General features: G+C 39.7%; 1 protein-coding gene across 1 annotated transcript; it reads left to right on the plus strand.

Annotated features, from left to right (window-relative positions):
- Window positions 1-5,256: 5,256 nt before the first annotated feature.
- PIP4K2A (phosphatidylinositol-5-phosphate 4-kinase type 2 alpha) lies at window positions 5,257-117,979 on the plus strand. The gene is made up of 10 exons (XM_005152970.2): window positions 5,257-5,578; window positions 66,915-67,012; window positions 68,112-68,208; window positions 85,422-85,574; window positions 96,984-97,130; window positions 99,746-99,784; window positions 109,324-109,437; window positions 112,648-112,891; window positions 113,829-113,932; window positions 115,679-117,979. The coding sequence occupies exons 1-10, from the start codon at window positions 5,438-5,440 to the stop codon at window positions 115,757-115,759; spliced, it is 1,218 nt and encodes a 405-aa protein (XP_005153027.1). The 5' UTR covers window positions 5,257-5,437; the 3' UTR covers window positions 115,760-117,979.
- The last annotated feature ends 26,200 nt before the right edge of the window (window positions 117,980-144,179 follow it).

Consider the following 144,179-nt stretch of genomic DNA (forward strand, 5'->3'; position numbering starts at 1 on the left):
ATAGAGTCAGTCATAGCCATTCATTAGCACAGTCTTGCTAGATCACTCTCTCCTCTCTTCTGGGTGCTTCACCAGCTTCCAGCTTGCACCTGAAGTGGGACAAAGCAGAAAGTTTTGTACAAATGGCAGAAAAAAACTGAAGTGGACAGGACAAAACAAAATAAATAATTTTTCCCAAGCCTTTCTTGCAACTTGTTACAAGCCCAGAGGATCTTCCTTTTGGTCTCCACTGAAGCTTCCAAATACACTCTGTTCTATTAGGGATAGTAAACTAATTCATCAGAGGCAGAGCACAGTCTGTGCTTGCAAGATCAGCTTAGTCCACTAACAATATCGCACCTATTTTATAAAGTTTCCAAGCACTGTGAACTGACCCTGACTGTGACCCCCTATCCAGTGCTGGTGGAGTGCAAAAGCTTTACAGTCAGTTATCAAAAACCTCTGGACACACTGAAGGAGTCTCAAACACTTGGACACCCATGGGGTGGATTTCTTTAAAGTCAAGTAGGAAGTGCGAGTCAGGATTTGAAATGTGCCGTAACTAAGAAAATGAATCTCCTCTTCTATTTTCATCAGTGTTCTTGCCAGCACTGGAACTTACAGGTCCTGAGTAGACTTCCAAGAGCCAGCTAAGGACCCACTGTGACCTCAGAAGAGATTGTATTGCAATAAAAGCCTCCTGTTGGTGCCTTGACCATCACTGCAGCATCTTAGTTTGCTCACAGGTTATCATGAAGCAGTTTTGCCTGCAATTCAGTATGCGTGCAGTTATGGAGATACACTGCCCAAGAGATCTTTCTGCAGGCATTACAGGCAACACTGTACCAGCTTTGGTCTTAGCTCTGAAGCCTTTTCATACTATCCCAATACTGTTTGTGCACCATGAAAGCCGACTGCATCATATACTCACAGTGTCATTCTACATAGAGCTGTTAATGGATTGAAATACAACTTTCATGTTCTGCTAGGCTCTATGAGTAAAAACACCCTCATGCATGCACAAAAATGTCCATAAGGTGTAAAGGAACCAAGAGAAGACCCAGGCTCCCTCTGAAGACAGCCTATGTCCAAGGCTCAGCCTCCAGTAAGGATTGGGGCTACAGGTAGGATTAGGGTGGAGGGAAGGACAGCCTTCTGTTTGCAGCTGGAATAGGGTCACAAAAGGAGCTTCAGAGAAAAACAGGGGGGTGCAGAGAGAATTTGGGAGGGGAAATGCTTTGGTGTTAGACCAAACCTGGTCTAAAGAGCACTGCTGAGGTGTCCTTGTCTAAGGCTCACCCTGTGGTCATGATTAGTGCTGAGAAAAAGAGAAAGCCGATGAAAGAGCTAGAGCTACAGTTGGAGGGCACTAGAAGAAGGCTGATAAAGAGTGGGCTGCAAAGGAGAAACTGGCTTCAAGAACTTTTTGCTGTCTGGCTGACAGCCACACCTGAGGCTCAGCTTCTGGTTGGGCTTAAAGTCAGGGTTTGGCTTGGGAGAGATAACCACGACCTTCAGCTGCAGTGGGACTGGGAAGCAATGGATAACTGGAAGTGTAGGCTGTGAGGAGAATTCGATTGCCAGAAGTTTTGGGGTTGGCCTGGTGAGGTCTAATCCAAGACTCAATGCTTCTCGCAGGCTCAACTTTACTCCCAAATTCTCTACCTCCTCTCCCCCAAGACAGCACAGGGGGATGGGGAATGGGGGTTGTGGTCAGTTCATCACACTTTGTTTCTGTCACCCCTTCCTCCTCAGGGAGAAAGGAGCCAAGGTTAGAGTTAGGGCTGGGACAAGGAGAGAGCCTAGCATTCACACAGGAGTTAGAAAAGGGCTCTGAAGGACAGTGTAAGCTCAAGGAGAACTTGGCAGGGCTGCCTGGTCTGAGGCTCAGCCTACCATTATAGTTGGAGTTACAGCTGGGCTTAAATTTGACAAGAGAGAGCCTAGTGGTGCAATTAGAATGGGCCTAGAAAGTGTGGGGTGCAGGAAGAACCTGGTTGCAAGAAGTTTTTGCTGTGGATGCTGCTTGGCAGTCCTTTCCTGAGTCTCGGGGTACAGCTACTGTGAGGGTTAGGGTTAGCGCTGGGAGAAGAAGAGAGCCTAGAGCTCCAGCTGGAGGGAGGCCTGAAAGCAGCTGCTAGTGAAAAGGCTGGGCCACAGAGAGAATTTGGCTGCAAAATCTTCTAGGTGTAGGCACTGGCTGAAGGGCCCAGTCTAAGGGTCAACATAACTGTCAGGTTCAGGGTGAGGCTTGAGGTTATGGTTGCCAGAAAGAGGGAGACAAGAGCTGCAGCTGGCTTAGGGCTAGAAAATTACTGTCCCAGGGAAGTGTAGGCTGCAAGCAGGACTTGGCTGCAAGAACTTCCTGGTGTGGGCACTGGCTGGAGGCCACATCCAAAGCCAGTATATGGTTTGTGTGAGGTTTAAGGGAAAGAGAGGGCCTGGAGCTGCAGCTGGAGTGGGGCTAGAAAGGAGCTTTGGAAGCAAAGGGTGTGGGCACTGGCTGGGGTCCTGGTATAAGGATCTGTTTTAGATTTTGTCTTTTCCAGTGACCCCTGTGTTCAGCTGCATATATACCATGGCATTGGTGAGAAACCTACAGGCCAGACAGGTACGGGCAATCATCCTATTCTTCGTGTTTAAAATCAGAGAAGACAAATCTCTGCCCCAGATCCTGTCATGAAGATAGCTCAGGCCTTTGACTGATTGTAATTCTGCTGCAAAGGTTATGGCCAACATCTTTTGTTCCTCTGATAAAACAACCCTCCTTGACAAGGATTCATATTTGCAGAGAAGAGCTCTTTAGAATCTAGGCCAACATCACAAGAAAGTCTCCTGGAAAAAAAGAACAACTGCCTTCCTCAGCCTTGCCTTTCCTATAGGAAACATTACGAGATGGTTGTTATGTTTTACTCATTTATAAACCAAAATGCTTCACTATATGGTTTTACTCCGGAAAACAGATGAAAGATGTATGTGACAGAGGTTGGTCATGTTCATGTGCTCAGCATTGTATGATGCTCAGATGTCATGTTCTAAGCATAATGTAAGGAATAAAATGGGTACCAAACCTTAGTGGAAGTCTGACTTCAAATCTATATTTAGGCATCTAAGTGACCTGCTTTTATACAAAGGTGCTGACTATTCAGCTGCTTCCATTGACTGCAGTAGAAATACAAGGGATTTTTGTTGTTGCCAAATCTGTTTTCAAGAACAAAAATTTCCAGTTTAGCCTCTTTCTAGCTCCTAAGTAACAGCTTGCTCTAAAAGAAAGCATGACAGCAAATGAAATAGAGCATCTCTGCTCTCTCCCACTCTTCATAAGATGCAGAAAAGGAACCATATAAATAAATCCTGGTAAATGATTCTATGCAGGAGTGAGATTAACCACTCTTCTGGGCGTGACAGATAACTTTGCTATTGAGAATACAAAGGCAAAAAAGAAATTGAGAACTCGAGATGCCTCAACAACTGTGTTTGGTGCAACAAGTTTTTAAATTCATGAGTAGCTCTATACGTGTGTGCCAGGTCCCTGAGCTCACCTATTGGCTTAGTTGTCCTGAACAGCCTCATCTGGGAGCACCTTCTGCCAAGGACCTCCATTTAAGCTCATGGAGGGCTTGGTTTAAGTCTCTGCCTGAGCTATGTTGTGGGTATACCGGTCTCCAGCACTGTATTCTGGCTTGCCTGCAGTCCTGTTTCTGGCCATGTCTCCTAGATGGGCCCTGGGCTTACACTGTACCTTCCTGGATGGACCTGGTTCATCACCTCAGCTTCCCTGGGACTGCTGATGTGTGCTGCTGCCGGACCTGCCCACTGTGCATGGGTCCTGTGGGACTGGGTCCTGTTGCTGAGGGCACTGCTTGGACTGGAGTGACCCTTGGCTGCTCCATGGAGCGGCCCTGTTCTTGCTTCTCCCTATGGATGTGGTCACCTTGCTGAATGATCAGCCGATGCACAAAGCAACACCTACAGCAGGCAGGTCAGTCTGTATGATTCAGAAATGTATGGATGACTTACTATAAATGCACTGGAGATGTACAGGCTGCATTAACTGCATGTATTGACCCTGAAGAGGAACTACTGTTGTCATTAGGGTTCACTGTTATACAGCTGAGCAAAGCATGTGTTTTTATGTTGGAGACCCCAGAGCTGAACACAGTGCTACAATGGGGAGTATTTGAGTTGGGCAGATGTGCATTTGCAGGATGTCACCTGTAACTGACCACATTCTCTGTGGCCATAGAGACAGTTAAGAAACATTTCTTTTTGCTGTGGGTATGAATAGCAGCAGAGTATAGTTTATAGGAGTGCAGTACTTCTGCAGGAGGCAGGTTTTGGTATCTGTTGTATGGCTCCTGGAGGGAATCGCTCTGCTTGCAGATGGGAGTTAGGTCAGGAGCAGTTGGTGAAGTCCTGCCTCAGAGAGTCCTTCTCACTTATACAGTTCTCTTTACAGAGTGGGGCACTGGGAACTTGAGTAAACACTACAAAACCTGCACAAAGTAATGATGTGTATGGTTAGATAACGATTAGGATGATGGTGGGGTTTGTTTCCCAGAGGACTTGTGGGAGCTGGACTTGTTTAGAGAAGACTGAGAGGGGATCTCGTTAATGCATGTGAGTACCTCAAAGTCTGGTGCCAGACTCTTTACCGTGGCGCCCAGCGACAGGACGAGGAGCAATGGCCAAAAACTAAAACACAAGACGTTTCATCTCAACATGAGGAACAACTTCTTTACGTGGGAGGGTAGCAGAGCCGTGGCACAGGCTGCCCAGGGGAGCTGCGGGGTCTCCTTCTGCCTGGACACATTCCTGTGTAACCTGCTCCTGGTGACCCTACCTTGGCAGGAGGCTGAACTGGATGACCTCCAGAGGTCCCTTCTGGCCATAGCGATTCCGTGAGCTGGGAGACCTCCGGAGTGTGAAGGGTGGCACTCGGGGCAGCGTGCAGGGAGGAGAAACGCCTCCTTCCCCGGACGGGCACTGGCGATGGGTTCGTCTTCCACGACCCCTCTCCTCCCAAGCGCATTGAACAAAAATGACCCCTCCCACTCCAGCCCTACCCCTCCCACCGCCCCCTCCGGGAGCCGACCGCGCCAGCCGTGACAACTCCAACTCTCCCCCAGCGGCCGCGCAGGCGCGCTCCCGCGTGGCGGGCTGGGTGGGGGGATGGCGCATGCGCGGTGCGGCGGCAGGAACCGAAACTCCGCGGCGCTCCCGCGCCGGGGGCGGGGCGCAGTGCGTGGCGGGCGGCGGCGGTTCCTCCCTCCCCCCCCCCGCGGGGCGGGGCCGGCGGCGCGCGAGCGGGGCCATTTCAGCGCGCGGCACCGGCGGGCAGGCCGGGATGCGCGCGGTGTCCCGCGGCTGCCAGCCCGCCGCCGGCCGCGTGCCCCTGTGCCGCGGGCGCTGAGCCCACTGCTGCCTCGCGCCCTCCCGTCCTCCCGCCGGCAGCGCCATGGCGGCCCCCAGCAGCATCGTGCCCGCCATGGCGAGTAAAACCAAGACCAAGAAGAAGCACTTCGTGGCGCAAAAAGTGAAGTTGTTCCGGGCCAGCGACCCGCTGCTCAGCGTCCTCATGTGGGGGGTCAACCACTCGGTAAGCGCTGCTCCGCCGCCCGCCTGCTCCGACGGGGCATCGCCCCCCGCGGGCTGCGCGCAGGGAAGGGCGATGCGGAGGGGGCGGACAGGGCCGGGGGACGCACGTGCCACCGGTTGTAGCCCTGAGCTCCGGTGGGCTCTGGGAGCGCGGTACCGGGTGCGGTGGTTGCGGGCGGGGGGCGCCGGCAGGGGCTGCGGCGCCCAGCCGGGGCCGGGGGCAGACGAGCTGCGGAGCTGCCACCGCCGTGCCTGCGGTCATCAGTGTCCTGTCGATCCCGGTTCCGTTCGTCCAGCACCGCGCGGGGTGGTGGCCGTGAGCGGGCGATGCTGCGAGCGGAGCCGGCGTCGCTCCGGTCCTGCCGCAGCCCGCGGGCGGGCGGTGTGTAAATGCATGTGCTGGGGTTATTAATAAGAACTGATCCCGCCCGGGTACGGGCGTTCATGTATCGAAGTTGTTCCCGTCACCCCCGCCGCTCGCCCCGGCGAGTGTCGCCGCCGGTGTGGGGCGCGGGGGGAGGGGAGGCGGGCCGCCCTCTAGTGTGGCAGAGCGGCGGAATTGCAGCGTTCGCGGAGTGCTCCATCACCCTGCGGCTGGCGGGAGCGGCGGCCCTGCGATGGACCGCGGCTGCGGAGGCAGCCTTGCCGTTGTGAGCCTGGTAACGGTGTCACATGGTGTGGGCATTACGGGGCTCAAGGCGCAGCTTTACATCTTTAAATAGCCACCGTGGCGGGTTAAATGTGTAGAGCCCCGGGATCACCAAAAATCAGATGTCGGTCGGGGGAGAGATGCCAAGAACTTACTCGTTGGTCATGCGAAGTCTGAGCGCCCGAAAGCTGGGTCTGTGTGGGATTCTTCTCGTTGCAGCGTAAGAGCTTTTAAGAATAAGTGTTAAGGTGCAGCTTGAGGTCAGGCTATGAATTTTCTAACAGCTTTGTGGCACAGGAAAAGCAGTCTGTAGCATGCACTCGGTATTCCTTTTCTTTCTTTAACATCTAAATCCTGTGAGGTTTTCGCCCTTCGTGTACGTTTTGCTCGTTTTTGCCCACAGCTTGCAGGCTAAGTATCAATGCTGAGCACTGTTCAATTGGTGTTAAAGCAGCACCGTGCCCGAAGTGCTGAGCTAAGGGAAATGCTTTGACAGTAGGTACCAGTATGGTGTTGGTGACGGAGCAGAAGCTCTAGTGAGGTTAAGTGCTCTGCTCAAGATAGACATGTGAAGCAGTAGGACACGGTGATGAAGGATTTCAAGTTTTCTGTAGGTCAGCTGTAAGCAGTGGCATCCTGTGTCATGCACTGATAAGGAACTAGATATTTATCTACAAAGCAAAAAAAGGACTCTAACTTGTGCAAGTTCATGATATGCTGTGTGCTGGAATCGGGCTTAAATACACAACTCTCTTTTGCCCCTTCTTTAGTGGCCAGCATTATTCATAGGAAAACTCGAAAACAGGCCTCTTCAATGAAAGAAATAGAGCTGATAATTACAGGGTGAGAGACTTCTGCTGAAGGGCAGCATGCTAGCTGTCAGCCGTCTCTCGGGGAGATCTCTTGACAAGAACAGTGATCTTCCTGTTGCAACAGCTCATTGCTAAATATGTTCATACTGGAAATGCCACTACTTTCAGGGGAAAGACCTCTCCAGTACAAATAACAAAGTAAATAGTGACAAATGTAATATAGTACAAGATTCCTCTGATAGTGTACTGTGGCATGCAGTGCTATTCCCATTAGAAATGTAATAAAGAAGTGTAGTGGTTCATACACGTAACATTAAGCTAAAGTCCTTTTTTGGGGTGGGGGCTCAAAGAGCAAGCTCAGCAATACAGTTGACGTGGAGAAATGCAGCTTCATGTTCATATGAAGACAGTGGCTGTAAGCATCAGTATCTGCTACATGTTCTGTGGGTGTTCTTTACCCCTTTTGCAAGGTGTAGTCATGATTAATGCATTGGGTCCCAGGGAAGGAAAATCCCTATGAATGAGAGAGCATGAAAAAGCTCAAATTAATTAATGTGTCCAAATCTAAACATCACTTCTTAGTCAAGAATTCAGCACCAAAGTGTTGCAGGTTCCTCTGTTAGATGCTTACCTGACAGTTTGTAATGCTGGATGTAGCACCATCCATCAAATGAAAACAAGTGTTCAGTGTGGCTGAACTCCCTTATTGCAAATAAGAACTTTTTATGGGAGAAATACAAATTATGTACTTGGATTCATTAAGAACAGGAATTGAGGATCCTTAAGTTTCTTGACAGAACAACCAGAAATCCTCAAGCAAAATTCAAACTAAGAAATGAGCATAGACCATAGGTCATGGTGATAGTAATTAAATAAACTAGGAACATAGTAGCCTGAAAAATTGTATGTAAGACTGGTTCCAGTGTGGTGCCTATTAATTTATGAGACAGTACCAGTGTCTGAGTATTACTGTTTGGGGCACAGGTATGTGTTGAAATAGTGAAGCTGAGATACAGTTCCTGCAGCTCTGACAGGTTGTGGCATTTATTAGGAGGAAGCACTTGGTGAAGACAAAGAGGGAAAAATAGATTTTTCTTCAGGCTTTTTAACCTGTAGACCTTGGGGCCAAAATATCACTATTACTTGATGGCTGAGTTTTGGAGGATTTTCAGATTTTAAATTCAACATGTGAAGAAGCTTCATCTAGGGAAGCAGTTACAAGAACCATTGTCTTTGCTCTCCTGGTCTGGGAGGAAACATGACACTAAAGCAGGAGGCTTACAGCAAAGATGCGAGTTCTTAATGCAGAAAAAAGTCTGCATTGAAGTGCCTGTTACCAAAGGTTCTTATAAATTCACTTTCCCCCTCCCAAGAAACTAAGCAAATTGCTTTGGTGATCTCTGCTGTTGTTTAGGTAGAAGTAGAGAGATATCTAGAGCAAAATACTGCTTGGTAATGCAGTCAAAATAAATAGTAACTTAGAAGGGCATGTTTGGGGAAAGCATGGGAACATTACCCAATACGTGTTAGCATTCAGAGCTGTTAAATGCGTTTCTTGGGATGCTGAAAAGTGTGCTGTTGAATGAAACTTGGTCTTAAGTAAAAGGGAAAGCAACTGTCCCACTTAGTAGATGACATTAATACTGATGACTTACAGCAGCAAAGACTAATTGTTGGTGTGCTTGGATCTTGCAGGCATCGGTATCATTAAGAGTTGATCTTATCTTGTTTCTTTTACCCTGTGTCAGAGATGACCTGGCTACTGAAGCGAATACTTAAACTCTGTGGTTAGTATGACTTAAAGCTATCTTTTTAGTTAACATAATTGTAACAATTCATTTACAACCAGGGTGGTAAATAATATACTTATTATTACTTCCATATTGTCACTGCTGCTGGATGTCAACTAACTGCAGGAAGGAGGAGAAGGAAGGAAGGTTACATTAGACATACAACTTTTGCCTGGTGCTTTTGGAAGTAATTCTTCTCTCCTTGTTTTCTGTGCCAAAAAAGAAAGCTGGGGATTCTGTGTTTTCTGCAGCCTGTGACAATTGTCCCAGGCACACTGATGGTGAGTCTGCTTTCACTTGTGTTGCTTTTCTGCTTCTGTTAGAAGCTTGTTAAGAAAGCTGGGAATTTGTAGGGAGCTAAGCTTAGGCCTTTCAAAACATATTGCCCCCAAAGATGGAAGAAAACTAATGCAAGTGGGTAACTTGTAACTAATTTTGAGGTAAAAAATGACTGCTGGAGACCTTACCTGCTGTGTCAACCATTAAATTACATGTATTTGGGAGAAGAGAATGAAGGCTTAAGGTTGTTATTGAGCATACTGTACAAGCTTAAAAAAAAACCCAAGCAAACCAAACCCAACACCAACACCACCCCCCAGCCCATGAAGTCTGTAATCACCATCTGTTTCTTGGATGATTACAAGCTGATGTAGAAATTTAGCAGTGCCTGACTTCTTAGTGACACTTGCTGCCGAACAAACAAGTGTAACAATAAAAATATGTGGATCAAATGACTTCTCTTCCTCCCCCCAGTTTGTATTGCCGAGTACATCAGAAGGTGTACTTTCTGTGGGTGAAGAATCCAACAGATAATAAACTCCAGGGCCACCTTTGACTGCTCACATGAGGCACTGTGAGCTCGATGCTGCTGTTGCACTCTTGGCTGTAATCTGGCTTGATCTTTGTAACAAAAGTGGAACGACACCAGGACAGAATAATAACAGAAGGAGTGAGAGCTGTGGGACTCCTCTGTCTACCGGTGTAACTCCTGGGTTCATTAACTGTTACAGGTATGCTGAGTAAATGCATTTCCCCCTTGTATATGGTAGGATATATTTGATCATGTTAGGAAAGCAACTGTATCTCTACCAAAAGCTATAAAATATCTGTGTTTCTGTCAGTTTTCAGTTTGGGGGTTTTTCTTAGTTAGCATACTTATATTCCCTGTTACAAATTTTTATCCAGACAGATACACACATAGCTCACTTATGCCTGCCCTTGTGTTTTAACAGGTTACTGGAGAGCTTGTAAGTAAATGTGTACCCTCTCAGCTTGTGCCATAAATCAAGTTTCTTAGTTCTGATTTACCTAGCCTCTCTCCTAGGAACTTCCTATCCTGAAACTGTGTACATTTAGGAAAATGATACTGGAAAGAGCTTATTGGGTAGATAATTAGCAAAATGAAGTCTAAAATAATTAAAAGCTAGGTTATGCCTTCTGAAATAAAAATGATAGGCTTCTGTTTATGATTGGTTTCCTTTAAAGAGAGGGGAGGAAAAATCCAGGAAAACCAAACGCACAGCACTTACTAATATGGAGATAATATATCTCCATAAATTATGGGAGTTGATTAGCATCTGGCTTTGTATTTTTAATATACTTTTAAATGATGATGAGACTAGTGACACCCTCAGGATATGGAACTATAATGGTCACTCATGGCATTGCTGTCGGCACAGCAGGTTGGTTGGAAACAGTCTTGAAATGGGGAGGGCTACTCATCAGTTGTGTTGCTAGTATTTACATTTAATGCAGAACATCACTACTGCAATTGTGCCCTAAATGGCTTTTCAAAAAGACTGAGTCAGAGTAAAACTGAAGTTACAGATCTTGGAGTTAACTTGAGATCTGTAACAGTGAGCTTGGGGGAAAAAAAAAAGCCTAATCTTACTAATTTTTTTAATGGAGGTTGAGGTAGAATACTTGGAAGAAAGCTTCTTTCTAAGAAGCAGGAAGAAGCAACATATTAAAAAGCATTGATTACAGCACAGCAGATAATAAAGTAATTAAAATTACTTTAAAATAAAGACAGCTGGGCACTCAGCCCAGATGTTTGTATATAGAAGGAAGTAGAACAGGAAGAGCTATTTATTGAGAACTTGGTTCTTTTTCTGGGTGTCAAGCTTTATGTACTGCAGTAATTAATTTGATATTGCTCTTGCAGCTGAGTACATGGACTAGTAGAAATACCAATTGTAAATATTTATGATAATTAGGTTAAAGGAAGTAAATGTTCCTCTGTGAAATACATGAGTGATATTTTGTGTCCTTTTCTGAACTGTTGAAAGAGACGTATGCAATAGCTTCTATATGAGATAGGAAGAGCTCTTTTCATAAAAGAGCTCTGACTGTTTCAAAGCTACCTTCCATAGTTCCTTCTGCTCTATAATGTAATGTTCTGCAAAGGCTACGATTTTGTTTGTGTATAGGTTTTTTTTTTAATCTAAATTTCATTAACCACAGTGGGTAGGGCTGGACAATGTTCAGTGAAGCAAACAGGTAGCACAAATTTGTTTTACTGACTCAGTTTAGCCATCTCATTTGACTATCCTGCACCAGATGCCTTAAAGTGTCTCTAGGGGATTATTTTTTAATTTCTTGCTCACTAAAAAAGAATTATGCCCATTGGCCAGAGCTTGGCAGATGTTTATTTTCCTCCTATATTTTCAGTTGCCAAACTTTGTTTATTATAATTGACTCACCCTGTTATACAGCTCCTGCTGTACAAACCAATCCTCTTTTCTCCTCTTCCTTGAAAATGGGTTGTGCCATAGGGTTCTGTGGGCTAGCTGTACATTATGCAACTTCACGACAGCTGTAGAGTAAGGTGAAACTACCCATTATTTACAGACCTTCAGCTTAATCTTGCTGGAGTTAAGCACTCTGTTTTAGTCATACTGGCTTACAGATAGCTTGACTTATTGAAAGGTTAGTCATCTTTGTTGAGCTATGAGGCTTTAAACGCTTGAAAGGAAGTACATGCTCATCTTGACTTTCTCCTGACTTTTAAGTGACTGACTGCTGTTATGGGTAGTTGACTTCAGTATGAACTCATTATTTTGTGTTTGCTTTAAGGCCTATTTCCCTGTTTTTCCACTCTTCATAGTCTGTGCTTACTATTAGATGTCTAACAAAAGTCCTGATTTTTCTTTCTCATTTTCACTGTTGGTAAAGCACATGTTTGCACTTAGCAAAAGAGCTGAAGCAGTCTGAAGAATTGTTGCCTCAGGTATGGGAGGATAATGACAGTCTTTGTTCGTCTTCATGATCTGCATCCTGGTACATGGTGAAATGGATTAGCTGTGAATTGCTGAGGTGGTGACTTCTTGCTCTCTGAACATCTGTCTTAACAATCTTCCTATGGAGCCTGGGCTGTTCTATAATAAGTTAATTAGTTTTGTGTTCAGAGATTGCTTAATAAGGGTGTTGTGAACATTATTTGAAGTAGCTGAATGCTGTGGTGATGGATGTCACAAACTGAAAAGAAAACATTAGCTTTATCTTCAAAGAGCTGCGTTGAATGGTTTGCAGTAGAAATGCTTAATGGCCATATACCTTTTAGAGTATTTATTTTCATTGGACTTAGTGAACAACTGCCTTGTGTACTGAGGCAAGGCAGTTAGTCTAGTCCAGCTCTTTTGTGTGCACTATAAGTTCCCAAGACAACCTTAATATTCTTAACACAGCTGTGACTATATGCATGATCCTTTTAGATTGTAAGACAACTGGAAAAAAACACATTCCCTTATGTGGCACTGTTAGAAAGCCTGTTGAGCTTCTTGGGGAGGTTAAGATGTACAGAACCACTTCTAGCTGCTTCAGCTAACTTTCATGTTTCCCAGGTTTAATCTTTCATGTTTCCCAGACTCCTTCTTGATGTTTTGGTCACGCTCTCTCTGCTATTCCTGTTTGCACTTTAAGTCTTTGCCATTACAGTCTTCATGGTTAACAAGGTCAACCATATCTGTTTTCCTTATTGGTAACCACTTAGCTCCAAAGTAATCATCCAGTGAAAGTAATACAACTTGAGGAGTTTTTAGGTAGACCATAGTTCACGAAAGTTCATCATCCAGCCATGCAAACAGCTGTGCCAGCATGAACTGTGTGGAGTTGATGCAAAAGGTTGCAGGTTGCCCAGGGAGGTTGTGGAGTCTCCTACGTTGGAGATATTCAAGGCCTGCCTGGACAAGTTCCTGTGTGATGTACTCTAGGTTACCCTGCTCTTGCAGGGGGGTTGGACTAGATGATCTTTTGAGGTCCCTTCCAACACTTGGGATTCTGTGATTCTGTGAAAAGCAGAAAAGATGGGACAAAATAACTCCTTTGTTAGGTAAGTGCTGGCTTAAGCTAGCATAAGGTTACTCAGACCACAGCCTTTGTAATACTGAAGCCAGCTAAATCTGGGGATTCAGGTTTAGTTTTTACTCTGTCACCAGTCAGATCCTGTGGGATAAAATCGGTGATGTACTATGATCTTCCTCATTTGGGGAGATATGCTAGAGGAAAAACTAATGCAGAAGAGTGAATAGGGTAGGGCTGTTGTACTGCAGGAGGCCATATCCACAAGTGTCAGTTCCAGCTTAAAAGAAGAGCTGCAGACACTGCAGGGAGAGTGGAGGGAAGAGAACCACAGTTTGGTCTTTGGAACGTGCTGAACCATCTAACATAATTCGCCTATTTAGGTAGAGAGTAAATGGTTTCAGAAAAGTTGTAATGCTTTCCTAGGGGCTGAAATTTTTGAAGTTGCTTATAGATGTAAATGTTAACATTTGGAAGACCTTCTAAATAACAGTAATTCTTGAAAATCCTACTTTAAATGTTTTCTTGTAGGATATCAAGCATGTAGTTGTAGTAGTAACTGACTTCCAGGGCTTTTTTGGAGTAGGGAGAGAGGAAAAATACCTTGGTTGGCATAAAACCAGTCAAAAGAAAGCAGCTTATTGATTGTTTTACTAAATATTTCTCAATTTTGGTTAAGTGTGATTAGCTTGTGGTACCAAAGCTCAATAATTCTGCTATTAAACTAATAGTTCTGGTATAATGTCCTTAATCTGTGGCATGTCCTGTTGCTGCAAAGTAGACTTAAAGCTCTTTTGCAGAGTTTAGCTCTGCTTTGATGGTGTTGCTTGGTGTTTTGTAGACCCTTACTACATAATTTGGGTACCAGACCCATTCTTCGGCCAGCATGTTCCAATGTAGCAGGGTTGCTGCTGTGTTTCTGTTTGTTCAGTGCACTTGTTTTCTCTGTCAGCCATGTAAATTGTCTGTAATTAGAGAGTATGTGTTGGTGTTAGTGTGGTGTGGCCCTCCTTGTGGGTTGGGTTCTGGATGATTATAACAATTTTCTAGAGGAGCTCAGAGAAATGCTCTTTAAGTATGTAATTGTCAGCATCTTTATAGCAAGTAAATCTGATGCATTATGGTTGCCTGGAGCTGTGCAGAAATTGGAAGATTGACATAACAAAAGCAAGGTTGCTAATCACTGAGCTTCCTGCTTCAGTCTTTCTGACTTTTTATATTGTTATATAAATGTACAGCTAGCTTTGGGAGACCAACTGGCAAAATGCTGAAAATTGAGAATGCAGTTTGAGTTTTGAGTTGAACAAGGAATGAGACACCTATTTTATGTTTTTACAATTACATATTGTTTTACATTGGTTTACATTTTACATTCACATGTTTTACAATTTGCTGCTTCTTAAAATAAATGCCTAATTGTAGACAAGGTTAGTTTTGGCTTGTATGTAATTCTGAGAGCAGTGACAAACACTTGCATTAGAACATAGTGGCTCAAAAATTTGTGCCTCTTCAGTTGAATATCCCTCTTTCATAAAGCATTTCATGATTCTTTTGCAAGTAATGAAAGCAATCACTAAGATGCTGTTCAGGTCGATCATGGTTCTCTGAAGTTTGTACTTGGGTACTGTTTTATTTCTAGGTGTTTTCTATACCTTTACCAATTGTGAAAGAAAAATGTGGTTCCTTCCAGACTTAAACAACCTATATAAAGAGATAAAACTCTTTTTGATTCATAAAGTACATATCTGAGGCTGCTTTGTCCAAGTAGTTGTAATATTTAAGAGCTTATACTTCAAATAAAGTCCTTGAAGAGGAAGTACTTACCAGCACATTCTGTCTCAAGCTGACGATTCAGAAGAGCTGGTTGTCTTTCTGGGAAAGATAGCAGTCTCCAACAAGCTGACTTTACTGGAAAGCCCATACCCCCCCACCTCCTCCTTAGACACTGCAAACGTGCAGTTGGAGGACTCAGAAATGACTCACTTGGACTGAAATGCAGTGTCAGATGCTTGGTGAGGTGCTGCAGATCAGCACCACCCTCTTGTGCAGCAGCTTGGGGCTGATGCAAACTAGGGTTTCCCTGCTGGTCTTGACGTTTTTCCCCCTCTGGTGATAATGAGGTTAGCAAAGAAGGATTGAAGAGAAATTTTCTGGTATAATTAGTTAGTTCTTGGGTGGAATTGTCAGATTAGTGAGTTTCAGTGTGAGTCATTATTCACTTGCAATCTGTGATATGTAAACCAGCCTTCTCATGTGCTTGTGCAGTGGACAGGACCAAACAGCAAGAAAAGCTTTTCTGGATATTCCACAGGCCCACAGAATTCAAATAGTAAATCTAATTTACAGAAACAAAAGCTTAGTATTTGTTAACAAATACATGTACCTGCTTGCAGGCAAAAAGCCCTGAAACCACTGTTTTCAGAATGTCTTGCCCATTTTTATGGATTCAGGGAGTTCCTGATATAGCAGTTCTTCCAGCTGTTATTTTGGGCTTCAGCTGATTCAACAATGCTGCTTTCTCTTTCGTACCTACAGCTGCAGGCGGTTGTAGCTGGTTATTTTGTTTGAGTGAGCAATGTCCTTCAGGCTGGTTGACTCAGGGATGTTCAGATGTCTCTGGACACACGGAACTGTGCACTCCTGGTCCCTCTTCAGCTTGTTCTGTTACAGTACATCAAAGTAGGAGAGTATTGAAATATTGAGCATCTTGAATCTTGTTGCTGTTCTACACCTTTATCTTGGTGGGGGTGGGTGGATTTTTCTCCTCCACCACATTTCTCAGTAACACTTCTCAGTTGTGTTTTGGGCTTGTTGGGTGTTTTCCACCATGTGCAGCAGTTACCTGTGGTTGCTAGTGGTGGTTTTAGTTCACTTTTCAAACTAGTTAATCTTCTGACAGTATTCCTATATTTGCTGTATTCATCAGAGATTCCTCCTTGGAATCTCTGAAGTTTTTTCCTTGGAAGGTGGTGTTTGGATAGGAACATCAAAAAAATGGTCCTGCTTGTTGAGGAAATCTTCCAGGCTTTCATATGGAAGTTTTAAACTTCTTAATTTTCCTGGAAATGACTCCCTAAGGTTTTCTGGTTGAATGTGATTTCCTTCACAGTTAAAAGCTGAGCACCTAAGAATTCACTTGGAAGAACCTGAAAGTAGTGATTCCTCCTGCATGATGTGTTGATCACATGGAAGATGAAGGTCCATTGGGATATTTCACCCTGGGCTTCTTTTTGCTAACTAATCTGGAGATATGCCTGAGGTCTCATTCACACTACTTAGAAATGCCCTTCAAAATGCAGAGGCCCTCCATTCCTGAAAAGTCATGCTTCTAATAGTTTTGCAGTAAAATGTATGTAATGATGTGTAGTTTGGAGTGTGTCTTTGTGTTGCTGAAGTGGTTAAGCCATCCTTGTTACTTGGCATGTAAAATGCTTGTTTGTCTAGATGTCTTAGGAGTTTTGTTAGGAAAACATTCCTTTTGTTTGGCTTTGTCCCAGGATACTATACTATTGTGTCTTCACAATACTGAACAAAAGTTTGGAAGTCAAGTTTAATTAAGAACAGAGGGAGTTGAGTGGTATAGAAATATGGCTAGCTGGCAGGCAGTAATTCAGTCACTTAAGTAGCTGTTGCTGTGTGTGAATGTTTACCTCGATAGCAATGCTGAAATAATAAACCTGAAGTAACCCGCTTGCTTTATTTGTGGTACCTTTCTGAACTGCAGGGGTCGTCCAGGTGATGTGTCACAGACGTACAACTAGTATTTCAGCATTGGTTGTTCTTCAGTTGAACTTGGCTAACATTTGTCAGAATACTCTTGGTAAGCAAAAATGAAAGGAACCTGGATCATCTGCGTCTTGCAGATTCATTCTTAATATGTTTATAGTGTATTCCTCAGAAGAAAAAAGGGGGGGGAGAGATGAGGAGGGTGTGTGTGTTTGATGTTCTGTGAGTATTGGACTTGCTGGTCAAAGGCTCTGAAAAGAGTTAACTTGGGAGATGACTTTGTTTCTGACAGGGCAACCATTGTTTATGTTTCAGAAATGAAACCCCTTTGTTAAAGGAAGAACACAGGTTGTGTAGAGTTCTCAAGATGGAAGTTGTATAGCTGCTCATCAAGACACTTCTTTTTTTTCTGCTAAGGCTTCCCTCATTTTCTTCAGTTGCTACTGAAAACTGGCTCAAATAATAGGGCAAGGTAGTGTAGATCATTTGGGTGATGAAATTTAGTAGTAAGCCTTCAAGTAGGTGGAAGAAGCAAGAAAGCTGAGATAGTAAAGCATAATCCTTGAGCTACATGTTCACTACTTACCATTGCTTTCCTAGCTGACAAGCTTGAGCTCAGAATTGGTTTCTCAGGTTCATCATAGCTATGTTTTGTGCCTTTTTCCTCTTATTTGATAGACTAAGGAATTAAGAAGTTTTTTGAAGAAGCTGTTGTTGAATGTCACCTCCTCTGCTAAGCACCTTTCTGAGGGATGCAAATGCTCAGCTTTTCAGATGTGAGGGAATGTATCTGAAACTATATGTCCCAATGCACCCAATTTTTTCCGTACCATATTGCAATATGGGCTAATAGTTGACTGAGTAGTCTTGTTTTCTCCCTCCCCTCATGTGCTCTATATGCCTAATATTTTTTAATATAATTCTGTGAGCTGTAACTATGTAGGGTACTTATTTTGTGAAAATGATCTCTTGGTTGTTGAAATGTATTTAGTCCAGGAATGCTAAACCTTATCATAGCATTGTTGTTGATGCAGTTGTGCCATTCAGCCCTGTGCATCTTGTGCCAAGCTTCCTAACCACTCTTTGGAAAACATGCATGTGTCTGGCAAAAACAGCTTCTAGTTAGTTTTAGCGGAGTTTTTAGATATATCTAATTGCTCAGAGCTTGAGGTAGGGTGGATGGAAGGGTCCAGTCCCACCTTCTGCATTTGATGTTGTTTAGCATGACTTCGCTGTAACTTGCACTTCGAAGCTGAGGCTTCAGAGACTGTTTTTTCAACAAGCCTGACAAACCAGGAATAAAAATGCTCAGCTTTTAGTCTCCTTGAACACAAAATAAACACTGTGCAGTGAGTCACAGAATTGCCACTGCATAATGGAGTGGAGCTTGCAGTTTTTAATAATATTTTTATTTTGGAAATAGGCTAGTCAAAAGATCGGTATTGTTGGATTTTACTATATCTTCCAGGACAGAACAGCTGATTTCCTGCCTAATTAACCTGTTGCTTTGTGAAGTGGTTTCTAAAGCCTTGAGATCCTGTGCATTTACATATATTTGCATAAATAATGCAAGAAGGAAAGTGCTCTGGAGAACATGACTGGGACTTCTGGTGGAGTTGGCAGGATTCGCTGTTGCACTTAGCTACCTGTTTCAGCTCCGTGACAAAACAGACAGCTTTGCAGCTACCTTGGAAAGGCGTACTAAATGAAATGAAACAGTGATAGAACTGTGGTCAAACAAATCCAGCCTTAGAGCTCTGTTCCTAGGCTAGTCACACTGGCCTAGGTTATGGGCAGTGAAATCCGCTCTTAAAAGCATGTGAGATGATTGATCCAATAGAGCTGTTTATCCAGTGTGCATGTCTGAAGTTTTGGAAAGATAATTGCTAACAGGAATTTGAATGACATTCAAATGGTGCAGGATAGTTTTAAAGCTGAGTTAAACAGCCAGCCAATGGAAACTCGCCACAATATTGTTTAACTATCCAGGCTATAACTGTGGACTAATTGCATTACTCTAATAGAAATATACAATATTTCCTATATGAATATAAACACATTTACACAAGTGACATTTTCCTTGTCAGTTAGCACCAGCACTATGAAACTGAAGGCATTTAATAATGGTAACTTTCCATGGTGATTTACTAATGAACTTCATTATTTATTAGCTTTTTTTTTCCACCTTTTTTCCTTCCAAGGTCTACTTAAGATTGAGAAGCATGAAATAGTAACTAACCTGAAGCCAGTAATGCTGCAGTGTAAAGGCTTTGCTCCTAAAGATCTCCAGAGATCTAAAGCTGGTTGGTGTTGCATCTTCCCTCTCTCTGGAAGGGGAAGAGCTTTTCCTAGGACAGGGGGTAATTTTGTTTGGGGGTTAATGTGATTTTTAGATAGTTCTGTTTTTCTGATTTCTGGGTAAGTTGTTGAATAAAGACATGGTTTTGCCATCAGAGTGGGCAAATGTGATGGAACAGTAGCACAAAGGGGTGGTCCTACGTAAAACCTCACCTTCCTGTGGGCACAGAAGAGCCCCTTTAACAGCAGTGTAAGTGTGGCCAGGTGGTCAGCCAGGTCAGCTGCATGTCCTGCTGAAAGCCAGTCCTCTCTGAAGATTGGCAGGGAAGAGCAGAAGGAACAAGGATAAAATATGGGTTGCTCTTATTTAAAATAATGAAGAAAAGATTTACTTCTTGTGGTCTCTTCCCTTATATTTTTGAATGTGCATCACTGACACCTCAGTAGCTTTCCAGACTAGAGTTGTGTCTTAGTGTAAACCTTTCCCTGAGGGACAACTTAAACTTACCCTAACAGTTTACTGGATAGGTAATGCTGTATTAGCTTGTTTGCATCTGCATTTCTTTAGGGAATCTGATTATATGTTCCCAGTAGCAGCCTTGGAAGTGACAACTTTAAATTGTCGTTCTGTTTTAGATGTTACTTCGCTTCCACTTTCAGAAGCAGAAATTGTTGGTCTTGATCCTATTCTTACCTTCCTTTTTTCACTGACCTCAGTATTGTGCCCTAGCCCAAGCGGTTGAACTTACCAATTCAGCAGGAAAAATATCCCTTTTTAGGGATATTTTTATGGGGTCTGACATGTACCAGAGCCAGTGCAAAAGGGATAAGCAGAACTGCCTGGCAGGGTTCAGGGAGTAGCTGTGCCATGAGTCTTGTCCCCTTTGTGATGGGAGCAAGCTATTGGATTTAGTGTCTTGCATCTTTTCAGCCTCATTCTTTTTAGTTAAATCACTCATATTGGGTACCTTTGCAGACTCTCACAGCAGTGCTATTCTATAGCTGTCTTTAGCAAGCAGGTTTAATATTTATGTGGCCAAAAACTGTAAGAGGACTTTATTTGAAATGACATGCTTTTTCTTCCCTCTGCAGCCACAATGCACTGCCATGTGTTTTATATGGTACATCTAGTAGTTAACTGTCTTACTGAGAACTTGTTCTGCATCCACTGCTGTCCAACACACCGTTTTAATTTGTGCTTTTGTTCAGAGACTGATTCTCTCTTCCACTCCAATAAAAGACATGCTTCAAATTCGAGTGGTTTCTTCTCTGAGTGACATAATTCTTATGCAGTCTTTCTGCTGGACTGTGTCCCATTAGTACAAATTGAAGCAGATCATCAGTGATACCTATGGCATAAGGTAAAGGGATAAATAATTATGATCAAGCCTTTCTCAACTGTGTCTGTGGCTTTAATAAAAGGAGGCCAAGTTCCTACTGCTTAGTTTATGCTGGCTTTAGTATTTGTCTGATCATCCAGCAAATCAGTTCAGCTTCCTAAAAGATGAGAGACTAATGTGGCAAAAAGTCTGTGTTTTGGGTTTGGGGTTTTTTTTTTTGTTCTTGTTTTGCAGGGTTCAAAGGCTGAATCGACTCACTTTCTGATCGAGGGGTTTGGTAGAGAGGGAGGGAAGAGGAGAGGCTGCTCCCTCTTGCCGAGCAGCAACCATGTAATTCAGCTCAGCTGTGAAGCAAAAGGCTGGAAACCTGCAGCCAGAGCTGATCTAACTGTTGGCTACTGGTTGGGTTGGTCTCCACCAGCTGAGCTCAACAAAAGGCCCATCACATGCCAGAGGGGTAGGAGGCAGGATCTGGCCAACAAGCTGGCTTAGGCAACCACTCTGAGCTACAGAGATGAGGAGAAAATTAACGCTATAGTGCTGCATTTTATTGTACAGTAGTCCTTTGAGCTTGAAGCAGTTATTCATATTGAAGCAGTTACTCATATTCACACAAGGCATGTGCATCAAATTCTTCCAGAGTATTCTAGACCTGCACTGAACCAGTATTGTGGAGGGTTTTTTTTTTTGTGGTTTGTTGGTTTTGTTTTAGAGCTTCCCTTTTCTAGCATTGTTTCTGCAAGAGTTGTTTCAGTCATGGCTACCTACCTTGGTTCTTTTCTTAAATAACCTGGGATGTTCTCTGATACCTTATGTCAATAAAATGCTATCATGTGAAGGTCTCCAGAGAGAATTATGACTGCATGCTTGTGCAGATGTTCCTGGGACATGTTACCCTCCCCCAGTTTTCTTGGTATGTGGCCAAACTAGCTTATCTCATTTTGATGTTGTATCATACTTTGTTTTTAATAACTTTTAGCTATTGCGATTGGTTTTAACACTTCCTTCTCCTTTCAGCATTTTCTGCACAATGCTGTTGTAAGAACTATGTATTGATGCATGTCATGATTCTGATAAGCAGTAGATTTTAATGTGGTTTTTGGACAAGACTTTTGATGCTTGATTCTAAAATACATGTAGATAGCTCTGGTAAATGCTTGAGAACTTTCATTTTTACCTTGAGATTAAATTTCATGCTTGAATTCAAATCTTGGATGCTAGTTTGCTCATGTTGGGTGTCACTAATGCCTTGCTTTCCTATGGTTCATTTGCAAAAGGTACCAAATATATTTGAAATTGAGGTGGTATTAAGTATATCTGACTGTGTATGTCTGTAAGATGCAGATGTATTGGTGGTGAGGTAGACAGCTACTTTTATATGTGCTATAAAGGAAAACAGCAAATGCCATACCAGTAGCGGAGAATGGCATACATCTTTGTAATTTCAGGGGACTTAAAACACAATCAGTGGTCTTGGCAGATAGCCAAGGGCACAGGCAGCTTCTGGAACTCTTCCAGCTGCTAATGGAGTGTGGATTCTGATTAAATATAACTGTGGCTGCTGAGTCTTGGTTGGTGTGTTCCTTGATGTGTTAAAATGTATGTTTTTCTAACTATTAATATTTCATTTAAAAATCTGTTTTAATACTTGAAGGCATTTACATGTATCCTTATGACATGGATTCCTCCTATATGCTAAGTACAGTAAAGATTGAAACAATAGTATCATGTGAGAGGCTGCAGTCCATTATATCTTCTAGGGTCCTATTGTAAAAACTAGCTGTTCTAAAAGCTTTAAAATATGTGCATTGGCAGCCTCAAATCCTCCCAAGAACCACTGCTGCAATTAGTTACATGAAGACTGTTCTGTTGTTGACAGAATGAACTGGTTAAAAAAAAGATAACACCTGATATAGCAGAATTGTGGTGTGGGAGATGGGGCCTTCAACAAGATTTCAGGCTTTTAGTTTGGACACAAGCCTGCTGGACCAGTTGTCTGCTCATCCATTTTGCTACAGATGAAATAGTTACAGAGAAATGGAATGATAGAGTGATGCCTCGTACTTGCTAGTGAAGAGAAGAACATATTAAAGCAAGGTGGTAGAATGAGGCTGTTAATTTAGTTTGGAAGAAACAGAATTCCTCAAGCCTCAGACTCCAAAGACTGACTACTTAAGAATTGCTGTGCTCATATCAAAGACAAGTCTAGTTCTGCAAGTGCAGTCCTCTTAAAATACCTACAAATGCTTTTTACTTTGATACTACAACTAATTTAGGAGAAGAGGAAAGTAAATTACTGTAGCATTTGTATGAGTGGTGATACGAGCCTACAGAGTAGGTGGCCTTATATTGAATAATTTCAGCTCTCTACATAGAAGTACATCAGTGGTTTTTGGTGGGGGTTTTTGCTATTATGGGTTTGTCAGGTGAAGGGGCAATGAAAGGTGGGGTAATTTTTTTCAGGAAAGTGTATTAGACATTTGATGCTAAGCCATTACTGTGCAAGTGTCTACAAAAGTGAATAGCTATGCCTCAGTAAACTTCTTGTAAAGAATGGTTGTTGAGAAGCCTCTAAATAAGGCTGTATCTGTAAGAGAAAGGTAAGTCACCCGTGTGAATGATTTGAGAAACTCTAGATTTTGCTTAGCTGTTTTTGTTCCAAATAACTAACATATCATTTTACAGTAACATAGCTGCAATGATGCCATAGATAGGTTCTAGTGTCTTTGAACTGCCCTTGTCCTTCCTACAGTATTGTTTAATCCTGTAATGAAATTCGCAATGGTTTAGTGTTATTACATATGCTGTGTTATTATGGCTAATGAATTTTGCATTCTGACTTTTTATTTGTCAAAAAAATGATGGGTCTGATTAATTGATGCATTTCTCTCTAGTCTCACTTTTGATCCTTGCACTGATTAGCTTCCAAATTGTTGGAAGTGAACAGGCAGAAGTCTGTGTGTAACAAGGCTAAGTTCCTGCTAAACTTCATGGTGTTTCTCCTGAGACTCCAGCAATACTTACCACATTGTATCTTTAAGCAAGACTTCTGTCTTTTGTTGTATTTTTGTTTGTATGCTGGAGAGGAGAAATAAAACTATATAGTGAGGGGAGGCTATTGTGTGGAGAACAGTAGCTTGACTCTTAAAGAGATGGGAATAGGTATTGTACAGAGGTGCTAGAAAAATTAAATTAGCTTTAGAATAAGGCAGTTAAAACTAAGGGAGGTAAAACTTGGCAGCCATGTTCTGTCCCCACTGAAAAAGCATGAGGTTAAATGACTTGTCGGTTATCCTGATATATAGGGAGCATTTAAATACTTATTCCAGTGTTTTAAAATCCATGTTCTAGTCTGAAGAAATATTGAATACTTGGAAGCCAAGTGTGAATGTCAGTTGGATGTTAAATATGCCAAGTACTAAAATCTTATTTTAAACACAGAGGTTTGGGGGAAGACTAAAGAGAAACGTTTGATTACTTTTTAGTATTTCTGAATGCCATTGTGTCTTGTGGATCAATCGAAGTCCTGCCTTCATGCTGTGGAACTACAAGGTAACTGGTTTTGAATGGCATTAGCTTCCTTCTAAGCACCATCATTTTAGAATTGATGAGACAACTAGTTCTATAGCTAATGCAAATTTAATGTTGTGGTGTAAATTACAGATATGAATGTCTTTTGTATAAGTAATGCACAATGTGCAGCCTGTGGGTGGGAAAATTAACAAAATTAAGGCTGCATGATACTATTTAGGTCTTGGTAGTTCTTGTGTGATGTTCAGCACAAGTTTTGTTTTGCAGTTTAAATGTAACTTTACAGTTTTTATTATGTAACGACCTCCTGTACATAAGATGATAGCTACTTGTCATTACATCATGTGTGCCATAGTATACTTAAATAACACTTGAAATGCTGAAAGAGCAGTTGTTCTTCTATGTAGTTGTATTAACTTTTTTGAGGACTTTCACCTAGCTGTCAAATCAGAACTGATCCTTTTAAAGCAGTCATGATGTGCCAGGTAAATCTTAATAGGTCCCTGAGTAGGTAACACAGAGCACTCCTGTGTCCAGCTAGCATTGTGAAAGAGCAGCAAATGCGTAGTTAGGATCATTTAGTACTCCTTAGCTACGTAGAGTTTCTTAATGTGAATCTTTTTGTTTTTGAATCCTGGAGTTGACTCCTTTTGTGAACAGAGCTTAGAGAGTCTTATTCCTTCCTTCACTGGAGCTCTAACATAAAAGTTTGCTTCTCCAAGGCAGTAATTGCTTCAGCTGGTGGTGCATCATTTGTTCCTACATGTCCTGCCTCTTGGAAAACCATTGACTTCCATAAAGTAGGGAATCTGGCTCAATCCACTTCTTCCTCTCAAAAAGCACCGAAAAGAACATATTGTGCCCAGCTCCCAGTCTGGCTTCTGCTTTTTTTTTTTCTTTACTATGTAAATCATGGGAGGGGGGGAGAGGTTGTACCAACTTATTTACAGTGGTAGCTAGAGGAAGCAAACACGATTAATGCAGTACCTCTAACATATGAGTATTTCCATTTTTCTCTATGTAGTGTGCTTTATAATTTCAAAAGGTTGTTTAAGTTGTCTTTTGTCTGATAAGACCATGTTAAAGGACACTCTAAAACACTTAAAGGACACTTAAAAAATGAAAGCAAGGTGAAGCTGAGGCCGGAAAGTATGTTAAAGGAAGATGATACTCTGCACCAAGTGGCTTACTGAAAATGCATTTCTCCTTGCTGTGATGTGTGTGGAACGTACAGTCAAAAATATTTCCTTTATAAGGCATCTTAAGTAAGACTTCTTCTAAGTAAAATCCTTTTTACAGTGACTACATTGGAAAATGAAATACTAAGCTATATTCTTCTCCCCAGTGTAGCTGCAAAGCTTTTTGCATTGTATGAATTGTCCCAGGTAGTATATAGCAGTACCACCTCTATCCATGGGACTTACTGCCTGTTGCTCACATCAGTTACTCAGTGCATATACATGACCAAAACAATACCATAAATAATTTGCATATTATCGGTTTGTCATAAAACAGCTTCATGTTGTTTACCTACAAAGCAGTTACAGTAATCCATTTCAAGTGGCATTAGCAAAATTTCCCGAGATGCTCGGGGACTTCAATTGCAAAATTACATAGATGGGACAATGCATATGAAAGGATCAGATTAAAAATAAGCAGTTACTAATTCCTTTAGTAAATGCTTCAGCTTACAACCTGTATAAAGATGATCTGTAGATTTAAATATGCCAAATGTCTGATGAAAATGGTCTTAAGTTTGTGCCCTCCTTGACTTCTCACCTGTTTAAATCTGTTTAAACCAAGACCCTGACTATATTATCCTTTTTTTAGACTAGTTGCCTGCTGTTGTGTGAGGCTGAGACTGAGTTGTCTTTGCTTGGGCCTTGGGTAATACAAAATTAGGAGCAGTACTGTCCTTTGAGGGTCTGTGGCACCCTGTTTAATGGTAGGAATGCCATTAAAGACATATGTTGGAAGAAAAATGAAAATCTTGTACTGGCAGAGATGATCTGGGTCTTAGGGGCTGCAGAGTGTTGGGTGCAAGGGGTTTGACAGCAGTACTTAATTATCATCAACCAGTAATTGATGTAAGCAGTTAACCTCAGCTTGAGGAGTTACATACTGACTGCTTCTAGTGCAAACTATTAGTTCAGCACTAGCTCTGGTTATCTTGCTGCTTCAGGGACTTTTCTCCTTGTTTCTGTGGTGTGGGGCTTTTGGTTTTGCTTTTTTTTTCCAGTAGCGCTCAGACATACGAGTTACCAAAAAGGATGATGGTGGTATTTTTCATGCCTTCAGAATGTTGAAGAGAATGGTTCAGTTCCCCTGCTTGTCACAGGTATACTCAGAAATCTTTAACTCTGTATTTTAAACCTTTTCTGATTGAAGGAGCTTCTCCAAAATGCAGAAAGCAAGAGCTTGGCTGCCCTTCACCCTTCCCACATGCTTCCCATACATGAAACTTCATACACGAGTTTAATTCCTCAACGCCTGTGTCCCTCTCTAGGCTCTGCTCTTGTAGTGCTTCTGTTGGAGAGCTCAACTTTTTCTTCCTCCAAAGCTGCATCTGTAACAGAGGAAAATAGCTTGATCGTTTGCCTAGGGAGTAACTGGTGGGATTAAAAGAGGAACAGGTCAGTTTTCGAGGTAGTGCAGCACTGTGTGTGTTAATGAGCTGCTGACTTACTTATATTCCCTTCCAGGGGAATCCTCTCTGTTCCCCTAAAAGGAGATTTCATCTTCCGCTCCTTCCTAAAGTCTCGTATGTTCCAGATTTTGGAGTCATCACATGCTTGAAATGAAAACCCATGCTAGTGCTCTTATATCTTATCCTACAGCTGTGAATTCATCAGTATTTGAAAGCAGACATATGTTTAGCTTATCTGCAAAAACTTTTTTAAAATAAATAGCATTGATATAATGGTAATGCTTCTAACTAATCGTACCCTTGAGCACAAATGCACTGTTTTGTCCTGTCATCTCCTTGAAAATGTGTTTGCCAGATCAATCTTGTTTCCCTTTTGAAGCCTTTTAAACCTAATCTTGATTTAGTATGTGTCATGTATGATTGATGTAGAGGTGCTGTCCCTTTATTCAAAGTAGTTCACAAGTAACAAACTATGGCTGTTGCACTTGTTTGTTACAATAGTCAGGGTTTGAAAATGAAACAAGGTGTTCTTGTTTGAATGGTTTTGTGGAGTTTGTCAATCCACATAGACCCTGTCTATGAGATTATGTCAGGTGGTTTGAATTCATTCACTTTCACTGAAATACTCCATAGTCTAGATGATAACTCTGGGGGGGTTGATCTGGGGGTTTGTTTGTTTTTTAGATTCACATATAAATTACCTATGTGGAAACTGTATTTATTCTAGCACTGATACCTTGCAGCTGGAGGAGGAGTTGGTAAGCAAATTGCAGATACTGCTTTGGATGTTAAAAAAACAAAAATATGGCAGAGATTTAGGACCTAATTTAAGAGTCAATAGAAATAAGTTATTTCAGAAGAACACAGGTGACTGGATTTCCAGTGTTATTTGTCAGGGTATTTGTCTGAAAGTGTATTGAAGAGGACAGCCCCGGCTTTGCATTGAAAGTGATGGATGCAAAACTGGCCACAACCATTCAAGAGAGAGGTCCTAGTACTATGTGAGCATTCAATAGGAATCAAACAAGCAACTGTCTTGAGTTACTAGAAGATGAATAAACCAGGAAAGGTTGCTGTGCTACTGTGTAAATCCAGCTTATATCCACATTTTGAATGCTATGTGTGGTACCCTCCTGCTGAGAGGTACAGTAAAGCTTAAAGATCAGTTGGGGGCAACAAAGATGATCATAGGTATGAAACAGCTTAGTAAAGATGAAGAACCAAGATTTGTTAGGGTGGGATAAAGGTGACTGAAGGAGATGTGAAGTCTCAGAAGTCATGAGTTAAACTGAGGACTGGGTAGGAAGTGATTTTTGACTTTTTCTATGAAGGACATAGCAGCCAGATTCAAAACCGCCAAGTCATGGTTCATGCAGCAGATTTGAGTTTTTAGAAGGTATAAGCTAACAATCTTTAGTCTTTAATCACAAATCATTGTGGCGTACTATAGACATGCTATCTACATTGCAGGAGCAGCACTGAGTTTTAAACTGTCAAGGTGGTAGACATCTGCTTTGTCAATTACAACTTATTTATTCCTACTCCAGTTCAAAATAAACATATTTTCTGTATTTCTTTAAATACCTTATAGCACAGCATAAACTTCACTGAATTCTAGTTATCTTGCCACAGTAAGTTTGAAACCAGTCAAATGCACTGCTGCATTTGTTCTTAATGTTCTTTTTTTTGCTTGCCTTAAAAGCTTTCCTAGCTAATTCTTCTGTTATGTATTTTATATTTGTTATTAAAATAGTCTAATAAAAATACTATTGATGGAGAAATATTGTGATACGTAGTTACTTGTATGGGTTCACACAGGGAGTGCTGCTTGGAGCTTGATGTTCCCTTCTGCAGTTTAACCTGTGAGACTGCCATCAGTTTTATTACACTGTACTAAAGGCTCATCACTGTGAGGAAGGCAAGTGATAATAAAGACCTGTGTGTAGTCCATGCTTTACCACCGAATCGTGGTGCTTGCAGTGATCTACCTGTGTAATCACAGTGATGAACCTTACTTTCCCTTGTAAAAGGACAAAAGGAGGTAAAGCTCTGCTGAAGAATTTCTTATAAGTAATCTTGCCCTTGTTCTTGACATACCACCTCATCTAAAATTAAAGATTGTTTCCTTGATTCAAGTAGTGTAATCAGCAGCTAGGTTAATAGCTTTTTGAAGCGCAGGATTTTTATGGTCTCTGTGTTTCAAAACTTTGCCTCAAGTGCTGCATCATCCATTTCTGCTGCTGTGTTAGCTTCTCTCTTTTTGAAAATGTAACTGATATCTGGTCTTGCATGGAGTGATATCATTGCCATTTACTCTGTGTGTCGAGATGTGTAAGAATGACTTGTAGTTTTAATTTTTTCCTACAGCTTTTAGCTGAGGAGGTGACTAAAGTACAAGATTAAAGTGACTTTTTATCACAGTCCAAAGCTGCCACTTGTTGTGTTTAAGCCTTAATAAAAAGAAATATAAAGCTGAAGTGAAATACAGGAATTGCAGCAAGTGGTCAGAGGTGGACACTGTGTAATCTCTTTACAGTATCTAGCAAAACCAGTCACATTGCTTTGATGCTTTTACTTGGGCTTTAACAGGATCTGAGCAGAGTTACTAACCTGACTTTTTTAAATTATGTAAACCATCAAAGTATTACTGATTACTTACCTACTTCTCCATGATGTTGTGTAGTTAAAGGCTTTCTGTTCAGTGTACTTTTGTTATTTATCATGGAATAGGTTATGTTGGAAGGGACCTTCAAAGGTCATCTAGTCCAGCTCCACTGCTGTGAGCAGGTACATCTTCAACTGGATCAGGTTACCCAGAACCACATCCCGTCTGGTCTTGAATGTCTCCAGGGATGGTGCATCCACCACTTCTCTGGGCAGCCTGTGCCAATATTTCACCACTCAAAGAATTTTTCCCTCACATCCAGCCTGAATATTCCCTTTTTCAGTTTAAAACCATCACCCCTCATCCTATCACAACAGGCCTTGCTAAAAAGTCTTTACCCATCTTTCTCATAGGCCCCTTCTAAGAACTGAAAGGCTGTGATAAGGTCTCACTGGAGTCTTTTCTCCAGGCTGAATACCCCCAGCTACCTCTGCCTTTCCTCACAGCAGAGGTGCTGCATTTCTCTGATCATTTTTGGGGCCCTTTGCTTGTCTCTCTCCAGCAGGTTTGTATCTTTCCTGGAGTGAGGACTCCAGAGCTGGACACAGTACTCCAGCTGGGTTCTCAACAGAACAGAGCAGAAGGGAAGGGCTTTTCATTATTTGAGTAATTTAATAAAGAAGAGGCTTTCATGTGACTGCATCAAGTTTACATTCCTTGTAGTATGTTCATGGTAAACTTGAAGTTTCTAGATAGTTTGTGATCAGATTCTATACAAATGCCTGTAGTATGGGGAACAAAACAGGAATTAGATGTGCGTGTGTGTCTACAGGGGTATGATATAATAGGCATCACAGAAGCACTGTGGGATGGCTCCTGTGTCTGGAGTGTTGGAATGGAAGGTTACAGGCTCTTCAGAAAAGACAGTCAAGGCAGGCAGGAAGAGGAATTGCTATTTGTGTTAGGGATAGGCTGGGGAGTATGGAACTCTCTGAGGACAGGTGTGCAAAGGGAGAACAGAGATGGGACACATTACTGTGGGGATATGTTACAGACCTCCTGATCAAGAGGAACCTGTGGATGAAGAACTCTACAGACAAATAGGAAAAGCCTCAGACTTGCAGGCCCTTGTTCTCCTGGGGGACTTCAACCACCCTGACATCTGTTGGGGTGATGATATGGCCCGGCACAAGCAATCCAGGAGGTTTCTCGATTGTGTGGAAGACAAATTCCTTCTGCAAGTAATAGAGGAGCCCATGAGGAGGGGTGCCCTGCTTGACCTCGTGCTCACCAGCAGGGAAGGGCTCGTTGGAAATGTGACATTTCAGGGCAGTCTTGGTTGCAGTGATAACAAGACAGTCGAATTCAAGGTCCTCAGGGCAGTGAGAAGAGCATGCAGCAAGCTTAATGCCCTGGACTGCAAGAGAGCAGACTTTGGCCTCTTCAGGAACCTGCTTAGTAAGGTTCCATGGGATATAGCCCTAGAGGGACATGGAACTGTTGGAACAAATCCAGAGGAGGGCCATGAGGATGATCAGGAAACTGGAGCACCTCCCATATGAAGACAGGCTGAGAAAGTTGGGGCTGTTCAGCCTGGAGAAGAGAAGGCTGCATGGAGACCTCATAGCAGCCTTCCAGTATCTGAAGGGGGCTTACAGGGATGCTGGGGGTGGATTCTTCACTAAGGAACTGTAGTGACAGGACAAGGGGTAACGGGTTCAAACTTAATCAAGGGATGTTTAGATTGGAAATAAAGAAGAAGTTCTTTACTGTGAGGGTGGTGAGGTACTGGAATGGGTTGCCTCGGGAGGTTGTGAATGCTCCATCCCTGGCAGTGTTTAAGGCTGGGTTGGACGAAGCCTTGGGTGACATGGTTTAGTGTGAGGTGTCCCTGCCCATGGCAGGGGGGTTGGAACTGGATCTTAAGGTCTTTTCCAACCCTAACTATTCTATGACTCTGTTGCCCTCACCATAAATCACATGTCTTCTGTAAGGCTGTAATTGTAGTAGCTCGGTTAGATTGAGCTTATAGGAAAAGATTACTTGAAAAACTAGTAATTGTAGCTGGAAGTTTTACATTTCTCAATATAAAACCTCTTAAACTTCTCTGTTATTACCATATGTGGTCTCAGAAATAAACTTCCATATATTCTGTGTAGTCTGTCACTCTAGTTTCTATGCCTGAGGGTGCATGAAGATATACTTCATTTTCCTTTGTGTGATAACTTTTTTTTTTCCATGTTTCTTGGTTATTTTATTTGAAATTAAAGCACGTTACCTCCACACTGAGATGCTATAATCCTGTCCTTTTCCATCATCTTTGGTTTGCCCTGTAATTTTGCTTTGTAGGGTCTGTTTCTGTGATCAAGCATTCTGTGTCAGAAGTTGTACTGCTGGACCTACAAACTGAAGTTGAGACATGGTGCTTTTACTTTTCTTTAGTCAACTTGAACCATCTAAATGCACAAAAAGAAAATTTGGCTTTATCTTTATTGATGGCCTGTAAGTGAAGGGAGTTTGTGGCACATCATGGTGATCAGTTGCTTCTGTGAGCTCCTCAGCAACGAGCTTCACTGCCATGAACATCATTGGTTCTGTTCTTTGATGAAGTGGCACTGCAGCATATTATTGGTATGTGAAAGCATCTTCCGTAAATGAAGGTCCTGAAAAAAAAAGTAGATGTGCTTTAGGGTCATAAGAGGCCCATCCATTTCTCTTTCCCCTTAATATGTACTTCATACTCTAAAGCAGCGTACAATTGTCCAGCATTCCTGCCACAGAGGGCTGCTGTATTATGTGGTCAGATACCTGATTGCGTTTCTGCTGTTTGTAAATTACTTTAAGGGTTCAAAGCCTTAAAAACCTGAACTACAGTTCTGACACTTGTAACTTCCTCATGTGCTGAAGTATCTTGTTGGGTCCTGTAACATTAAGCGTTTATAACCATTTTGGTATAGGTTTCCACACTCCCTTAAAAAAAAAAAAAGTTTTAGGATGATCAGTTAAAGTAGTGTTTGTTGACCAGGTTCATTGGAAGAGGGTCAGAGGTAGCTGTATTGACTTGCAGTCAGGGACATGGATGTGAAGTGACCTTGGTCCACTTCAAGAGATGGTTAAAAATAGGTAACATTTTTAAGGGTCTCTTTGATAACTGAACTAATTTGTGCAACAAAAGCTGTTCCCAAATTGAGACTATAACTTTCAGTTAGAAAAAATAAAATTGGTGTATTGCTAAATCTATAGCAGGGGACTGTCTCCCAGGAGATAGGGTAGTTAATCTTCTTGTCCTCTAAGTTGTACTGTGAAACAAATGGTTGTCTCAAGGTAGCTGTACAGTAGCAGCAGGACAGGAAGCTATTCTTCACCCCCAAATGCCAGCACATGTGGGAGGGAATACTGAAACTGCAGAGCCCTAGTACCTTGACCTTCCCTCCTAACCGTGTTTACAAGTCTTTTGTTTAGTATGCACTCTTAGCCTTTTCTTTGCCTCAGCTGTTTGTGTCTGTTCATTTCTTGTCCATTCCTCTAGTGATTCCAATAAATGCGAGGGCATATAGTGTTGTTTTTCTATGCTGAATCTTGTACTCAAAATTACTTTATAATACTTAAACGTTTAAAAACCATAAAATACCTGGGACAGAAGGGAATTTTAATAAAATATCTTAGAGTTTTTCTTAGGTTTCTCTTTAAGCTCCATCTTTCATGGGTCTGAGAGGAATCTGCTGGGGCTTTCCAGTAGACAAATACATTTTTCATTTTAAATTTGATGTATATAATAAAAGTAATCTTCAAACTAGTTGGGCAGAATACATTTACAGTTTATTGCATGGGAATGCATGAGTGATGTCAAGCTGCATTGCTAACCAGCCTGATCTTGCCTAGAAAGAAATGGGCTCCTATGAGCTGTTTTAATTCCTCAGAAGAGTGTTCTGTTTCTCTAATTCATTTGCAAGTTCAAGCACCTTATAAGGAGCAGCAGGGGTGCAGGACTGTCTGGCTGGAAGTGGGGGGTTGGAAGTGGTAGGAACTTCCTTCTGGCACTGCTTGAGATGTTACATAGGCTCCATAAAGTACAATGAGCCATACTTTTAAAATTAATGTGGATTTTCAGGAATTTAGCACGTTCTGAAGTCTGAACTTGTTGCTAAAATCTGAAACCACACAGTTCTCCTGCAAAGAAGTCTCTGCTTTTGTATTCTTTTTCCATGCATGAATGCAAGAGACCAGAAGAGGCAAATGGAGAACAAGGACTTGTGATACAGTGTGGTAGAAGGAATACCAACTCTAATTAGAGAATTCTATCAGGGAAAAGTTGATCCAGTCATTCAGTAACTGTCAGCCCTGAAAGTTTTGTGTTGATTTCCTGTGTTAGGCTTAATTTTGATAATTTAAAGGAAGAACATTCTGCTGCAGATTTACTTGTCATAATCAAGAAAAGGTGAAGGGAAGTATTTTGAGCCTGTAGTCTTATCTGATGGCTTCTCTAGAAGGAGCACAAACTTAATTCCATTTAACAGTACTGGAGGGCATGGCATGTACTCATTGGGTGGTGGCTAAAGGGCAAGGGAAGAGGTACTGCAAGGCTGATTCCACAGCAGAACTGACTTCAAGAAGGTGCTAAGTATTTTTGGATGTCAGCAACACTTACAGAAACTTTGAGAAGCTTAAAGTTTAAATGTTTTTTAAGTCTAAGGAAAGAGAAAACTGCCTACATTCTAAAACACATCCTGGGCAAAATTAATCAGAATATGTCCTCACATATTAGTTATTGATTACAATGTGTTGAGGTGGGGGGGATGTGCAGTGAGATGCTGCACTTTCAAAATGTGTGTTGAAAACATCTGTTGAAGTGAATGAGAGGTCGGGTTAGTCCTAAACTTAATGGTACCAACAAATCTTTAGAAAAGACCTCAAAATTAATTTCCTGATAATAAAGCAAGCTGTTCCTGTCCTCTGTTCTCCCAATGCATGTACAAACACATGTGCAATTATAAGGTTTAAGTCTTAGGCCTGTTTTCATGTTGAGATTTATTTTTTTTTTCATTTTCCCTTTAATGTTTTGCAGCCCAAATACAGCAATAACAGCTGTAAGTGTCCCCCCAAATAAAAAATACCTGTGCCCTGTTTGGAGAGAACAGCAAACAGCAACACTTAAAAAAAGGAAAAGAAAATGTAAGAGCTTCGTAAAACTTTAATTCTTAAAATGCTACTTCTGCAGCTGAGAGGAAGATGTTAGAGCCAGGTGAGTGCTGGTTCACTGAGGAGCTGATAGAAAGGTGAGCCTCTCCTGTTGGTGAGCAGGCTCTGCCCTCTGTGCCTCTCACCTCGACAGAACGTGCCCATCCAGTTTTCCAGATGGATGAAGGGTTCACATGGTTTCTTTCAGGTTTCGGAGGTTGTTTGAAATACATTTACAAAACATCCAGGTAACTGGGCTGATAATAGCATAGGAGCCTTAAACATAAGCAATGAGAAAGCAGATTAAAAGGTCTCACTTATTCCATCCTACTTGTGGCTGTACTAGCAGCTGCCCAACAGAACAGTTTGGCTGCTGATATAAAAACAGACAAACAACAAACCATCCATTGCCTTCTTTCTCCTGCCTTTTTCTTCCTTCTGCTCCTCTTCCAGGAAACTGACTCACACCACTGCCCTGTATTCCTGAAGAGTGATTTGAAGAAAGCTGAGTGATTTCACATGAATGTAGGGGACAGGATGGATGATGGTGGACAACACATGGGATGGGACATTTTTCCTTTTCCAGACATCCTTTTCTACAAAACTAAAAACCAGTAAACATTAGCACCTACTTTTGTTGTTTTGATGATCTGAATTAACCCTCCAGTATCCAGCATAGGGAAAAGGTGGCAGGAAGCTGAGGCCTTTTCCTGGTGGAAAGCCTGTGTTGCAAAAGATAAGAGACTGTTTCAGAAATAAAACTGATAAGTTTTAAACAAGTGAGTCTTTAAAACCTTGAAGAAAATCATCATCCTGTTTAAATTCACTTCAGGTTCTTTCAGGTTCACATCAACAGGCTAGTTTTATCTGGGAAATATAAAGACTAAACATCAGCACAAGGCACAGTGTACATGAAAATAAAACCTGGGGAAAAAGCAAAACCCTCATTCAGAGGTTTTTTAGCTTCAGAACTCTATGGGTTGTACACTTGGGCTTCTTTCTGCAAGTGTATGGCCTAGACTTTTATCTCTGCTCTTGCATAAAAACATGACAGCAGCGATCCTAGAAACTGGAACTTTCCTGTACAATAAGACTTTATACATTAGCAGAAGTTTGTAACTTCAAACTAATGTTGCCGCACTTTGGAATTCAATATTAACAGATTTTTATATGGCATGGAACAAGTAAGGATTTCATGTTCTACATGCAGCTATTGTGTGTTCTTTCTTTAGATCATTGCAGTAGTGGAAACAATTTTGTTGGCTTGAGGGGGGGGAATAATCTTTTTAATTCCTGGAACAGTTAGGGTTGGAAGGGACCTTAGAGATCACCTAGTTCCAACCTAGATAGGAAGTCTTTTAACCTCTTGCTAACTATACTATTTTAGATACCTCTCAAGATGGGATTGTGCAGAATAGATGATGGGGGTACCTGTTCATAGTAAAGCAACAGGGAAATGAAATGTAGCAAGCAGTCCTTGTCAGTTTGTCATGGATTTGCTTAGGAATTATTTTGGCAGAAGGCATGCGTTTGCTGATGGCCAGTGCTGACAGTGTCGTTCAACAGTCACCATCAGCTTAAAAGTACAGCAGTGTAGAGTCTAGAGTCTGAGCTTTTGAAAAACCATTCCTGAATGCACAAATAATCATGTAACTTCATTTTGAAGTAGGAGAATGAGGAGTGTGGTAAGAGCATAAATATGGTTTATTTTCTCTAATAAACTTATGCTCCCATTTGACACGTGTTTACTGTTATTGGGTATAAATACAGTGAGAACTGAAATGACAGTGAAATAATGCTTCCTATGAGAAAGCGTACCATGACTTCCATATGGAACAAGCCATAGTTTGATTGAAGCATGATAGAAAGCATTGTTATAGCATCAGATATCTAAGGATTTATCTAGTTTCAATAAATTGGTAAGACTAACTGATCCTAATGGTGTTTTGAGTCTCACTTTACCCATTTGCTGATGCCTTTGGGAACACAAGGGACTTGATTTTTTTCTTCTATCTCAATGTGAAAAGAATTTCTGGCGCTACCTTTTTGTCCCACATCTGACGCTGCTGCCAAACGGACAATTAGCAGCCTTGTCTGGACCCAGAGTTTGGCTTGGCAAAGTGTGGCTTGGATGTGCATTTGCTTTATTTAAAGAGGAGATGTGATGGTGCATCTGTGCTGCACATCCCCCTTGACTGCTAGCTGCCTTGGGAAGGTGGGCTCTCTACTCCAGCTTGCTTAGACCTAGTCCTGACCAGATCTCCTCACCTAGGCTTAGGGGTTTCCCCTGGTACTTCAGGGGGTGAGATGTGTGGTTGAAGAATTAAATAATAATAATGGGAAAAAAATTACTGAGTCTTTAATAAATTTTGGAGAAGACAGAAGCCTCTTTAGAAGGAGATGCCAGTGAAGGGCTCACATAATGCGTTCACCTGAATCAGTTACTTAAGCAGTCATCTCTTATACAGTATGATTAAAACCACATTTTAAAATGGGGTGGTTTAGTGATTTATTGTCTTAGCAGGCAACAGTCTTTTTTCTAAAGTTGAAAGTCATAGTGCCAGTAGCTACAGTAGCTGAGACTGGAAAGTTTTGTATACTTATGCAGATCAGAGTATTAAACTGGAATAAAAGTGCATTTACAGTAAGTACGTCACTCTGAAGTTTAGATCTGTATGTTACACAGCATGTTACACAAATTCTGAATTCAGAAGCTGCTTTTTTTGTAAATAATCATCAGCCACCGTTTTTAATATTCTAAAAAGCCAAGGAAGGCTTTAATTTCTGTGTGTTCTGCAGGTTTCCGTGTGCACATGCGTGCACCCCATTGCACAAAAGGGCATTTTTTTAAGTATTTAATTTTGTGGAGAGCATGTTTAGTTACTGGTAAATGAAAATAACAGTTAAAGCTCAAGCATTAAGGTTAATATGTATTATATAAATCAGAGGATTTTTGACGTAGGTGATGCATTCCTTCATGTTATACCTATGGTCTTTTTTTTGTCCAATTTTGTTTATGCAACAGGAGTCTTTTATTCTGAGACAGGCTCTCTAATCTGTTACTGATTTATGACTGAAAAACAAGCTTTAAAACTTCAGCTGGTTGCTTGTGATGTCCTAAGTACAGTTTTCAGATTGAAATAATGTATATGTGCTATTGGGGTTATAGATTCAGAGGCAAAAACAAGATATGCGTTTTCTGTCTCCCTCCTGTAGCAAAACTAGATCACAGAAAAGCTTGAAGACTTTCAGTATATCTTGGAGACTTAATCCTTTAAGCTCATCTGGGCATGAACTCTGTGGTCATTTGGAAAAGCTGTGGTATTGATGAGTTTTGTAACAGAAAAGACTGAAACAAACATGCGTGGTGAGGATCCTAGAAAACACAGAATAAAGAGTTAAAAAATGGCCTGTGTTGAGAACCAAGGACACTATCCCTAGCTGTAGAATGTCTGGAATGTGTTGTTTATGTCAAGACAAAAAGGCTAAAAGGAAGGCATTCACAAGCTGCCGCATCCTAGCACTACAACAGTAATGAATCTGCAGCACACCCCACGTGTTCTCGCTGTTCTGAAACCAGATAATGGCTATGCAGCCTGACCTGGCACTTAGGGAAACCGAAGCTAAAGTGATTTTGAGGTAACCAGCTACTCAGTATTAATCAGTGACTCCTAAAAGACATAAGAAAAATGTAGCTTGAAATACAGTTTTTAGCACCAGTCGGGGAACCCAAAAATTTCAGGAGGACAAGACAGGTCAGTTTTCCTCTGTGGCAAAACCATGTGATGGACACACCACCTTGGTACTTGGCATTATGTGGAAGTGAGTGAGTGAAATCCAAGAGTGTGAAGGTGTAAAATCAACTCTTTTGTTTCTTTTAATATTATCCTTCCTGTAATATCTTGCACTGTGTTCTGTGGTGCTAATTTCCCTACAGAAGCTTTCTGAAAGATGGTGAATGTGTAATGTATAAGTTGCTTCTGTTTTATTATTATTGACAGTTGAAGTTGTCAGGGAAATTGAAATTTGTTAAAAATGGGTTAAGAGACTTTCCTCACTCTTGTTAAGGGAAATACAGGACCAAGTATCTTTATTTACAAAACCAACTTTCTGCCAGGGAGGTAGATGTACAGAAGGATATCTAAGAACCCTGTGGGGTTTATTACACAAAAAAGGAAATTCCATTTGGGGTTCTTTGTCATGCTAATAGTACTTCCTGCAGGGAAGTATGTGGCCTGTGGGAAAGGCTAAGATTTCCTCTGGGACTTGTTAAAATACTCCTACTGATAAAGCATTGTAAGTATCTGTGACCCTCATCCTTCCTGTTGAATCTTCTCTGCCATCCTCATCTAAGTATGGGCTGTTCTAATGCTCCTGGTGAATCTTCCTGAACTTCAAAAGTTTTCCTTAGCAGCACTTATGATGATGAGCTGAGGATAAGACTAACATTAAGAGCACCTAAGTTGTTGCCTGAGTACGTTAATTCTGAAAGCTCTCTCTGGAGAACAACTTGCAGTAAAGCATTTGAGGGCTCTTGCATCTTCTCTAAGGGGTATACTTCTGCCCTCATGGTTATGGCATTACGCAAGCCTGCTGAAAGCGATGATGAATGCCAGGAGGCATAATAAAGATGTGCCAGATGTACTGGCATGTGAAGCTTCCACAGTAAACTGTAAAGTAATTAAGGCAGGTACAGGAACTTCCAAAACCTTCAACCTCCAAACAAAAGATGTGCTCTAATTTGTGGGGGAGGAGGGATGGTTCTTGATGGACCAGTGAGCAAACACTGTGGACTTACATTTTCAAGACACTATATGGCCAAATGTAAGGATGGAAAGGAGAGCAGTACCTCTTCCTAAGAAATATCCTTGTTTATTTTCTAGCTAAAAGCAACAAACTTAACAATATATTGTACTTCTTAGAAACAAAAAATGTTTATATTACCATAGTGGGATTATAAGTATGGAAAAATGCTTTATGATTCTTATGTTTGTCATCACCATGACTGAGAAAGGAGAATTAAAAAAATCCAAAATTCTCTAACAGGATAGTCTGATGTTCTGTACCACCCTGGAAAAATTTTAGTTTCAGTTTCCTCATAGACCACAGAGCTGGTTTATCAAACTGCCTGGATCAGGCTCAAGACTTGCTACCTCTGTTGAAAAAGAATTCATGCTCATACGGCAGTTATTCAGTACAGATGTTTGGTGTACAGGTAAAGCTGGACTTCTGCTAACTCACTGCAGGTCAGGTCAGTTTGCTGCTGCACAAGCCCGCATTTGGTCACTTTATCTCGGGGGGAAGGAATTAGTGCAGACAAGTTAATGATGGCAGTGTTTTAGTATCTGAAATTCCTGTAAGTTGTATACGTTAATCCATGTGCATTAGAACCTAAAAAGCAGAGGTTTATGTTGTTCTGGCAGTGCTTGTTGACCAGGTGTTTCTGAATAGAACTCTTACGTAATAAAGCCAACATCATATTCCGGTTTATTTTCTCAGCTGAGTTTTACTGTAAAATTCTTGTGCATGCAGCATAGTTCTTACGACAGAATCTGAAAAGTTTGGCTTGTGGGTTTGGTTTTTTGTTTTTTTTTTTTTTTTTCCTGCAAGTAGAAAAGGGTCAGACTGTACCATAGTTCTATTTAGGATCATAATCATTCTACACTGGAATTTGACATTTTGGGCTGGAGGGTTACAGTTCCGTATGGCTGACCCTAAAGCATTTTAATCTAGTTTTGTTACTGGCTGCTCACAGTGTATGTTTTTGAGCTATTAAAAGGAAGTTGATTTGCACATTTTTCTTACAGTGGAAAATTTGGATTAAAATAATATTTCAGGAGTTTTAAATGGATCATAAATAACAGCTGTAACAACTATCATGCCTCCTTTTATGAATGCTTTTTTCTAGTAATGAACGTTTAGAAAAACATTCTTCTGTGACAGGAAAATTGGAAGAAATCTAGCTTACAAAACAGCACTTAAATATTTTAACACATAAATTAATTTAGATCCTAAAGTTTCTTCTGTAGTGATGAAAAAAGAGCAGAAACTGGACAACCCTGGCTGTGTTTGTGCAGCATCAGAGCATGCTGTGTGACAGTTCATGACCGTGTTCCTCCCGAGACGGGAATGGCTAGTACAGATCTAGATACAATGAAAAAACATCCTTGTGTAAGGAGGCAATTGAAGATTTCATGAAAGAATTCAAACTGACAATAATTCCCATTGAAAACTCATTTAAAATGCTAAATATTGAGGCCACAGAGGAGACAATAGTGAGCCAGCTGTAGCATAACCTGTACTCAGTAATTTGGTTTTTATAGTGACTTGTTCACGAGTTTCTGTGGGAACATAGGGAATATAAAATTCAGACTTAACTAGCTTGTAGAGACTTGTAGTTTAATGGAAGTGAAATGAAGCATCAGTTACTGCTTGCTCAGAGGATAGGTGCTGTCCTTGGGGAGAATCTGTAGTAAATAGCTTGGGTTCCTGTAGCAGCAATTGATGCTGCTATGACAGCGTATAAGAGAACACAGTGGCAGATTTCAGATTTGTGCAACAGGTGATCACATTGCTGTCCACCTACCCTTCAGATAACTTGAGAGAGAATAGAATGAGCTGGTGGCAGATGAGAAACTTGCTGTGCAGACTTTCCCTAATCAATTAGGCTTAATTCACATGACATACCCCAGTTTGCAGACCTGGCAATGGATTACATTTATGCTCTCTATCATAAGTATCTGTTTTAATCAGAAAAGGACGTTAATAGTGGTTCCAATACCTGGTTGTGGCAACTTCTGAATTACATGTACTATAAGATTTTCACATCCTTTTTTAAGCATCTCGCAGGTAGAGATTGCTTAGCAACAGACACTGAGAAAAACTTAACTCTTTTTGTGCTCAAAACAGTATGCAATTCCCATTTGTGCTGTTTCCTTGGGGGTTAAAGATGGAAGTTAACCAAACGATGTATCACAGTTATGATTTTATCTGAGCTGCTTTCTCCTTCCTTATGAAGCTTTATCAGTGAAGGATTTAAAAGTTTTTCTTCTTGTGTGGAGTCAGAAGAGAATCAGTCTGTTAGTGTTTGTCTGAAGTTTGATGCTATATTAATATAATAGTTTCTACCAGAGAAAACATAACTGGTAGGTCTTGTTCATTCTGCAAATACCTCTGCTTTCTTCCTTTTCTTCCTTATCCTGCTAGATAATAAAACATGGGATGGGGGGCGGAGGGGGAAGAAGTTTGACCATACTTCCCCTCCTTTTTCTCCTTTCCTGCATTATTCATACACTTGTGTGACCACATCACCCTTTCATTTTCTTAATGAAAATGGGCTTTTTGCTTGTTTTCTTCCACATGTATATAATAGATGTTATTTTATTTTCTCTTTAAATATTGAAAAGCCACTTATTAACTTTAGAGTTCTGTGAGCCCAAATGAGTTGGGATTTTTTCAACAATGCAGTAACTGTGTTGAAAGGAGTAAAGGGAGTTCAGAGCTTCCACATGAAAACTGCTGCTTCCTAGAGATCCATTTAGTAAAAATTCTGCCAGAAAATAATGTGTGTTGAGAAAGAGGATGTATATGAAAAAGGATATTGTTACCATTACCGGCAGTAGATGTTTTAGGAGTGAATTTGCACAGTAGTGGTAGTTTGAGTTATAGCAGGAGGTGTCCTATTGCTTGAGAGTTGAATCTTTATACCTTCACCTGATCACTCCTCCGTAAGGTTTTCCCTTCTTTTATTCTATGATACATCACTGCAGGTAGACCTCAGGAGTTCAAACCACTTCACTTCTTGTTACTATTGCTACTCCTCTGTACACTTGGATCACAGTCTGTAAAAGCTGGTTTCTTTATATGATAAAATAACCACTAGAGAGATTTCTTTAGACATTTGGTTGCTCAGCGTAAGTGAAGCGTCTAAGAATGCTGGAGTATATGAGTACTGCTCTTAGCTGCTAGTGAGCTGTAAAGTTTTAAAGAAAAACAGGCAAGGCTCCTTAAAATGATGGTGTTCTGCATTTTTTTACATAGAAGTGTTTGGAAAATGTGGTGGTTTGGTCCAGCACCAAAGCACAAAAAATACACCTCTGTTTTTGAGAGTTGAAGGATGTAGCAAAAATAGCAAATTCAGTAGTGTTAATGAAAAAATCACTACACAAGTACAGTCATCTTCCTTAGTAATACCAAATCCTTCCTGTTGCATTATCTTTCTCTTTTGAATTACGTGCTGCATCCTTCTCACAGAAACATCTACAGCTGATCTAACAATTAAATGGATCCTTTGATTTCTACCATGCTGTCAGCTGATGATGGTTGGCATGAAACAGAAGAGGGATTCTTGTGGTATTGTGTATAGCTTGGGATTGTGCAGCGAGGAAGAAAAATGCTCCTTACCATTCTGGTATTGTGCAGATCAGAGGAGCATAGTCTGCCTCTGTTAGCCTACATTCTTCTCTGCTTTTTTATAAACAAAAAAGTCACTACATCTAAGGTAATTGCTGAACATTGTCCTTGTCAAGATTCACTTTCTTGCCACCAAGACGAACTCTCAGACAGAGGAAAGGCAAATGGCAGTGGTCCTAGCTGGTCCAAAAAAGAATACCAGCAGCTTGCAGTGCTTGATGGTGTGGGAGTTAATCTCCTGAAACTGCCCTCATGCAGCAGCCTCACACAAGCTGAACAAGCTGCTGTGTTTTCCTTGTCATCAGTATTGTAGGAGGAACAGCAATCTCATCTGTAGTAATCTTAGAGGTTTGGAGAATGGTGCCTTTTGCCCTAAAAGAAGAAAAGATCATCTGAGCTCTAAATAGCCCGTAACTTCTGACAGTGAGACTCATGGCTGACTGAGGCCACGTTGTTTTGTGCTCACTGGTGACTCACCCAACCGATGGTAGGACTGGGGTGAGCTCTGAAAAGCTTGGGAGACCCCACTGTTCTGGTGATAGGGCTTCAGGAAGGAATAAAGGAATTTCTTCCATATGGAAGAAATGATTCATGTAATGAAGAGTCAGCCTCTTACATTCGATGTGCCTGGTTTTCCTTATAAACAAAAATTGTGTGAAGGAGTTTCAGAATCAATATTATTTTTATTTAACAGGTACTTGGTAAGACAGGACAAAAAACAGGTCTGCAATATCTTTGTTATATTGCCTGCACTGACTTTTATAAACTGTGCTTCAACATTAGTGTATTAAAAGCTGTAAAATACAGGTGTTCTAGATCTTCTGTTTCCTGTTTATCAGGCAGTGTTTCAAAAAGTATATTGAGTAAAATATAGTCAATCTCCACAGTTCTGCTCTATATCGACCCTAGTCCCCATATGTGGGCAGGGGCACAGGAAGAATATCTTCTGGTGTGATTTTACTATTAATAGTTCTAGATACATCTTTGTTACTTTGAATTCTTAGGGCTGATTAGTAAAGCTTGGCATATGCTTCTTTGTAAGAAGTATTTAAAGTTTTAGTTCAGTCATTGCAGATGTTTTGCTGTAGCACCCAGTGGTTCTTGAAACCCACAGTAGGGATGCATAAAAGTCAGGAGTTGGCAGACTGTGCCTCGATGGATACTCTGGTAGGCTTGTGCAAATGAGCTTGTTATATTCTAGCCAAAAAAAAGAGAAAGTTCGTCTTGAATTCATGCTCGTGTTTTTGTTTTTTTTTTCTCCACTGATCTCACGGGAAATCCAATACCATTTTTATACAAGAGAAATTCCTGTTGAAAAGAAAAAACAAGACTGAATTAAGTGAGAACAAAATTACTTGTGGGATGCTTTGAAATGATTAGAGGGCTGGAGCACCTCCCCTTTCATGACAGGCTGAGAGCTGGGCTTGTTCAACCTGGAGAAGAGAAGGCTGAGGGGAGACCTTACAGCAGCCTTCCAGTACCTAAAGGGACTACATAAATCTGGATAGGGACTTTTTGCAAGGGGATGTAATGACAGAACAAGGGGGAATGCCTTTAAACCATCAGAAGGGAGATTTAGATTAGATACTGGGAAAAAGCTTTTTGCTGTGAGGATGCTGAGGCGCTGGCATAGATTGCCCAGAGAAGCTGTGTCTGCCCCGTCCCTGTCAGTGTTCAAGGCCAGGCTGGACGGGGCTTTGAGCAACCTGGGCTAGTGGAAGGTGTCCCTGCCCATGGCAGGAGGTTGGAACTGGATGAGCCTTTAAGGTACCTTCCAACCCAAATTATTCTGATTCTGTAATTACCCCTTCAGTGAAGACAGCATCCAGCCCCAATGACTTCTTCCATAGTTAGGGATTTCTAATACAGTTATGGACACCAGTGCGTCTGCATTCTGGTTGGCAATGCTGTTAGTAACTTGAACGGATTGTTGCTACTGCTAGTAGTGTAACTGCAAGAGTAACGCATACTTCTATGCTTACTAGAAGTGAAAGCTTTGTAACTCCTGGGGTGGGTTTTGTAGCCTGTGTGCGGCTTTAAGTGTACAGTGTCACTGCTATGCATGTGCGGGCTAATTGAATATATGCCTGTGTGAGCTCCTCTTGGGTCAAGGTAGACCAAAGTAAAACTTTGGGTCTAAGGTCAAAATTTCGTGTATGTGTGTTCTCAGCTTTGCGGCTTGCTTCCCAGGTGCTGCTGGAGTAAACCTGAAAAGCTTGCCTTTTGTTTCTGTCTTGTTTGAAGACCTGCTTTGGATTGATTTATAGGATCTGAGCCAGCTGGGGGGCTTTTAATGCCTTTCTTATATTTTCAAGTTGTGGGGGTATTTTTGAACACATCTTTAAACTTTTTCATGTGACTCCCAGATTTCATGGTATTTTTCAGAGAAATAGGGGTAGTTTACTGCTTAAGAGTGTACAGTTCCATACTGTTTGGTCTTACACTGTCATAAAACACTGAACTCCCTATCAGGCAGACGTAACTGTTTAACAGAACGTGGTTTTTCTAGTAGTAATCATGCATTATGGTTATATTGTAGGTAATATAATGGGTGTTTTTACAGGAGTAAGTACTAAGCAGTAAATGTAAAATAAAAACCCTACATCTTTCCAAATAAACAACTTCTTTAAAGAGGTAAGGCAAAAAACTGAATATACCCCATGCAGAGCACAAAATACCCCTGATTAAGCAGGTTATAGAGTGACCTGGTGCAAATGTTTATTTTTGTTTGGGGTTGTGGGGCTGTTTTTTAATGTAGAGGAAAAGCATCCCTGCATTTCCTGGTTAACCAGAGATATCCCAGAATAATCAGATGCTAGAACCTATTGCTAACCTAGCAATACAGGATATCATGAGAAGAATTTGTTTTATGAATTCAGTGTTTGAAATCTGTAAGTAAATCTCAGCAAGCTTTTCCAAAGCTTCAGAAAACTGTGATGTGTGCTATGTCATTTATTTAGTTATCACTGTGGTCTGACAAATTAGACTGTCACAGTCCTGTCCCATCGGTCTCCTGAGAAAGTCCTCTTCAGTACCAGGGAAGACACTAGCTGTTTACTTGGCCCTAGAAATAAATGAATAAACAGCCTTCATATAGACAGAAGGATTACTGCAAGGTTATGCTAGGGACTGCTCAGGATGAAGTACTGTACAGCAGTATAATGTTCTGCTTAATTCACTGCTTGCCATCATGCCATGTATTGCCCCATCCCACTCTCTTGTGCTGGCTTCAGTGCTGATGTGGCACAGTGGTGAGCCATCTCTGCCTGGTAACTTACTGAAAGGAGATAGAAACCACAGTAGTTGTTCCTGTGGCTCAACAAGAGCAAAGTAACTTCTGGGTGGTGGGACCAGCTGGTGGTGAGGCAGGGGGGAAGGGGAGAGGCACAGAAGGGGGATGCACCAGGTCAGCTTGGGCTGTGCGAAGCTCTCTATCTTAGCCAACACAAAAAAAAATTGGCTTGATTTTAGTATAACAAACGACTTGTATGGAAATGGTTTTCAGGAAAAAAATGAAAAGCCTTGTTGATGGTCCTTTGCCATTTCTTCTTACTGAGGCTTTGATTTTTGTTGTTCAGCTTACAGAAAAGCAGTTACATTTAGTGCAGAAAGCAACTGACAGCTCTTTCTTGCAATAACAAGATTTGCATCGGGGAAGATTGGAACAAGAAAAATGCTCTGTTGAATTTACAGTGCTTTACTTACAAAGAAATGCCATTTTACCTGTATTACTGGTCAGTCTCCTTTTCGTTTTCTTTCCAGATCACTGTGTATGAAAGGCCAGGTAACCTTCCTGTTGGTTTATTTATTTAGAAACGTACACAGGTGCAAAGATAGTTGGGCAGATGATGTACCCAGAACAACTTGTAACTCCAAAAATAGATGTTTCAGGTTAAGCACCATGCTGATGCCTTGGGTTTTGATGGTATTTATTTGCTTCCTTCCTACCACTTTGTTTCTTTCCTTCATTTAGCTTCTTTCTACAGTTCTTGCCTTTTCTTCCTGTTAACCTGTCAATGTCAGTGGGAATTTCCATTAAGTTGCTGTGGTTCAAATACTGCAGCCTAAGCTTTATTCTCTTGGATATAGGGAAAACAAGCACTGAGAGTCTGATTCACCTTATTCTAGTAAGTTTATAAGGCTACTCTATAGACATCATTGCAGGTATTTTTGATCCACAGCCTTTGGAATAAAAGGAAGTCAAGCCTGTGAACCCCAGCAAGAGCTTATAACATGATGACAGTGCATCCTGCCTGGAGCCTGCTACATTTTGGTTGAGACACTCATGGGTACAGTTGTCAAACTGACACACTAAGGGTGTCTTCAGCACTGCTACATTTCCAAGCACCTAACTACAGACTCCAGTCAAAGGCACCTTTAATTCAAACATCTTGTCTTTAGAATACCTGTCCTACATTGTACATTTCATACAGTATTAATGTGTCTTGAAACTGAACATTGACAATAAGCATTAATTCTGTTGTGCAAAACCCAGCGACTTTTTTCCCCTACTAAATAAAACCATTGGTTTGTTCTTTCCTTTGTTTTAAAAGCTCTGGCTTATTTTATCTCGAATCCAATTTCTTGGTGCGGGATTTCAGAGAGAGGAGAAGGCTACCTACAAAAAGCTACCATGACACTGGTTTAATCTGTTCTGCTTTCCTTGGTTGCTGGTGGTTGAGTGGATGACCGGGAGATTGTTTTGGAAGAGGCCCTGAGATACGTTTGAAAAAGACACCATTGAGATGAGTCCTACTTTAATGCCAAAAAGTGCTTGCATGGAATCTTTATTCTGACTGTAAACTCTCGCACGCTTTTCGTAATTGCTCATCTTGATTATGTCCACAACCACATATTCATGTGTATTTATATGTCACACCCCATCCAGGGCTTCCTGCAGAGTGCAGTTTGGGAGGGTGGGGGAGAAGGAAGGAAATCAAGGTGTTTGCACTTAAATGCTGCTTTACACAAGGGCAGATATCTTTACCGGCCCTGTAACACAGGGAGGTGAGTGACTGCATTGTAAACGGAGGTTCCTAATGGGATCACTCTGGTCCTCTCAGAGAGCAAATCCAGCCTGTAATCAGTTAATTATTTGCCTTGCCCACAGAAACTATCCTTAGTACTTTCATTGTTGCATACTTCCTTTTCTGTTTATATAGATTTCTGACTTTGGAGGCTGAGCATGTTTTGATTTTTCCAGAAGAAGCAGTGGTTATTTTTAGCACAAGCCTGCTTTCCAGGTTGCTGTACCTAACCATGTTGCTAAATGGCTCCTCACAAATGTGGCAGCAGATTTTTGCCTCTGTGCTCTTAGGTTATAACTCCTTTCAAATCTTTCCTAAAGGTATAGTTCTGCTACAAATAAACCTTTTCATTCAGATAGTGATAGGTAGGAAAAGTATGGCAGCTTCATTTTTTTTATAACTCAGGTTTCCTAACTAATGAACATAAAAATCCCACTGGAACAAAGTCGATGTGATTACAGGTTAAAGAGTGCACCTAGAATTTTATATTTAAAATATTTGTGAGTTTTTCTAAAACTGCAGTGAAGGTGGGGGTGAATTAGTGCATGAAGCCAAGGATTTCACATGGAAATTATGTATGGTAATAAATATACTAATTCAAGAATTATACTCACTCTACATGGGGTGGAAAGTTCTCTGGAATGATGAAGACTTCAGAAATGAATAAATACTTTTGGTTGATATAAATAAGTTTAATAGTTACTCTTTCCAGTCCAGGATTATTTTGGCTAATGACTTCTTTTCCTTTTCTCTACCTGCCCTTCTGTTAAAAACGGGGATACAGTCTGTGTCTGGCTGTAAAGTACAACTTTAAAACATCAGAAAACTGATCAGGAAGCACGATTCACTGATTTAAAAAGAGACTAAATCTCAAACTATTTACAGTGTAAATGACGCATAATTCAGATGTAGACTTAGGGCCAGGAAAACATCTCTGTCAATAACACTGCATATTTCATGTTGAAGTGTGTTGACAAGACGTGCTTATGTATGAAAGTTGCAATTTAAGATTAAGAAATGAAAATGAGTCTTTGTAGTCTTTTCCTTCCTGCTCTTCTCCCTCCTCAGCCTGCAGTAAGCATTACTGTAAATTCAACACACTTGCACAGGTTTAGTTCTCACAAAAAGAGCAGCTGCTCACAGGCTGCTTTCTTCTTAGGTATCTTTCCAGCATTGACCCTTTGGGTTTTCTCTCCTAGCACCTTTGAATGTGCTCTTTGCTTATTGCTCATATGACTATTTATATTCTCTGCAAGGTAGAAAGTATTTTGCATGAGGATCAACAATCTTCATCCTTGGTCTCCAGAAATTGCTCATACTGCCTAATAGTTCCTATTAAGTAGGTGCTTTGCAAATATTTGGTTAGTGGAGTAGCAAAGGAATGCTAAGTGAAATCCATCCTGCCTCTGCAGTGGCAGATGAGTTAGAGAAAGAGGTGCTGTAAGGGCATTATCTTATGGCCTGTTTTAAACACTTGACCATGACAAGATCAGTCTGCACTACTTGTAGTTGAGTAAATATCTAGCATCTACCTAAGTGCAGCTGCACCTTATGCCTCTGCTCAGGGTATTTCCAGACAGTTGTATTCTGCTCTGTGTGAGTATTGCTGCTCTGATGCTTCATTAATAGTTGCAAAAACTACTTCAATGACTGCCTTGAATGTTAAGGCAGCCTACAGCTAGGTCCTTCAATCAATGTAATTTCTGTCTGGGGAATACCAAAGTTTGCTGAAGGGGAATGGAGAAAGGGAAGTGAGAGATTACCTTAGATGTCTCCTATATTTCCTGTGAGTCAGGAGTTATTAAAGTCTGGTCAGAGTGGACTAAGAAGAGGGGAAGTTAAGAGGCTAATGACAACTTGGTATGAACACTTCAAGTGCTTCTTGGTCAAGGTATAACTGTGAGCTGGTAACAGCCTCCAGCAGGTTGGATCTTGGATTTTATATGCTTGTGAATGGGAATTGATAGCAACTGAAAGAGCAACCTGTCAGAAAGGTAAGTAGATGCTAGTGAGGTGTCTCCCAGTTGTTTTGAGAGTGGGATGTTTCTTTTTTATTGAAAACACACTAGCAAACTGCTTTGAAAAGTGTCTTTATGTCAGGTTGTGAATGCAAGATTTGGTTTTGGATTTACTGCTTGCCAGGAGACATCAGAGTAGGCAAGGTACTTAAGCCTAATGTTAAAAAACACTTTGTTGCCAAATTCAGCCTGCTACTCAGACACATTAGTAGCATAAGGGAAGAAAGCAATCTATAACTCCCAGTAAGGTAAAAAGTAAGTTACATAAATTCTTTGTTGAAGCAATTTACTTAATGTTTTTGGATATTATTTTCCTCCTTCTTGCACTAAATGCTTTTAATATGCTTTTAAAGTGTTAACAACAAAGTGGGTGTTCGAAGGATAAATTAGGTATGTAGTTTTCCCTAGGTTCTTTAGAACAGCTAATACAGTAATTTGTGAAATCGCCATTTTTCCTTTAAGCACTCTTCTTTCAAGGAATCAACCACAAATTTAATAAAATGACTAATTATATAAATATGGGATAGATGTTCTTAAAGAGTCAAATAAGCATTACGGTAACTTTACTGCAGATGCATTTCTTCACTCTGAGTGGAGCATCAAGGCCTTCTCCTGGTCTGGACTTTTCCTCTCCTCCAGAACACTCATTAAACCCAAGTTCAAATGTCTGGTGTGCTGAGGTGGCCTCAGGAGCTGAAAGTGAGATTATTGCAGTGATGTTAATTTTAGCAATGTGTTCCTTTTCTTGAAAACAACAACAAAAAGACTCTTACAGTTGTGACACTTTGTGGGTTAGGGCTTCTGAAAGGAAAGTTGGACAAGAGTGGTTTAAATACAGCTGTAACACTCTTCCCAGCATTTGCTCTTTCAGGAGGTTCTTTAAATGTCAAAATTCATGCGTATTGAATGAAAGTCAGTGGGAGCTGTTTCTGTTGGGCATTCCTGAAAAACAGAACAGAAGTGTCCTAAAGCGGACTGCAAAAATCCATGGAAGGTTGGGTGCTGAAGACACAAGTGCACCAGCCATGTTTCTAATGGGGTAACTGGTTTCTGACGAGCACAGCTGATAGTCAGGAGCCCCTATATGTTCTCAATTTGCTTGTGGTACCATATGGCTTCCAAAACAGCTTATGCCAATATCTCCAGCTCATGTGAGATGAAGTAAGCTACAGTGTCAAAACTGAATTTTTTTGCTGGCATAAATTAGACCCACATTGTGGTTTACTAGTGACACTTTTCAGGTGCAGAGCTAGCTTTAACTTCATTATGACCTGGACAAAACTAATAATTTCCAGATGAAAAACCAAAGTGAAATAATATGAGAATACAGAATTCTGTATATATAACTTTCATGTGTACTAAAACCTCAAAAGAAGTCACTCAGATGTCTTTCTGGATGGTACTAGTCCTTAATTCCACCTTACTGTTGAGGAAACTTGGCCACTCTCTTTATGGGATTAATCTGAACTAGTCATACTCAGTTTTCCTTGACACCTTTTATTTCATTAATGAGTCACTGAGAAACAAAACCTCTACTTCTACAGTGAGGGATGTTATCTCAGTTCTTTGTGAATACCTATGCATTGGTTCCTCTAGAGCTTATGCATGACAGTCTGTTTGCACTGCAGGCGATAATCAGGGGCCCTTGTGTTGGAAACGGTGGAGGACCTTTCCTCTTAGGCAAGTGTACAAACATGGAACAAAATACTAGCTCTTGCTCCTAGCTCTTTCAGTCCTGGGTCTGGTAGGCACATTCACTACTGTGGATAGAGTGATTGCAGTACAACACCATCTGTTTATCCATCATTCAGTATTTTAACAGAGATTAATGCAAGGCTATTTTTAGCACTGGCAGATAGATGATGTGTTATTTTAGAACATGTATTTATTTAGTGTTTTCTTTGATGGTATCTGTGTTACTGCTTGAGGTCACTTGAACCAGCCAGGGCTGCATGAGTCATCTTTACCTAGGGAGTTTACACATTGTGATCTAAAACATTTCTTTTTACCTCTCTTCCCTCCACCCCCCCCTGAGTATGACCCTAGAAAAACAACATAATCTTCATGTTGTGCCAAGTGCAGCTCTCCTGAAAATTGGCTTCAGTTAATCTGTCTTGCCTTCTGCACTTACCTACTACTAAACAGTAGAAGTGAGAGGGAGACAATACAGAAAGCCTGAAGGTAAGACAGCGTTATTACACTGCAGGTAGCCTCCCTGTGTTTGAAGCCTGGAATGAAGTCTTCAATCTAAGGGACAAAACCGGAGATGAGCATTGGAAATATAATCTTCCTGATAATCTGGAGCAGAGACTTTAGTTTCACTGCTGTTTGAATTCAGATTTTGGAGTTTGTGATATAAAGTTTGCTGTCTGATAAAGATCTTATTGATGATCTGAAGGTCATACATAGCTGTAACTGTAAGCCTAGGCAGAGATAGAGTGCACTTAAGAATTTATTAATTGCTTTAGATTTTGAAGTTTTACAAACCTTATGTTTTTCTTTATACACTTAGAGTCATTGGAGTAAATGTATTGGTTTTCTTCTTTCTAGATGTCCAAGATAGGATACCTCTGTTTTGCATAAGATAACCCGTAGCAAGTTTTGCATTGTTTTTCTTTTTTATTATATTTTCTTTTGTAAACTGTAAATTTGCCTGGGGAAAATGCAAATATTGAAAACTTGTCATACAGACTTGAATTGGAGCATGGTAACATTTTAAGACTTGTAAAGAAATCTGATTGCTTTTTTTTTCTCAAGGTTGTATAGTTTTTCAGTCCTTTGGGTCTTAGGCACAGTGGTTCTTAGTCAAGCATTCAGTATTATTTAGTTGTCTTCACTATGTGTACACTGTATGCAGTTCTGGTGTCCTTCGTGTGCAGTTCTGGTGTCCTCAACATAAAAAGGACACGGAACTGTTGGAACAAGTCCAGAGGAGGGCCATGAGGATGATCAGGGGGCTGGAGCACCTCCTGTATGAAGACAGGCTGAGAAAGTTGGGGCTGTTCAGCCTGGAGAAGAGAAGGCTGCGTGGAGATCTCATAGCAGCCTTCCAGTATCTGAAGGGGGCCTGCAAGGATGCTGGGGGTGGATTCTTCACTAAGGAACTGTAGTGACAGGACAAGGGGTAACGGGTTCAAACTTAATCAAGGGATGTTTAGATTGGAAATAAAGAAGTTCTTTACTGTGAGGGTGGTGAGGTACTGGAATGGGTTGCCTAAAGAAGTTGTGAATGCTCCATCCCTGGCAGTGTTCAAGGCCAGGTTGGATGAAACCTTGGGTGACATGGTTTAGTGTGAGATGTCCCTGCCCATGACAGGGAGGTTGGAACTAGATGATCTTAAGGTCCTTTCCAACCTTAACTATTCTGTAATTCTGTGTCTAGCAGTTGTCTGTATTCTCGCTGTGAATAGCTAAAATTCTGTTTGCTTGGGCATTAGAGAAATCTTATGCATTGGCATTCCAAAAGGTAGCATGGCAAAAAAACACATCAAACAAGGCTCTCCTTAAGTGAACCCATAGAGGTGAGGGAGAAGGCTATAGTGAATTTTAAAGCAGAAGTTTCAATTGATTTAAATTGATAAGCAGTTGCTTTTTTTGTTAATATATAGCCAATTTTAATTATGGCTTGCCGTATTTAATGACATGAGTAGCATCTTTTGAAGCAGGAAGGTCCACTGTGTGCCAGTCTCCTGAAGATCCTTGACAGTGAGCTGGCAGGCAAGAGTTTGTTTTTTAAGAGAGATCCTTTTTTAAATCCCCTTTGTCAAGCTCCATCTGATAAATTGCAAAGCAATGCACTAAACTGGAATTCTTTTTCCTAAGTTATATAAAACAACCTTAAATACCCTGGATACACAAAGTGGAAAATAAATTAATCAAACCAACTTTTATACTTGACATCATAATTTATATGTTCTTTTAAAAAGCAAAGGGAGTATCTGAAGACTATAACCAGTTTAACTCACAAACACGCCTTAAGATTTCAAAACTAGATCTCTTCTTCCATAATATTTTTAATTAGGGGACCAGAAAAGGAAAACAAGTCATTTTGCCTTTTTGACTCCCACTTGGTTTCTCAACTCTGAATGACCTATCTGTTCAAATCTGTTGGCAGAAATGAAGAAAATACTCTACCTGCACTGAAAAACAAATTAGTTACCCAAAGCTGGTTTTGTAGTTCAGCAGTCTCTGATTATTTCGTTTTTTAAGTACTTCAATGTTGGCAGCAAAAACAAATGTCAAAATCCTTGTGTGCACAGGAAATTCAGTCATTAGTGCCGGTTACTGTTATTTCTTATTTTATGATACCTTTTACAAGGTATTGAATTTAAAACTCCATTTAAATTTGGATGAGTCTTTATTCACCTTGTAATAATCACATCTAAGACTGCTGGCAGCACTTCCAGTTTGAGAGGTTTTAGCTCATAGTCTGGGCCTTTTTTAAGCTACAGAATTGCAGAAAGAAGCCTTTCTCTGCTGACTCTGCTCTCGTGTGACCTCGCTGTGAACAGGATTGGCAAATGATCCAAATGAGCAAAAATCCTTTTTGGCAGGCTTGGTTTGGGTTTTAGCTTTGGTTCATCAAGCAACCAACCACACACCCATATAGGTCAGAAGAGGAAAAAGGATGGTGCAAAAGCAATGAGAAATGGGAAGGTTAGAAGTGTTATTTCTGTGGTGATGCTGGCAACGCTGACTTGTTTGAAGTATGGGCCTTTATATGTTTTTTTCAGAAACACCTGTGACTCACTGAACCTGTTTTCCTCTTGAGTCCTTTCTTTTAGCTAGGCAGAGGTGTCTCCTAGATTTCCTAAAAAATATCCCAGTAAGAACTGTGCATTTTCAGTCAAAGCTGTATAAAATCATAAAGGCATCCATAAATAATTGGGAGAAAAAAAATCAAATGCAATAAAAAAAGCCTGAGCTTACAAGCTTGAAATAGATGCTTTTAATCCATCCTAGCTTTTGTATCTTTCCTGATGGCAGTGAAACAACAGGCACGTTCCTTAACTTGCTGCATGTGCACTTGCCTCTGACTCTTCTTGGCCTGAAGGGACACCAACTTACCCTTCAGCCACCCCACCTTTCTGCCGGTGTAGAAATTAATTAACGGTAGAAATTAATGGCTGTTTTGTATGCAGGAAGTCCAGTGATTAGTGCAGGTTACTGTTATTTTTCATTTTATGATGCATTTTACAAGGTATGACAGGTTTTGGTCTCAGTCTCCTGAAGAAAAATGGCAATAGCTTTTACTGTTTCAAAACGAAAAAGTCTTCAGTTCTTTAGGTTTATATTCAAGTTAAAACTAAGGGCAGTGTTTCCTTTCTAACACTGTGTTTCAGAAAATGTTTCTTAGACTGAAAATGGAAAAACGAGTGTGTGTGCACAGAGGAATGTGGAGGGCATAAGGGTGCACATTCCAGATCGCCTGAGCTGGTGCGGTGATGCAAAGCAGCTGTGAGTCGAGTTAACTGGCCCTTGTACTGCGCAGGCAGCCTGCTCATGCCTCCAGTCCCAAAAATGTTGCTTGGTTCGATACTATATGGCTTCAACTCTTCAAAAATGTGATGTTGTGCTCGATGTGGGTGCATATTTTTAATTCCTTTAATTTGTGTTGGAGGATTTCCTATATTAAGGTTAGCACGAATGGTTGAAAATGCATGTTGGTAGCTCAGGGCTTTTAAAATTTATTTATATGTGTATGTGTGTATAAAATCTGCATATTAAAATCTTACTAAAGTGACCTGTTAAATGTCTTTAATTTGGATTTTCAAGTATGGAAATAATATAAAGGCTAGATTTTCTTTCTCCTACTATCAATACAGCATACTGTATTGATATACAGTACTAATTGATATACTATTGATATACAATACTAATCTCCTACATCAGCAATACATAACCCGAGTCAAGAGTCAGTGATGGGAGTTTCTGTGAGCTGGTTCTGCTCTCTGAGTCTTGGAAATGTGACTCGAGTCCAGGACAGGAAATGAGTGGCAGCTGATCAAATACTGGCATAACCACCTAATCACAGGAAATGGTTTTTGACTGGATTTGGGACAATGTTACCATGGATAGCATAGTAGGAACTGGTACAGAAGTTTTCTTATCCCTACAGATTGTTTCTGATTATAGTAGAAGTGATATTATGTTGTCACCATGCTTACTGGCGTTAAGCTGGAATGACAAAGCTTGGTAATTTCTGTTTGGTCTCTTTTCAGAGGCACCATAACACCAGTGCATGTTCAGATTAAAAGCACTGAAACCACTAGACTGCTTTTTATTTATGGGCTATGACATATATAAATAGAAAGCTGTTGTATGCCTACCGAACACATCCTATTGTCCCCCTAAGCTCATGGAATCCTCCAGTAACAAAAGCCTGGCCTGTAAACCAAGGGAAGGGGTCGTGCAATTGTATTACATTGCTTTTAACAAATTATATTTTTTTTTTGCATCAAAGGATAAGAAAGATGTTTGCCTTGAGTTGTATAATGATTTCAACTCCCAGTTTAATCGGACTAGGAGGATGATGGGACTTCAGAGTTGATGGCTCCTGGCAGCTCCACTGCACCCTCCCTTCAGATCCCTCTTGTTCTGCAAGGCTAGGAAGGCTTTCTAGAGTTATGAAATACTAGGCAGTAATTTAAATACTCAGCCTGCAGCAAAATGAAAATTGCAGTTGTTATATCTGGGCAATAAATATCCAATAAAGTAATAATAATAAATCAGTGGAATTTCATATATAGCATTAATGCAAAATAAATTGGGATTCTATGTGGAATTCCAGAGCAGAAACAAAACCCAGCTCATTGTAAGCACACCAGGATGCTGTTCTTTCCTAAACACTGAAGAACAGTTGCTTCAGGAGCCAGTAGCCAGAAGCTGTATATATACAAATGAATGTGTATTTTAACGTCTGTGAGAAAGGGAAAATAATGCATGTTTGGAAGCTGTATATGGGAGAACAAGTAAGGATTCTTGCCTTGATCACCACAGAAGAGGTGGACAGGAAGGTGCTAAAACAACACTTAAACAATCCCAAACGTCTGTTCTTAGGTTGCTACCCAGCTCGAGCTCATTTCAGTTTCTTTGGGACTTGAGGCCTTTCCTTGTCTCCTCCCAGAAGCTGTCACAGCAACAACTGATTTTGCTCTGAGAGCATTTCCATAAACAGAGCCCAGACAGTGGGTGCATGCAGCAAAAAAAATGTCTGGATAGCATCCTGATAAAATCTGGAAGACTGGTTACCTCCCTGGGTGACTACAGACCCGTTAGCCTGACCTCGGGCATTACACTGCTTCAGAGTACAAAATTACACAGTAAATGCAAGAGGAAAACAGTGCAACCAGGATGCATTAGAAAGATAAAATTAAGGCACTTTCAGGGATAAGGTGTCAGTAGCCTCGCTGGGCAACTTTTTCCACCCCATATGTATTCCTATCCCCGTAAGAAGCAAAGCTGGTGCACAGCAACAGCTCTCCATATCCCGCCCATGTAGCAAAAGCCATAAGCTTTCAGGGGAAACCTTACCGCCATGCTCCAGTATTTAAAGGATGGATACAAAGAAGGAGACTTCCTTTTTAGAAGGGGTCCCATGGAGAAGATGAGTGGTAATGGGCACAGGTTAATCCTGGTGAGGTTCCGACTGGACACAAGAGGAAAATTGTTCACAATGGGCACAGTTAGCATTGGAATAATCTTCCCAGTGTTGGACACTTAAGATTCACCTGGACAGGGTGCTGGGACATCTGATCTAGGTCATGCTTTGCCTGGGAAGGTTGGACCAGATGATCCCTGAGGTCCCTTCCAAGCTGGTATTGTATGATTGTATGATTTCTGTAAAACAAGGAAAGCCAATACTCTGAACTTCTAGTATACAATTCTGTGTGGCGCTGCATGGAAATTTTTACTTCTCCTGGAGGATATAGGTTGGGAGCTAAAAAATGTTTTAGCACAAACGTGCTGGCAGAGCAAGTTTTTGTGTGGTACTCTGTTTACTCTGTAGCGTCCGTGTTACCAGGGACAACTGCCCTGCTGCTTGACAGAGCAGTTGAATACTTGTAGTGTGACCTTCATGTACTTGCTTCTGGTGCCACTCATCTTCAGTTAATTAACTTCATAAATTAGATTTATATAATGCAAATGGTATTGCTTCTGTTTCCAGAAAACTTGCCTCATGGCTTCAGCCTTCTCCTAATCTATTGTCAGAAACGGCCAGAAGGAATCATGTTTTAATGTCATCTTTTCACAAGTCAACAGTTTCCTAAATAGTAACATATTTGTGAGAGTGGAATGTGACAGCACATTGAAGTGTGTTACCAAAAAACCTACTCACAAGTTGGTGGTCTTTCCTTAATAATAATGATAATGTGAAATATGGTATCTTCACTATGCCAGTGTAAAAAATAACAAAAATACTTGGGTTTTCTAGGGTTCTTGTTGGCTCTGAACAATAATGAATCCCATATGATGCCTTAAATTGTTGCTTTATGATACTTATTCTGTGGCCATCTCAGTTTGTTGTTCTCGGGCAGGATGCTCTTAAAGCCTTCCTCTATATTGAGCAGCTGAGTTGTATGTGTTACATGTGAAATCATTCTTTAGGTTTCTTTTCCCATTACACTTTGTCTTTTTTTATTGAAGAAGAGTTTTTTTTCTATTAAATTTCATTTTGCAGTTACAGCATTCAGTTAAGGCTACAGCATCTTTGTGTCTGTTCAACTGCTTACTAGAATCTTGTGTTAAACTGTGTGGACCCATTTTTCTTGCTCAGAAGAATTATACTTGAAATATATGATCTTAAAAGCTCTTGTGAGATATAAGCATTATTTAATAGACTACTTAAGGTCTGCTTTCTGTTTGGTTGGTTGGTCGGTTTGGTGGTTTTCTGATTCCGAGTAACATGATTCATGGAATGTAAGTGTAATTTTATTTCTTTTTGTTCGTGCTTGTTGAACTCTTCTTCCAGAATCCACAATAGATCATTTAGGAAATTAGTAAAACACTTTTTTCTGAATTGTGTATTACTTTGTATAGAGAATTAAACTTCCATTCATTAAACCTTTCCCACTGACTTAAATAAATACTTGGTGTCTCCTAGCATCCTCTTTAGGTATTCTTTGTGAAGCTTTTGGGACAAAGCCAATTGAACTTAATCTCTGGCCAGATAAATGTTTTTTTTCTTTTCTTTAATTAAGCAAATACAGACCAGATTGCTAGCAGAACTTGTGACAGTTATGGGTATCTTAAATCCATATTTCAGATAAAAATTGAAGGTACCTAGTGCCATCAAAGATTGTATCAAAGTGCATCAGTTTCCCAGCATGCAAATTGAAGTTTAAAAAACATGACTTGAGATATTTCTGCACAAAAATTAAAATGTACTTTTATCAACTTAGTGTATCAATCACTGGCTAATAGCTCACAAATTGTTGTCTGAGCTGTATGCCTTGTTTTCTGCTCAACCGTTGCATTAGCAATCAAGGATGAGTTCATCTGTATTATGTGCATCACAGCTCACCCCAATCTGAAGGACTTTCTGTGCTCTCCCATTTAATTTTGGACTGAGGCTACACTTCTTTTTTTGTGTGCCATTTACTACTCAAACTATTTTGCATGTCAAAAATCTCCACTGCAAATAAGTCACATTTATTCTATTTTCCATTTCATTAATGTGCACTGGTATCTTTGTACATAGTATTGCGTTTGTCCTATCTTCTTAGGAGAATGAGGAATTATCATGACAGGCATTATATCTGAGCTGCTTAGTTTATATTTAGTCTTTTGATTATTTGGCACATTACGATGTGTTAATTTTTGCACTCAGTGAAAGGTGTAAGCAGATTCACAGGAAGTTTAACCAAATCTGTAGAAATGTGGTTTTATGCTTGTCTGACAGTGTACAGCAGATGTTACGGATTTTCTAGCCTGTGCAAATGTCCATGAGACTTGCAAGACTTAAAAACTTGCATCAAAACGTTGTTAAAGGGAATGTGATACTGGTGCTTTTGTTGTAGGTTCTTTAAACACTGTCATTCCTAACTCTCTAAAGAGGAGTGATAACCAGGCTATAAAGTGCTTCATTTGGATTTTGGGCCCTGATACTCCAAATTTAAACAACAAGAAATCAATGCTCTTCAAAACTGTTTTTTCAACTGGTTTAAGACTCTGGTATGTCACAATATCCTGTTTTCCACATGGGTACCTGTGCTACAGACCTTCCATCCCCAAAGATAATCATTGTACTGTTGAAAGCGGCAACTAAAAAGTCTCATGAAAACATCTGGGCATTTTTTTGTTTGCTTGGCTTGGGGTTTTTTTTAACTCAAAGGCAGACCAGAACACTAGAGAAAGGCTTGCTACTTTTTTGGATAAAAATAAGCTGGAAATTGTGTTTTTTTTCTCAGAATTTCTAAATCTACAAAGTGTATTTAATATTTCTTCGAAGTATTTCAGATACTCTGTGTTTAGTACTTTGGGAAAAGTATGCCCTTCCACATTAAAGCAAATTGAAAAACATGTTGTTCGATTTGGCCTAGTTTTCTATCATTAGATTATTGAATTTCTTTGAAAGCCAACAATCTGATGACGGGTATCATCTGAACTGTAAAAACATGAAGTTACTGTAGCTACTGGTAGATGTTCTTAGACATGTAAAATTTTAACACTTCTTACTCTGGCAGCTGGGTGGGCTTTTATGTTGGTTTGGGGTTTTTCCCTCCATTTACCTTAAATTAATCTGATCCTAATCACTCAGAAAATCAAATACTTTACCCCGTGTTTTTCTTAGTCATATAATTGCTTTAATTTCAGGACTTGTTTATGAATAGGGAATAATAAATTATTTATATGGAAGTCACCTGTGCCATTTAAACTCCTACCACATTGTGTAGTTATTAGAAATGTCTTGGTAGATACTCTTTAACTTGCACTTTTAGGGAAAAAAGAACAAAAACGAGATGAATTTTTGTGTGTTTGAAATGATGAAAACCTCATTTAAAACAAATTAAGGAGTATTTTGCTGAACTGATTTATTTCTCTACAGCAGAACTTAGCTTAACCTTTTATTTCTCTTGCAAGAATGGCTTTGAGTGCAATTTAAACTGTCAAGTGACATTTATCAAACGATGGTTTTGCCCTGTAACAGGCAAATGTCTTCCACAAAATTGATTAGCTGCTGACCTCATCCACCCTTTTCAGACCCTTCAAGGTAGATTTCAAAGAGTTGTAAAATAATCACTTCACTTTCAGTTTATACTTCAACACAAGGCGTTTACTGTCCTGGTAGCGATACTGCAGTGTGTTCCACATCTGGGAAGGAGAGGATGTAAATGCCTGCCTATAGCTCTGCCTGTCACCACCCAGCCCGTTGTGTTTTAACCTAAACCCCTACTCTTTGCAAAATAGGAACAGCTTTGGAAATGGCTTTTTGCAGGATAATAGAATGAATAAGGTTAAGAAACTCTATCTTCTAGATGATTGTGCTTTAGTAATCAGGAAAATGCTGTTCAGTAAGGCCTGCAGGGTGTTCAGTTATCAAGAAGGTGCCAGAAGAATGAAGAATAATAGTCTCCTAAATGTGAAATTTTATACCCCAGTTTTCCTCTGTTGCATGGTTGTTCTGCAGCCTTGTTTTGTGAGAGCAATCCATTAGAAGCCAATAGGCTTGCTTTTGTTAGCATTAACCTACCCCTAAATGAATTAACTGTGCCTTTGAAGAAGTCTTTGGCCCTGTCAAAATGGTGACTCCATGTCTGAACAAAAAGTACTGTCTGATACTGTTTTGTGTTCAGAGCTCTGTGCAAGTTCCTTTGCTAAAGAAGAAACTGAGATGCAGAAAGTAAACCATGAACATAAAAACCTCAGAACTGCTGGTGGTGTTAAAAGTTCAGTTCTGTTTTTAGACCTCAATAATTTCTTTATTCCAAAGTCTCTTCCAGTCCCACTTCTTCCAAAATCTCTGTTTAAAAATACACAAATTTGTGAAAAATGCCTTTGACTTTCTCTCAGGGTAACAAACCAGTTGTAGCTTGTTTGTCTCAGCGGATCAGACTTGTGTGAATAGGCTTTCAGTTCAGAAAGAGAGCTGGGAGATAAATAAGAGCTGAAAAGAAACTAGCACTTCCACAACTTCAGCCACATCCAGCATCAGGAGAAGCAGGAATTTTCCTGTGTGTGAAATTGCCAAGAGCCATAACTGCAACTGAGATCTTTAATCAAGCTGTTCAGTGTGAAAACACCTCATCCTTCCATAGGTTCAGCCAGCGAATCTGTCTGCCTGGTATGTTAAATTAAGAGGAAACAGTATCTATGCTGCATATTAAAGCTGAGATATTAAATACAAGAAACTATGTACAGAATGAAGTCTTTAAATAGGAAGAGGGTTTTGAAAGGAACCACTAGGCATTGCTTAAGTAGTTTGCATGTCATTTGTGATGTGCTTGGGGTGAAATTTTTTGGACATTCATGTACATGGTTTCTCTGATTTTTGTATTTTTTTTTGTTTTGATTTGGTTTTGTTCTTTGGGGTTTTTATGAGTCATACCAGCTGTAATGTGTTACACAGGTTTCTTGCTGCAGCATCGTAGTGATAGGCATCAGCTTCTATCTGTTGGAGAGCAGGACCATTGTTCTGGCTCCTCTAACTAAACATGCAATATATACTGTGAATTGCCTTTATTATATGCTGCTTAAATATCTCATTGTCTGCTTTGCATACAAGCAATTTATTGCTGCTTATGTTCTGACAGAATGAAAACTAATGTTTAATTATGCATTGCCCTAGTAATGTGGTGTTTAGGGTGAATGTATCTGAATTAAATAAGGGCCATTAATAATGCCTAACCATTTATGATATATTCATTGCCTGATTTCAAATCATATAAATTAGAGAAGCTTATTTGAAATGTCACCAATGTAAGATGGCTTTGTGGGAACACCTCTCTGTGTGCTAATTTCAGAATCATTACCAGCTGAGCCTTACTATTTATTCAATGTCCAGTAGGCTTTTATTATTCCCTTATTTGCAGCTTAATTACAACCTCTGTTTTCCTGACAGTGTGAGTTCAATCCTAAACCTGCAGGAGCAAAATGAGTTGCAATCAGCTGGTTTTTGCCTGAAAGCCTCCTTTCGCTTCAGCCCCCTCCCATCTGCCATAATCCAGCCACAGCTCTGAGCAGATCCCTACAGCCACAGTGTTTATGCCATGTGTTTCAATCGGCAATGCTGGTCTGAAGCTTTTAAAATTGTTCTTCTTATAGCTCATAAAGTGTAGGCATCTCAAACCCCTGGTTTTATACCAATATCACAGGGATACTTTAATAAATTACTTAAAGGGATGTTTCTGCGTCACTTTAGTAACTTGCATGCATGAATTTACAAATTGTATTACTAGACATGAGATATTTATACATAATATGCATGGTGACTGTGCAACGGAAATCTTAGTTGTTCATATTTAAAATAATCCATTCTCTAAGGCTATTATGTGGGATTTAAATTCCTCAAAAATATAGTAAGCATTGTCTTTTTCAAGTAACAGGACAAGCCACAGCAAAGTTTTGCATTGACAGCAAGAAATAAGGGCAATTAAGGAATGTAGGTTGCAAGACTAAAAGAACTTTACTTCTCTGTGTGATGCACATGCATTTGTTATAGAAATGCTATAAATGTGGGCTGTCTTAGAAGTAATTGTAATTAAATAAATATCTGATCTCAAGCCTTCAGCAACAAGTCAATCCTCTGTCCAGTGATCTCTTTCTGCTTCATTTATGCATCATGATTATCTCTTAGGGGAAATTCTTTCTTGCTTATATTTTGGTACATTCAGTAGCAGTCCTTAGAGGAAATGGATGTTTCTTGTTTCTTAAGTAATTATTACAGTTACTGTAATTAGGAAATAACTGAACTTTCATCCTCAGTCACATTGAATTTGCTCTTGTGAAGAAAGATAGCTGTATTTAATGGGTAATGTGAAGAGATGCACACAGTACTTGGCAAATACTTAGTTTTCTGTCATGCTTGACTTTAAAACAGAGAAAAAGAAGCAACATTTTAATCCAAGATGAGTTGGAAGAGTCAAAATGTCTTCTTTGTGCTTCATATTTAGTGTCTTTCAAATGTGGCTGTTTCTTTACATAGTGATGGCAAAGTGGAGAACTGATCTCTCTGACCTTTCCCTTTCCTTTTAACTTTCCAAGAGCTGTTTGTGGGGGAGCTTGGATATTGTTTCTTCTCCCTCCCTCCACAATGTGGTTCCAGTTTCCACCAAGATCTAATGACACGGGTATTCCTTTCTGTCTTGTGTGCACTTTCCAATCTGGCCTCATCAAATCTATCCGAAAAATGTATTATTGCACAAAGAACCAGACCTTACACTTGAAAGGTTTAAATTAATTAATGGCCTGTGCCACTGGGATGTACCATTACTCAGCTGGTGTGCTGTATCAAAGGTCATTTGTACCGTGTGTTCATCACCTGCTTTTTTATTTTCCTGTTGACTAGAGGGGAATTCCCTAAATATTAGAAAAATTATTTTTGCACACTTCCAGGTTGGATGAATCTAAAAATAAATTTAAAAATAAATACCCTTCTGTTAGTCTGCATTTTTTTTTGCCTGGTTTGGGGTTGAGGATAAAGTACATTCACATCTGGTAGCGAACTTCCTAGAAGTATTTTGGAATTTCTACTTAGAATAAAAGAATCTCTGAAGTATGCAGGTATGAGCACATTTGGCTCTTGTTATTCTGCTACGTAGGTGACATTTGTAAGGCCTACAAGTTAAACTGTACTATTATAGTACATATATAAATATTTGCATCACAAAAGCAAATATGTAGATGTAGAGAAACTTTGCATCAGCAAAGTAAGAAAGCAAATGCATGTGAAAATTTGAATAATGCAATTTTGATAATTTAAAATCCAAATTTGCAAGCTAACTTGCTGTTATTGTAGGTAATGGAAGACGTTCTTTGTATCACTTTTTCCTAGAATGTACTTATGTGTAGGTCTCTTACTCCTCTTTCAGGCATGGAGTTTGTTATATGATCTGGCAATCTAAAAGATAGGTAACACTGTATAAGCAAATCTCAAGTTCCATATCTCTGCATAGTATCTGCTTGTCCCTAGTTTTATTTGTACAACAGCTACACTAGTTCTGCAGGCTCATGAACCTGTCCTGTGGATTCAGAGTGAGATTGATATATGGTGATAGCAACTGTAGTAAAGAGCATGTATGTTAGATGTAGTGGTTTTCAATCAACATTTTGTTATTTTATGTCATATTTAATGAGGTGTCAGCATGATTTATTAGGTTTATACAGCTGTGTTTTCAAAAATTTACTGGAGTTTCTTTTTTCACTCTGCTTGGAGAGAGGAAAGAGCATTCTCCCTACAACTCCAGGGAGCAGAACACACTCAGCCCATCCCAGACATCTTTCTGTTTCCTTTCTCCACTCTGCTATATAACTGCCATGCCTCTGTCTAGAGCTTACCAAAGAAGCACTCTGTAAATTCAACAGATTTTATCAGGTTTTGTGTGGGCTGCAAGGGTCTTGAATAATAAAAATGAAATGACAGGGACCATTACTGGGAGTTGAAAGTACTGAGAAGTGGTAAGGCCACCTGACCTGCCTGCTTGCATTGGTTTCTTTCCTCTGTTTAAGAGCTAAAAGGCTCCTCACTGTTTTCTTGTTTTGTTTAACTTCGGTTCTGAAAAAGGTCATACTCACACTGAGTGCAAGTCCCCTTTTATAACCTATAGCTGCTTCAGTGAAGGTTTCTCCAAAAGCCTCTCTTCAGCAGGATAGCATTTACAGGCAGCTAACAGCTTCCTAGTTGGAAACAGTGTTGGATAAGCAGTGCTGAGAGCAGAAGAGCACCCCTGTGTTGCTGTATCCACCCTTAGTGTGCATTTGTATTCATATGGAGTGGGTTTTCCCTCTAAAGCATGTAGAAAACTGATGAAGCAAAATGTGCTCTGCATGAGCAAACAGACTTGACCTGGTAAATCGAGGTGTGTGACCAGGGTGTAGAGCACGATAAGAACATAGGTAAAATATATGTCATGGGTGACTATTGTTGTAATGGGTATCTCATTCATAGTTCGAAAGCACCATTGTAAGCTAACAATACTGTCTCATGTTTATCAAGTTTTAGTTAAAGTTTACTAAAGTAAGGGTAAATTGATATGTGCAATGATAAAAATAATGCCTACAGAATAGGTAAGGGTAAAGCTTTCTACGATTTCTATGGGGTGTGGTCAGAAGTGGATTTCAAATATATATGAAAAAAACTAATCTTGAAGACTGACTATTTCTCTCAAAGCTAGAAAGAATAGATGGTCCCCACAAATATAGCAAAATAAGGGGAAACCTTGGAAGTTGTTCATCTAAGGAGAAGTTTAGCTATTTAGTTTTTCTGACTTGGACAATCAAAAAGATGCCTACAAAAACTTGCTTTCTTTGAGGCAAGAACTTGAGTTCTGTGCTAGTGTAAGAAACAACCCTCCATTTATTGAGCCCAAAGTGTGTGCATTCATATATAAGCAAAATTTCTCCTCATTTTCTATAAAGAGTCCAAGACACAAACATGTAAGACTATTTTGTAGGCTGCAAAGTCATTTGAAATATGGAATTTGGATTATTTTTTGAAAGCATAGCTCAGTTGATTAGACAAGAACAATGTGTTGGGATTAAAGATCATTTTGTTGGCATCCTCATTGACCTTCCATAAAAAGTACAAGTCAGTTGTGCTTTGAAGCACTTCCCCTCTCTCCGACTCCCACCCCCCCTCCCCAGAAACTAGTATAAATATGGAATGCTGTTTCTTCTTTTCCAAAGTGTGATCATATTTAATCTGGAAAGAATAAAACTGCTTTTACATTCTTTTACTTACATTCACTCTCGGGTCATGCACACAAGAATTAGTAGACTAAGTAACATTAAGACACATGCAGCATTTTTGCAAAGACATAAGCATCTAAATATATTCTCTTTTCTCTAGATCAATGAACTGAGCCATGTTCAAATCCCTGTTATGTTGATGCCAGATGATTTCAAAGCCTACTCAAAGATAAAGGTGGACAATCACCTTTTCAACAAGTAAGTACAAGTAACAATTCCTTGCAGAAGTGGATAGTGGCAGTGATATTTATGAAGTACTATGAACTCTGTTATTTTTCAGCTCATGGGACTGAAGTTTTTATGATTAAGTTAATCCTGCGATAAACATTACCATCTGTGCTGTTCTGAAAAGCGACAGCAAGGGCTGCTGGGTAGTATTTTTCTGCCATATGGTTTATTATTGCCTTACGAGTATCTTATATATTGAAGGTGATCCTTTCTCGGTGTATTTATGGCTGATACAAGTATTTATTTGAGTATTTTTCAAAACAAATTCATATGCCTGTACTTTTTATTATATGAAATGTTTGAATGTCAATGAGAATTTAAAGCATATAACAAAGCTGAGTAATGTTCAGGTTTTTATAATCCATGATACATAATCATAGCCATCATGTAGAAGCACCAAAAGTATTAAGATAATTTAATGAAATCTCTATGTCTCTTGAAATTAAAATGCTCTGTGAATAGTATGTATAGACATAGTAAACTGATACTGCTAGTTTGTTGTATAACTTAAATTTTATTTAAGAATATATTTGCAAAAAGGAATTCTGCTACTTTGGATCTTCGGTTTTGTGGCGATGGTCAAAATAACTTCTCACATATAAGTCTGAAATCAACACAAGGATATTAAAATTAGCTCTGTACTGAATGAGTCAAGTTTTCTTGAAGCTTTGGCACCATCAGTACTTTTTGATGTTACAGATGGTATAGTAATTCTTATATAATCCAATCTAAGATTTCACCTTTGGAATCATTTTAGAGCAATGGGAAAGCATTCTTGTCTGCTTTTGAGTTCAGGTTCCAAAGTTACCAAATATAGTTTGTGTTTGTTTCATCCAGTTATGTTGTAGCTTGTTGGAGACAAATACTTACAAATTTATTAAACATTGTCAAGAAAAAGAAGAGAACATGGTGAGACTAAATCTCATTTTAAAAAAAAGAAAAGATTAGAGGAAAGATTGTAAACCTCCTTATCCTCTGTTTTGTGTGAACAGAATTGAGACAGGATATTCTACAGTTATTTACTACATATGCAAGTGAATGAAGCTGATGTGGTTTTATATTCTTTCAGGGAAAACATGCCAAGTCACTTCAAATTTAAGGAATATTGTCCAATGGTTTTCCGTAATCTAAGAGAGAGGTTTGGAATTGACGATCAAGACTTTCAGGTAAGTTTGCTTTCAAAATACCTAAACTGATGATATATGCAAATTTTGAAGGTCAGTAATGCTGCAGTTGTGAACAAGCAGGCCAGTGTGCTGAAGTAAAGTTTTTTTTTATGTAAGTTGAATTAAAAGTTAAAGAAAAAGACGTTCTTCTTTCTACTCCTTCCCCCAGCTGCAGGCAGAATGTTTCTGGTTTAACTCTTTGCCCCCTAGCTGTCTTCTGGTTCCTATCCTTCTGCTGTCTTTAGTCCTCCGTATTTCATGTTAGAGAACCTCCAGGTCATAAGCCATGTTATTAAAACTGGGGGGCAATACCTCTTGCAATAGGAAGAAAAAAAATGCCTGGATACTACTGAGGAGAGATGCTGTGTTCAGCTGGGTCATTTAGATAACAGTTGCTTCAGTTGTGTGTCTAAGTGAGACATCATTTCTGAAACGACCATAGTCTTTATTTTCCTTCATGCTCTCTTTGTTTAGAAAAGCTTGACCTGTGGCCTGACAACTTCCTACTGCTTCATCATGCCTCTTTTTCCCATTGTTAAGAGGATCTGGAAGCAAATTGCTTGTGTAGAGCAGATACAGCAAAACAAGAAATTGCTTTAGATTTGGCAGGGTTGTTCCTTGCAGCCAAAGCTTCTTTCTGTCTTTGCAAGAGAAAGTTCTTGAACTCTGCTTCAGTCTGATTGGCAATCAAAAACTCACTGACAATTCCCTTTCCCATTAGTTGCTCCTAATGCACACTGTTTCAGTCACAAGGGTAATTTCCTTCTGCAATCTCTCTGCAAGATGTCCTGTCCTAAAGAGCACTTGCTGTGTAACCCAGCATCACTTCCTGTTGTGCTCTTTTGCTCTTCTAAAGTATTTTGATGTGGGTTGCAGCTGTATTTGTAGCCTGCCACTATGATATGTTAAGTGAAGATATTTAATAAATAGTTTCAGGTAGCTAAATTGTACAAATGTATTTGTACAGTAACACTCTCATTCTTGCTACATAGAGCAGAGTGAATACTGAAGCCAGAAGCTACTTTTAAGTCCTTCAACTATCATTTTTATCAATTTTCCCCTTTTCAGTATCAAACAATGTGTTAAAAATACATAGATGGGTTAAAATGTGCTTGCAGGAGTGTAGATGGAGATTAGGTTATGGATCTTGGTATATGGCCACTGTAACTTTGGTGAGATCTTTTGTCAGTAGGTGGAGAAGAGGGTTTGGTCGGTTTCTTTTGGTAGAGCTGTTGTGATCCTGTCATATGATTTTTCATTATCCTGTTTACTGAAGAACTGTTAAACAGAAAATACACCAAGACTTAGACCAACAGTTAGAACAGATTACATTGCTGCTTCAATTTTTGTGGTGTACCAAAGAGGATCCTAATGTTTGGGAAGGTATTTGATCCCTTTAGCTGAAGATTTTCTTTTTCTTGACAAAGGATCAGTGTGTCAAAGAGGAAGGACGTGACTGTTTCTAAACTTCAAATTATGGTGTCAGCTCATGCTTGCTATCTTTTTAGAAGATGGGGTGATGACATTCCTAGGCAATTGAAGTTATATTTCAGTAAATATATATTAGAAGAGTTAGGATGCTGTCATTAGTTAAAACTAGCAAACAGCATAATCAAATGTGCTGCATCCCACAGCACTGTGAAATGTTTCTATCTGTTCTGCTGTTCTACAACAAAAAATCCTGTAGTAACTATATTATACTGCTGTTTGATTTTATTAATGATAACAATGAAAAAACTGTGTTAAAGGATTGTCACTAGATAAAATGTTCCTATTTTCAGATTAAAACCAAAATTACTTGTTTGTAACTCTGTTTTATTCTGTTGGGGTTTTTTTTGACAATGTAACCAAACAGCAATCCCGAAAAAGAAAAATGTAACCACATCCTGGGTTTCGATGCAACAAAATTATGTATTGGAAAAAAAATCTAAAAAAATCTACAATGCTGTTTTGTATTTCAAGTATATTTAGTGAAAAACAAAAGATATTTAACTTTAACCCAAAGGAAGGCAGTGTCTGCATTCGCTGTCCTTTTTTTCCTCAACCCAAGCAAATTATCACTCTGCATTCTTATTCTACTGAACTGTACTGATATTATTTTTTAAAAAGAAGGTCAAAGTAGTAATGTATTTTTAACACACGTCAAAATTAAATTAATTCTAGAGAAGCAAAATGAAAGCTTAAGTCACTCCATGTGTAAGATAGGGGTTATCCCTATTAAAGGTAGAAGTTGCTTTCTTTTTAATGTTACATTTTCTGTGATTTGGAAAGGAAATCCAGGTTGACAAAGGGAGACTGACTGTGTATACTTGTCTTTTTTTTCCAGATAGTCTTTGTCTTCAAGAAAGTTATTCCAGTGAATGCAGGTTAAAATGATTGTCTTGCATTCAAAGCCTGTGCAATATTGAACTGAAGGGACACTTATGGAGGATAGAAATAACTTTCTCTGGATAATTTTTCTTATATAACAACTTTCAGGAAGGGAGTCCTGATCAATTGTGAGCAATGTCATTCCCATTATTGAGCAAGATAGAATTGGTTTAGATAAATAAACCCAATTACCTTGTTCATTAGTCAGACACATCAGTTTAAAGCAGGAAGAACATTCATTTTCAATGTTTTTGTTTTCAGAATGTTCTGCAGATATCCTTGATGAATTGTTCCAGAGGTCAGATAGTGCTTCCTCATAAGGAAAGACTGAAAAAAAAACCCCTTACCTTATCAAAAGAATTTGGTAGCATACACCCTAACTACTGGGGTATACTCATTTTGCATTTTGACATAGTGTTATTCACTTTGTGCAGCAATTTTGTGGGCTGCTTAACATGTAGGCTTTGCTCACATGTGGAATGGTTGATATAAGAATCTTCTCTTACAGAGCTCTCCTCTTACCCCTGAAGAGGGATTTAAATATTTTAAGTAAAGGGTTTTTTCCTACAGATAGTCTGTCTTTAGTCAGAGGAATAGCTTAAATTGTGTATGGTTTGTGCTTTATAAGAAGCCATTTCTAGTAAGTAGTTCCTACATCTGTCTGTCTTTCAGAGCTCTTTGGGCATCTCTGAAAGACATTTTGATTAACGCTGAACTAGAATTAAAGTTTCATGGAGGTAGATGTGTGGTTGCCAATACTGAGTGGGGGGTTTTGCTTTATTATGGACATCAATGTGCAAAATGTAGTATGAAGTTAAACCATAAGTTTTATTTAAAGGTTACCTTTAGAAACTTGTTATGACAAGTCTTGAATCTAGGTTAAGAAACTTTGTTCTTATGACAAAACAATCTTCTATTATACTCCAGTCTTGTTTATCATGTTACTAAGGTATTTATTGCATCAAATTAAGAAATGGTCGGGCTGTTTTTTCTCAGAAAAGGGATCAGGCAATATGAATCAAAATTGTATTTGAATATTGACAAAAAGTTTAAACCATTTTAACCAATTAGATCATTATTTTGCTTAGTGCCATTGGGAGTTACAAGTACATATGGATCTGAAATTGAAGGTAGTTTTTAAAAGTAATTCTACAAGTCAGAACATTAAGTAATGACAGATTTTGCCTTTATAGGGTAAATTATCTTGTATTTTTGTTAAGTGTCATCTTATTTCATTGTGAAAGAATCCCTAACTCTGAAGATCTTCCTAACATAGGTAGGGAAATACTTGATAGCATTAACTGTTCCTAAAAGAAAAGAAAAAAATTGATTAGGAAGCAGATGTTGTAAATTAAATACCTCACTGCAATCCCAAATTAATTTTTAGTTTGTGCATTCCCTCTCAGCTTTTGGCATCAGTTTTGCAAAGGTTATTTTACAGAAAGGTCTCTTTTTTACCAAAGTATATGGGGTAGCTGTTGTAACTTTAGAGTTTCTTTTCAACTTGGTCAACGTGATTTTTATCTTACAAAATCCAAGAGTACAATTCTGTCAAAAGAATTATAAGACTAGCTTCTGAAAACTGCTAAAGTGAGAGGTAAACAAGCAAGTAGCTGGCTTAATTGTCCCCCCCCAAACCTCTAGAAAAATAGGATCTATTACTGTTACAAATGCTTCTGCTGCTATGGAAAGGGAAACTTACTTTACTATGCTCCAGCACATCTGTTCTTACTTACAGTTATTGCTGAATCCTACATCTGGATTCTGCTAGGTGAAAGCGGGAGACTGAGTTCTTGCCCAGTGAAATGCAGTTGGTCATACCAGAAGGCACCAGTGTCCCAGCATCCCTAATGAGCTTTATACTGGGGATGGGGGTGATCACAACTGATTTCCCTTAAAGTTTTAGTACTAGTGTAAAAGGAGATCTGCTTAGATCTGACTGTAGGAACAGCCAGTAGAGGTTCTCTGTACAGGACAAAGAACTTTTAGTAGATGGTCTGTGTTCTTTTTAACTTAGAGGTGCTTATTATTTCTCTATGTGCATTTATCCATATAAAGATTGAATCTAAAAAGAAAATTGAGAAATCCTGCTCTTAAACAATTTACCTAATAACAAATTCTATGAACTCTGTCTCTCACTTTAATATGGATGTCTCCTTACATTTCAATATCTCTCACAGCTTTCTATACAGAAGGGTTTGTAGTCCAGACTCTAGAATAGCATCAGGAAAATAATGCAAATTCTAGGTTCATTTTTCAGAAGTCAGCCTTAAATATAATTTTCTCTTTTAGGTGTCTAAACTTCACCAAAATTCTTGTCAACCTGTGAACATTTTTGCTCATTTTAGGTGACTTTTCCAGTCCTAAGATAGCATACTAAGAATTTAAGGGCTATTTTACAATCTAAAATATGTTTCTTCAGACAAATACTAATTGGAGCTCTTTGCTGGTGTTTCTGCAACGAAATTTATGCCTCCATTTATTGGCCCTTTGTTTGGGCATTTGTAGCATTAAACTACAGACAGCAAGGTCAACAATAAATATGGCACGAACAACTGTCTTAGGTGTTGAATCTTCTTTCTAAGACATGATCCTTTCATTAAATGTTTAATAAAAAGTATTGAAAGTCTTGAAAGCAAGAACTGTCTTGAAAAGAAAATTCCTGTGCTGGTCATTTAAGTATGGTAAGCCTGACATTCCATAAAAAGTCATTGAGCTCATCTGTCAGGTGAGGTTGTGAGGTTCTTGTAGCAGAGTGTACAGTTTGTGGATCCCAGATGGACATTGGTACCAGAATATTCAGAACTGCTGACATCTTCTTTGACATGGGCATAGGCATAGGCAATAGTGATAGTAAGGTATTGAGCCAGCTGTACTAACAAAACTTGTTTCATTTTTAGTTTCTCCAGCATATGAAGAATGAAGTTTGCAACCTGAATATTACATTCTAGGATTTGGTGCCATAAGTGTGAGCACAAGTAAGAATTTAGTGACTGTGGAACTTAACCTTAGTATGTATGGCAGTGGAAATTTTAACCTCTGGCTTTTCTTAGTTTTCCTCAGAGAAAACATTTAGTTTGCCTTCTTTAGCAGTTCCTTGCCTAACCTAAGTATCATTCACAGTTGGGTATTCAAACTAGAAAAAACTAATTTAGTATGTGCTGGCAGCATCAAAAAATGAGCTGCCGGGTGCTCCTTGAGCTCTTACGGACATAGCCATTGAAAGTGAGGTGTTCCATCTAAGCTTTACATGGCTGAAGGGAGGAAGCTTCCAGAAGAAGAACCCTAGCTCTTTCTAAAGCAAGTGTATGCCTTAAGCTAACAGCTTCAAATCCAGACCTACAGTCTTAATAGGATAACTTGATTTAAGAAAGAATTGCATTTTATTCATTAAACTTCCATTTGAACAAGTCAAGTAACCCATAGCCTTTCTCCTGCTAGAATAGCTCAGTGGAAAAAAATAAAAAGTTGGTGTTTTACCTTTCTCTGTCAAAGTTTTTCATTTCTTTCACCACAGTAATCACTCCCTGAATACAATTTGCTTATAAATGTTTGTAGGTGTTCACAGTGTGGTATGTACGTCCACTTCTTAACAAGATCATGGAAGGGATTTGATGTTTGACTAGTGCACCACAGGACCAGTGGTATCCTGTCTTGCCTTTTGGAGGTCACGTGTCATTCGACATAGGTCTTTTGAGAGCTCTGCTTTTGAAATTAGAAGAAATCATGCAGTATTGTCCATACAGCTGCCAAAGGCAAGGGGACTCACACTATCAAATGTGTTTTTAGTGTACGTCACTGGCTAGGTATGCTTTGCCACATTCTTAATAACGTGTCAGTGTCAGGAATCAGTGTTTCCTGATCATGTTTTCTCATCATGTTTCCTTATCAGTATTTCCAGACATAAACCTGGTCAATGGCAATGGTAGAGTGCATTATGCCAGTATATAAAGTCTTTGCTATCCATCCTCATGACAAAAACCAAACATCTCTGGGTTTGGTGCTTCTGTTACATTAAAACAGTAGCACTTTGCCTTTCTTCTCTTTAGAAATCACTGACAAAACACTGTCCTGAGCACCATCCCAGAAGTAGGCTGCTTGTTTCAAATTACAAAGGAAGTTGGAGCCTTTATGTCCAGTTGTATGACAGTGTGTCTCTCTGGTATGCTTTTTAGTCAGTAATCCAAGTCTAATTCATCCGTATCAATGATTCCTGAGGTCTTGTAATAGGAAAAAAAAGGTTGCGGGAAGCTGCAAGCTTGTCTTCATAAGAAGCTGTGCATGGGCCAGGCAGCACCACTGTAACTGCTGTCACAGAACAGCCAGACCGTGTGTATGTAATTGTCTTAACAGCGATGAACCACTGCCAGGCTTTTCCACTGACCTATGATTTTAGTCATCACAGAGCATCATCTGTGTGCTTGTTTTTGCCTATTCATTCATGCAAAGCTGCCCAGAGGCACTCTTAAATAGCTTGGGATGTGATCTGATTTGTCTTTGGGGTACTCTGAGCTTGTGAAGCTCGTTCTGGCATTCCACGACTTTCGGATGAGATCACAGTACCAGAAATCATTGTTTGCCTTTGTCCAGACATCACAAAATGGGAAAGATTTAAATCAATGAGAAGCTGTTAAGCCAGTCAGTTTGAAAGATTACTGTTCTTCTAAAGCTGTCCGTGCTTTATCACCAGAATTTTCCTATTGCCCTTTTTAGCTTTTTTAGGAAAAGATCTGACTCAATGACAGTTTTTATTAGGCTTTCTTTCTAGATCAGTTGTGTGAAGTATCTGTATTACATCCAACACATAGTTCACATGTTCAGAATTTCTAAAATATAATCTTGTCTGCTAAAGTAGCAGTTAGAAAACAATGACATTTACATTAGATGTGTAAGAGATTGGAATGAGCTAATTAAATTGACCTTTAAATCTCTCCACCCTCTTGGAGGCTGTGGCTAATCCTTGGCCTCCCACTGTGGAGATAAGTATCCATGCTGTGAGCATTTTAAGCAAAGTGGGCAGAGAAGGAAGAGCCTCACCAGCAGTTTGTCTTTGAAGAAGAGGGCAATACTTTGCCAGTTATAAATATAGCTTGCAATTATGGAGGTAGTGGGGGGGACAAGCTTTTCCTGTTATTTTAGTGGCTCTGTTCCATGTGTTTTCCTCACAAAAAATGGTTTTGGTTTAAAAAAATAGCTCCAAACATCTTAACTTACTGCTCTTTGGAAAGTCTCTCTGGAGAACAGTTTACTTTTTTGATGTCTGGTGTTGGTATAACTAGCATTATCAATAATAGTATTATTGTTAGTTAATTACAGTTAGCTGCGATTTTTATTGACCATGTGCAAGGTAAAAAAAGACTTCCAGACTTTCAATAGACTTCCAAAGAATAAAGCATTAGGTGGTTATTTTAGCTGGCTTCTAAGGACTCTTGAGAATGCCTCTTAGAAAGTAGTTGGCTTGATTTTTTGTGACTTCCATTTTTAAAATGTCAATTACTATGGGGCTTTATAATAAAAAAATGTAAATAATAGATGATTAGATTACAACAATCAAAATTTAATTGTCAACAAGCAGTTGACATTTCATGTAGTAAAAACTTGCAGATGATGTAAAATCTGTCCAAATGGCAAAGTCAGAAGACAACAAAGATTTTGTACAAAAAAAAAATGCTTTATCTAGCATTATAAGCTTGTATAAATTAGATACCTTTTAATATCATCAGATGAATAGTTACATGGATTAAAAGAAGTGTAGAACTGCAGAGGTGAAGGCTGTGTTCAGGAAAGTGGTAGCTCTGAGAAGGAACAAGAAGTCAAAGAAGACAATTTAACACTAGTGTGAGCTCCTGACTCGGAAGGAATAACTACACCCTTGGATGGATAAATTGGAAGGTATAAAATAAGACCAGAAAGTGCTCTAAGGTTTTTTTTTTTAATGTGTTTATTTTATACCTGAAGCTAATACTCTATATAGTTTTGATGCTAGTCATCTTAAAAAAAGGTGTTGAAAATTTGGATATGGAAATAATAAAGACAAATTGTGTCAAAGGAATTTAAAGGCATAGAGAATGCCTTGTGGGAGTGATAGAGTTTGATACGCTGCATGTGAAAAAAATAGAATTGAGAAGAAAGTAGTATGTGAGTATCCTTGCAGAAAAGCAATACTAGATACTTTAGGAAAGGATAAATAATAACTGGAAAAGGAAATAATTCCACTTCAAAATTACACTCACCTTTGCAGTAACACGAACAATTAAATACTAGAAAAACTACAGTGGCACATCTTGGTATTCTGATGTTGGAAGAGTGAAGACTGCCTTTCTGGATTTTGTACGTTGGCCAAAAGCAAAGATTGGAGTTCAGTTTTGGAATGGCTGGGTGACATGAGATGGGTTCTGGTGGGTAGCAGTTGTGTGGATTCTAGCTTGCGAAATTCCATTGAAGGCTCCAGAAAAGCTCCTGTGAACTTCGAAGAATTGTGGATCAGATCCTAAGAGCACCTGCAGAAAAAAACTTTCTTTACTTAATATATGTTTAGTGTAGGAAATAAAACTCTGCACGGATTGCTGAGAGCTTAGAAAGAGATGCTGAGAGGCAAGGGTGCATCTATAGTAAAACTAGATCTTTCAGTTTATTTGCTGTTCTTGGGTGATATGATGACATGTAATTTAGATGTGCTGATCAACTTTTTGTATCAGGAACTCCTTGGGAAATGAAATACTAGTAAGTGGTGTAGCTTTTACCCATTTATATTTAAAGCTGTATTTTTGTTACTTTATCAGAAATTAATTCTGTGGTACAGGACAAATTCTTTGTGGTTTGTAGCCTCTCAGCACTGAGGACAAGAATGAGTATTTCTGGTTGCCTGGCTACTCAGTGCAATATAGGTGATATTTTTTATATTGATTTATGTAAGGGCAGTGAGACTTCCAGCTAGTGATTTTGCATGAGGGAAACTATTTGGGAGAGAGGGGGAGGTATGTGAAAGAGAAACTTATCTAGTAAAAGTATCTCTGAGTTTGGCATGTTAAGTGTGGCTTTGGTTGCATAAGTTATTGCAGAAGTAATTTAGTGTAGTCTTTAAATGACCTCATAAAAGTATTCACACTTTAAAAGTACAAAACCTTTTCTTTCTCCTGAGACCAAAAAACCAGCAGGCACAAGATTAAAACTTCACAAATGAGAAGTGAATGGGGAATTGGCAGAACACGCACACTTGGAGCAGAAGACTTGCAGTGAGTTGCTAAGTGAAGCTGTTAAGTGAAACAGGGTATGTGTGGCTGACAGATGTTTTAATTGTGCCAGAGGAGGGAAGCATACTGTGGCAGAGTGGGAGAAGGCTGGGAAAATCTGAAGGGGACACGGCAGTATGGCACTTTGCTTTGAGTTTTGTGCTCACTAATGCTATACTGTAGGCAGGTGATTTTTATGAACTTCTTATGACTAATGCTCCCATGCTGTACATGCTCCACTGGTTCCTGACCCAATATGGAAGTGCTGTGTAGCAGCAGTAAGTGTTGGTAAAAGATTGTTAGATAATCAAACCTGTATCTTTTGGAGCTTGAGTCGGAGTTGGTTTTTTTTTGTTTTGCCTGTATCTGAAAGATATCCTCCCTGTTCTGGCTTTGTGGCTCATAGATCTGTGTTAAGTGAGGAGTGGCTCGTTTCCCATCTGTTCATATTCCACTTAGTCTTTCCCTAATTAAGAAGCAGAGCCAGAGGGAATTCAATCTGGTATTTGCCATGATCTATCTCTATCTCTTCTGGTCTCTTTTCCCCCTCCCTCAACCCTGCTTATGTTTCCTTTTGGAAAAGGGAGATGCTTCTGTTTCATTCTTTATTTCCTGCCCAGTCCGCTATAAACACCTCACCTAAGAGATGCTGTTGCTGAAGACAGCAATAGGTCTCTCTTAGCTGAAGTTAGTGCTGAGCAAGGAAGCAGAACAAAAGCCGTACACCACTTACTTTAGGCAAGTTCAGGCAGCTTTTCCTCCAAGGCATTTCAGTGGAGATGTCTACAGTACAACTTACTTTACTCACTTGTTGTACAAACATCACTCAAATTTATTTGTGTTCTGGCAGAAGTAATGTGGATCACAGGAGGGTACTGTCTCACAAAACTGCATTTGACAGTAAGAGGCAAGTCTATACAGTGCAACTGTAGCAGTCTGAACTAGAGATCAGTGCCATTCAGATAAATGCATATTTCAGTCTGAGCAGTAACTTATTGTCTGCTTTAAGATAAAGATTATTGACTTAGACTGGAGTTAAATAGCCCCAGAATATGTGAAACTTTATCTGTATCATCTATTTACGTGTCTAAAGTCTAATTTTAAAAGAGACAAACTTTCCACAGTCTTTATGATGTAAAGCGTATGTCTTAAGAGTTATAGGTTTACTAGTGGCTACGCTTCAAAGAGGCTAAAGTGTAGGACTTTCTTGGCAATTTTGTGTCTTAACTTACAAGAGGAATGTTTTCCAATAAAGAATGACTTCTAATATATGTACTATTAATTTGTTAGTATTTGGCAGGGTTGAATAGGGTACAGATGCTTTGTTTTCTAGTTAACAGTCTGTGTCAAATAGGTAAGTTAGCTTCAGCTACACCAAAAGGGAAGGATCTTAGTGGTTTTAAGTAGCCATATTGTTTCCTCTTTGAAGCCCCTAAATTCTTCTGGTTTGATCCTTTCAGTGAAGCTGTTTGTTGATCTTGCTAATGATGACTTAGTGGTGCAGGCCAATTCTTGTCATCTCTTTAGTTAAAGATTCATTGTTGTCATGAGAGGCAATATTATATGTATGTTTACTAAAGCCTGATTTCTCAATATGAACAAATATAACTATAATTGAGAGTTAAGGTATATTTCATGGTACCTGGAAGCTTTACTTTAGCAGGAACTTGAACTTTTCTCTGTTCATAGAAGTGAGAACTAACTGTTACAAATAAGACTTTCCATAGGCAATACTCAGCCATATGTTTATCAGCACAAGAAAGCAGTAATGCGGTACTAGTAATCAGCAAATATGATGTAATTAGATCTATTTTCCCAACTTTTTAAACCATGCTTATTTAATTAACTTATTAGTGTGAAGACACAGTAGATAGTAATATTAACGTCCTCCACGTTCCACCTTCTTTCAAAGTTCAAAGGAACTACTTTCTGTATCTGAAGAGAGCATATTGAGTTACCACAGGAATGGAGAGTTAATAAAATGGGGTCAAAGAGGTTGTGTAATTAGAGGTTGTTTTTATCTTGAAGCATGTTTAATGTTTAAGTATCTGATCTTTAATTCATCTAGTAGAGTCAATATTGTAGAGGAGGCATTTGGGTTGCCTGTGCATCTATGGAACAGCATTGCTTAGCATAAACTTGGTTGGTTTATTCTAACAAATTAATATGCATGTGGGAAAATGATAGCAGTGAGCCGTCTTAATTAGGCTTCGTATAGGTAACTAACAATAAAATAGCTATCTACTAAAAAATAAATGCATCACTATTTTTAACCTGTAAAGCATTAATAGTACAGTGTGTGCTAAATAATCATCTGCAGATACAGTCTCTTGTTAGCAACCTTTTTGGTATGATAGTTGTCTTTGAAATTAAGTTAACATTATAGTAATCAGGTAGAACTAATTTCCATTAATAAAAAGCTATTGCTGGAAAGAACAAGAATCTGTAAAAAGTCTGTGATCACAAGGTTTCATCCAATTGGTTAAAAATATTACTAAGTTTATTAATTTCCGTTGAATCTGACTGGTTTCTATATTTTTTTCTGTCCAGCCTAAATTGTAATGAAAGAAGCATGATAAAAGGAGTACTACTTGACTCATTCTGTTAGTACAACAGCTGTTGCTTCTTTTTAAGTCAGAATTTCTTACTACTTATACTGTTCGTATTTTAAATGCATCAAGTGTCACAGAATCATATAATCATTTAGGTTGTAAAGGACCTTTATAATCATCAAGTTCAACCTTTAACCTAATACTGTCAAGTCCATGACTAAACTAAGTGCTACATCAACATATCTTTAAAATAGCACCAGGGGTGGTGACTCCATCACTTTCCTGGGCACTCTGTGCCAATGCTTGATAACCCTTTCAGTGAACAATTTTTTTCTTAATATCCAGTCTTTCATGAAAGATGTGTCTTTCATAAGCCCATGCTGACTGGACCCAATTGCCTGGTTGTCCTGTACATGCCAGGAGATGGCAGTCAGGATGTTCTGCTCCATGACTTTCCCCACCACCAAGGTCAGGCGGACAGGCCTGTAATTCCCTGGGTCCTCTTTCTGGCCCATCTTGTAGCTGGGGGACACATTTGCCAACCTCCAGTCAACTGGGACCTCCCCGGTTACCCAGTACTGCTGAGAAAGGATGGAAACTGGCTCTGTGAGCACTTCTGCCAGCTCCCTTGATACCCTTGGGTGGGTGGATCCCATCCAACCCCAAAGACTTGTATGTGTCCATACACATAAAAAAGTTAGAAAAGGTGTAGCAGGTTGCTGACCATTTCTCCTTGGGTTATGGCAGCTTCATTCTGCTCCTTGTCACTGTCTTCCTTCTCAGGGGGCTGGATACCTGGAAGACAACTGGTCTTACTGTTAAAGACTGAGGCAAAGAAGGCATTAAGTGCCTTATCCTCTTTCTCATCCTTTGTCACTATGTTTCTCCCCACACAATATTCTGTCCTGGAGGGGGAGAAGTCTGAAACATAAATATGCCTATATACTAGATATTCCTTATTCATAATAGGATGATGAGAGAAAAGCAGAAAGAACTTCATTTCAAGGCCTGACACTTAAAAAAGCTGTCCTGTGCCAAATAGTGCTTATGAAGACAAAAGGTGACAAGTTTAATTTAAAAGAGCAAGTGGTTATAGGAATAGCAGATGGAATATTTGAAGTCAGAAGTCGGGACCATTCTGGTCATAGAAGTAGTAACTGAGCTTCAGCAACTGAAGCGTCGAAAAACGCAGCATGTCCCATTGTGTTGTATCTCAGTCAAGTCATTGCTAGCAAGATGCTTCATTCAGCACCAGGTCTAAATTTCATTCAAATCTGACAAGCCTTTTGGTGGAGAATGTTAAACTATACCTTAAGAATATTTGAAATTTTACAGAATAATGTTAGTTCAGGTTCTCCTTCCCACCTTCCCTCTTTCCCTCCTCCTTCAGAGGTCCAGTAACAGGCTAGCAAGTATACTTTTTCACAGCTTTTTATAGCTAAGCAACTTAAGTCTTCCCCCAGGTTAATTGCTTTTGAGGTTTATGCTACACTGCTTACAGTTTAAGACGAGGGTTCTCTGGATAAAATATATTCAGAAAACTCTTGATTACTGCTTTATTGCAATAGTTATCCTCAGAATAATGCAGCTTTTTCTGCTGGGAACAATAACAAATAACTACCCAGCAGCCTTTATTATTGCTAAGTGAATTACAGCCTAATAACTCAGCAGTAGTTTAATTCGCTGCATACACTAATGATTACCCATGCTTAGGTTTTTTTCCAAATAAAAAATAATTATTATGTTACATCATATTTTCTAGTTTGTGGTGAAGGTAACTGAATTTGCACAATTTTTTTTAAACTTATAATAGAAGTTTTTCATCTTAAACAAATATATGCATGGAAAACAAAGCAAAGTTGTGACTAGAACAGAAAGGGTTTCTACAGAGGTCAGTTTCAACAGATAACTATTAATGGTTCTGTTTGAAGATTCATGGAGTGCTGATATCAAATGCAGCATTAAAAAAAATGATCTGTTTTTGATACTTGTTCTCTTCGATAGACTTTATCAGTACATAAAAACACATCCGTGATGGAATGGTGGGAAACTGGTTTGAATAGGAAACAGCTGAAAGCAGGTGAAGAAAACTGCAGTAGTATTTAAATTTCTTTCTTGTAGTATCTTCAATACCATGTGAAGTGATGGTGTTATCAGGACTTGCCCATGTGGAGACCTCATAGCAGCCTTCCAGTATCTTAAGGGGGACTACAAGGATGCTGGGGAGGGAATTTTTATTAGGGACTGTAGTGATAGGACAAGGGATAACGAGTTCAAACTTAAACAGGGGAAGTTTAGATTGGATATAAACAAGAAGTTCTTTACCATAAGGGTGGCGAGGTACTGGAATGGGTTTCCCAGGAAAGCTGTGAATGCTCCATTCCTGGCAGTGTTCAAGACCAGGTTCGACAGAGCCTTGGGCAACATATTTTAGTGTGAGGTGTCCCTGTCCATGGCAGGGGGGTTGGAACTTGATGATCTTAAGGTCCTTTCCAACCCTAACTGTTCTATGATTCTATGTTAAAATTGGCTGTCCAAAAGCCAGTGTGGATAAGGAACCGAGTCTGCAGTTGTTGTCCCTCTGTTATGATCAGTCTAGAAAAACTCTTTATTTATAAACATTAGGGAAATACCTACATCCCTTCTTTCTTCTGTAAATAGAGAGGATAATGGAGAAAGACATCACTGTAGATATTAGTAATGACAGTAGTTCATTGCACAAGCCTAGAAATATGCTGGAGAAGAGCGCAAAGTTTTACTTCTCCTGCATGTCATAATGAAGGTTTTCATTCTAGTATGACCCTGTAGAGGTTTTAGGTAGTTTACTGTTATTCTGTTAATTTTGAATATTTAAGTTGAACAGAGTAACCTTGTAGAAAAATATTTTTACTTCGTATTAAACTGACTTCAGAAAGCATTCCACATTTGGCATAAATTTATCCTGTTGAAATCAGTTGGTCTCAAAATATGGAGGCATAATCATGTGAGTTCAAGTGACTTCTTAAATTGGGGCTATACTTGCCCTCATCTCTTGGCTGAGGTTACTACTCTATAAAAAGTTACTAATCTGGGGTTGAGTCTGTGTGTCCAGCTCCTGCTGAAGTCTGTAGAGCTTGATAACTCTATGGAACAGATTTATAGAATCATAGAATAGTTGGGGTTGGAAAGGACCTTAAGATCATCTAGTTCCAACAGGGACACCTCACACTAAACCATATCACCCAAGGCTTCATCCAACCTGGTCTTGAACACTGCCAGGGATGGAGCATTCACAACCTCCCTGGGCAACCCATTCCAGTGCCTCACCACCCTAACAGTAAAGAATTTCTTCCTTATATCCAGTCTAAACCTCTGCTGTTTAAGTTTCAACCCATTACCCCTTGTCCTATCACTACAGTCCCTAATGAATAGTCCCTCCCCAGCATCCCTGTAGGCCCCCTTCAGATACTGGAAGGCTGCTATGAGGTCTCCACGCAGCCTTCTCTTCTCCAGGCTGAACAGCCCCAACTTTCTCAGCCTGTCTTCATATGGGAGGTGCTCCAGTCCCCTGATCATCCTCGTGGCCCTCCTCTGGACTTGTTCCAACAGTTCCATGTCCATTTTATGTTGAGGGCACCAGAACTGCACACAATACTTATCAGTGGCAAAAACTTCCAAATAAGACATAGTTCACATAAAAATAAAATTTTGTAGGTCTGGTACCTGGTTATAGACTGAGTTTATTTAGAATTATTTTCTGAAAGCATCATAATTCTTCCAGTGTAAATCTGGCTTGTGTTCCATGGTGCCTTATCAAACCATGCTAACATATGTCCTATTCTGTAGCTGCTAGAGCTGATCCTCTGCTATTTGTGAATCTGCAGCCTTTAAATTTGTATACAAAACTTTATTAAAACTTTCTGTGAAAATGACTTTTCTTCTGGCAGGGGGGACACTGCACTGTGCGAGTGTGGAAGGGGGGAAGTGTATTTCAGTTTAGCAAGATTTTCTGTTTGTGTGCAGTATTGTACAATGAGGAACAATAGCAGCAGCTTGGGGGGAGGGTTATTTTATAAACATGGAAGTGTTCCAGCAGTCTGTAATAAACTTATTTAACCTTTTCAGAGTATGGTAAATTTTTGGGGAAGTATGCACGGGGTGTAAGAACATCATCTTGTTCTCTTATGGCTGTGCTGCTGCTGTTACTACTTATTAAAACAAAGTAGTGGTGTAATTCAAGTATGTAGCAACTGGCATAAACTCGTAATGGTAAAGAAAGATGCTTCTAGCCAAAAGCAAGTTATTATACCTTGTCTAATGTATTTTTACTGTTCATAAATATAAAGAAATCTAATCTATTTTTTATTTTCTGAAAAAGCAGAAGGCTTCTTTTGCTACTCTTTCAAGCACAAGTAGTCTCAAGCTTCAGTCTAAAAATGGTCACTAATCTCTAGCAGGTTTTCCTTCTAACTACTATATGGTCATTAACTAATCTTTACCCCTTGGGTGTGTAGGTAGGTAGGCATATTTTACAAAAGGAGGTGTACTGTACAATAATATTGCTTGGTTAACACTAGATATGAAATCAAGGTTATAGCTGTGGTAATAGAGCTCATCAACCTCATTGTGGTCTTTTTTTAATGTTAACAAATCACTGCCTCAAAAACAGTCTTGCTCAGTTTTAAAGTCATACTGTTGCTACAGATTAATCCTCTATTTATAGTTATTGTGGTGTAATACAGTGTTCCTTTGGGATTTTTAATTACTGTGTATTTTCTTCACAAAAGCTAATAAAATACACATAACAAAGTGCAATAAATTCTCATTCAGCAATGAAAATTACTTCTGAGCCGCTGAAGGGCAATACCTTCTCCCAGTTGTTCTTTTGTTCTCAGAATATTTTTGAAGTGATTTGTCAAGATAATGTGGTCTGTGATTACATGCTCTGCGGAATTCAGCTCAATGCAGATGTATTGAAAAAGATTACAAAATAAACCTGAGTGATTTATATTTGTTCTGATTAAAAGTTGCATAGTTTTGTCTGACTTGATGCATTTTTTTCTTTCAAATCAATTGACAGAATTCATTGACAAGAAGCTCACCCCTTGCCAATGATTCACAAGCACGCAGTGGTGCCCGCTTTCATACGTCTTACGACAAAAGATATATCATCAAAACTATAACAAGTGAAGATGTAGCAGAAATGCACAACATCCTGAAGAAATACCATCAGGTAATATACTAAATACTATCAGAGTGTGGGATCTCTTCTTAGATATGTCAAATTTTTTTAGAGTGTTGAAAGTTTTAAATTAGTAAGTAGGGGAAAAGTTACTTCAGGTGTTTCCCCTTTTGCACAAGCAATTTACTGTATGTCTGCAGTTCACAAGGCTGCACTTTTCTAAATAGCTAAGCTAGCTTTAAGAAAAATGATATATCTATATGATAGACAGACACTAACTTGGAAGCTGCGTCAGCTTTTTCACCTTACTAGGAAGATCTTTCTGCTAGTGCACTCTCAAGCATGAAGATACTTGCTTCTGTGCGAGCTTAGAGACAGATATCTGTGTACCTGTATATCAGCAGTGCAGGTGACATCTTTCTTCCTGGTCTGATCACCAAATGTTCTGTGTTTCATTAACAAGATGTCAAACAAGCAATGTTCTATTGTATGGGAAATGAAAAATTAGATTTAATTAATGTAAAATTCCTACAAATAAAAAAACAAGGGTTTTTTTTTCCGTTTTCCTGCTCACTTTCTGAGTTGGGATTTCAGGTCAAAACTTCAGGGTATTTAGGGTTGGAACTATTTTGCAGCTGTTTTAGGTGGGGTTTGTTTTTTGTTTGGGTTTTCATTTTTTCCTTTTTTCTTGCAATGCTTTTGTTTGTTGAGGTTTTTTAAATACAGTTACTTCTGTAGAACCAGTTTTAAAGTCATCATTTGAGGTGGAGGGGAAACAAAAGCATGCTTTCAGGGTGCTTGAGATTGAAGGTGTTGCCAGCCATCTTTGTGGTGCTGCTTGACTGTCTCCCTCTCTTCCCTTTCTGTGTTGAAGGAAGATCTCTGCATGTCCTCCAAGTCCAGAGTAGCTTGGAAAACCTTCAGTGATATGAACTCTTTCTCTCTCTGCATGTTGTTGTTCTGTTTATATAACATACAGGATCACCATGTGTTTGTTTTAATGTAGATAAATATCTTCACTATGACATGTTCATAAAACAATCTTTTAAATACAATTTTACCAAACAGAAATTTTAAACCATTATCCAGTTGTAATGGGGGTTATTTTTTATTAGAGTTTTCAAACTTAAAATTCTGGGTTCAATCTGTAAGGCATTAAAGTTCTATTCCTTTTTGTATTTGGCATTAGAAGCTATTAATAATCCAGAGTTTGATACTTAATCCAGTTGAAAAGTCATATTGCCTTTCAAAACAGTCATCTCCTTTCAAGAGTGCTAATGAAGACAGTGCTAATGTGAATGAGCTTCATAATTTGGACTCTTTTTTTCATTAATGCTTTCAAACATCAGTGTTTCTAATAAGCTAGGTTACAAGGAATAATTATCTGAAAGTTATCTGTACCAGGCATCTAACCTGGTACATTTTGTACTGGAAGAGCATCTCATTGGAAGAATAGCTCTCATTGAGATACCTCAAAAAGATTCATGAAGATATGACTCGTGTTTCTTTGTCTCGGAACTTGAGAGCATGTTACAAAGCGTTGTAAATGCAGAGGAACTCAAGTACTGAGACAGTTTAATAATTGGACTTTTTAATTAAATAAATTAATTGCAGTATCTTCAGCAATTTAATGAACAAGTAAATTACTTTGAAGTAATTAAAAAAAATCTAAATTAAATCCCACTTATTCTGGAGACAGCTGATACCATGTCCTGTGTGTTGCTGCTGGGATTTGAATGTTTGGAATCATTGAGTACATTGTCCTCTCATTTCTCTAGCTGTTTTTTAGACAAGTGAAGCTTATCTTAGCCTGCCTGATAAAGTCTAGAAAACCTATTGTCCTGGTGGAAAGGTTTTAATAATTCCCTTGACAGATTCATTCCACACAGATTGGCCTTAGACTACCTTTCTGCTAGCAAACGGTGCAATGCCAGATAACATCCTTTGATACTTGAGCTCATTAATGGTCCCTGTTGTGGTTTTGCTTTGGACCAGCTAGCTGTCCCCCAGATAATTCTTGGCAAGGGTCAAGGTATTAGGTCAGTTATTATTCTTACATAGGAGTTTGAATATGAGCATCATGTTTAAGAGGAGAATTTAGTAATTTAGATGTAAGTTATTCCGTTCCAACTAGAAATGATGCCAGAGGACAGTCCAAGACCCTTGTAATTCACTGGTATTGATGTGACTTTATGGTTCTATTGGATGGCATAGTTGCAGTAGTACAAGACTTTTCAGATACTGCACTGGTACTTCTGTGGAAATCTTTGTCAACAAAACAACTTCTCTTGAGTTCATTTTATTTTAGCAGAGTCTCTTCTGCCAGTAGTGGAAATGTTAAATTCCCTGTACTGATTTACATACTTAACTTACTACCCAGTATCTTTCTTAATTGTAAATGTTGCTACAGTTAAAGACGTTAATTGTAATTACACACAAATGAACCAAGTACAGGATTTCTAGGGAAAAGTCTGCTTGTTTGCTTTTCTCCACTTTCAGTTCACTCACCACGAGCAGCACTCATCACATAAGTGAAAATTTCTGGCCCGGCTAAATGTGCTTCAGAGCCCAGGTGTGATTGTGCTTGGGACTACTTTGGGACTTCTTGTGGCATGGCCTTACATCATATCCTTGTGAGACTGCCCTTAGACCAGAGCTGTATTTGAAAGTTTCCGTCTTCCAAGGAGAAGGGAGTGTGTAGACAGGTTCAACCCAGTTATGTAGTGCATCCTAGGTGGAACAACATTTCTCATGTGCATGAAGAATACAGAGGTGATTCATGTGAATTTTAGAAGACTTTTTCCCTTGTTAGAGATCAAGTACCCCTGGGCAACCTGAAGTTAGAACATCTATTTATTATGAACAGTAATTTGTAAACCCTTGGTGCCCCGTACCTGTTTCCAACCTGCCCAAGAAGGCAGTAAATATCTTCCAGCTATTTCTGACAATATAATGAGTGAAATTCATGTTGTTTACGACAGATCATCTCTTTCCTCTCTCATAACATCTCCCGCCCCCCCCCCCAATTCATTCCAGGTTTCTTCCCGGGGTTAAAACTCTGAATAAAGTTTAAACCATAATATTACTCACCTGTTTCCTAATTACAGCTAACAGTTCCAAGCTGATAGAATTGTTCTAAACCATGGAAATACCTCTGTCCTTGCTTTGGGACCAAACAAGCCCTACCAAATGTTGAACTGCTTAACGATAAATGCAAGAGGACAGCTATCTTTAAACAAAGAATACTGGGGAGGGGACCATAAGAATTTGGAAGTGTGAGAGCCTGGGTATGTTCTTCATTCACCAAAACAGTCTTCATCCCTGGCACGCACTTGCAAAAATACCTGTCATTCTACTTGTACATTTTTGAACTCTACAGCTATTGACAAGGCATCTGGGAGTTAGTGTGGTCAGCAGAAAAACATAGCAGGGCAATTTTCCCATGAAAGCCTCCAAAATGTAACTCCACGTACCAATGATACTTTGTGAAGTTACCAGAAGATTAAAAAGAGATGTGTAGACTGCCACCAGAAAGCGGAAATGAAGGTTATTTCATCAGTAACTGGAGATCATGGAGATTATAGTCCACAGACCCATCCCTTTCTTCCTGTACCCCTCCCCATCTGTCTGAAGGTACAATAGCCTATCTGGTTTTTGGAACTGTGAAGAGCTGAGGTTATAGTTACACAGTTTGTCTACTTAGGTATTTACCTTTCTCATCTCTGAGTAGAGTTCTGTTGCAATATCATAGAATCATAGAATAGTCAGGGTTGGAAAGGACTTTAAGATCATCTAGTTCAAATCCCCCTGCCATGGGCAGGGACTCCTCACACTAAACCATGTCATCCAACCTGGTCTTGAACACTGCCAGGGATGGAGCATTCACAACCTCCCTGGGCAACCAATTCCAGTACCTCACCACCCTAACAGTAAGGAATTTCTTCCTTATATCCAGTCTAAACCTCTGCTGTTCAAGTTTCAACCCATTATCCCTTGTCCTATCACTACAGTCCCTAACGAAGAGTCCCTCTCCAGCATCCTTGTAGGCCCCCTTCATATACTGGAAGGCTGCTATGAGGTCTCCATGCAGCCTTCTCTTCTCCAGGATGAACAGCTCCAACTTTCTCAGCCTGTCTTCATATTGGAGGTGCTCCAGTCCCCTGATCATCCTCGTGGCCCTCCTCTGGATTTGTTCCAACAGTTCCATGTCCTTTTTATGTTGAGGACACCAGAACTGCACGCAATATGTGTGTCGCACAAGAGTGTGGTCGCACAAGAGCAGAGTAGAGGGGCAGGATCACCTCCATTGACCTACTGGTCATGCTTCTTTTGATGCAGCCCAGGATACGGTTGGGTTTCTGGGCTGTCACATGGCACTTTGCAAAAGTAACCAAGTTAGGTACATTGCAATTTACAGTATTACTGCCACTATTGCAAATTTAAGAAATTATCAGGAATAAAACCAGAAAGGTTGAATTCCAGAGCAAAGGCTACACGCTAGAAATGTGTAAATAGCTAAAAATGAACCAGGCTTGAAGGAGTGTCAGGAGAAGTTACTATAGAAACATCAGTTCTGGTGTCCTCAACATAAAAAGGACATGGTACTGTTAGAACAAGTCCAGAGGAGGGCCATGAGGATGATCAGGGGATATGAGCACCTCCCATATGAAGACAGGCTGAGAAAGTTGGGGCTGTTCATCCTGGAGAAGAGAAGGCTTCATGGAGACCTCATAGCAGCCTTCCAGTATCTGAAGGGGGCCTACAAGGATGCTGGAGAGGGACTCTTCATTAGGGACTGTAGTGATAGGACAAGGGGTAACGGGCTGAAACTTAAACAGCAGAGGTTTAGACTGGATATAAGGAAGAAATTCTTTACTGTGAGGGTGGTGAGGTACTGGAATGGGTTGCCCAGGGAGGTTGTGAATGCTCCATCCCTGGCAGTGTTCAAGACCAGGTTGGATGAAGCCTTGGGTGATATGGTTTAGTGTGAGGTGTCCCTGCCCCTGGCAGGGGGGTTGGAACTAGGTGATCTTGAGGTCCTTTCCAATCCTAACTATTCTATGATTCTATATAAGTATATATAGCAATTCCAAATTAAACCTGTTGAATTGTAAATCATAGTTCTGACAATGGTAAATTATAGTTCCTACCCAAAATTATGAGTTGCTTAATTCATTTACCCTGTCTGATGTGATGCCTGCCTTTTTTTTAGTGGCAGTCAGGCCCACAACCTCAGACAGATGGTGAACACTTCAGTCTAAACACTGACGCTTTCTGTCAACTCATCAGATGAGTCTGACGCTTTCAGTACTGAGTCGAAACACAAGAGATCATTATTTTCTCTTGCAGATTTTAAAAAGAAAAAAAAAGTAACAACCAACTAAGCCCACAACCTCTAGGGAAACAGGGAATAATGTCCTTCTGCATGCTTGAAGTTGCAAAGCATCTTGGTATTTATGACTAGACTGTAAAGTCCATCATGCGTGGACCAGCCTTCTATTTGTATTTAAAGACAAACTGGCCTAGAGCATGAACCAGATAGGTTTCTAAGTGTTACGGTAAATACAAATGATATCACATGTTATGCTTTGAATTTCCATGCTAGCCTGTTTCTAACTGCTGTAGTATTTTCTGATACATAGTATGAAATACTGTTTTTAGTTACATTCTAATAATTTGCAATTGGTTTGGGCTGCTTTTGTTACTGACATACTATCAGTTCTTAGAACTCTTCTCACCACTCTTCAGGTGTTACTTTAGCTGAACATTTTTTACTTATCAAATGCACTAGAACCATGGTGATGCTGAAATGGGTCAGACTTTTAAGTGTTAGAAAAGCTGTTACTGTATGGGCTCATAGATGTAGTTTGACCATTTAAAACTGTGTGAGTTAAGCATACTTAAGCAGTATTTGAGAGCAAAATCGGCTGTTCATTTGTAATACCTCCAAGTCCAGTGCAGGTGTGTTTAAAATCTATGCTTCTGACCCCAAGAGCATGGACCAGAAAAAAATTGAATTAAACCAGCTTCTCCCTTTGGCATTGTTAAGGGAGAGCTCAACAAAGTCATCTGTGACAAGTGTGTTGCCAAGATTTCACCCCATATTTAAGGAACAGGTAATAACCTGCTTCCTCCTAATGGAAGACTTCTCATTTCAGCATATATTTAAGCTATGCTTATATATTTCTTTTGGATGAGTTGTCCTGTGAAAAAAGTTTATTCATTTACATCAAATACAGAATATACATTGTAGATACTAGTTTATTTGTAGGTATCTTCTAAACTACAAATATGGTTTTCAGGGGTAGAAATTGGTGGCAGTTGAGCAAAACTCTGTAGGCAAATTATTGATTCTGAAATGCCTGAATAGAGCTACTCTGGCCTCCCCAGGGAGAGAAACTTGCTTTAAATCTTAAATTGGTGTAAATTAGTGTAAAAGTAGAGTCTGGTGCTCTTTAAAAACAGATGATGGGTAGATAAATATTTTTTAAAATAAATGAAAACAACTTGAGTGTCAGAAAAACCAGAAACCTTTGAACACCTTTTTTTTTAATTTTCATTAAAATGGACTTCAAAAGGGATTTATTATTCCTCAGTTCTGACATCCAGGCAACTTCAGTAAAGAAATTGAGAAGCCATCTCAAAGCAGGTGAACAGGAGGGAATTGTTAGCCTACAAGCCTTCCAGTATAAAACTACTCATGAGTGCATGTAACCTTTAGGTTTTCTATAGGTAGCTGTCCCTGTTGAATGCACATTCTCTTCCCTACACAGGTAATCATATGCAGAACTGACACCTATTGCACTGCCTGTCTCCCTGGCAACCAGCAGAAATAGTGAATAGTGGTAAGGGAGAGGGACTGCCTGTTTACCCGAGGCAGCACACAGCAGAGTGATGGGGGAGTGAATGCGAAGAAAGGAGAGAATAGGATGAGCTAAAAAGGGGAAACCACAGCAGAAAGGAGAAACAACAAAGTGGAGGGTGGGGGAAATACCTTAGCTTCTGGAGAGGGGAAAAAAAAAATAAAGAAACTGGAAGGCAAATGAAAGGGGAAAAACGCAAGCAATAAGGTGAAAAAAGAGGAAATGACACCAAGAGCAGGATTCAGGGCTGTGCAGGAATCAAGGAGTAGCAATAGCACAGTGTTATTGAGTGGAAGGTAGGAGAAAATACTGTAATCATAAAAATAGATAGAAGAACATTTCCGTAGGCTAAAAACGGTTTTTTCACAGAACTGGGAGACAATATAGGTTGGAGAATACACCAAAAAAGAAAGCTGGGGCTTAGGTACGTAGGAATTTGCACTGAGATGGGCTGACATCAAGCCCCAGTAGGCTCATAGAATCATAGAATAGCTAGGGTTGGAAAGGACCTTAAGATCATCTAGTTCAACTCCCCTGCCATGGGCAGGGACACCTCGCACTAAACCATGTCACCCAAGGCTCTGTCCAGCCTGGCCTTGAACACTGCCAGGGATGGCCTTGAACACTGCCATTCACAACTTCCTTGGGCAACCCATTCCAGTGAAACAGGGCTACCTGTGAAAAAATTTTCACATAGAACTGAGATAGATATAATTCAGGATTTAGCCTTCACTCCACAGATTATCTCCAGGGGTAGAGGAGACAGAGCAAAAAAGAATTTTACATTCTGTTTTTCCAAAAAGAGTTAAAAATGGCACACATGCTTTGCCAATGAATTGTATGCATTATGTTATATTTTACTCATATCTCGCATTACCATGGGAAAGCAAGAAGCTAAGAATCTTATTTTTGTTTTAAATGACATAGGAAAAGTTCTGTTCTTATTAAGGAATCCTGAGGCTGTATTTATACTAAAAATTTATGAGAATACAGGGTCATAAAATTTTTTTTGCTAATTTTCATCTTTAAGCATGACTTTCAAGAGAGCTCAAAAAATTACATGTTTGAAACCTGTGCTTCACAGCTGATCAAATATGTCAACATGCTGATGATACTTTATTTTGTTAATGGTAATATTGTCCTCATGCTGTGCAGAAAAATGAAAATTGCCTGAATTGACAGAAAATGATGGGGTGTTTATTGCAATACTCCATAAAAAAGATGGATTTTGTTACTGCATATAAGGACTTGTAAATGTATTATCTAAGTATTAAAGTTTTACGTAGCAAGGCTGCTTGATAAAATTGTTTTAATCTTCTTTTTAGGAAGAGTTAACATAAAGGAGTGAAGGTCTTTTCCAGTGAACTTTAGCAGTCCTGTTAAGCATGTACCGGCTTATTTTCTAGGCTCACTTTTATTCCAGCTGTGAGTGGGAAACTTCAGGAAATCACTCCTAAAAAACACCTTGAGGTGACTAAATTACTACTTCATTTATATCAAGATGGACAAATTGAAAATCTGCCAACCACAGTCACCAGTGAAAGTCCTGCTGGACTCCCACCCAAACAGATGACACGTTTTGCCTTCTCTGTGATGCAGATATGGGGGATTGATAGTTTCAAAGGTAGGAAGTTCTAGACCAACCTTGTAGATATTGAAAGCAAGTGGCATTCCTCCCTCTTTCGTTTATCTCCTGATCAGGATAAGAAATGCTGTCATGGGAAACACTAAATAATTCTAGGGGCTCTTAGTTAATTTGCAGTGGCATGAGTGTCCACAGTCAATATAGAGCAGGAAACAACTGTTGCAGTACAAGTTCTGCTTTGAGAAGGTCTCTTAGAAGTCTGCAAGAATACAGCCAAGTCCCTTTTTATAAAGTGAAGAACAGGACTAGCAGAGCTTTTCATGTCCTCCTTCACATGCTCATAACACTGCTTTTCAGAAGGCTTTGTTTACACAATGCTAACATGAAACAGCAGTGTTAGCAAATGGCTAACCCTAACTTACAAACAGGACTTAGGCAATATTCATTATTTGCCTTTTTTACCTTGTTACATAATACAGAACAAAGGGAGGGGGTCATATACTGCTAACCAAAGGATTTATTTTATGTTATTACAGTGGGTATGTTGCACATGTTCTGTGTTAGAGGCATTGCTGTTTTCCAGAAGGGGGACACTTAGCTCCAGAAAGGTTAAAATCAGAGTTAGCAATAGCTAGGTTGAAGAGATGGTTATCAAGACTGTGACCCTGACAGCTGAGAGGAAGGGGTTGTCTGGTCTTGAGATGCCTAGCTGCCATTTCTTCACGTGGCATAAACTATATGATTTTTAGATAAAGTTTCTGTGTCTCAGCTCCCTATATGGAAAATTGGAATAATAGGTAGGGGTTTTTTAAACTCAAATTGTGTAGTTAAGAGCCGTAAGATTAGGAATTAGAGTTGAGTGACCTGAAATTCTGTAGCATTAAACCCTTCTTAGGAAATAGATCAGTTTTTATCATCCTTGGAGAACCTAATCATCTTCGAGAAGGAACCACTCAGTAAATCTTTTTATAAGAAACTACCATTCCTACCTTCTATGAAGCATTAGAAAAGTATTTGTTTAGGATATATACCACATACTTGGTGATTGTAGCAGAATAATCAATATAGCTTATAATAGGAATTAGTATTTTAAACAACATTTATGTAACCCCATCGTTAATAGTTCTAATTTCACTTCACAATTAGATCTGTAAGAGAAACTACCAATGGTAAAAATGAGCTATGTATCCTTGTAATACGTAACTGCCTTGTGATGTTGGTAACAGCCCAATGATTGAAAATCCTCCAATTCAAGAACAACTTAAAACTTATCCATCTCAGGTACAAACTGGTCAATCTTTGTGCATTACTCAGGTTTGGTGGCCTTTACTGTATTTTGGGGTGTACAATCATATCTCCTTCCTGAGGTTCTGATTTGCATTCACTGGGCCTCTGCAGCAGCTGAAGATGTTTCGCCCATTCATAGGCAGTTTGAGCTTAAAAATGCTTTGCTGTGAAGTGGCATAACTGCATCGTGACTGTGTGTTCTCTGCTTTGAGGCTTGTAACTTCCAGTACAGCCGCAGGGCAGACAGAAAAGAGCATTACAGGCCAGACTGTGCCAGCAACATTCAACAGAGCTCGTGTTATAGAGTTGCTAGTCAAAATAATGTTCAATTCACAGTCAACTGTTTCCATCTTTGTTCATTCCCTTTGTTTCTTGTTGGAAAGGATTGTTTTCAGGACTCTTAAATCTTTCTATTTTTATTTTGACATTTGAAAAACGAAAATCTGGGTGTGATATGTGTAGATTCCAGTATAAAGTTAGTGAAATTCCTTAAAATTAACAGAGGATCCCAAAATTGCAAAATCTCCAGGGTTCTAGCTTTGTTATATTATTTCTTACCAAATACTAACCACTTCCGTTAAACAATTCACGTGGCTTACTCAGTTAACTTGGTTGAAAGTTTCCTGTGTTTTAGAATAATGTGTTTCTAATAACCAGGTCACTCTGACACAAAAGGCACAGCAGCTTCAGTATTCAATAGATATTTGAGGCTGACTTTGGTTAGTTGTCATGTTTCCTGTTTGAGGCTTGAATTTTTAAGCTTTCTCCAAGTTCCTCTGTTTGAGACTTGATAATAACAGAAAGAGGAAAGCGAGTGAGTCCTTTTCTGGTTTGCATCTTTGTGGTTCCACAAAATATGAGTGGATATGTTGGAGCTGGTTTAGGATTAATACAGTATGGCATTTTTATTCTGGGAATAAATATTCATTCTGCAATAGTTTTCATCATCAGTGTAGTCTGTACTATTTCTGCTTCCTCCAGTGGTCTTTCCAATAGGAATTCAAGCTATTAGTTGTAAGGCAAGTGATAAAAAAAAGCAAACAGACAGGTTTCAAGTGCAGGTGGCAAATCTTTTCAAGGTTAATAGCCCATTTGTAATGGAATATGGTGACTTTAAGGAAACATAATGATACGCAAATAATCAAATGCAGGCATCTTGCACTTCAGGCTCAACTCCATTGACCCTGAAATGTAACCATCCCATAGGAAGTAGCAGAAAGTTGGTGATACTAAATAATAAACCTTGCTGGTGACAGCACCATAAATGTTCATCATCATAAATACTGAGAATGAAGAAACATACAAATTAAATATAATCTGGGACAACACAGTACAAAATGCAGCAGTGTGATGTTCTGAAATGTCTTTGGGATTTTTATATCAATACCAAATGTTATCTGCATTAAGTGTGCTTTTTGAACCAGAAAAGTGGAAAGGTCTGTCAAATGGAGCCTGCTCTTTCTATGAGATTGGCTACAGACATGAAGGGTTATAAATTAAGCACTTCAAGGTTTTAATTTTTAAACCATGGACTGAAAGGAGGATAACCTCCTGATGAAGGGGGTCGTTTTGGCATGATTTTTTTAAGGCTTGTTTCCACACAGATGTATATTCAATGTTGTTTCTGTGTAGTTTATATTTGAATGCATATAAATATATATATATATATATAATCTGTATCCATCCTCATTTCTGTTTTGTTTTTTTTTTCTTTTGTTTCTGCAGTTTATTGTGGAGTGTCATGGGAACACACTTCTTCCCCAGTTTTTGGGCATGTACCGGCTTACTGTTGATGGAGTTGAAGTATATATGGTTGTTACAAGAAACGTGTTCAGCCATCGTTTATCTGTTTATAGAAAATATGACTTAAAGGTGAGAAATAACTGCTGATGAAATAACTGACAAGCTAGCTGAAAATCTTTACTATAATTGTTAGATTATGCTGATGCTTGAATATTGCTTGGAATTCTGATGAATTAAAACCGTTCTGTGTGGGAGCCCTGATTAACTGGTTTACTTCTGCATCTACTAGAAAAATGGAAGGATAGTTTTATAGAAATTATACAAGTATGTTTGTATTGTGCCTGTTTAAATGGACCATTTTAACCAGGTATGTTTGTTAAATGTAGCTAAAGGTTAAAGGTAAAACCCTTCATGCAAGTGGAATAATAATTCTGCTTCCTATAGGTTTTTAGCAACATTATGAAAAGCCACAGCTGATTATACAGAGGGCTTTTGTAAAATAAGCAAATATCATCATCATTTAAACCAACAAAATGCTACTAATAAAGTACATCACTAGTACAAAAGCTTCATATTTTATCCTATATTTTAAAAATAATTCATGTAAAAAAGAGGTTCTTAAAAAAATAACCCACAAAATTTCTCTTGCTTTTATCATAGGTGTGTTTTAGTTTTGCTTCAGAATATTTATCTGCTTATTGTAATTTTGCCAGTAGTTAATACACAGTGTTTACAACGCATGCCCAAAATATAATCTTGGTCTTTCTACCTGAGGGATTATATTTTTATTTCATCCATAAAGTTTCCCCTTAGAAACATAATTCTTTCTAATACATATAATTTCTATGCGTTGAACTAGTAAGTGCATCTGCAAACTTGTTGTAAGATGGTTTTTTAGCATTCTAGATTAAAATACTTGTAACGCTATGTACTTCACTATCCTTTTCTACGTTCAAATATCTGCCCTGCAACTACCAAGCAACTGGTCAGGTAGCTGGCTGAACATGATTTTTAAGAACTGATTTCAAGATTGTCAGCAATTGACTGGTTAATATTTAGCATTATTGGCAGCAGAGCTCACCTGAGAAGGATACTTTTTTAATTTGAGAGAACTGTGTGTGTTGTAGAGCATCATCATGCAGTAAAAAAGGGACAAAAGCACAACAGAAAATAAGTGATATACAATATGTTCTTAGCATTGCTGTCAACAGCTCTTATTTACCTCTCTGAATGCTTTTGTACTCTATTCAGTTTGTCCAGCTGGACAGAATTGCTTTAAAGATAAAACTTCTCTTTCAGTTTACATTTAACATCAATACCATATCATTCTCCAAAGAGCCTTCACTGAGCAGATTTATAGTGACACTGCATATATTATAAAAAAAACACTTTTTCTTAGTTTCCATTACCACAGCATCTGCAATTGTAGGTTCAGATTCCTTTCTACATGAATATTTTTGACACCAGCTTAGAGCACATTTGTAGCGCAAGTCTTCACCTGTGTAGATACTAAGAAAAAGAGATCACAAATCAGCATAGGATTTCAAAGGTATTTTTCTGGCCACTGAGGCATTTTATTAAAATTAGTTCAATGTCAAATTTGTTTTTTTGCTATTCTAGATCCACTTTTTTTCCTCCAGTTTGGTTTTCAGCTGATCTTTTTTCAGGCCCAGTAGTCATTCAAGCAATCTGTTGGAGCACAGAATGCAGTATAAAAGGTGTACTATCAGTAAACTAAAATGTCAGACTTTTACCAGGCTTTATTATCAGTTAACAGTATAATGCAATGAAATCCCTGCTTGCTGGACCATACATAGTAACTAAGACAAAGCCAATTATCTTTTTTCTCCATCCTTTCTAAGTTTTCTAAGTTTCTCTCCACAGAGTAAAACGTCGTATAAAATGATGTGGTTGGGAATCCTCACATTCTTTATTATGACTCCACTCCAGCATTTCTTTACACCTTCCAACAAGCAATGGAGTTAATTTACCCATCTTTCAATGTCCAATTATCATGTTTCTTGTTATTATTTCTTACAGTGTTATTATGTGATAAATGCTGGGTACTTAAGGGTATGGTCCTGCTCCAAGAAATTTGCAAGGAAATATATACAGCCTTTTTTTTTTTTTTTGTCACCTCCAGCTTACTCAGGAAATTACTAATTTTAACTTTTTTAAATAAAAGGTTACATATCCAAAATGTCTTTGTCAAGCACTGTAAATCTTGCGAATTTGCAGTTGGTCTCATCTCTTCTTTTAACTTCATGTTGCTGTGAGGCGCTTTGTTCTTGTTTGTGATCTTTTAAGTATTTGTGTGTGTTTATACTGTGTGGCATCCTTTTCAAATGTGTATTACATATGTCCAGATAGTTATATAGAATAGGCTATTCCATCACCATACAGCTAAATTGGCACAGAAATATGAGAAGTCCACCCAGCAAACAACTTCCAGGGAGATAGTCTCAAAATGAGAATGAGACATAAGTAAGAAGCTGCAGTAGTCAGGACAATAGATGTAGATCACTTGAGGATTTAATCCGTCTTTCTTCTCTCATGATACATCTTCTTCAAATGATTGCAGCAGTTCAGCGGCCCTGAGCGTTCTACGTACTGTATCACCTTTCTTTAAAACAGTTCTCAAGTTCAGAAGGATGCAGTTCATCCACTTTTTCAGCTGTTATCGTAACATTTTCAAATTAGTTTCTGACATATGCACATTTTTAGATCCATTTTTTCTGTTTCAGGGCTCTACTGTGGCTCGAGAAGCCAGTGACAAAGAAAAGGTATGGTGCATTTCTGTTTCTTTTTCAGTTATCTAACCTGCTAGCTAGTCTCAGGACAAACATAACCAGTGCTGTTCTGCCCATTTTCTTTGTTTTCTGTCATATTCTCCCCTCTTGATTTCTGCCTTATTCCCTCCTGTATCTTTCCTCTATTTTCTGCAGACCTTTGAATATTGGTTTGCAATGGTGTTGAGATTTCAGAGGTAAGTGAGCCAATCCTCTACCTCCTCCTTTTCCTTTTTTCTCTTCTCTTAGTTTCTTCAGGGCCTGCCCTGTGGTAGGAAAACATCAGGACCTTCTTCTCTTCCCTCCTGCTTCTTCATCTTCTTTCTCTTGCTCTTTAACATTAAGATACATGGATATTCCATGTCAGCTATTGGCATTATGTGACTTGACACCACTTATAAAGTGAATGCAAAGATGAACCAAACCTTGAATTTTGGGAACCTTGGGTACATAAAGCTCATACAAATGAGCAAACCGTTGAAAGGCTTAGATGTGAATGTAGCTATGAGAGGCAGTCTCAGTCAAATTAGGAGCTGAAACTTTGCTCTAAAAGGAAATTAATCACTTTATTTTTCTCCATCTACAACTTCAGTTCATTTGGAAAATATAGTGCTCTCAAAATCAACATTTCTTTGAGGTTTCATTGAAATAGCCTGATGGCATTTCAGGAAAGGTTTTTCTAGAGACTCTGCAGATAATTTAAGGTGGAATATAGTCTCCATCATCTCAGACTTCTTTAGATTTCCAAATTTGGGGTGAAGTCTAGGAACCCATGACCCTTGTTTTCTTAATTTTTCCAAGCACATGTCTTCTGAATTAGCATAAGACCATCCAGCAATTCACTTAAAAGACTTCATTTTGTGTTGTCCCCGAATATCATGCAGATAATTTGGTTTTCTCCTAAGAATTAGACATACCATGCCTGCCTCTCTTAGTCTTTTACATACCACACAACTGCACTAAGGGGTAAGGGACGTGCAGCAGCTGTCAGCCCTACAGTTATTGCTGCATGAAAAACTGCCAGGTTTTTCCACTTTATCCTAAGGTATGACCTTCTTCCAGCATTAGGCAACTACCATGGCCCAAATGCCAACTGCAGTTACAATTGTCAGCATTAGCTCTCTTTTGCTGTACCAGGCCCTCAAGATCACGTCTTGAATAGTCTCTGTTCTTTTCTTGTGGTTTAGTTTTGTTCTTGTTTAGTAACACAACTCTTAACGTTTTTAAAACAGAGATTAACCCCTTCAGTGTCTTCTAAGCGATACCTGATGTCATCAAAAACCTCTGTTGGTTAGTACTAAAATAATCCAGTAGAAATTAAGAGGGTAAATTATTTGGATGGGACTAATGCAGGTTGCAAAATTAATGCTTGGGATAGTAACGTAAATATACTTCATATATTCAGTTATACAGGAGCTGATACTGTACAGATATTTAATGCAGTGGGTTTGGGCCTTTTTAGGACTATGTCTTATGATAATATATTTATATTATTACAAATAGTTTAATAATAGTACACACATACTATAGACTCACTCAAAGAATCAGTGCCTTGATTTTGTTGCCATGTAAGTTCCTGGCAGAATTACTGTTGAACTTTTTTATAGCTAAGTTGTGTAGTTTTATATAACTGTGTACAACAGCTCTCTAAATTTAATGTGAAACCGTAACTTCAGTAAGGCAAATAACAAAAATTCCTATCAAATTCAACACATCTAGTCCCTCCCTTTTATTTTGAGTACTTCTGTGAAAGAAATATAAAAACAGCCCTAGTCCCCCAAATTCTTCTTCTGCTATTTTAAATCTCACACATTATTTTCTTTTCAAAGGAATTCAATTTCTTGGAGGCAGAACAGCACTAAACTTATTTCTGTTGTCAGCAGACAATCTGAGGCTGTTAGAACAGCCTTCTGTTACTCATTGTTCCCCTCAAATGCTAATGTAGTGCAGCAGAGAAGCCACAAGCTAGCACTCAGAACAAACATTTCTAAGAAAGGGAATTAAGACTTCTAAGTTGATAGAGGGAACCACATTTTACCAACACTTCAAGACAGACTGCTAGGGATTTAAGCAAGGGGAAAATAATATTTTGCTTATTACATGGGTTTTGTCTAAGTTTTGTAGTCTGCTGTTTGGTTTGAAAGGGTCAAAAGAACACGCTCCCCCATCTGTCTTGTAGGTGTTTGGAACATTCATTGTCACTGTGATCTAAAACTGCAGTAGGCACTAGAACTGCAGTGGTTTACTCATCTGAAGTACTCAAATGTTCTTACTGCACAAAGGCTTGCTTAAAAGGGGGTTATATATTTATATGAATCAACAAGGAAAGTGTGTTTTGAAACTCTCATGGGATATGTCTCTGCACATGTGGCACTAATTTCAGGACCTTGAGGACTGTGTTGACAGAAGTATGTAAATGGTCCATTATTTGTAACCCGCAAGTGAGAGTCCTATCGCGTGTTGTTTTCACTTCCATTTTTCCTTATGTAGGTGTCGCTATTTCAGACTTGTTGTTTGTTGGCTGGCTTGAGATTCCCACAGAAATCTTAAAGATCTTAAACTGCCTGAAAAAATTCACCTTGAAAAGTCAAAAGTAAAGGATTTTGGGGGGAGGGGAAGATGGCATTATAGGAAATGGTCTAACGATACTTTGGCATCTTCTATGTTAGGAGAAATTGCTTTGCATGCTTAAACAAAACCAGACAACCTCAAATACCAGCTGGTGTAGTAACTTAATAGCTACTTTTTAGCCAGAGGCGAGTTAAATCGTCAATTCATTAGTATCACCCTGAAATTACATTAATAATAATAGAATTTCAATTAATGGCATTATTTAATTACTCAAGTAAATGTATCCACTGCTATTCACATATGGAAAACAGGAAAGTAATGAAAGACAGGAAGCTTTTGGTGCTAAAATGTACGGGTAAAATGTCTGCTAATGCGGTAATTTTTAATAGGCTTTTAAGTAATTCATATTTAATTTCAAATGCCAATGTTCAAGTAATCAAATGGTTTTCAGAATATCAAGCATAATATGTAAGCTTCTTTTAAAGCTACAGAAGTCAGAAAACAGAAGTCTTTCAGTCTCATTCTAGTGCAGACTGCAGGTTTTAGATAAATTACTTCGAAATGGCAAGCTTGACTAAAATTATGACATTATTGATTCTTTTTCCTGTCAAAGTACTCTTTTGTCATTTACTCAGTTAATAAAGAAGCAATTATGCAGAAAGATATAATGGATTATAAAATAAGAAATCAAGAAAAATATTTTTCTACTTTAGTTTTGCATGTAAAATAGGTGTTAGCATTCAAAGAGGTTTTTTAAAGGTCAGGTTTTTAGGAAGAAAAGCTGCCTGGAATGACTTTGAGAATGTTACTTTTTTGTCCTGTTTTCAGTTTATTTCCTGTTTGACTGTCTTCAGCTGTTTAATATCCTAGCATACTGATAAGGAAGTCTGAAACTCTCATTTCAATCTTTTGTGATAATCAGTGTGGATGCAATCTCCATCCCTTAGATTTCACCTTAACACACAACTCCTCTCATTCACATTGTGATATTTTTAGTAATAAAGGCATCACTTTCTTGGCAACTAAGTATCATAACATGCACTTACAGATGTCTTGAATTTTAGAAGAACGGTGTGTTTCAACAGTTGTCAAATTCTGACAGCTGCTCTTTTTTTTCTTTCTTTCTTTAGTTCTCTTTAGTTTCTTTATTTTTATTATTTTAATAGTGGGCATTTTCTATTCATTCCTTGGACAATTTTGCCCTCTTAAGTGAAAGCAGGATAATGCAGAACTCCCCTGGTGGTCTGCCTGCTCACAATTACACTATACTTTGCAGGACAACATCAAATTAGCAGTTACAGCTGAATCTGCTTGTACTTACAAAGAACTTAAGCATGTTGCTTGTGAGTGAGCAGTTTGGAAGGAAATTTGAAGAAAACTGAAACCTAACGGAACTGAAGCCCACCATATTTCATCTTTGAGTAATTTCAGATATTATTACATGTTTTTAAATTAATCTAAAACTGGTTGTGTTGCCCCCTCTGTGGTATTTGTCATTTCATAAATCAGTTTAAATACAGAAAAATTACAGTAAATACATTTGAACAAAGAAGTTTCTACTGAAGTTCATTTTTGGAGAGATTGTCATCGTTGACTCTGTGTTACACTTAGAGTAACTGAGAATTAGATCTGAAGATGCTGCTACATGTAATAAATCGCTTCTTACCTTTACTTTCTGCTTCACATAATGCAGCGTATAGTAATTAACTGATTTCTGAGAGGATAGTTGTGACTAAAGCAGGAAAGGTTTTAGAATAGGATCATAGGAACAAGATTATTCAGTCTTTAACTAGTTTGTTTCTTTTTATGTCAATAGTTAAAAGTTCATTCAAGGTAGCGGATCATCCCAAACTCTAAGCTGTTTTTTTCCTGCTGTTTTCAAATTGCTGATTTCAGAGCAGCATTTTCTTTACTTTTAGTAATTTCAGTCCTCTTCACGTGCTGATCTCACACAGCAGGCATGTGAAACATGTCTTAGGTTTCTTTGTGAAATCTCGAGGTTGCATATACAGAGATTGTAACTTTCAAAACATTGCAATACAGTACATCGCAAAGATAGGAGCAGACATTCAGAGTTAATATTCTTATTTCAGCCCTCACTTGACACCAATCCCATTATTATTTTTCAAAACAAATCACTAGTTTACCGTTTGGGGTGGAGGGTTGTTTGGGGGGCGGGGGGGTTTGGTTTTTTTGGGGGGGGGGGTTGTTTTTTTTTTTGTTTGAAAGTCAGTTTTCCATATGTTAAAAGATTTTTTTTAAAAGAGGAAGGGAACTTTGTCTTGAATTTTGTATGTTCCGTGCTCATTTTGCAGCAGGAAGGCATTAACCCTAGGGATTACTCAGGGTGCACTTCCCTGAGCATTGAAAAGATGTATAGTTACTATTTTGGTACATGCTGGAATTCCTAATCCATCTACAAGGTCCTGCACAACTTTTTTTTTGTCCTACAGAAATGGCTGTTCCACTGGCTAAAACTATTCCAGTGTTCCCTCAAACCGCATTTTGGGGTTACAGCTCTATTTCCATTGTCATTTACAGTCTTATGATGCCAAGTGGAGCTGCCGGACCTTACTTGGTTAGAAACTCCTGTCTAGGACAAGACAAACTGTACAACAGAGGTTTTGACCCAGCTTCCCTAATGGCTGGGGGGGAAGAAGCTGCAGTCTTCAGCCTTCCAAAGAAAGCTCCAGTTATTCTTCCATCTTGTGGATCTAGTCACTGCAGGCTTTTGATTCGATTCAAAACCACCTGTGCCAAAATACTGCAAACTGTATTTAGCATTATATACCTTTTTTAAAAGTGCTGCTTCCCATGTATGCCCACGAGCCCAGTGAGACTAAAGTTGATCTGACACCTTTTTTTTTTCCTTATAATTATGGGAGCCATTTGCTGAAAAGAAGCCTGAGGTGTGGAACTTCACTCTTGGCAGATGTTTTATACTGTTCTCAAAAGTTATAAACTGTAAGCCAAATTTTGCCATGATGAGGTGTGTGAATAATGTGACTTGTACCTAGCTCCAAACAAACAATAAGACTCCTGTGCAAGATTTCTCCTACAGCCTGATCTTTGCCTTTGTTAGGTGAGAAATTGCTGCCAGGTTGTGAAGACAATTAGTCTTTTCCTTTTTCAGTCCAAGACTTACTCTAAAATCTAACTGCCCTATAGCTGGCTTAGCAAGCTTCCTCCAGAATGTCGACATTAGTGTTGGCCATGATCATTATTTTTAGTTATGATGCACAAAAATCCCCTTGGAAAAAGAAAGAAAAAAATCTAATATTCATTCAGCACATTAGGATAGGCTGCTGAATTGAGGTGCACTAAGAAACCTGCAGGAACTATTTCCTTGTTCATATAGAAATAAAACTTCATCTGGTTCTTACTTTTTGAGATCTTTTTTTTTTCCCAAGAGAAACAATGTGAGTGAGCTGTTTAATCATAATTTTAGTTTTTCAATCAGGCTTTACACATTCTGTCATCTTAATCAAAGAAATCTGTATTGCTTTTCACCCTTTTCAAAGGTAGTGATCTTCCTACCTTTAAAATTCTCTGTGACCATGGCAAACTTTGGAACACAAACCTGAAGTGTGCAATAATAATGTGCTTTTTTAATAAATAAATATATTTGTAAAATCTATTGTGCCTTTCTTGCATCTGTAAGTAGGAGATTAAAAACGATGGGGAGATGGTTCAGAAAGAAAATGTATTATTAATTTAGTGGAAGTAGTTAGATGTTCATCTCCTGCATGGCTCTTAAAATATTTAGTTCTTTAATGATGCTAATATGTTCCTTATAATGAATTACATTCTAGGAGAATCTTTTTCCAACAAGGATTTTGCTTCATTGGAAATATTTGAGACTTCATTAAAAATTAACCGTATCAATTATTTCATTAAAGCAAAGTCTCAATTTTTTTCATTCAGTGTTTTAAACTGCCACAATGTGATTTTATTTGTATTTATTTATTTCAGTGCATAAGAAGAAAATGTTCATATTAAGATTTTTCTACATGAACACATATATTATTGATTTTAAATAACTATGAGAGCCCCTCCTAGCTGCATATTTCATAGTTTTTAATTCCTAAATTCACAAATCAATTTGAAGACATGAATTTCTGTTAAAGTACTACTAGAGTCACTACTAGTGCTGGCTGTTGTTAGTAATATTTGGGACTGCAACAGTCTCCTGGGGCTTTTAATTTATGCAGTTCTGCACTTGCCAAGTCTTCCCAGCTATGTGCATTTGGGTGAAGAAAAATGACCTCAGATGAAAGTTCTCAGAGGCATTACTGAGGACTGGGGGAACCTGCACATGAGGCAGTGAAGAGTGGCTTTTGGGGAGAGCTGATTCACTGCCATGAATGTCGTTGGGACTATCCTTTTGGTCTTGTGATGGCAGACAAGAAATGCAGCTGTGTCAGCTTTGCTAGCTCACTGCTATTAAAAATAGATTAGAAACAAGGTTAAAGTGGAGTATGGCACCTGCACAACTGCCTTACTAGCTATAGCATTGTCCAAAAAAAAAGGACATTGCTTGTCATTTATGTTTATTTTTAGTAAAGCTAGGACTGTCTTCAGTGGAGAAGCATGCTTCCCCCTCCCACCACCCACCAGGTCTGACTGGCTGATGTCCTGCTGTGCAGGAAGTCTGTGGCAGAGCCTAGAGATGAACCTGCATCTCAGCATCTTAACCACAAGCACATCCTTCCTCTTTACTTGCCTTTCAGCTTTAAACAGCATTAATTGGGGTTTTTTTCAGCATTAATGGATTTGTTAAAAAAATTCTGCCTAGTTTAGTAAATAATTTGGATATACTAGGTGGAAAGATAATCTGAGGTTTTGGGGGATTTTGTGACTTTGGGCTAGAAATGAAGGGAGCTTGGTTTCCTGCATTCTTTTCCTGCGTTCCTGCATTCATTATTGTTTCATCTTAAATTAATTCATCCAAATCTCCTCTCCATTCTTAAGCATCCCACACACTGGATTCCATCCTCTAGTGTTGGCAACATCCCTGGATCCACAGTCCCGCCTCTGCAGAATTAGCCTATGTCTGTGGGACAGTTTGCTCAATTCTGTGGTATAATCTGTACAGCTGTTAGCCTGGAATGCTTATCTGATGTTTCCCATACTCATTTTCATCCTAAACCACTTACCAAGTAGGCCAGAAAGAAAATCGATGCACACTGTGCTGTAGTAAACATTTCATCATCGCTTCAAGAAGTTTCTAGTATTGTCTGTAAGTGAAGTGGCAAAGCATTGCATGGTGAATCCTTTCTGAAAGGATTCTGGGATGGGTGAATGGTTGTAGCTCCATCTCAGCTACTTGGGGGTTTTTCTTTTTATTTTAAATTAAAATAGAGGATCTCTATTAGAAGATAATATAGTATATCAGAGTTTTCTAGATGCAGTCCAGTAATAGTTCAGTAATAACATAAAAATAGGTCCAGTCTAGGACCTTGGGTTTTTTTTTTCAGAGTTCATACATGTCAGGATGCAATGAATTTAACATGTATTCGTAACTATTAACATGTTACTAATTGTTTAAGTGGTTTTGAGCAGCGGTTATTGGAAGAGAAGGGTCATTTTTCTAAACAAAAGCAGTGGGATCTTGAACAATTCACAAATTCCAGGTCCAAAAACTAAATTTGATTAGGGAACTGAGTATTTCCACTAATTCTGTGCACAGCCCAACAGCAAAAAGAACTTTTGGCCTCTGTGAAGATCTGTGAGGGCATATCAGGGTCTGCTGTGATGCTCACATTTTAATACTGTGCTTTCCAATATGTACATTTTGGAGCAGAGCAAAGAATCTCTGAGATTAGTTTCCTTACTGTGTCATAGGAAGAAAACAAGCTTTGTGAAAAATACCCTCTCCAGTATGGTTACAAGCTATGTGTGACTAGTTAAACTGATGCGGGACATTCCAGTAGGCTGATGTTAGCTGCTTTTTATTCCTACCATAAAGACTCTCAGATTAAGAGGATATTATTTTATTCAAAATACATTAGTTCGTGGTCACTGAGGGTTGCACCACTTGGTTGTTCTGCAACGTTTTCTTTGTAAAGAAAAACTGTTCTTCCCTACTATTGATTAAAGGCAGGGGGCAGAGAGAGAGGCTGTTCATTGCTCTTAATAGCCCAATTTTTTAAAGTCTCTGGTTGCAGAAGCTACTATTACTTCTAGTTTACTTGACCAAATATCCTGAAGGAACTGCTCTTTTGTTTGTTGACTTGCTGGGTTTTTCTAAGTAAACTTCCAGTCACTGCCCTTTGAAAACAGAGCCCATTTGAGAGGTCTTAATACTGAATCTTGTGGTTACTCTGTCTTTTCCTTAATGCTGTTGCAAATCACTTCATGGGAGAGTAAAAGATGAAGCTAATCAACTAATGCTTCAACATCAAGAATATTAGTTACGTCTTTGAAAGGCAGTGGTTCTCTCTGGCATTTGCCCCTTTTAAGCAGCATTTCATAATTCATGTTCACTCAATGCTTTCAAATAATTATTTGGTATTAGACACTTTTAAACATTCACAGTAGCTATGTAAAATGTAATCCAGCCTGACTTCTCATGTAAGATCTGTTGCAAGCACTTTGCTATGAGGTATAAACTGTGTTTCAGCTTCACTTATTGTCACTTTGACAAATGACATCTTGGAAGAAATTCAGTGCAAATCAAGGTTTGATGCAAATCAAGTACTGAGTTGCAGATTTTGTCTTGGCTATATTTGCTGCGTGCCCAGTAAACTACTACCTTCTAGGCCATTTACAGGAGGGGTAAACTAAGAAAAGGGCTCTGTGGTTGCAGCACGGGAAGCTGTGTACCTCTGCTTTCCCCAGAGATGTGGCTCAGCTGTACCCTGTCGGGCTCAGGGGAGCTCCAGAGGTGCCACACTGGGCCAGCAGCTTTACTGTGTTCCTCTTTGTGATCCTGCTCTCATAGGAGTTTTGGTTTATTTTAGGCCAAAGAGCTGCCAACCTTCAAAGACAATGATTTCATCAACGATGGCCAGAAGATTCATATTGATGAAAATAACAAAAAGATGTTCCTTGAGAAACTCAAAAAGGATGTTGAGGTAAGAATCTGCCTGTTCAGTTACACGTGATTAAAATGTGTGGCAGATTACAGATATCCCAGGAAATCGTCTCTGTATTTCATTAATAAAAACTTGTTTATGAAACTGTAAGCACTGACTGTTTTAAATGAAACACAATTTAAACTTTCAGGAGTTGATCACTGCTTTTGCTGATGTGATAAATGGCTTGCTGCCATAGCTGGTTGCCATTGTTCCTGCCTTGATGATGTGATGTTAAAATGATGGTGCTACTTAGTACTTAAGTGCTTTACAAGCCTAGTACTTCCAAATGCCCCCAAGAAATAGGTGAGTATTGTTAGTTGTCTTTTACAGGTGGAAGTGCACCAGAGCGGAGCCACATATGGACTATATAGAAGATGTAGCATCCCTACTCACAGCCTTACATGTTCTATTTGTTTCATATTACTGATCCAGTTTTAAATCATCATTAGTATCATAAGAGTATAGTGCTTCAGTAATTTGTATATAGCAGTTGGAATAATTGTTTTAGTGTAGTCTTTCATCTAAATTTATAATTGGCTGAATATAATCAATACTTAATAAAAACATTTTAATATATGAATTTAATTTAATATTTTCTTATAATGTCTTTAGGTCAGCAAATGAAAATAAATATTGGGCAGACTAGTTCACACAGCTTGAAATTTCCATCACTGAAAATACTATCACTGAAAATGCTGTCACTAAACAAAATATTTTGTAGCCCTTATACCCAAAGCCTAAAATCTGGTGGGTTTTTTTTGGAAGAGACCAGAATGTGCCTGTGACTTGATGAGCCTTTCAGCTATCAATATCAAAATGGCTCTGTGAATTTCCTTGCATGGTTCTTCAGATCTGCCTCTCACTAGTTGCACAAAAAAAGTACTGTAACTCTAACCAATAATTTGCTTTTAAGCAAATCTAATTTCCCATGATAGTGGCAATGAGAAATGTATGGTGATGATAATTATTAAAACATAAATATTTTGTGAAATATCAATGTGTGTTTATTTTATATTTAAGATACTGTGCTGGAAAACTGCTCTACTGATGTCACAGCTCTAGAGATGAGTTCATTTGGGTTAAAGTTTTGTGTTCTTTTAACATGTACTGCTGTTGCTGAATAATGCTTTTATGGTAAGCAGGTTGCAGACAATATTTTAAGTATGTGCAAGGCATGTGGAAGATAACTTTATTACCCCAGAAAGAGTGTCTGATCTTTATCATTTACTGGGTTGTGAATATAATGGCAGACTCCAGATCATGTCCAGAGAGGCTGTCTTTTTATGGACTTGAAATTTATATAGCATTGTTAAATATCCATGTAAACCACTATTGTGAAGGGATCTGGCACTTGATTTTAACAATAGCAAGCTGTTCTTTAACTTTGTGTTTCTTTTATTGCTTCTTCTGGCCTTGTTAGGTAACTGATAGTATATACTTTGTACCCAACGTTTAAACGCATTTCACTGCAACGAAATGTACAACACTTAACATGTGATTATCTTATCACACAGTATTTATGATTAAGCATATTATGCAGCAGTATGCCAAATCATATGACCTTATATGTGTTCTTGTTTGTCATTAAGTTTGTTTCTGTATTTCTCTGATAACTGAGTTTTATGTCCCCTTCCTTGTGTTCAAACAAATATCTATTACTGCTGGTTTGATGTCCTCATCTATTTTCATGCCTCCTCATTCCACTGAAAATACCCTGAGAAAAAGCATATTAAGGGCACTTTTTTCCATTTTAAATCAGATGACCTTTTCCTTGTGCTGATCTCCCCAAGTCCTTTTTTCTGTCAACAGAAGAGCCATTCTCTTCTAATTTGTAGTTCGCTCTTTTTCCCAAGAGTCTGTTCTCTTCAGTGCTTTTTTTGTATGATTATGGGTAGATCTTTTCTCCTGTCTCTCTCGGTATTTATCAAGTACCTAATGATGCACCTGGAGTCCTTCCACTCCATTGCCTCTGTCATCTGTTCTTCTTGTGTGTATCATTGTACATCATCTCTTCAAACTTGGATCTCTTCTAGTCTTGTGAAGAGTCTTCTGATTTATTACATTGAAATTATTAAAAACCAATTTCTTCTTAAAACCTCTTCTCAATCTCACAGTATTCCTTCTGGCACTTGACTTTGTAGTCACTTTGTTATCTCTGATTCCTTTTCTCAGAATCAGGGTTTTGACAAACTGTAGTTTTTCATTTCTTAGTATTTTATGGTGATCTCTTTCCTCACCAACACTGTTCCAAAGTCTAGTTTAATTTCTTTTTCTGGTTTGCTCTAACTTCCTTTTTATATCCATTTAGAGTCTCTCAAATTTGAAGTTATTTGTATTTACAGCCTCTTTCTCTGCATACCATAAGTAAGGGCTCCACAAGTTTAAAATTGCAGTATTGCTTTTAGGCTGCAGCACAGCTTTGCCCTTCCTACCTCTCATCCCCTTGAACTGTTTACCCATCTTCATGCTTTTTATGCCTTCCTTATTTCCTTCCTTCTTTCTTAGCTTTCTGCATTACCCTGTTCCCATCAACTGAAGTAACACTTGTCTAAACATAAAGTGTATTCATCTTTCAGTTTTCTATGAACTCCCATCCTCAACCTTGATTCAAAACCACCCTTTCATTCATATTCATGTTTTGCTTACATGATTTAAATTGTGAGCCTTAAATTGTAAGTGAAGACAATGTATCATCATTTCACATCTTCATGGTGTAAAACTTCACTACTTTCCACTGCAAGAATATTTAAACACTCTTTCACGATTCTTTAATAAGGCTTAGAAGGATGTGAGAGGGCAGATTTAGCACCAGATTGTAGCACGCCACACACCTGATAGCAAAGACACTGATCTGGAAGCTGTGTGGTGACAGGATGCCTTGACGTAAACATTAAACAGGCATGGTAGTCATTGGCTTGCACAGGCATTGGTCCTCACTACAGGAAAAGTGATTTTTTTCCCTGAAGATTTTGAGGGAGTGGGCTACAGCTCTTTGGGAACATAAGTTGCAGGTGACCTATGTGCTGTTACTACATCTTAACAAATTCAAGTATCACTCTGATAGCTGTATCACTTCATCCTCCCTTTTGTTTTTCCTTAAAAGTGCCTGGTTTTTTTTGACTCATGGCATCTCTGTGTAACTTCTCCTGTTCATAAGTGGAGCTTAGATTTTTCAGTGATATTGATAAATTGCTTATCACTTTCTAGTTCCTTGCTCAGTTAAAACTCATGGACTACAGCTTGCTGGTTGGAATTCATGACGTTGAAAGAGCTGAACAGGAAGAAGTAGAGTGTGAAGAGAATGATGGAGAAGAAGAAGGTGAAAGCGATGGGACCCACCCCATTGGAACCCCTCCAGACAGTCCAGGAAACACACTGAACAGCTCATTGCCTTTGGCTCCAGGGGAATTTGATCCAGCTATTGATGTTTATGGAATAAAATCCCATGAAAGTAAGCAGTAATAAATATTTTTACATTAACATGTTTTGATTCTTGTACCAGAATCCTAAAGTCTTTGTGACCACATAAAGGTAAACTGCAAAATACAAATTCACTCTGCAAAAGAGGAAATATGTTGCTTTTGGGAGAGCAGAAAGCATAAGGTATCTATAATGCTCAGCACTGTTACAAACATATTTCCTAAATATTGTGATATGTGGGGTTGTAGTCAAATATTCACCTACTTCACTATCAAATTGTATACTGGCTTGGCTATTCACTTACAGCATTTCTCAGTTAATTCATCCCTTCAAGGAAATCTAGTATCCATAACTGTTCTTTTCCTAGCAGATCAGATAACACTGAAAACAGTTTAAAAAGAATTAGAAAAACAGCATTCCAAGTTAGATTTCACTTTTTTGGTTGCTTTTTTGAAAATTTCTGCTCTCATACCAAATTTCTGTCTTGCAGCTAAGAAAGGTCATCATAAGAAGCCTGAAAGTAGATTTTGGGTTAATGTGTAAAACTAAGTATAACTCATTACTTGTGTCTGTTCAAGAGAGGAAAGTTCTCTCTTCTTTTTTTTCCCCCCCAACCATTTACATGGATAAATGTATGCTTTTATTAATAAAAAATATCTATGATCATGTTTGTTGACACAGTTTTTCCACAAAGGAAGATGAAATCCACATTACTTTAAGTGAGCAATAATTTCTATAAGCTGGTGGCTTATTTTACACTCATTTGGGGAGTTTTGCATTATAAATGAGTGCAGTTGAAAGTCACTGAAGGACAGCTTTAGCCTGTGGTCTTCGCAGATCTGTGATTCTGACTGACATTAACCTGTCTTAGCTGCTGATTGAGCCTTATAAAGTCATCTTTGTTAGAAGAACTCATTATTAAGATGTCTCAAAAGTCATTCTTACTGCCACGTGCTTGCCATTTACAGATGCACCTAGGAAGGAAGTATACTTTATGGCCATTATTGACATTCTTACTCATTATGATGCAAAAAAGAAAGCTGCCCATGCTGCAAAAACGGTAAAGCATGGGGTAAGTACCTGGGTTGTTTTTTTTCTTCTGATTCTGTTTATACTTCTGCATTTTTGTTTAGTGCACTGATATAGCACAGTTCAGGAAATCAGTGAAAAGGGAAATAGTTTTTTTTTTAGTTTTCTTTTAGTTAAATATGTAATACAGGAGTACAGAGTAACTGCTGCACGTTACATACCGAGAGTGGAACTCCCTTTTCAGCTTTATTCATAGCATTCTTACCCATACGGAACTCTAGTGAGATGCCTTTTTAGGACTTTTTCCTAAGTCTGTGAGAAACACCTTATTTTTGCAAACAAAGCTGTTCACCAGACACTTGTATTTGTATACAGTGCTGTGAAAACTGTTGTGAATCTTATTTCAGATGCAAGACCCTAGTGAGGATTTTGTTATGTGGTACAGCCTGTCGAAAGTTAGTTCTTCAGCATATAATGTGGCTCACTTTGAAGGACTTCTTAAAAAATAGTCCAGTTTGCAAAATTAAGCATCATGTACATATTAAATACTTGGGGACCATTCAGTGAAGGCATCTCTTTGCCATGAATTTCTTTATTTTGACTGAAATGGCTGCATATCAGCAGACACCAAAGAAGCATGGTGAAGTAGCCCAGTCTTCCACAACTGTGATTTATAGCTACTATTATCTCTCCTATAGTGATTTATGGTTCAAATTTCATAAACTGTTAAAAAAGAGCATAATCATTCACAATGCTAAATCCCTCCTTTGTCTGTTTAAAGGATCAAGGCACTGGGGGAAAAGTCTGTTAAGCAAAGGACTCAGGGATTTGTAGTTTACAGTAGAGTGCAATGCAGATTGCTCAGCCGTAAACTGCACAGACCTGTAGAAAGTGGATTTTGTCTCTAAAAAAGGCACTCATCATTCCCTCTGCTCTCAGAGCAGCTGAAAGTTGGTGTAGACCATACACAGGCATTATCTGGCAATTATTAATGAACTTTGAATGTGGCAGACTAAAAACTCACAGTTCTGGCTAGAAATATGTTGTGAATAACCACTGTGATTATTAAAGCTGACTGTGATTAGAACTTACAACAGAACGTTGGTTTCTTACAGCCATTTTGTTTATTTCACTATCTCCATCCTGAGCCATCTGACACCAAAGTTTGTTCATTAATTGCATGCATGCATTTTTCTCCTTTTGTAAAACAGGAAAAATACAAATTAAAATGTGGCTAAGGCTCTGAAAAACTTGAATAAAAATATGAATGAAATTATGATTTCATTGAAATAGCAGTTGTACAGCTTATTTAGTGACTCCAGATTTAAATGCATATGTGTTGAAAAAATGTTATTGTTGCCATATATTTCAAACCAGGTTATTTAGTATTCACATAGCAATATACATTACACATATGTTGACACACCAGATCTGAGTATGATAATTTAGTCTTCTCTCTACAAAGGCACAGACCAGAATCTGTTAATGAATCAGTGTGTAGTGTGGTTAAGAATGCAGTAGAAATTTTATAGGAGACTGAAGTACAATGAAAGCAAAGAGAAGTTAGTTTCAAAACTGGAAGGTGAGAGTCCTACATTTATGGTGGTGAGTACACTGTACTCATGTGAAGCCTAAAAAGACATCATGCTTGAGGGCCATTACAATTTGTGTTTCCAGTATCTGATTCTAAGACTGAACATATAATCCATTGAGTAAGTAATGCTATCAGTAACAAAGCACGAAGTAAAACACTGATTCTTCCTTCTTTCCCCTCCCGTTCTCTGTATAGGCTGGTGCGGAAATTTCCACAGTTAATCCTGAACAGTATTCAAAGCGCTTCTTGGACTTTATTGCCAACATCTTGACGTAACCTATCACGTTACAGGGGACAGACACGAGACCTGGGGACAGCAGCATTGGCGACAAGTGTAGGGAGAACAAGGAACTCAGAGAAGCGCTCATCTTGCAGAAAGCAACCCCTTTGTTTACATCTGCTGGCAAAGATGACTGAAGTGGGGTGGAGTACTTGCTTTAACAGCTGCCTGATATTCCCAGCATAGTGCTAGCTATTTCTGACTCTTGTGTGTGTGCAAAAAAAACAAGTTAAAATAAATTAAATAAATAGAACAGCTTACTCAGAGTGCACTGTGACAGTCATACTCTGATGCTACCAGCTGAAATGGAATAAATGAGCAAAGAAGTGGGGGTGGAGAAGAGTAAATGCATGTTAAATCTACAATATTGCTATCAAATTGTAAACTGTGGATCAGTTTATTTTTGAACTAAAGAGATACATGGCAGTATTCTTCATGATGATAATAATGAAAACCTTACTGCGAATGTCACACCCTGCACACTGGCACTCCTTAACAAAGCAGCTGCAACAGCCCTTGGTGCTGGAGGCTTTTCCCATTTGGTTCCTAGCAGTTGGGTTTTTTCCTTTCTCTTCTGGTTTTGTCTTCTTTTCAGCACATTGCATCAGGAAGTTCAGCCTCTTGGACATCGGAGAGCCAGCATCTCTTACCTTACAAAGAGCTAATGAAATTCATGCTATGTGTACATTTTTGCTACAGTAAACTTACGTTAAGGGAAAACTTTGCTTATTTCACTTTGTTACCTGAAGTTTTCATTTGTTTTATATTCTTGCAATACAGGAACTAATAGTGTTGTAAGGGGGGAATAAAGCTTATCTGAAGAAGCGCATAGTTTTGGGCAATAGTAGCTTCATCTTTCACCAGTCCTGAAAGATGTGCACACTGATAGAAATTCCATTCCCTTGATAATTTACTGGGAATTTGAAGTTTAAATGCTTATGTTGTACTGTTGAAACAGCGGTATTTTATGATAGATTATCCCTCGAAAAATGAACCCTGAATTTTACTGTTTACATTATTAGGAAAGCAGGGATACTTCTGAATTTCAGAGCCGTGTACAATATATGACTTTTGAGTTTACATGTAAAGTTATTTTGCAGTACAAATGAAGTAATGTTTGTCATCTTCCAAGGTGTAATGTGCAGTAGTGTACTAAAGTGAATGTCTCACCTCTGTGATAGACTCTTTTACAATAAAATGAGGAAGGATATTTCAGAGGGATTTTTCCCAAGGTCGTGTTTTAGCATCAAAATGACCTGTCCTACCATTTACAGAAGTTTGATTGTATAGTACATTGCCTAAAATTGTGCTGATCATATTTAACTTGTTTGAAATTTTTAAACAACATTGTATTTCTTTTCTTCTTGTATTTTTCCCTGAAAGACTCCATGCTTGAAAGAGACAACTTTACATATGCTTCAAAGTCTCTCTACTTATACACTGTGCTAAAGCTGTGCCTTTAAAATTTCTTGATTGAAATTGTTAGATTTTGTAGGCAACGTAAGAGAAGTCAAACCCTCCCCATCGTGGTTTATAACTCAGATCAGGAGTGCCAGCATGCCTTTTCCATAACTAATGTCAGTGCTGTTAAGCCTGCAACTGTGCATAACGTACGTAGTGGTTTACTTCAAGGAGCCTATACAATAGCAACCTGTTACACTCTTTTCAGTGGCCAAAGGCAATACTGTCCCTGTTGCTGTGTACTAATTTTTTTCTCCTTTCCCCAACCTTTCCTACAGGATTTTTTGTTACGTTTGACTTAGTGATGTCTGCAGCACTGTAATGTATGTGTTTACTTTTGTATTGTATGTATTTAAATAAGTTGGTACTGTGGCTTGATATTTTTTTGTCCTCTCCCTCTATACCCCAGTTCTCTACATTCTTGCCCACGTTTTGTTTTCTGAAGCATGCTGTGGCTTCGTGAAGTATGAGGCCAGAGGGAGACCCTGAGGTAAAAATGAGTACATATTTGGAGTACATACTTGAGTACATATTTAATTGCGGCCAACCAGTGTACATTTTTAGACAATTTTAGACATTTACAGCAAAGCATTCTTTTTGTCTGTGTATCAGTTCTGTCACTCATTCTTGTTGATAAACTGTTTATTTGGACAGGGCAAGGAAGACTCATTATTGTATATGTTAGTGCTTAGATTACACTCCAAACATGAGCAAGGCTTTATAAAATAAAGCACTTTGATGACTCACTAGGTAAATCCTTTGTTCTTGTCTTTCAGCTGTGGGTTTGATCACTTACAGATGAATTTTGGGTGCTAAAATGAATGTGTAGCCGATATCGCAAAGGAAGAAATGAGAAGAAACTTGAGACTTTTTTTATTAGATTTTCCCCTGCTTGTTCCATGCTTACTTTAATTGGCTTGAAACAGTTAGCCTTTGGGGTTTGGGGTTTAGGCTGTGCTCTCTCAGACCAAATACTGAGGTTTGTAATTGATGATTCTATGGACTAAATCCTAGTATTACTACAAAAACAGGAAGATCGTCCGCAGTAGTTAACTGAGACTAGCAGAACTTTGCTCATGTGTGATCTTACACTAAATAATCTTACACTAAAACAGTTATTTAGAAAGTATTTGGGAATAAGCCTGAACAATTCATGGGGAGGAGGGGGGGACTTTCTGTCCTAGAATATTGAGGCTTTGATTGTCAGGGCTTGCAGCACATGATACAGCCTGTGCCTCACATCATGGGCAAATAGCAGAAAAGTGTCTTTTTGTCTTTATTCTAACTTTTCATCTTCTTAATACATTTGTCTCAGTTCCTCTCAGTTATTGCACAGATGTAGCAAGGCAATATTTCCAGCAATATTTTTACCTGTAAAATACACATGACAATTAATGATAAAGTAGGCATTCCCCACAGGGAAGATGGTTGAGGAGCTATTCTATTAACAGTAGGTTAGGGTTCTTAATTACTTACTTAATGATATCTCTAGTGTTAATTTAAGCCTGCCCTTCACATAGCTGCTCCAGCTGCTTAGAGTTTAGTATGAACATGGTGCTGAAGGAATGCTGCTCAAGTTAGTTGGACACATTAGCCATAATGGACAGCAAGTTCCCTGGCTAGTTCTCTGTGCATGCCGCTCAAACCATCTACTGTGCCCTCAAAACAGGCTGCTGAAGTCTTGCACTGCTTTTATAATGCAGATGCGCATGGGTTGTTGGTAGCCATTTCTCAACACTACCTCCTTCACAACATAAAATGAAAGCTTCTAATATACAAAACAAGCATAATGTGGCAGATCTAAAAACCCGCCCTAGTTCTCCTGCTCCTACAGGTTCAACAGCTGAAGTGTTACTTAGTTAGGCTTTCCTCTTTTTTCCTAAGACTTCTGGACATGCTCAGATTTAACTTTCCAGTAAGTATGCTACATTTAAGTTTTAAGCCAGCCCTGTTTTATGAAACAGTGCTTTAATGGAATTACTCCTGCAGTCCCCTGCAACACTATTCTCTGACACTCTGAGTTGTCTCATACAGCTACGTATCTAAGATTTACTTAGCCCTGTTTCTGCCTGTGGACATCCTATCCAGCTTCTCAAGACAGGTGCATCCCCAGCTGCATAGCTGGTAATGTTTCCTTCCTGCTGCTTCTGCATTGGTAAGGCTGATTGCCATTTCCCTTTGTGGAATTTGCTACAAGGCACACTGTGTTTGACGAGCAGGCAACTGAAGGACCTTGCCTTTAGTAAATGTGTGTATATGAAAATGCATAGGAGCAGAGTATTTTTTCTGCTAAAATGTTCTCTCACCTGAAGAACTCGTGAAGGCAGTGATGATATTCAAGGTAGGAGATCCGACTGGTTTGTTATTGCAAGGACTGCAGCAAAAGACATGTTTGAATTAAACATGCTTGCAGACAGTATTTTTTCTATGGAAACTGCATAACCTCAGTGTATCATCTGAGTTTCCGGCTCCCTGCCTTATGCTTGCCTCTTCCAGTGTAATACCAGTTATCAAGTCCCTAGATCGAGTGGGATCATTGACTTCTGATGATCTCATACCCCACTTTTAACCACTGTCTGCTCTATAGGTACTATTCACTTGATGTCTTTCAAAATCTCACATATTTAAAGGGGAAAAGAAAATAAAAATAGAGACTGGTTAAAGGAGAAATATGATTCATCTGCTTTTTGTCCTGATTTCCCTGTAGCAGGTATTGTTCCTGGAATATGTTGGTGAAGGGCAGAGGCTGCACAGACAGAGCAGTGTGCTGTCTTCAATCTAATTTGGACGGGGATGCTGCTTTATTCCTGCATGGGGCTGACCAGATACCTACTGTCATGCTACAACAAGGGAATGCGCATGAACAAGTGACTGAGGAAGAGCTTGAGAACAGCATCAAGTGTCAAAGGCAATTTGTGTGAGATTAAAATCACTAACAATAGCCTTACTAAAATTGCTAGAAAACAGGGCTGGAAAGGACTTGAAGAGATATAGTCTGTCCAAGAGCGGTTCAACTAGATACACATTGGCCAGAATCAGGTTAATCTTTTCCAGGGAGGGTAGTTCCATGGCTTCCCCCCCTGCTACCCTTTCCCATGCCTCCCATAGCTGTATCATTAGAAAGACTTTTTCTAGCACCTTACCTGACTATATTACTACAGTTTAAGTCCATTAATATTTATTTTATCTACAGTGGACCCTGAGGACAGTTTATTCTCTTTCAGTGATCTTGCCTCTACATGCTGAACAATGTAAATATTAGCTTTTGCACATATTAAATGGAACAGTCCCTTATTTAACAAAACCATCAGAATGGTTTAAGCCAGACAGAATGACCTATTCCTGGGTTTGTCATGCCTAAATTTTTTAGATCATCTGTAAAATGGTGTTTCATGGTTGTCAGTTACATTATATAAATGGATTTACAGATTCCTGTTTTGAGAATTTCCTAGCCATCCATTTACCATCTAATAAAACAAATGTAATAATTGCTGCTTGAACGGAATGCAGTTTCAAATGAGCATACAGCTACTGCTTACCTGTAGTTTTTGCTATAACTACATGTAAATACAAACTGCTTTTCTCTTTTCCCAAAGTAAACAGTACCATGATCTTAGCTTTCCTGATGGTACTTCCTTTTCACAGCTTCTGGTCTTGTCTCTGACAGCAATACGACATAAAAAAATTATTTGGTCATAAATATTAACATACAAAAAAATACTTCGTTGCGAGCTGGCATAAAATCATTCTTACCTAATGCTCTGAATATTGGCAGGCATTTTAGTTATTGCCCAGTATGCTTGGAGTTTATAAAGACTTTGTCCTTATGAAGACTCCTACTTTGTTCCCACTTAATCTGATTCATTCATAATGACTCACTTTATTTAGCAATGTGTATCCTATTGGAATAAATGGCATTTGTGAGAAACTTGGCTTTTGGCAAGGTTTGGCACTTGCGTACAAGCCTGGTAGGTGATATAGCTCATTTTCTCCATTTCTGCTCTTTCACTTTGCCTCTGCATAGGCAGCCCAAGGCCAGAGCACTTCTTTCTTTTCCATTTTATGTATTTTAAAGTGGATGTATAAAAATATTTGTGACAAGAACATTTTAGTCACTTTAACATCTGCAGCATATTTGGCATACCAAGGGCTATGCAGCTGCAGTTACTGGGCTGACAACAATTCTAGTTTGCCCTCCACCACCTGAGGATAATAGGGTCATGTTTGATTCTTATTAAGGTGAAGTCCTGTGTTCCTGAGATGTGTCTGCTTATCCCAACAGCTTGGATTCGAGTGATGTGTAAGAATCCTTTCTTCCCAAGTAGGTCTGATTAATTAGTGCCTACTTTAACCTGGCACACTATGCTAAATTAAACTTTACAGTCTGGGTGAGGGCCCAATCTTCCTTCAAAGAGTGTAATTGCGTAACAAAACCAAAATTCTTTCTGCCTTGAAGGGCTTTACTCTTAAGTATTTCCACTTAGTTCAGTAGTCAGTCTTAGAGAAGTTTATTCATACACTGTCAGCACCAAAGACTTCATGTTTGGGGTGGGAGGCTGTTAAAATATCAAATTGTACTGTGCAGTTATGACCATCCCTGTATAGAGTACAATGAAAAGCATCTGCTCTTAGTTAAGCATCATGATGAGCACACTAGCATTTAAAACTGCTCTGCTGCTTCGATCATAGCAAAGCTCTGTACGGAAGGGAAAATGATGTGTTCAATCTGATTACATTGCAAAGTGCTCCACAGCAGAAGTTTCCAAGTAGTGTTTCACATGCCATGAGCTACAGCATCTCGGGGATGGGCTGCACATTCACCTCAGGGTGCAGGAGAGTGGGGTGACACTGGGCATGTTGGAAGAGGAAAAACTGAGTATGTATGTGTCAAAACTGGACCCAGTTGTACCATAGTGCTTTTGGAGGTGCCAGTCTGGAGGAAGAAAGTATTTTCTATACAACCTAATGTTAGTGCAGATCTAGTGTTACTGCAGATCTAGTGTTACTGCGGGAATTGTGGTGGTTAGAATTTCATCCTGTATTGAAGTAATGTCCTGAAAATTCCTGTGCCTGACAGTGGCACTTCCCCTGTCAGCCACTAGCCTGACCAAACTGAAATGCAGCTCCCAGCTTACCCTCTTACTCTTTTGTTCTGAGGCAACCAAAGTGTGTTTTAGGGCTGAGAAGGCTCCTGGGGCTGCTGGCATGTGCAGCTCTCAGGGCATTAGCAAGCAGAAGAAAATAGATGGTCTCCCCCTTTTATTTAAATGCTTTCTAAACATTTCTTCATGCGTTATGTCACCTGTGATGTCCCACATCAGCCTGCTCATCAGGCACACTCACCACAGCCATGCTTTGGGAAAATGAGCATGTGGTTTATTGTCTGCATTTGTAGCCCTCTGTTCCTGCCCCCTTCATTGAGAGGTAGACATGTGACTGGCTTGTTTGACACCAAATTGCAGGCCAAAGTGGATAAAGCCACACAGTTTAGTCCTCCAGTGACTCAATTTAGGGGGGGCGGGGAAAGACACAAGGGATGATTGAGTAGGGACAGACACACAGACACTGCCAGTTCCACCCAGAGCTTGGCAGTTGGGGATGAGCATGGGGAAGGTAGGAGACTTCCAACACTGTTACAGGGCTGCCTGCCTGTGCAAGCCCACCACAAATTGACATTCTAGTAAGCCATATAATAAGCCACTGAGCAGTGGCCTCACCTTCCCCGGAGGACCAATGCTGAGCACCAAGCTTCTTTGATAAAGGACTCAATCAAGGAGGGCTAATCTCTCAAGGGAAGTGCTTCATTTACTTCCAGGGAGAAAAAGAAACACTACACACTGCAGTAACAAGGGGTTAGAGGAGGGCATAAACCAAGAAACACCCTTTTTGGAAGCAGCAAGGAAGAGACAGACTATTCCAGTAGAAGAACAAAGCTGAGAATGTGAAACAAAATACAGAGAAGCTACTGAGAACACACTGTGCAAGTTTCCCAAGCAAGGGGTGTCTGCTGTATGTTCCTGGGTTTGGCATTAACTGCAGCTGCTCCAGGGTCAGGGAGGAGAGTCGCATACGGATTGCTCTTAAAGAGCAGAGAAAAATCTCAGGTCATAAAGATTATGATGCAGAAAGAAAGGCGTCAAATATTATGTTGACAACACCATAAAAGCATTTTACAATAGTTCCCTTCTCACCTGAAATAATGTGAAAGGGGCTATGATGTAAGATTAGAAGTAGAGCAAAGCCGAGAGGAGAACTGATCAGCCTAGAGAATGATAGCACCCCGATAAAAACAACCCAACATTTTTCAAAGCAATGCAATAAAAGCTTCAAGGAGTTACCCATGCAAGACATAATTAAACAGCTGGGTTCATGTCATATGGTAGTATGCTAATATAAAAAAAAAAACTGAGTAGGAGGATGGCCACTTGGAATTTTTTCATCATCAAAATAAGCTGTTTCTGTGAGCCAAACCAGTCTGTTGAAACTCTTTATTTGGACGGGGTTTTCTTCTGACACATCCAGAAACATTTTCTTGTGTATTAAGGAGCCTGCCAGTGGCCCACATTCTTAACCCAGGCTCTTCATCAGACGCACTCCCCACAAACACACCTTTTGGCTTCATTCAGACTATTAAGTTGTCTGGCCTAAAACAATTGTTTTCATGGGTAAGATGAGAAGATGGATATGATGGATATGAAAAGACTGTCATTCTGTTAAGGTCCACTATGAAGCAGCCTCTTCTCAAGCACTGGGGATTAGATTAAGACACTTAGTTCAGCCTTTAGGTTGGATTAAACAGAACTCTAACTGGCCTTCCTGGGGAAGGTACCTCAGGTGTGTTACCAGTCCTTCAGATGCAACCACTGCTGCAGTGAAAGAGCAGATCACAGCTGACATCCTAGAAGTAACCCAGTCTGATGTGTATATTGCAGTTGCAGGCTCATGCTTTGAGCATGTTCTGTAAGATTAGAATACAAATGTTTTAACTGCTCTCCAAAATGGGTTTCAGTACCTACAAACCTCCAGAGAAGAGCTGCTGTCCTGTACATTCCCGTGCTGATGCAGAGGGCTCATTATCCAGACCCTTTCCAAAGGCACAGTGTACTTCTATTAGCAAAATTAGTAAGACAGCATTTGTTGGATACCTGTCAAATATGGCTTCAAAGAAGGAGGGAAAGAAGGTACAGTGTTGTTATTAGTAATCTAAACCCATTACACACTAAAAATAAAAGAAGCTTTTTCAAAAAGGTGGGAAACAAAGTAGGTTGCACCCAAGTAAAGATTGAGAGCAGAGGGTGGGAAACAATATGCAGAGAGCGGTGGCCTGACACAGATTCCCAGCATGTGAAGGCTGAAGATGATCTTCAACCACAGCCAAGCTTTATGCTATACAGCACTTTCAAATAAAAACTACCAGTTTAAGGTAATCACTGCTTTGTAGGTGGCCAGTGTAAAGAACACAGCTGGGACATAACAGGATCATGGTGACTGAATGTGGGGAGTAGATGAGTGACTGCACTCTGCTCGTGCTGTGAGCAAAACACAAACCCTGCTGAAACGCTGCTCAGAGAGGATTGCACTTGCTGAGTCTCATGGGCGCTAGGGCTCTTGCAAAGCAGCCGCAGCCCAAATAAAGACAGGGGATGTGCTCTAGAGCAAACCCTGCAAACAGCACCTAGGATGTCTGGGAGAAAGGAATGGTCAGAAGGAAAGCCAATTTACTTAACCTGTGATGATATTTCCAAACATTTGCTCTGTCATTACACGGTGCAACCAAAGAAGAGAGTCTGCACAGTTACAGGACTTGCCAGCTCCTAGAAAATGTAAATTCACAGCCAGGCATAACCAGAGGGCTACATTTCACAGCTTATCCTCAAAATGAAGGGTGGAAAAGTTCAGCTAGTTCAAAGAAACCAGCCAGGAATTACATACAAACATACCTCTGGGTATTTTCTAGACTTTTTTGACCACTGTTTGGGTTTAGGTCTTCCATATAATACAAATATTGCCATGTAGTCACAGACAGGAAATCAGTTTTGAATCTCAACAGGCAAACTGTTTCTATTGTAATTGTTGCTTTTTTGCTAAACAAAGTGATTTTAAACAGACCTCCAGTGTAGCATAATGTTGTGTTTAAGCAAGCTGCTCACAGTAAGTGCTTTAGCCCCTTTTTGCTTATTTCACAACCTAAAACATTACCTTTCCAAACAAACTCACAGCCCAGAGTGCACTGCTCTGGTTTTTAATCACTGTCATAGAAAATGGTCTTACCTACTTCCCTCACATTGCCCTTCCTACAGTCACGATCAGATTTGGCTTTAACCAGAACTTGCCTATAGCAAAGATTTACAGTGGTAAAAGGCAAGTTGTACTATTTCTAAAGTCCACTCTGTCAAGCACAAGTGGTTCCTTCAAACCATTGTTCACTTTGGAACACATTCAACACATCAAAAGAAATCCAGAGGCACTTGAAATATCTTTTAACTTACAAATAACTTAAGTTAGAAATTAAAACTTGATCCAAAGCACAGGAAAGGTTTCATCTAAATACAATAGTTATTGAACCAGGTTCTTCAAGCATAACCTTTTCATCATCAGTGACTCACATAAATGAGTCCCTGTGAAACTGAAAGGTGTTGCTGTTTTAACAGTGCCAGCATAAACTCATATTTCCAGTCTTTCTTTCCATGGTTATGGGATATATAATGGTAAAAGTAATGGTACTTACATTGTTAGCCCCCATTCCAATATTTATTTAGGATGCTTACTGAAGTACATTCTGCTCTGTACCAGCACAGGAAGTGTGACTGTACCTGTACTAAAATCTTTACAGCATAACTGCAGCTGTAAAAGGAGAGCCAAACATCTCACTAAAAGGTTTACTGAGTATAACTGTATTAAGTATGATTAGTTAGCAAAACAGATGTTTGGACAGACCTGCTGAACAGTATCTTCAGTCCCATTTATCTAATGCTCCTGTAGTACTTAGCAGCCAGCTCAAACATCTCTTCAACTGTCAAATAAATTCCCACAAACCACATGAGAGCAGAACAAATTGAGCTCCAGCACACACACAGAGTATGTGCTAGCTTTCCTATAGCATAATTAGTACCATACAGCTTCTCTATCTACAGGATAACTCTATCCTAACCAAGGGAATGGAAAGCAAGCCCATAATGTCTGTGTTAGACCTTCTTCTCAATGCCAGAAGAAAGAGGATTAAATATGTAATTTAAAACACAAGCATGCACATTTCAACTTTGAATTGACTGAAGCGATGAGATAAGATGATGCACTTCAGCTTAGATTGCTCCGAAACCTTCCATGAGGAGTAAGACATGGCAGAAGCTTGGTTTACAGCAAGATGAAAAAGCTTTAAAGAAATGAAAATATGGGAACAATACTTCTTCCATCTACGTATAATCTAAAAAAATTTCTTTTCAAAGCCTTTTCGGTACTAGTAAATTTTCATTGAGAAAAATTCCACAGAATGAACGCAAAAGAATTTTATTGAAAATAAACATTGGAGAGCAGACTTAGTCCTAACAATATACATGGCAGTTTGCACCACTGAAGAACCCATTCCTTTGATATGTATCTTTACTGTCATGTAAACCTCTATCAATGTGCTCCTCCTACAGCAACACATGGGAGAACCTGCCCAGAAATGCTGCTGGCTCTGTCCCACTGTCTTGCTCTGGTAAAGATGGGAAGAGTGTCAGCAGATTAACAATTACACTTGCATTTATGAAAATAAGCTGGAACAAGAGTCTCAACAATTCTAAGCATCAAACTTTTAACTCACCAAGTTGCATCGTGCTAAAGAACAAAGTATGTGGGAGGTGAGCAGCAGAGAAATTAAGGGTGACAGCTGTTAATGTACTTGGATGACACACACCAAAGGATGTTGTTAAAGAGCAGAATGGTGTCAATTCCCATTTTTGCAGCTATGGCACACCCCTTTATCCACGCAACACATGATACACAATTATCCTGCAGAGGTCACAGAAGTCAGCTATCCCTTTCATCTCATCCATATCAATTAGAAAAATATGCCAAAGTTCACTTAGGTTGACTTTTTTTAACTTTTTATGGCTCTTAAGGGACTGATTCCTGACTCCAGAAGCTCATAGCCTACTAGCATGTCCTCAAGGTGCGGGTGGGGGATGTAGACAGAAAGAAATAGGAAGCATTCTGGGAACAAAGTGAAAAAAAATAGAGATACCTCTGGTGCCCATGCCAAGGAAACATTATTAAAGATGCCCATGAAAGTCACATTCTAGAGAGAAACAATAAGGGAAAAGAAGGATGTTAGTGGCTTGACTTGATTTTAAGGCAGCAATTTCACCACCCACAGCCAGCTGGTTGTAGGGCAGAAGCACCAATTGTGCTGGTCCTGGGGCAGCTACCAACTATTGAGCCTGAAACACCCATCAGCAGCAACAGTATTAGCTGTCAATGCACATTTCCTAACATGGTGACATTCCTTCTGCCCTCTTGCTTTTGTTTGGGATTTAACCTTGTGAATAGTGCCAGTCTTCTTCAGTGATTTGTGATTCCATCCTCAAATTCCCTCCTGTCCTTTGCCAGGCAGCTTTCCCTAGCAGCTTCTCTAAAATGCTCTTTATGCAGTATATGTATTTCTACATACATAATAGGATTCTGGAGATGTATATCCCATTGGAGGACTGCATGGGATCCAGGTATTTCTTTGGCAGCTAAGCTGTAGGGTAATAAATACACGTGCAGAAAAGTGAATATCTTTAGATCTATAAAGTTAACAATTTCTTTTCAAGCTTCCTTTTTCCATTTTTTCTAACACTAGGCTTAATTGTAAAACAGAGCCCCTGAATAGAAACATGCTGCATCAGATCCTCCTGTGCCGTTTTAGGTTATCACCTCATCAAGAGAGAAATCCTCTTAGAATTAAAAATAGCCTCCAGGTTCAAGAGTAGGCAGCAAAATGATTCCAAATGAGATAAAATAGGGGGAAAAATAATAATTCTCCAGCAGATATATGAAAACAGACAAACCACATGGACGGTGAGACTTTGCTTTCATGAGGAGAACCAGTCTGGACTCACACCCATAGCTGTCACCCACAAATAGTTCCTCTCCGGGAATGTCACATTCTTCACTATATCACTGTCTCATACACAACTTATGGGAAGATATTACAACGCCATAGTGGAAAAAAACACCCACCTTTTTTTTTTTTCCTGACTTTATACAGCCCTTTCATCTCTCTGTGAGAGTTTAGTACCCGACAATGGTTACTTTGAGGAAAAACAAACCTAAGACAAAGCCTGCAGTCTTCCTGATTGCCAAAAGGCACTGACCTGCCCTGCAGCCACCTGCACTGAGGTGTCCTAGCCCACCTCTCCCCAGACATGTCCCCTTTCCCAGCTGCTTGTAATTTGGAAATGCAATGGGTTTCTGAAGTTCTTGTCCAGATTGACCGTGATAAGAGAAGGGGCAATGGCTTTAAACTAAAAGAAGGTATGCTTAGATTAGATATTATGAAGAATTTCTTTATTGTGAGGATGGTGAGACACTGGCACAGGTTTCCCAGAGAAGCTGTGGCTACCCCATCCCTCGCAGTGGTCAAGGCCAGGTTGGACAGGGCTTTGAGCAACCTGGTCTAGTGGAATGTGTCCTTGCTCATGGCAAAGGAGTTGGAACTATATGGTCTTCAAAGGTCCCTTCCAACTCAAACCAACCTGTAATTGTAACTGTACTTTCACACACTGTAAGTCAGACACTGTCTGGAAGCTTCAGATTTGCCATTAATAGACTGCACGGCTGATTCACACATTCACAGTAAGCCCAAAACACTCTCCAAGTGCTAAATTTATTGCACATTTACAGTAAATCCAACACTTCCCAGAAGCTTCAGGCTCATTGCACATGCTACACACAGTAAAAGCGTAGCGATTTCTGTCTGGGAAATCCCCTGCACACAACAAATGGTATGGGAGCCTTCACTGAGCGGCTAAAATGAAACACATCATGGCAGCTGCTCTGCTGATGGTGTTGGGCCTGGGAGACACAAGGAGATTAACCTGTATTCTGAAATGTAATATGGAACAAACCCAGGAGTAATGCCTCCCTCCACTTAGTTCTCTAGATGCTGTGCAGGAAGGTGCATTAACTGAAATCATGTTTGACTGGTGGTTGCAGACTGGCTTGAAGCAGCAGTCCTTGAGTTGGAGGCCACCAACCTGAACCAAGCTTCTGTTCATCTTTCAAGCTGCCTTCCTAGGGAAAAGGATTCTCCCCAGCTGGCATAAAACTCCTGACACTACACACAGTTGTTTAATTATAACTGTTTCTTCCACATGCTTATCAAGAATTATATTCTATCATTATAACCATTTAATCTAAGGACTTTCATATTAATATATTCCTTCATCCTGTTAATATAATGTTTTTCATTGTAACTAGTAGAAATGGCATATCAGAAAACAATTGAGGTTTTGCTCAGATTTGTGATTATCTACACAAGAAGTTTACCATACAAGATTTTAACCTTCTTCAGTTAAAACTACCTTTCAGCTTTCCTTTCCAATCCCGCAGTTACACAAGATCTGTTTTAGAAGGTGCCCTCTTAAGACTGTCGTGATAAATGGAACATTTAGTGAAACAACTTATGATTTCAGTTTAAAGGAAAAACATACTTAAAGCAAAACTTTCTTTGCAGAACATAGACAAAAATTCCTAACATCTGGAAAATGTAAAAATTCTCAATCATTAGGCTGCAAAGTCTCAGCAATTGCTAAAAATTATGCAGATATTCAATACTGTGCCACATTTCTAAAGCTCCAGCGCAGTAATCTATGAAACATGCCCCTCCCCCACTTTGTATATAAAGCAGTTCATTTCAGATATAGTACATGCCCTGATCATATCTATTTTCAAAAGGATATGTTTCAGCATGGCTTATCACGTGCAATAGTAAGTAGATTTTGAAATCATCCAGTAATTACATTTCTTTCAGCCTTAGTTTTGTAAAAATAGATCAAAACTGTTTTAAAAGCTGAACTATGATCTATGATTACACTGCTTGTCCTGTGAGGAAATAATTTGCAATCTACATCACCTAAAGAAATGCCTTTTGGACTATCACGATGTGTCAGGCTTTTCTCGGATTTCTATTATTGGGGAAAAATAGAACAGAGACAAAAATGTTTTCATTGACTCCCACAAGTCTTTTATTAGACTCAAGAGGCACAGAAAACACGTAACACCTGGGAGTCTGATGGTAAGAGGAAACTAGAATTATTTTTATCTATTTCCCCTCTACACCTCCACTGCATTTCTTCAGCCCGTCATTAAGTCGTATGTCAACTTGGGAAGATACTCTTTTTCCCCAAACTCTCTCTGACAATGCATTAATTCTCCAGCTCATTTCTGCAGCACAGTGTTTTTCTCTCACATTTAACCTTCTTAGAGAAGGATTTCACCTTTTTGCCCAAAGTAATACGTTCACACACACACACTTCCCTTTGGTTTTTAATTCATCATTAAAATGGTATTTGGTGCTTCAACGAGGTTAATCTCAAGTGTGCACCACAGACATTACCTCATCTGTGCAGCATATGCAGCTCAGTACATGCAATCTCCTTTATGTGACAATCTCTTCAAGATTGCGAATTATAATTTCCCTATCAGAAACATGAAAGCATTTTTCACATTATGAAGAGAACAATGGCACATAAAGGCACCATCAGAACTTGTATTATCTTTAAAAGACAATGAATGTGGGGTAAAAAAATAACACATGTTCTTGTTCACATGGAGTCAACAATGGTGTCATCCGGTTTTATAAAGAAATTAAGATTTTTTTTTTTGTATGTGTGCAGTTTCTTTTATCTTCTGTAAAATGTTAAAGGCTGCAAACTTGTCCTCACTGATAGATAAGCCATTACACCTGAAGGGGTAACAGCTAACAAAAAATATGCAATCAATGCACACAGCAGTTGTTCAAGCTCAGCTGCTTGGTCCAGCACTAGAGCAGTCCAACCTGCATTGAAGAAATATTTTTAGTGCTTCGTATTTTGGCACAAATTATTTATGACCCAGGATAGCTGGAAAATTATTTCCATAAGCAGCTTGCTTTTCTTCTTTCTTTTCATCATTTTTCCTCTAAATGCTGTAGCTCACCATAATCCATATGTACGCTCCTTTATGTGTCCTGCTAGTGATACTCAGTTCATTTTTGTTACTGCATGTAATTTGTGGCTATCTAAATTGCATGTATTTATCATTGCTAATTTTTAAGCTTGTAAGGCTCAGTCCTATTCACATTTGGTAAAACTGTACCGGATTTCCAAAAAGAACAGTACAAGTCGCTCAAAAATAAGTATTGCCTGAACCTGAAGTTATTATACAGCACTATATGTCATTGTTTAAAGGAAGCTTTATAAAGGGTACATTGTCTTTTCGATCTTTGAGAAACAAACAAAAAAAGCATTTGTAACTCTCATACATAATTTTCTTACCTAGAGAACAGTCACACACTAAATAAAATCTCCAAACCCACAGACATAATACTTCAAAAGCTCCTGATCTAACCAAAGAGTTTGCATTTAGAGTCCATATCTCCACTAACACCACAGTTGCATCTGGACTATTACATTTAATAGCCCCCAGTGGACCTACCCCTCCCTGAACCCTCTAGTACCTTTGGCCTCCACAAGTGTTGCATGTATTCTCATAGTTTTCTCTTGCTGCAGTCCTAGGAGCCTGAATTAACTGTATTGGCAGAAACCTCCAGGAGGTTTGAATAGTGTGTTTGGAGGATTAAAACAGTCAATACCCCGGAGCAGGATAAAACATCCCTCTAAAAAAAGAAAAAACAAGAAGAAAGCACTACCCCCGTTCCATGTTCCCCCTTCCCCCCCCAAGAAAAAGGAATTTCTACCTTTACAATTTATATTAGTAAGGTTTTCTGATCACTTTAAACATAAATTGGGAAAAAAAGACTGGGAAAAAAATCCCTGCCCCTTCCCATCTCACTGATTCTACCCTTTCCTTCAAATTAGTCACAGCAAACTCCAAAGACAACAAAGAACTGACCTTATGGCTGATCTCCATCAAATGTCTTCTATGTTGTTTTTAAGTTTAGCTAGATCTAGACAGCGTATCATATACAGCACCGAAGCTCAAGGAAAGATATTTCTCCATTAAACACAGATAATGCCTATATTACTTATTAGGAGGCTTAAACTACACCCCTGATAGTAAAAGATAACTCAGTATTTCCAGGACTACACATTGACAAAGTCAACAGAAGAGTGCAAAATGTAAGAAATGTTTATTTTAATAATAAAATGTAGCTCAGAAGAGAGATCGACTATGTATGTAAGCCTTAGCATTCATTAAATCCCACATTTCACCAAGGACAAAGAGAGGATGAAAGAGAGCAAGAACAGGGTTGTGGGGATGTTGAGGAAATGCCCTTCCCAAAAAAATAATAGGGAATTAGAATAACATTGCATTTCCAGCATGAAACTGATTCCAAACTCTGTATTCGTCAGCCTGAGAGCAGCTGAACAACACAAGGATTTTCTGTCAAGCCTGTTCAGATGCACAGATACAGCCTGCACAAACTCAGCAGAGACAAGCACAACAGAAACAGGCAGGTAACTGTAACCAAGAGTTTTGTTAAGACACAAATTCTGCAGAGTATAAAATATTTATCATCACCACAGGTGGTGTAACAGTTTGTCGTGCAGATGCTCACAAGCCTGCCTAATAAATCTATAAGAGAAGGTTTACCAGCTTTACCTGATCTTAGAGTAGTCACTGAAACACAAAACCCGTAGGTATGGAGGAGTCTCAGGCTCCCTTCTCTTTGGGTGACTGTCCATTGCTGTTTGTGTACACCAGTGTTACCAGAAGGGTGATAAGAACTGAAAGGGATCTTAAACTCATGGCTGGGAATGTTGCAATTGGAGGTGGCATCAAAGCAAGTCAGCTGTCTGTCCTTCCTCCAGAGCCTCACACTCACACAGTGTGTAGTCTTATGTCCAGAGAAAAGCCAGGTATGCTGGGGAATACTTCAGGGCACCTACTCAAAAGCAGAAATTCCAGATCTGGTGGCAAAGACCCAGAAGTACTAAATCAACCAATAACCAGAGCTCCAGCCCAGACTCAAGTCTCCAGATGCTCTTCCTCTTTTCATTTCCTCTCTGAATTTCTCTCTAACATCTGTGTTTCCTTTTAAATACCATGCTACAATCCAAAAGCATTTGTAGAATATGTTAGTGTATACCAGGGTAGAGTGCTAGTAGGTAAATACAGGGGTTATGTATAAGTATATACAGAAAGTATGGCAGAGCAAAAGTCCAAAAGGCAGCATTTCCTGCTCATGATTCCTCCAGGCAGCATCTCCCAGCTCCTACACATGCTCGTGTCTGGTGAAAGTTTGCCTTGGTTGTGGCTGTTGCCTGTTTTCCCACCTTCAGCTGAAAGGCAGCATGGAGAACAACACATCTGCTGAGGAAACAAGATTTCCTAAAGTTTGCCATTCAGTTACACAGGGTTTTTCAAACCAAGTCTCCTCACCTTAAACTTCATTTTCAGACTCAGTGAGTTTTCGGTTGTACATTTACATAGTGCTGAGCCTTTGGAAGGCGGAATTAACTGGAAATGCAACAATCAGGAACTGACTCAGCTACGTAACAGTTTAAAAACACAAACGGAGACACAAGTCGTGGTGAAGCGGCACAAAAGCCTGCTGTTCCTGCCCATAGCGATATCTGCTCCTACTCCCACCTCATTAATTGCTAGTTTTCCTGATTATAGAAACAGCTTTTTCTGCTGCTGCAATGTATGGCATCGTGCCATTTGCATATGCAAACTGACACACGAACAATGAACCAGTTGCACAGTTCCTTAGAGAGCAACAATGTAGAGGATTTACGACATGTATATGGCAACAGGCAGGGAGGGGAGTATGGGGAGATGGACATAAAAAACAGCTCATTATGTTCCTTATATTGTTGTTCTGATAAATAATCTTTCAGGAAGTTTCTTGAAATAAAGTGTTTAGCACATTGGTAGCTTAACGACACTGGGTTTGGAAAAAGAATAGAACTAGAGAGCTATGTGACTTTAATTTGCCTCCAGACGCATAGCTCTTCATCAGATTTTCATATATGATCTCTGATTGCATGGTTGCACACTGCTCTGCCACAGGAGCTCTGCGTTACTCAGTGTAGAGAAGACTGTTAATTTTATGAACGGAAGCTTAGAATTTTGTTTCTTCATGTTATTCAACATAGAATCGAGGACTTTATATGTTATTTAAACTCTACTATCCAAAAGGAATCATTCATTTATCACTACAGCAAAATGCTTCACTAATTTCTTATTATTTTCCTTCTAGATTAGGTGGAAAACACCATTATTATACTCATTTTACAGGCCAGGAGCTGAACTAGAGGCTGCTTTTGGGGAAAAATTAAATAGTAACACAAGATTCCAGGAGCCTGCTTTTTCAAAGACATAGTTGGACATTATATCGGACTTCAGAGATTTAAAGCACAGTTCTCATCATGTCAACTCCACCTTTGAGCATCTAGAGTCATACTTTACATACATGAAAATAGTGATTGCCTTTAGGAGATTTGTCTTAAATAATCTGACCAGGAAGATGCAGAGCCCTGTAGCAAAGGCAAAGGTAGACTCCAGTCATCCAGAGCATCATTCAGCTCCCTTAATCATTAAAGAATGGTTGTACCACCTCTATGACAAATAAAGACATTTTACTGTAGGCAAACCTCTCAAGAAACAGTCCTCACATGGACTGATCTGAATTCCACGGCTCACCATTGGGACTGACATCTGCTGCAAACACGCCTGGTACTTGAGATAAGAAAGCAACTGGCAGCAGGAGTAGGTTGTTACATCTGCATGGACCAGCACTGGAAGGAACACAAGGCACAACTCACCAGGAAACTTCTCAGCTATTTGGTGATTGCAAATAAAGGTGACATTTAGGAGCCCTGGGTCCCACACTCGCTTTGAGCAGGATCATTATTTAGCAAACATGGACTTCCAGTCTTTCTCCTCCAGCATGCCCCATTTCTGTCCTATTCTTCACAGTGTGTTTCAAGCCCACCAAGAGCCCTTGGTCCCACCGCAAGCTCCTCACCCTAAACTCTGCCTGGACAGTACTGGTTCACTGGGCAGTACCAGATAATGCCAAATCGTGCCTCTTTTTTTTAAAACACAGTAAAATTACTTGAAAGATACCAACCATTAGGCCAGACATGAGTAAAAAGCTGAGTAAAAGCATAAGGCACCTGCATTGGTACAGTACCATCGGTTCTCTCCCATGTGTCTGACTTGGAATCACACAGCAAAAGAAACTTACTTTACAAGAAGATAATAATACATATTTAAAACCACCTTACTGAAGAATATTAAAATGTACAATGTAGTTTAATGAGCAAATACCTGAAAATGACTCTTTTGTGGTGAACCTTCTGGGAGCAGTTCTTAGTCTTTTTATCTGTTATCTATGGTCTACACAATGTTGTAAGATCTTGGTCAGGAGAGCTTGCACATAGCACTTAAAAGCAGGGGCTGCAGAAAGTAAGGAAGGGAACATGCTGTTCTTATGAGCCATGGTAAATGGTCACAGTCCTCCGGGATGTTTCAGAAAAGTCAGATGCAAATCAGAAATGCAGGTGATGCTGGGAGGACAGAAGACTACTTTGAAAATCATTTTCTCAGAGGGAAGCCAAAGAGTGCTTCAAAGAAGCACCAGAACACAAGCTCGTGGGATAAGCTGCAAATGGAAATATTGAATGAAAGGAATTGATTTTGCCACAGTACCATTCACTCCTGAGACCACTACAGTGTGCAGTCCTGATGCCCACTTCTCCAAACCTCCCATCTTCCTTACAGTTGTACAAAAGTGTTACAAATTTGAACAGCAAGTTGCAAAAGGGTGAGGCAAGGAACACCTGCATGGCTTGGTTGGGCTGGGTAGATAACGTCCTTTCTGACCCTGGAGCTGTTTTTCAACCCAGCTCTTTTACAGACATTGGCCAAGCCCATAAGTTTTGTAAGCTTCCCATGAAAACAGCTCATATTTTTTTCAACATTTACATTTCAACTTTCACATTTCAACTTTCTGCCACTAAGTACAGGAGTCATAAAAGAAGGATTTACCCATGCACACAGGTTAATAGTTTGGTGCTTTGACCTTAGGAAAAGGTACAAATGTCATTTTTAACTTCATTTCCTAAGGAAACCAAGAGGCACAGGCACCATGTGTCTCTGTATGTGTATGACCAAGTAATCACGCCAATCCTCTGGCCAGCTTTATCCAAATTTGAGAGAGGGGTACAGATTGCTTCGAGGTACAATACTCCTACTCATTCTCAGAGGAAGAGAAGCTCAGATAGAAAATCAGGGCTTCATAAGCACCCTGCACAAGGGAAAGTGGTAGTATGATCCCTCTAGATAATAGGCACTAAATGAGACACCACATGAATATCCTATTCACAGCAAAGCTTCACTCAGTGCACAGAATCAATCACAAAACATGCATCTGTGGGAAGTGCTGGAAGGAATGAAGGCAACTTAACAGAATTACTTGTTTCGGTTCTGCTCAGAAATAACAGCACTTGGCCCCAGCAGCAGAGAAGTGCTGAGAGGCCAGAACTGGAGGGAGGGGAAGAAAGCCATCCTTCAGAGCTCTGCCTAGGGCAGGACAGGGTTGGCCAGGATAAGGTATTGCTGCCAAGTCAGAGGGTAGAGACCATAGGGAGGACATACCTTTCACTATGCACTAAACTACACTTCACCTGCAGGGATCTCCAGCCTGTATCTTCTCTGGTCATCATCCTGTCATCACAGGAACCTGCTGAGTTGAAAACAGACTCTAACTCCATCTATGAAAAATACTTGGCAGATTCTTCCCCATTTGACTTATTTATTATCTAAAAACATAGTCACTTAAATATGGGTGAAATCTCTATCAACTGAAATGTATCCTTCTCTTGTAAAACATATACAGAAGCACTGGATACATGGAAACATCCCTTTTTTTGTTTGTTTTTTTGAGTAGGAGGACATATGCTCCATCTCATTGTACTGTTACAAACACTATTTTTCAGATACTATTTAATAAACTTCATTAATGAACTAGCTTTGTGGTGAAGTATCTGAACAAATCATGACATTTTATTTGACTAATAATCTGCAAACAGCACTGAAACAAAATAAAAACAAAAGCAGGAAGTTAACTCTTATTATTTTTGTTGAAACTTTAACAAATACTACAATAAATTCTATTAAACTATTAACAGTGCTTCCTGACAGCTCTGGAAACACCATTTTCCCAGTGACTCTCACTTTTTTTCCTTATTGCCATGGATAACATTACACAAATGTAAGCAATCCTTATATTACATTGTTACTCAAAACTGATAGTGTCTTTCTCTTGTTAACTTTCATTTTCATTGACAGAATGAAAAATAAAACCAGAAAAGTCTGTTTTCTTCTGATGCCTTCAGACAAATATTAGGGGTGAAAGGCTTAAAAATCTAACTATCACGTGTATAGAAATAGCAAATGCCCAAGCAGAATCAAATTCCTTATTTACCAGCTGTCCTTCACAAAGATGACACAAAGAGAAACAAATGCTTCTAGAGTTAATTTATCAGTTCTAAGATCACAAAACAATCTCTTCACAAGAACATATATCAGTCTCACAGGATTATCTTCTATAAATAAAGGCTTTTGCTTAGTTATAGCATTTTTAGCTGGTAAAGAGCTTTTATCTACAGGCAAAACCTTTTGTTTCGTAGCTGTGGGAAAATCATTATTAAATCTATGAACTTCAGCATCAGTATAATCTGACAACATTTCTAAAGTGGACCTATGTCACAGCAAGTACATATGCCTTTAAATATTTTAACTGGAAAAATCCTCTAGGGGAATAAGTAGGACAAACATGTTTATGATTATTCAGCACTGTAGATTGCTGAACTGGTGATGTCAGCTCTACAAGGCATTTCTACAGGAGAAAAAAAGCCAACAAGATACTACTCAAATGGCCGTATCTATGTCCCCGCATTGACAGCAAATGCCTCATCCTGCTGACCCAGAACAGGTGAGAGGGATCTGCTCTTCCCAGCTGCATCTAAGAAAAATACAACGAAACTGAATATTGAATATGTTCAATTTACAAACTAATATATTTCATATTATTATGTATTAGCAGAAAATATTCTATTAAGAATAATCATCTTATATTCAGCTGGTTTTTGCTTTTATATTCAGTGCCTTTTAACATTTTGAAAAGGCAAAGTGAACCTATTCCTCAGATTCTCAGTGCTGGGTGTGTAGCAAATCCCCCTTCATCATGTCCCTTTTGATGAGGATGGGAGCAAATGCTGTGTTACAGGATGACAGGTCTGTGTCCCTGACGTGAGGCTGCTGACAGGCCTCACTGCCACTCTGTGTCGGTGCCCAAGGAGCTGCCTCTCAGTTCAGCACCAGTTCTGGCTACGGATGGGAGGGCACAGTGTGTTCTTGGCTCTGCCGGCTGTCTGCTCCGGCTGGCCCATGCTTACAGGCCCACTGCTAGCACACATATAATTGTACCACATTCTGCTACGCACTGTGAGACCAAAGGATTGCCTGGGCCACCAAGTTCCTTGAGCAACTGACACTGCAAGCAGAAAAGTGATTCAAGCGGGTATCACTTCTCATTTGGCAATAAGGTAAAGCACCGACCCAGCATCACACCACAGCACCTTTACATGGGTAAGTAATCAAAGCCAGGGCTTGATATTCTGCCACTAAATATCCCATCTCAGTTTTTTGTTAGGCAAGTTAACAGCACCTAATCATCCCGGCCCGCTAGTAATGACACTGTGCCCCCTGCAGTTTCCATGGGATACGGTCCCTCTCCTGCCTTCCCCTTCTGAGCTGCGGGGCACAGGGCTTGCTCACCAAAATTGCTTTTTTTCTTCCCAAAGAAAGCCTGTGTTGAAAATGTGCTCACATAGCTAGCTAGGGCTGCATTCTGGCAGGGAGCACAACGTAAGACCTTAGGCAAAGAGCAGCTCTGCATCTTACTGCTTTTCATTGCTGTGAAGGTGCTCAGCAAAGAGTCACTATCATTGCAAAAATGTATTTTCAGGGAAAGTGTCCTCTGTGCTCCGGAAGCTCACCCTCATCGTTCCTCCACTGCCAAGCAGGCCACAGTCACCTGTGTGCCATCTCCGTGCTGTCAGACCAACTCCAGACATTGAAGACCTCGAGGATCCCTCCTGCTGTGCTGCCCCTCCCCATTAGGGTGGGATGGTGCTGCCAGGGAGCAAAGCTCAAATGGAGGGCAAGGGCAGTTCTGCTCACATGGTGGGGCTTTCCACTAATCTTTGCTAATAAATAATACCTGTAAACTCACCGGTGGTATGTTACTGGCTGCGTAAGTATCATCCCAAGTCATTTTCACATACATGGTTAAGCACAATTTCACAGCAATCCTGTATTATTAATATTGCAAGTAATGTTATTAACACTATTGCACATAATGTACAAAGCAAATAAAATACACATCAGATGATATAAAGCACTGAATAGAAAAGAAAAAAAGGCGCTGAATATTCAGTGGTGTATTCTGCTCTGCAGAATGACTGAGAACTAGTGATAGCACAAGCTTCACAGACTGTACCTATCCCTAGCGGACTAAGACTTAATCTAAAACTTCCCTTCTAAACAAACTATGGTTTCTGTAGCATACATAAAACACTTCTCTGGCTCAAGCCCAGGCACCATGTTGACCCATTTACACAATCTTAGTTTCCTGTTTGTAGGTGGTAATTATCACATCTGTGTTTGCTTCTGAAATTGGAATTTAAAACACAATTTGGTTTACCTAAAACAAGGACAGTATCTGCAGGCTCAGGGAAACAGCTTTCTGTAACACTTAGGGCTCATCAAACCCATGCTGACCTTGACTGAATTTAAGGAGGCAAAGGAATGCAATTCTTTCTTTTTTTGCTCCGTGTGAAATACTGACTCTCATGGAATCAGGAGAAAATTCCCACTGATTTCAGTAGGGCCAGAACAGCATCACCTTTGCCAGTATATTTCCCCTTCAGCAAGTAAAATGTTGGGAGGAGGGGAGCAACAGTCTGTGCATTGAAAAATATTATAGAGTGCAATATTATTTTCAGTTATACAGAACAGCCAAAGTGCCTGGTGATTTCAAAGGACCTTCTAGCTTTTAAGCTGTTCAGCTGCTCAAGACAAACAACAAAGAGTACAACGAGAAGCATCCAGTTCTTCACTGACATGTGGTTGCTTTAAAATGGGATCTGCTGTTGCCATGTTCCACTGGGGCTCTCCAGCCTCTCACTGTGACAGTGATTTCTCCGTGGGGCTTCCTCCAGGCTTCCCACCTTGCTAGCTCGTTTCATTAGAAGTACTGAATCGTCTGCACTACATCGCTGTGAGGCAAGGTGGCATTATTCTCTTAGCTGTATGTGCAAGATCTTGAAGGACAAAATTTAAAGCTGAAACATTAGCTCTCCCAATCAGTCCTCATCAGGGAGCAACAAGGGCTGGCTGCAACCTGGGGCTGGCAGGGCAGGGGCTACTGCTTCCTATGGCATCACTGAGGCAGGGGCAGTAAGACCTGTTAGTGCCCTCAGGTTTGGAACTGGAAACACCAGGAGCTGGGTCTTGTGATACCTTCATGTTCTGTAGTACTTCACAGATTCACAGCGCAGCTCTCAACAACTTAAACAGGAGCTTTCCCCAGATCAGATCCCATTCAGCTCAGGTCTCAGTTGCTCTTTGAGGACCAGATAAAAGAGCAGCACAAAATGGCCACCTCAGAAACATCTGTCATGGAGACAAGCCCAGGTGACAGATGAGCTCTGCAGCAGAGGCAATGCTGTGCCCCCAGCAGTGCTGATCTGCTGCCTGCAGGGAAGTTTCATCCTGTCGTTTCCTAAACTCCGAGTGCTTGGTTTTAGGTACTTATTCTTTTGATGGTATTTTGTTGTGTGAATTTCCTATTCAGAAAGAAAAAGACTCCCACTGAGAACACTAAGCACCATGCAAAATAAACTTTTCATTGATAATAATTCAAGCTATCCTGCACTCCATCACCTGGCATGGGACATCAGAAGCTGCAGGTGAGTCCTGTGTGACTTGTGTTCTTGAAGCTACAGCATAGGAATGTGCCTAGGGAAGAGAGGTGCACAATTTCCCAGTAGAATTCGGCATTATTAGCCTTGGGGAGGAAGGGGGAATGAAAAATAGCCATAACAATTCGTCAGTCTGCGTCACTCATGGCCACACAAATAGCTCTGCAAGCACGGCACAGCAGGCAGCACAAGGGCAGGCATGAATAAACTGAAGATAAGAGGGGAAGAACTCCTTACACAGCCTTACCACTGAACGTGAGAGCACAGCCAGAGCCAGCACCTCTGGAGATCTTTTCTGGCTGACCCATAGCGTGCTCATGTGGTTCTTGTTCTTAGCGTTGGGGCAAATTGCACTAATTTAAATACCTGGGGGTTTTAAGTAGTTTTCTGAAAGCTTAATTCCATGTTTCCATACAAATTACTAATGCTTGCCCTTTCAGCTGTGAAGGCAGCTACTAGATTTAAGACTTTGCAAACAGAAGCACTAGCAGACCACATGCAACTAGACATGATCTGACATCTGACATAAAGGCTGCTCAAGTATTTTGTGTGAGAATTACTGCATGAAGTGTATATCTCACAGGGGACAGAGTCCCAGGCTTCCTCCATTCTGGAAGAAGGTCCTCAGCGCAGTCTTTGAGATCCCTTCTTATTTGCTGTCTTGCTGGCCCAACAAAGCTGGTATTCTGTTCTGTACACGCCCTAGCTTCATCTGAAAGGATGCACATCCTTTGGCAGGAATAGTGCCTTCAGCTACCCCTGTCTTGGGGAGAAGACAAGCCTTATCTCATGAGCCTACAGGAGGACCTAGAGCCTGGGTGCTGGTTCCTTGGCAGGGGCTCCAGGCCGCAGGGAGTAGCTCTCTGCTCACTTCTCAGGGTCATGTTGAGGAAAGAGGCACAACTACGTCACTTTCACTCACACCTCTGAGCTGCGCTCTCTGCTAGCCTCCCCCATGGCACAGCTGCACAGTGCCAGCCAGGCAAGGGACGTATGTGGGAGATCGACTCTTTCCCTCACCCCCAAAATACGATGGGAATAGACCCGTGTTCGGGCATCACCAGAAGACGTCAGCCCCAGCATCGCAGTCAGAAGCTGGCCCCTTCCCAAGCTCCAGCTGAGAAGCTGGCACTTCCCCGGCTTGTCCCGCCTGGCTTGAACACCCAGCCCGGGGTCCGCGGGGTCCGTTGCGTCCCTCCGGCCCTGAACAAAGGCCCGAGCAGCCCCGGCAAATCCCGCCCGGCGGGCGCGGCCGCCGCTGCCCGGCATTCCTGCCCCGACGGGCGGCCCGGCTGGGCCCGGCCCGGCCCGAGAGGGCACAACTGTCCCCGGGGGGTTCTCCGAGGAGGGGCTGGCAACGGCCGCGGGGTTCGGGGGACCGGTGCAAAGAGGGTGCACAGAAGCTGCGTGAGAGCCTCCGCCGCTGGCCGCTGCTCTGCCCCGCGGGGCGGCGTGCTCCGGTCCGGTCCCCCGGCGGAGCGGGAGTCCCCGGGCTCGCCAGCCCCGCACGGACCCCTGCGGAGCATCTCTGTTCAAGCAGAGCCTTTCCCGGGAGCTGGGAGGTGGGGGCCGGGCTTCTCCCGGCGGTGGGGTTTCTCGAGCAGCCCGGCACAGCATATGGTTTACATGTTGCACTGCTGCATACAAGGACTAACATTCAGCCCAGGGATTCACTTGACATAAAAAAAGCCCTAATTACAATAATTTAGAGGTGCCTGAATGACAGCAGGCTCAATTTTTGGTTGAATTTGCAATTAAGGGAAGATAATTATGCCTCGCACTAGCGCAGAGTATTAATATTTATGGTACGAGCCAGAGGCTCCTTCGGCTGGGAGGATGCGGCAGAGCAAAGGTTGAAGCCCCGCGGTATTGGGGAAGGGAAAGTTTGGAGCCCCTCAGAGCAGGAAGACCGCGGCTGCTTCCATAGCGCTGATGGAATCCAGACCCGCTAGAGCAGGCAAAGATTTATACATATCCTTTTATATATATTTATATCTCCTGAGATACAGATACTTCCTCTGTAAACCTTTTACCATTCAGCAGGCACCTCTTTCACCTACTTCGTTTTGACTCCCGACTATCGATCCCGGGGGTCTTCCATGCCTCATTAACAGATTGGTAACTAAATGAGGAGAATTAATTTTTAAACCCCTTTAATTTACTTTATTAATTACACACGTGCGCCCTTGACTACCGGGGTGTCCTGCTTCCTCGGCAGGCAGTGTTTCGGGGAAGCAGTCACGGCAGGGTGGGACGCGGATTAAATGGGGGAGGAAGCTTGTTTAACACCTCCCGGACTCGCTTTGGCCCTGGCCGCCTCCCCCGTTCACTCGCCACGCTGGGGCATCACCTGCCAGCGCTTCTGACGGACAATTTACGGTTCTTTCAGCGCCGGTGCAGGGCTCGGCACAACAAAGGCAGGACACGGGGGCCGGGGGAACTCCTCCGGCAATTGCGGCCACTCGGTTTGGGAGAGAGAAGAGGCAAGAGGCTTCAACAATTAGCGCGCACACCGAGAATCTTTCCCCCCCTTCCTCGAGCGAGGGCCCGGCAAGCCGCAGGAAAGCCTCCTCCCGGGCCGGCCGCCGGTGCTCGGGAGCCGCCGCCCGGCGTGGAGCGGAGAGGTGAGGCGGCGGCAGAGCGACGGCCCCGGGGGCGGTGTCGCGCCGGTCCCATGGCAACCGGGAGGCCGATCCCCGCGCTGCCGCCGCCCCGGTGCGCAGGAGCCGGACGGGAGCACAGCGCCTGCGGCGGGAGCATCCGCTGCGCT

Source organism: Melopsittacus undulatus, chromosome 1 (genome assembly GCF_012275295.1).
Source record: "Melopsittacus undulatus isolate bMelUnd1 chromosome 1, bMelUnd1.mat.Z, whole genome shotgun sequence".
Lineage (NCBI taxonomy): Eukaryota > Metazoa > Chordata > Aves > Psittaciformes > Psittaculidae > Melopsittacus > Melopsittacus undulatus.

Coding starts and splice junctions, on each gene's coding strand:
- PIP4K2A (XM_005152970.2), top strand. CDS start 5,438: ATGGCGGCCCCCAGCAGCATCGTGCCCGCCATGGCGAGTAAAACCAAG. Junction 67,013..68,111: donor GACAATCACCTTTTCAACAA/GTAAGTACAAGT, acceptor ATATTCTTTCAG/GGAAAACATGCCAAGTCACT. Junction 109,438..112,647: donor AACTCAAAAAGGATGTTGAG/GTAAGAATCTGC, acceptor ATCACTTTCTAG/TTCCTTGCTCAGTTAAAACT.